Genomic DNA, 127,182 nt, shown 5'->3' with positions numbered 1-127,182 from the left:
GGGTGGACCGGTCCTTGACAGGACCTCACTAGCGGCGAACAGTACAGCGTTCCATCCAGAGCCGACAGCCACGCCATCCACCGGGAGTGCTGTGCCGAGCACAGAAAAAAACCAGGACTCAAAGAAATCCTGCCGTACGGACACGGTAACCCGGCCAGCCAGTCACCGTGGCGTGAAGTGTCGTGCCGCAGGAGCACGACACGGCCGAAAGCTGGCGTGTAATGGGCGCAAATAAAAAATATGACTAAAGAAAGCGGAATTCCGCCTGACAGACACCACACGGCGGGAAGTTGGTCCCTAGACCCCGGCCCCAGGAGGTTTGGCGCACCGACCGACGGAATTCCCTACCGGCGAATCGAATAGTTTCCGCTTGGGGTTCGTTTAATTTTTCGCGCCCATTCTTTGCAGAAAACGAGACTGCAGGCGCTCCATTTTCCACCCGCCCGGTCTGTCCCGGTGAAACTTCGCGGCATTCGCCCCGTGTCCCGTTTTTGACTTTTATTTGAGTGGCTAAAACTTTCCTGTTCTGCAAACAGTTTGCCCGCCATTCGTTTTATTTTTCCAAAAAGAAAAACGGGAAAAAACCCTACGAAACTTCCGTCTCTTTCGTGCGCAAACGCAACCACCGGAACCGGAAGCAGGCAGCCGGTGCACCCGATGGTGAAACAAAACACGAGCGGCGGCGGCGGCGGAGACGAAGTGCAAATTATTCCTGATCTTCATTTCCCACGGGAAATGGAAAATGGGGCCGCCGTCGCCGAGGTCGAGGCAAGGACGAGCCAAGGCGTGGCAGGCCTGGGCTTCCAACGCCATCCGGGCCCATCCAACCGGAAGAATCGCTCGGCTGTGAAAACGGCTCCGCGTAAGGCTGCGCTGAGCCGGCGCAAAACGCAAACCAGCGGCCACGGTTAGGTGAGCAAATTAATTCCTTAACATTCCCCGGTGCACCACCGTCGATGAAGAAGAGATGGCAATAAACTAAAGAGGCCCCCGGCGGTCTTCGGGGGTCTTAACACGCTGACTGACAAATCGCACCGCTGATGAACGGAATGCAATGGATTATTTCAAATTACCGCCAACGATAACGCGCGCCCGCGTCACGATCATAAAAAAGCATCCTTTCCTCTGCCTCAGGCCTTAAGGATCACGTACCTGCAACGAGAAGAGAACAACGGTGCACACATTAGCAAGTGAAACCAAACATTTAAATCGGAACCACGGATATTGAAACTAGAATGACGGGTTCCGGGTCCAGTTTCATTTCGAGGAGCACAACAAATTGGCCATACCGACCATTTCCTATCGGTTCGAAGTTCTGTAGTTGGCAAGATTCATATTCTCTAGCAAACAAATAACCGGCCAACTAGTTCCCGGGGGGCAACTCCAGGAGTGTTTGCTGCTGCCGGTACTTGTGGCACTCCTGGGGCTGGTGTCCTGGATTGCCCGGACCGGGTGCGCACCTCAAACACGTTCATGTTTTGAATAACTATCATTATCCTAAAATATAACCACAAACAATTCTCTGCACACTCGGCGCAGGGAACATCTGTCGGCCTTCGAACGGAAGGACGAGCCACACGGCGAGAGCGCCCGGTGTGAGGAGTTCGGTTTCTCCGTAAAGCAAGTTTCCATCGTTTGGCTCCTTTTGTCATCGGCGTGGCATATCCGGCGCATCCGGCGCACCATTCATCTGACGTAATACACGTATGTGTGTCCGCTTCATCCCATGTCCTGTGTACCGGGGGGAAGCGCAATACAGCGAAACTTCCATCGAACAGCACACACCGGGCTTGGAAGGGCGCATCCCGAACATGTGCCCCTTCTCGAGAGCACGCGTCGAGCAATTAGGCTAATAGATATTCAGATTTCCTGTGGAATTTCAACCATTTTCTTCCGCAACAACCTCAGTGCGTCGGCCGGAGGAACATCTTCGGTGGATTGTTGTCGCCGGCGCATTGACAAGTTTGACAGCCGACCGTTGTTTGCCGACGACCGACACCCCATTACCACACAATCCTGGGCCGCATTTGAAGTACCTTCTCACGGTGTGGTTTGGAACGGCTCGATTGGATCGGAAGTTGGGCGGTCGGAACCACACCCGGTGCAGTTCCGGTGTGGCTACTGCGACGGCCTGGCATTGCTTGCTGTCCTGCGGAACGCACCGTACCGTGGCTAATTATAAAGCTTCCTGTCACTAACCAATTTCGGGCGCTATTCCGGAAAAGGAAGTGCCCGTTTTGCGGGCGAAGAGTATTCGCAGCGTATCTGCCGAGCGAAGCCTTCTTGATTCGAGGTTTCCATGACAACGCACCCAAGGAGCAGAACGAGAAGCGTGAAAATGAATTTAATTCGTGTTAATTGAATTTAATCAGACAACACGATAAACAAATAGATCAAAACCAAGTGAAACGAGAGAAAGCTGCCGTTGCGACGGCCCCACAGGCCGCAAGTAAACTTCACGTGCACCACACGACACGTCACAGGATTGTAGCACTGATATTTAATTAGTAATCATGCACGAATAATCGCAAACACGCTCAGCACAGTAGCCGGCGAGCGCTCGGTTATCAGCAACTTGCGATGCAGCAGCGAACGTGGCGTCGAAAGGATGTTGTTTCTTATCTCCTGCACCGTCGGAGTCGGGCCGTAGCCGGAGCTTCTTATGCAAAGTGTGCGTGAACGTGCACATCTCGGCAAAACCACAACTGGACTGGGCCGGATACTAATTAAATCATGCAGCAACAGAGTACGATTGCAGATTGCTTGCACGTCGCCACCGTATCATGGCAACGCGATCGCCATGGTGCTGCCCAATGGAAAGCGGGCCTTCTGAATGTGTAAACCTCCCCGTCGTAACCCGTGTTCGCCCCCTGGCCGAGACCCTTAAAGTGCTGTAAAATGCATACTTGTCTATGCAAAACGATTTTCCCCATTGCGGACCGAAAGCCATAGTTTTCCTACGATTCGGAACGGGGCGCAGCATTACCCAGCATCCTGCGGATCTCCGGAAATACCGCTGAGCGCACCAGCCAAAAGAAAAGCCATTAGTCCGGTGAATATTTGATAAGCCCTGCTCACCTTCCTGCTTGCAGCCCTGACTACCGGGAGGCCAAACGAGGGCAACCGAAAGCTGGTCAACTACTGAGAACCGGCCAGAGGTCGAGGTTAACGGGTTAAGCGCCGTAAGAAAAGAATGTTTCAAAACGGGGCGTAATAAAGAAAGAAAGACGGACAAAGTATCTTTTACTATATCGCTCCTGGCCAGACCGGGGGATATAAAGTGTAAGTTCTACGATTACGAACGGGCCCGGGAAGTGAAACTTTCCTCGCGTGAACTTTGGCACAAAACTATGTGCCCCCGAGTCCCGCCATTCTTTCGGAGCGAACAAATCCGGGGCCAAAAAATTCCATCGCCGGAAGGTGTACGCCGGAACTTAAGAGGTGAGTTTGTTGCAGAGCGCTACTTGGTCAGCGAAGTTCGAATGGGCCAAACAGAGTGCGACAAAGTGACGAAGTAAATGGAAAGTTGGTCACCTACTTCGGCCGGACAGTACTGAGGCCCGGAACACTCAAGCCCGGGAAGGACCCAGTCTATTCTTGGACGCTCGGCATTAAAAGTACCCTTTTCTGGGCGGTAGGGCGTGTAATAACCCCTCTGGTTTTGGACAAACATTAATTCTTCGATCAATTTCGAATGGTAATTAATTTTTCCCAAGCCCCCGTCATCATTGGGCCCCACGGGGACTTGGGCTGTGTTGTGTTAACAGAAAAGTAATTATTATTTGCATAGAATTTTCCGCGAATAAACGGCTGCCGGCGGCGGCGGCTCGGCCACCGAAGCCATCGTTTAATGAAGCAGAGAAATCGCATTAGCCACCGACCGGACGGCACCGAGGAACGTCCGTGTCCTCGTGGACCCTACGGCGAAGGGCTAACTTTTCGGACCCAGTCAGCGCCCACTCCGGGCAGCAACATCGCAACGGCCAACGCAAATTATCCTGTTCCGGCGCGGAACGGAACAGGATCGACGGCGGTCGGCGGCCGGGTGCCGCAATAACGCTTAATAAACAAATAATAATGGCACAATTTTATGGACCGCGGACCGGCCGTTGCTTCCTTCCGGGTTGAACCTTTGAACCAGCCACTGCATGCGCAACGTGGTCCGGTTCCCGGTTTTATGTTGCATTCCACAACCGCGGTGGGTTGCAATGACGACCGGGACGACCGGGTGGGTGGCCCACCCAAAAATACACTGGCCAGCAGCAGCTGGCTGTGTTTGTGTGGTGGGCCCCCCACGTAATGCGTTTTAAATACGCACCGCTCCCACCGTACTACCCCCCGCCGGTGTTGATGATGTTGATAATAGAAATTCAATTCATATAATTATTTGCTAATTTGCATATTTATCCTAACGGCGTCCCCCGCTGGGAGGGTCGTTATTGGGCCGTGAACGCCCCCCCAAACCTACGGAATGTGCTGTTTGACAGCCTACGACACCAAACACTCCGACGTTCATAATTACGACCCAGTTCGAGAGCCACCAAATAACATCGGAATTCCTAGTCGGGGCGGGACATGGCGACATTTTGCATTAATTTGGCCATACATTTTGAGCCGGTTTCGGGGCACACCGAAATCTGAATCCGGACTCCCCGGGATTGGGATGGTTGTGATGCAAATCAACGTCGGCACGCCGATCGCGTGTTGCAGCACCTTTGAATTGCGTATTCATGTTCGATAGTGCAGCAACAGCAACCCGCTCCGGTCCAGGTGATGCAATCTACACTCTGGACATTTGCATTTTGGGTGGGCAAAAAGTTGGCAACATCGGCGCACGCGGCAACATCTAATGCACACGAATATTTCATCCCTCAAAACGATCGCCGCCGCGTGGTGAATGTATTTTAATTTGAGTCTTGTTTTTGGCCGCCACCCATTTCAGGAGGGGGCTACACGCACAATATTATGCTGAGGTCCAGGTGACCCACGGTCTAACGAATAGCAATTGTGGCACGTGGCACGAACATTCAAATTACTGACTCGCAACGGGTGGAGGATATGCAGATTTGAAGCATCATCCTGGGGACCCAACAGCAGCATCTACGACTCTCGAGCGGCACCCAAGTCCAGGTCCAATAAACACCAATTCGCGCGATGATGATGATGATGATGGTGGCCATTATTCGCCGGACGCCCGTACGAAGAGTGCGGCCACTTGTCACTCGTCACCAAGCTGGAAGAACCGTCAACAGCAGCAGTTCCATCTCGTGGCGGTCCTTTCATTCGGTACAGAGCGGATCGTGGTCACCGAAAAACCTCTGAACCCCGGACAACTAGGTAACGTTGGGATGTGAGCTCCACGGTCCCACGGATGTTCGCGGCGTCCGAGAATATTAATCAATTAGCCCGGCTGCAGTCGGTGAACGCCGGCACCGTACTGATGAATTGGGTTTTTATTACCGACTCATTTCGAAGCTGGGGCTCAAACCCGTTAACATGGTTCGTCGGATGGTGGGCAGTTTGAACATTGCCCCAATGCTATGCTCCCGACTTGCTGGCCAATTCTTCGAGATCGTTTGTCCGAAAGGAGGACACCTTCCGCACGATCGATGGGAGGGCTTTCGAAACAGCTATCACCAGCCGAAAGTTCAAAGGACTTCGAAGGACACACCTGATGAAGGGTCCACCGTCAGGGGTCGTTTCGAAAAAAAAACGTCTTTTTCGCGTGACAATCGACACGAATTAAAACATGCATCGATAAAACATGTGGGACCGGAGAATAGTCGCTTCACACCCTCAACACGCGCCCGCGCACGCCTGCGATGGTTATCGTCGTGTTCCCCGACGACGATGACGACGACCACGACGTGCAGCCCTTTCGCCCAGTTAGTGCTCACTCTCCGGGGCTCATCCGGCAGCGGTTAAGGACCACGGTGGCGACCCTGACCAGTCGCGACACGCCGTCTGTAAGAGGGACTCTGCTCGGTACACATAGCGCAATTATTCAAATCGAATTCCGAGGCTTCCTCCCTCGAGACGGCCGGGCCCGGGACACAATAACGTTTTAACCGAGCGTAAGACCAACCGAACCAGTTCAGTTATGCTAATCGATGCGCGCATGTTTACCGATTTGCTGTGCCGTGGTGCATATGGTTCGGCCACCATCACCAGCAGACGGCAATTGTACCGAGGGGCCATTCGGAACCGCTGCGCAGCAGACAGAGTGTGTTACTCACTTCCTTTTAGGGGACGATTGTCGACCAACAAAATGTAATGAAATGCAGCGTGTGGTGTTTTAGAGGTTTGATTTGTCGGCTACAATAAACCTAGCTAGAAAGCCTGCCGTTACAATCGACAACGGAAACGGTTACTTGGATCAAATTAATTTGACGTTTGCAAAGAGTGACGATACAATTGGGCGATGGCCAACCAGATGCGCCAGCTTAACATTGGACAAACCAACCAAGTTTACGAGAAAACATAATGGCAGTTATTAAAGAAGAATTGGTTTAAAATGTGTGAAACATTTAGGACCTCCATCTCATATATGTCAAGTTGACCGATTACTCAACAGAAGCAGAAGGCTTAACCGTTTCATGTCAATAAATTTAATAACAACTGTTCACACAACTTCATTGAGGTCCCAAGAAAAGCACCCCAATACAAGAGAAAAGACAGAACACCCATTAAACAAGCTCCGGAAGAGTGAATGACGAGAAATAACTGACTGACTGACTGTGGGATCGGAACTCAAGTCCACATAAAACGGGGTGGTCGGACCCACAAATATTCCTTGTCCGCGGTCCGCGTGCTCATCAATCACGCGAATCGCCGCTCTGTTACCCAATAGTCCGATCCGTCATTCGATCGTCCAAAATTACGATCCCCGATCGCTGCGTAGGCTTCGGATGATGAGAAAAGTCAATGGTACGTGCCCGTTTTACATAATCCCACTACGGGGCCCGCGGCATGGTCAGCGTTGGGTGGCCAATAAAAACGGCCTAATCAAATCGAAGTTATCGAATACGAAGTAGCCGGCCTTTGACACCCGGGAATCGATTAGTCAAAAAGTGAGGAAGGAGTTCCGCGAAACCCGAACCGGACAACAAATCGATGTCCGGAGTCGCGCCTTGCCGGGACTACGACGATAACGTATCGGGCGCAGTGTTTTGGGCTGTTTTTTGACGAACTTTTATTAACCCACCCGGGGCTGGCTGTTGATGGGCTGCACAGTGACCCATCCGCGGGGGATTATCGTGAGGGCTTACTAGCTTGAAGCGGACGTGATTTTGGTGTGTTTGGCCATGCTCTTATCAGTGACACATTATCATCATCATCATCATTATCATCACCGCCAACGAGGCCGTCGATGGTGTCGTTTCCCTGCAGCGATGATAATCGAATTCGAGCTCGAAAAAGGAATTCCCCAAGAGGCCCAAAAGTAGCCAACTGTCATCGGTCAACATCGAGAGCCAGCGTGGCGTGTTGGCTCGTCGTGTCTCCATCCAAAAAGCCCCGGCCAGGAGGGCCCGAAACAAAACAGCACTCCCAATCGTGGTGGCTCAACTTGTCAAACATTATCTGCGAACAAGGTGTGGGCCCTCCAAAAAGCCGACACAAGGTTGGTCAAGGCCAGGTGTGAATTTCGCCAACCGAGACGACCGAATCCTTCGCCGGGCCGAGACCGCCGCCGCCATCTCCGTCAAGTGACCGGAGCGACCAGAAGGGGACTCCTTTGTGGGTCTCGGTCCTGTTTGTGTTGGATGTTTACTCGAGTGCTGGACATACATCCCTCGGGGGAGGGGTGGTCCCCGAAATGGCATAACTTCATTATTTCTCTATGCTGGACAACCCTGTCTCTCTCTCTCTCTCTCGTTTTCGGGAGCAACCCAGCCATCGGCGATTTGTTGTGAAATGTTAAATTCAATCACACCGAGAGGGGCTTTGTTTGGTTTTCGGTCCGGATTCCAGGAGTTGAGTGCTGTGGTTACAGCCGGACCGAAACCGAGTCATCAAGCGAGTAACATGTGTGGCCGAATCTTGCGAAGGACCACCGCTACCGATGACGAGACTCAAGTTTACACAAAATTATCATACGAAAAACGGCAACCCGAAAGTGGATGCCATCGTCGATTTTTCGTTCGGCATAAATTATTACTCCAATCCATTCTGAGCGGCGCTCGATTTGCATCGGAATTTGGAGCACTGCCTCGCTAGCTTTTTGCTCCCATTTCGGATTGAGTGGAATGTTGAGTAATTGATGCAAAGGAAATTGGAAAATTGTGGACTGAAGATTGACGAACACGAGTGATGAGCAGATGTCCGCAACCGATTCGTTGCAGTTCTAATCTCTGTCTTCGAGCACAACACACCAAGCGATGTTGTTCTTATTCGAACAGGCTCATCCATCATAATTTTTGAGATTGTAAACCAGGAACCAACACAACCGCGGCGCAACACACGGGTCAGGTCCATTCAAGCGTACACGACACATCCATCAAAAACCCCGTGGCCCCGTCAGCTAAACAAACCGTGTCCAACTGTTGCACACCTCCAACTTTCTCTCTCTCTGTCTCACATTTTAACACCCCAAAAAGATGGCGTCAAACGCCGACAGCAATCTCCGTTGCAACCGAATTCGGGTTAAGTAATGCACCCGGAACCCGAAGAAGTCCACCCGCGACCCGGAACCAAGGCGCAAATTCACCACCCAATCCTTTTCCCTTTGGCGTGGGCTGGCCACACTGGATTCGGATCGTCTGATCGTCGGTTCGGTCGATCTTTAAAATGAATCGAGCGCTGCCCCGTTTGGGGCGCCAAATTTAATGATCCCAACGAGGACGACGCTACCGAATCCGGTTTTTTAAGCGTTGGGGTGTCCGGTGTGGTGTCCGAAAAATTACCAATTCCAATCGGGAATCGCGCGCTCTAGAGGAACCGGACACCCGTCGTCGACGCCAACTGATGGTCAGTCGGGGCGCGAAGGCGAAAGAAAAGAAAAATGGCCGACCGGACAGGATCGGGTGAGATTTTGTACAGAGAGTGTGGCCATTCATGCAAATGGCGCGCAGGGTGATCACATCAACGTTATCGGTCCGGGGCCGGAGATAAGCAGCCCGGGGGGGATGCAAAATCGAGCTTAGGACGCGCTGAATCACTCCGAGTGCCGACGGGGCAACGACGGGTCGGTGGTGCTGCGTCACCTCGGAGAGTGCGATAGCTGAGGCCGCCACCAACAGCACGTGGCTCTGGGCACGTCTTATCTGTGCCAACATAAACATCCACCAGCTGGAGCCGATGATGGCCCGCTGGCTGGCTGCTAATGAATAACATCCGTGCGCGTCGTCACTCCGGGTGCTCTGGGCCACTGGGACCGGGGCCCGGGAATCGCTCTGCCGAGAGATCGGTCGAGGATGCCCCGAGGAGTCAGACGACGCCCGGTTAGTAGAGTGAAGCCCAAGAAGACCTGAGCTTCTGGAGGCAGTCCGCACTAAAGGGGAATCGCTGGCCGTACAGAGCCTTCTTCGCCGTAGTTTCCAAGAGCGTTCCAACGGTCGAGAGATTTAAACTCTGATCGATCCCCGGGACGATGCTGCGAAGCGGGCGTCCACGGAACCCCTGCCGGTCCACGGAGCGACACAATACCAGAAGCGCACCAAACGGGCCGGACAAGTAAGTAACGAACCATCCCTTAGATGGTTCTTCGACCAAAAACTGGTTCATACGCCTTCTCCGTGCGGGACTTGCGGCCCGCATAGCGCTCTGCACCGGAGGAGATGCACCCCGTGGGGAACGCGTCCAATTACGTGACGCTCCGCTTTGCGAGAACGTACCGCCTCCTGATCCCACCGAACCCGGCTCCGCTCCAAAACGGTCCGGGCCGGCTGGACTATATGGCCAATTCGGGAACTCCAGGAGCCCGAAACGGGCGACGTGCCCAAAACTGGCACTCGTGCGAATGCGGATTGGCGCGTCGGGACGCCTTTCACCGCCGGGTCCCACCATCGTCGTCGTCGTCGACCACTGGCTGGCCTTCGCGAGTCGGTGGCCCATCCTGTGGTGGATTCAATTACACGGACCACGGGCCACGCCACGGCCTCATAGGCCCCTAATCATTGCCCGGATCCGATCGCCGGCACCGGCGACGAAGGTGCCGTTAAGTCGCGGACCGCACGCAAAACGTTATTTAGCCGATCCGCTGCGTGATTATCACCTGCACGCGTCGCCAGCCCGATCGGAACATGGCTAATTGCTTCATTTTACTACCATTTGGTTAGCTGGCCGGGCCCAGCGACCAGCACCCCACCACCACATCAAACGGGTTCGCGCGACGCTGTCCTTTGCGAGTTCGCCCGTAACGCAACGAAGTTCTCGGTGGCGACTACGACATTCGGTCGGTTTTGGGCCCATTTTTCATCTCGACCACAGAGCACCGGTAATTGAGCGGCGAGTGTGGTCGGTCGGTAAGTTTGGCTGGCCCTCGTCAAAACCGCAAAAAACACGGCTTCCCAAAAATGGGCTCTCCTAGGCCACCGTGAGAAATGAGGCTTTTGGGCGTTAAAAGTTAAAGTTTTTTTTTCATGAGCTAATCCGCCATAAGATTAACTACCAAGAGACGATCTAGTAACCATTGTGAGAGTTTAAGTTGGCTATGCTGCAGTTAACTTTAAGCAGCAACTATCACTGGGCATTTTATTCTAACTTTTAGTAATTTCTACAAATACCTCTTATCCTTGTTTTAGCATCCAAACCGTATTTTCGACTGGAACCTCTCTAGGAAGGTCGATAGAAAACACATCTGGCCGGTAGCGTATTCCAACCAACACACTTTCGTGTCTAGAGGCAATCTCCTTTGCCGGCCGTGTCCACCTTTCCCCCGGCGCTCAGAGACGGACGATGGATTTGTTTTCCAAAACGCAACATAACGCGCGACACCCGTCGCCGGCCGTATGTTCGTGTTGCTCGAAAACCGGCTCCCCATCGGAAACATCGGTTATCGGGTGTCCCTCCCCCGGGGTCCCCAGTCAAGGCATGTTGCTGCTGCCGCCATGCGACGATGCTGGGGCTTGGTGTGTTTGGCTTTGCAATTATTCACCGACCGGAGGGGGCTGAATAATGCCGATTTGCTTGGCTGCCGGTCGTCGGGTGGATATATCGATCTATGCGCTGCTGCTGCTGGTGTTATGTTTCGATGCTTCCGACGCGACGCGCGGTTCCCCGTGGAGCGCCTCGGCCCGAACCATCCATCACCGCGCCGCGTGCGGCGTCAATCATCGCCGCATCGCCGCACCGCTCCCCCCGTCTTTGCCGGCTCGGCGGTGGCTATCTCTTACCTTGACTGGAGTAACATTTTGTAAACATTAGCGAAAACACCAACGTCGCCAGACAGACGCCAACAGTGCTTCGGCTGGTGCGCCGGAGACGTTGCCTACATCTGCTGCTGCTCCGGTCGTTGATTTGGTGGCAGCTGTTCCGGATGCTGTCTGGCAGCGATGCACCGAACATCTCGCCCACCGAGGAGGAACCACCGTTTGTCGGTTGTCGCATGCTGTCGACCCGATTGCCGACGCAAGTGGCGCACTTTTCAAACCGCATCAACGGCCACTTCACACTACGTATCACTATTGTGTTGCCAACCGGGCGCCGGGGGACGAAGCACTAAATCACGGATCACAGGACCGCACACGGCATACTATCACCACCAGCGGAGGGAGCACGTGCAATTTGCTCAGAAACCGACCGCAGAACAGGTTCTTCGCGGCGCTTAACTATTCAAGCCTTCATTGCAGGACGCGCCACAGCGGGAATTGTTTCGCACAAACTTCTAATCGCACCCTTTCCGCTTTCTCGGACGCCGTTTGTTGTTTGGGACGGTTTGCGTGAATAACATCCCTCTCCCCGCTCGGACTGCGGCGGCTTCGCGGGGCCAACATAAACAACGCACAACATTCTACGGAATGGCAGCGGAAACTGTTTCACCGAGTGCGGCCATGTTGAACGAACGGAAAGAAGGACACTCTACACAACACGACGTCTGCCAAAGGAGTGAACGCGCTAACAGCTTCTTTAGGTTTTCACCTCTTCTTTACTGCGGGGCCAGACGAAGCGCAACGTAACGTTTGTGGCATTACATATTGATGCCAAACTGCTGCGCTTCTGCCAAAAACGAATATGTGTCGGCCGAGGCGCAAATCCAACCGCAAAACCCGTTAGCAAACGCTTTGTTTACAAACAGAGGATAATATAAGCTTTTATTTGCAATTTGCAAAAAATCGAAAAAACGAAAAAAAATTTCATTAATCAATTTGTTTCTCTTCTATTTCTGTTTTCTCGGACCAAAAACTCGAATGTAAATATGTTATATTGTATATTTTCGCTGCCACACGAAGCGCAAACAAAATGACGTTTTTGCGGTCCGATTTGCGGTTGGTGTAGCCCCGCAGTAAAACCATCTATTTCGGAGAGACACAAATTGAACAGCGAGTGAGCGAAGAAGCGACAGTCACGCAGTCAGTTTAGTGTTGCTCGTCGAACACTTCAAAGTTTGGCAATTTTCAAAATGCAACTGCATTATTTCTTTACAAAAAAAACCTATGTTTCTGTTTATGTTTCTCTGCGTTTGCGGTCTTTAAATTCGTCCTCACTTCCGAACCATGTTCTAATGCCAAGAAAGTTGTTTGTGTCAAGCTGCAACATCAAAGAAACAGAAGTTAGAAACAGCTGCAACATCAAACAAAAATTTAAAAAATGCGTAAATATCATTCTTAAATGGCTAAAACTGAGGCAATACTGCAAGCCGAAAGAAACAATTGAATGGAATCATATTTTAATTGAAAGAGATCAATAATCATGACTATAATAACGGTACAAAACATAAAAGAAGTTTAGTTACTGAACAGTTGAATAGGATGATGATAAAAATAATTCGTTTTTGTGTTAATTTTTAACAATTATTTTTAATATTTTATAATAGTGTTAATTTTTGATAGAGCAAAGTAATTTTTATATTTTCGAATTTACAGCAACTTTTCCAACAAGCCCACCGTGAAATGCTGTGCTGTCAAACGTGCACATGGCTGCCAACTGCGGTCGGGCTGTCAAATGCCATGTTTCTTTCTTTTCGATTTAGTGCGTTCGCGACGACGTGTGGCGAGTTTGGATTCTCCATTCAAATAAAGGTGTTTATCGGGCTAATTTAGCCACCAAATGTGCCGAAAACGGTGGCAACAAACGAGCTTTCCGCACACCTGCCCGAGGGGTTTTTATGTGGTTCACAATTCTGTCGTAAAACCTCAATCGGGCCATCGTTTCGTGGGGATCCCGTAGTGAGGTTATGCCGTTTCGGGGCAGGCGTGTTGTGTGTACTGCTGGATACAGATTTCGCCGGATAACGGCACCGGATTGTGAACCACTGTGCCCCCTCTTGAAGGATCAAACTGGTACTAATGCAACGCTTTTCGCTTTCAGAACAATCCACAAGATGTCGACTGCTACCATTCGTACCCGTCGCTTCATGACCAATCGGTTGCTATGCCGCAAGCAGATGATCTGTGACGTGCTTCATCCCGGTCTGGCATCGGTTCCCAAAAAGGAGATCCGTGAGAAGCTGGCTGGCATGTACAAAACGACGTCCGACGTCGTGTTTGTGTTTGGTTTCCGCACAAACTTTGGCGGTGGCAAGTCGACCGGTTTCGCCCTGATCTACGATACCCTCGACTACGCCAAGAAGTTCGAGCCGAAGCACCGTCTCGGTCGCCACGGTCTGTACGAGAAGAAGAAGATGACTCGCAAGCAGCGCAAGGAACGCAAGAACCGTATGAAGAAGGTGCGAGGCACCAAGAAGGCGAAGGTTGGCCAGGCCGTGAAGAAGTAAGCCCCGGGGCAGAAGGAGGCCAGCCGGCTGCCATTGCTCGTGGTTCCCGTTTTAAGTTTATGTGTTTTCTCTCGTGCTGAGGAAAGGAAATATAAGCAACATCGATACAATGTAAGGAGAAACCATATCAGGAAGTGTTGTGTTTTACTTGACCACCAGCCGTTGGGTGCAGTGAATGTTTTGTTTATTGTCACTATTGCGGTTTGCTTTTGGAGCCTTTTTTCTTGATTAATTTCTTCCCGGCTGCTGGTACCGACTTTCGTTGCACAACCAACTCATTCAACTTGTCGGAAGCGATGAACTTCTTTTTTTTGAACTTCTTGTCCGTTACGGCCGCTTGGAACCGTTTGTCATTCGCTACCAGTGCCGAGTTCTTGAATTCTTCCTCCCGCCGGCGACGCTCAGCATTCTCTTGCTTTAACCGTTCACGGCGCGCCTCCGCTCTAGTTTCCTTCTCTTCGCGCCATTCTGCTTCCATCTCGTCCGGATCGAGTCCTTGTTGCATCCAGCGCTTCCGCCGATAGTTCTGCTGCCGTTCATCGAAATCCTTGTTGTCCAGGTTCATCTCGGCCTCACGACGAGCCACACTCACCTGCATGAATATCCGCTCAACCAGTCGTTCTGAAAATGGGGCAAACAGAATCGATTGAATGAAATTGACCAGTAACAGGCACGTTCGCTGCGTTGCTTACGATCGATGGGATGCTCCGTTAGCTTCGTGTTGATGAGGGCTTCAATTTCACCGAGAAACTCCAAATCTCGTGGAAACCGAAAGATGGACACCGCGAGTCCCGAACGTCCAGCACGAGCCGTGCGACCCACGCGGTGGATGTACTCGTTCGGCACCTTTGGCAACCGATGGTTCAGCACCAGCTGAACGTGGGGAATATCTAGCCCCCGGCTGGCCACATCTGTCGCAATCAGTATGCGAACGTGCTTCGATTTGAACTGCGTCAGCGCGGCCACCCGTTCTTTTTGGCGCAAAAATCCATGCAGACACACGTTATCGTAGCCGATCGATTTCAGGGTCATCGAAAGCACTTGGCAGTCCTTTTTCGAATTGGTAAAGATCATAACGCTCGCTTCTTCGTTGTCTTCCTTAAACTTGCGCAGAGCCTCCGTCAGCACCATATCCCGGTCGTAGTCGGCACACAGGATGTACCGCTGATCGAGCGTCTCCACCGTGGCGATGGCTGATTGTTCGGACCACTCGAACGCTTCGTCGGCAATCGGAAAAACGGAGGAAGTTTTCAGGAACTCTTTCATCGTTGCCGAAAAAAAGAGGTTCTGCCGTTGCCGCGGTAGGTAATGATCTATCACACGAAGATCGTCGTCGAAGCTACCACTCAGCACACGGTCCGCTTCGTCCACCACCAGGAACTGTAGCGCGGCGAACGAGAACGTATTGCAACCGGTCAGGTGGTCAGCCAGACGGCCTGGCATCGCTACGACAATATGCGGCCGGCTCTGAAGTTTTTGGCTCTCGACCAGCTGGTCCGTTCCGCCCGTGATAACGCAAACGCGCGCATTCATTGGTTGACCGGCCACAATGAACTGTTCGCCGATCTGATGGGCCAGTTCGTGTGTCGGTGTTAGCACCAGCGCAAAGTTTGCTGTTGGTTCTTCGCTCAGCTTTTGCAAGATCGGCAGGGCAAAGGCGAACGTTTTACCCGAACCGGTCTTTGCCGCACCGATACAGTCCTGGCCCTGCAGGATACGAGGTATGCATTCCACCTGAATCGGAGTAGGTCGTCGTAGTCCTAGCGAAAGGGAGCACAGTTTAAGTGTGGCTGCGGGGCCGAGGACTGATTGCGTCAATAGATACCCAATTTTTCCGCCTGTCTCGTTATCCAGTAAGTGAGTCCGAGGTCGGCAAACTTCTTATCCGTTCGTAAACTCATTCCGGTTCTTTTTTACAAATCCTCACCGTTGTTTGAACATCGCACGAGCGCGTGCTGATGACAAACACCACACTTGACAGTTACCAGGGTTGAAGCGAGAAGGTTTGACAGTTACCAGGGCTGTTCACCGTCATGTTTTCTGCTGCTTTTCCTATTTGTTTTCTGTGGAGCACGTTCAGACAAGCTTTGCATTCTTTTCAGGCATTTTCCTAATTTTTCTAAGTATTATTAACAGGATTCGAGTACCTGATCGGGCCTAATAATTCGACGAAGAAACGTAAATAAACATGCTTCACTTTCGCACAATGACGCATCAGCTGTTCTGGACGTTGCCCTCGACATAGGTAAACAACCGCCAGGGCGACGACAGAGGAAAGAAAGTGGAAAATCAGTTTTTCCGTCACTTTTCCCACAGTGTCAGTGTGGTAGTGGTGATTTACCGCTCACTTGGATGGCGAGCCGATAGTGTAGGCGTTTTCGGGAGTGAAAAGGTCCTCTTTTCTGCTTCCCCATTTACACGGGTACGAACCCGCCAGTCGGGCTTCACTTCGTTACGTTCCGTTCTCGGGAATGGAGCAATCTTCCCACGGGTCCTAGAAAACGCATTCTGTGTCCATCGAAGCATTCCGAGTTTTCGGTGGAGAAAGTGTGTACGAAAAAAGCAGGAACGGGAAGGGCCACAGTACATTCCTTAGCAACGCAGGGCTTGCGTGCGACAAGAGGAACACGGTGTGGGCAATCTAGCAACCCGGACCTGCTTGATGCGCTCAACGTTTCGTTCGCTCTTGTGGCATCCTTCTGGCGGCGGCACCATGCTGGAGTTCAGCTTCACACTCATCGTCTCGGTGCTGCTCGGTCTCGGGTTGATATGGTTGGCCGGCCGCTACTTTCTTCGCGAAGATGTCGTCTACATTCCGGACAACTGCCGGCGGCACGCCTGGAAGTCGATGAAGCTACTGTCGCGGGCCTGCGTTTGCTCCGTGTGTGACACTTCGATGGCCTCGAACGGTCACTTCTGTGAGAGCTGCGGTGTCTGTTCCGATAACGGGTGCGTCCGAAAAGCGGATGAACTGTTTCTCTGTAAGCAACTGCGGATCCGGTCCCGGGCGGACGATGGCTCCCAGAGCAGGCACCTGTGGGTGAAAGGGAATCTGCCGCTGGGATCCGAGTGTACCGTTTGCTCGGAGGACATCGACCAAACGAGTGAACTGGGTCTCTACGGCCAGCGGTGCTGCTGGTGTCAGCGGATGACGCACGACAAATGCTTCAGCGAACTCTCGACGACCCGGTGCGACTTTGGACGGTTCAAGGAGCTGATTTTCCCACCCAAATGCATTCAAGCTTCGCGCAGTAAGGTTGCACCCAAGGTGCACCTGACCGGCATCGTTCCGCCGGAGTGGAAGGACATCTGGCGACCGTTGATCGTTGTCGGTACGGAAGCGGTACAGGGTAAAATGTCCCACAATCCTACCAAGACTCTTTGCTCTTCCATTGCAGCAAACTCGAAATCGGGCAGTAGCGGTGCGGATCAGGTTGTAGCTCTTATGCGTGGAATCTTGCACCCGTTGCAAGTGTTTGAGCTTGGCCAACATGGTCCACATGAAGCGCTCCAGTGGGCCATTCATGCGGCTCCGACGCGTTGCCGTGTTTTGGTGGCCGGTGGCGATGGTACCGTTGGTTGGGTGCTCAACACGATCCTGCAAATGAAGGTAGAACCACACCCGGAGGTGGCCATCCTTCCGCTCGGCACCGGCAACGATCTCTCGCGCGTGCTCGGCTGGGGTGCCGAGGGACCGGACGAGTTCGATCCGAACGAAATTTTGACACGCATTGCGGAGGCCGAAACGGTACAGCTGGACCGTTGGTTGGCCGAAATCACGACCCACTCGACGCTGGCACGATTCCACGTGCCACGTTTCAACCAGCCGCGCCACTTCTACGTCTACAACTATCTCAGCGTTGGTGTCGACGCTCTCGTGACGCTGAATTTCCACAAGGCCCGCGAAAGCTCGTTCTACGTGTACAGCAGTCGGTTCGTTAATAAGGTATGTCGTCGCCGAGTTGTGTCCGATGAGAAGGCGAGGAATTTAACGCTGATTTCATTCTCCCTAGCTTCTTTACCTTTGCTTCGGAACGCAACAAGTGGTCCAGCAGGACTGCGTCGAGCTGGAAAAGAGCCTCGAGCTCTATCTGGACGATGTACGGATCGATCTGCCGCAGCTACAGTCGGTGGTGGTGCTAAACATTGACTCCTGGGGTGCTGGTGTTAAGCTCTGGGGTAAATAGTGATGGTTGCGGGGAATTAGTAACTCTTTTTAGACGAGAAATTTTCCTTCTCCTCTTTAGAAATGAGCAGAAACTCGCCGACACACAGCATCATGAAGGAAATGCACAGCATTTCCGACGGCATCCTCGAGGTGTTCGGTGTCGTGTCTTCGTTTCACATCGCCCAGCTTCAGGTGGGGCTCAGCAAACCGGTTCGATTGGGTCAAGCGAAGCGCGTGAAGGTACGTGGTATCGGTCCGTTTCCATAGTTGTTCCCGCGCCTCTGATTGTATTGCCTTATCCCTAGATTGTGCTCAAACGAACGCTTCCGATGCAAGCTGATGGTGAGCCGTGGATGCAATCCGCCTGTGATATCAACATTCAGCACTACGGTCAAGCGACGATGCTGAAGAACGTGAAAAAGTGATCAATTCGCGGCGCAGTTTGTGCCTCTTCGTGTTTGGCGGTAACGCCAGTAACGCGCCCCAGTAATAGAGCCAAAGCGATTTAATCTTTCTACATCATAAGGTCATGGGTTTTAAATGTAAGTTAGTTATTTGTTTCTTTTACGTGGTCAAAGTTCGAATTAGGAATTGAACATTCTATCGTTTCTCAGTCGAATGCTCATTTTAAAATTGTAATGCTCGGGAAATTTGTTGGAAGGTGTGGATCGCAAACATATATACCGTTCGTCCCCAGCGAAAAAAAGGGGACGGTTGACCCTTTTAGCTCACCGATAGGCTAAGCGTTAGTACCGTCGTCGGTCCTATACTTCAAAATCTAAATGTAATTTGTAACTGTTACCCTTTGATCTTTCTTCCAACAATCCTCTCCCCGGGGATCTGATACTACAATATGCATTTTTCTTCCTAAATAGCGTGATGGCAAGCAATACTCAGTCGCTTAATTTGATCTCACTGTAAGGGACGAACACAAGCAATCTTTCGCACTTTCTAAGGACATGTTTTACCATATTTACAATACGTGTAATAGCTAATAAGGTTCAATTAAATTACCAGAAGACGGAGAAGAATCTGTAGGATTAGCACCATCAGACCTTTTACTGTTGGTTGATTAAACCGGTTCAACGTTGACATGGACTTTGCGCAACGCTAACGCGACGCAAGATCGAAGTAGCATTTGCTGATCGCAAAGATTGCAGGCGACCATATTTACAAACATACAGCAACGTGCACGACACACGGTCAACTAGATCGAACCTCACTCGGCATAACGGATGCGATGCGGAGTCGAGCGCATCGTTACATTGCCAACCGGTACGGCGCCCGCAGTACTTTTGTTCGGCAGAGAATGGCTTTACTTATAACAACCCAACCGCGAAAGATTATGTAAAATTTATTTAACATTCTACTTAGACAGTAATGTACAAGGGGAGGGAACGTGTGGATTGATAAATAAATGCACCGTGCAGCAAGCGCATCGTAACAGCAGCAGCGGCAGCAATGCGCATACCGTAATAAATTATACAAAATATATGGAAACCTTCTCTTTTAGCTATAACTTTTCCCGGTACTCCGTTGTGTCTGGGAAAGGGCTCGAAATCTTGGAGCTTGTCTTACAAGCCTCCGCTTTCAGTCATCCATATCGATGGTCAGTAGGGCATCTTCCGGGTACACCTCGAGCAGGGCACGGGCACCATCGTTGAAATTGTAAGCAATACTGCCATCTATCACCAAACCTGTGGAGCGAGTTGAGAAATTGAAGTACCGCGTATCAACGGCTGTATGTTTCCGGCACTCACTTGCATCGATGCAGCGGGACTTGACGAAGATTTGCTTGGCAAATCCTCTCGACTCCAGACCCTTCGGGTTGGGCCAAACACCGACGCAGATCTGCTCCCGGATCGAGTAACACAGTCGCGGATCGTGTGGTGGAAAGACCAGATTGTCGTTGTACTCCTCCGACACGGTGCTGGCATCGATGGCGTCTAGCGCACCCGGTGCCGTTCGTTTTCGCACAATGTCCAGCAGATCTTGCACATTGTTCTTCGACAGCCGATTCATGCTCGTTAACCACGACGTTGAACCGGTTCCGGTGCTAACGCACAGGCCGGAGCTTTTCGTTTTTGTCACCGTCTCCGAGTTGTCGATGCACAGCTGGAGATGGGAGACACGAGCCGACACCATTTCCCCAATAAAAACCTGAAATAAATCAACCAGAAAGCCCACCGTTCAGTACCCACCGAAGGCCACTTACGGCATCTCTCACACGACATGTTATACCTCGTTCAGCGCAAGATAGGGCAGGATTCGGCTTGCTCCGTTGTCTGCCGGTGGCATCTCGTCGTTGTTCTCGATTGGTTGCGAGTGGTACTCGTGCAGGTCCATCGGTGAGGGTCGTTCGTTGGCGGCCGGTCCTATGAGCGTCGTGCGTATACGCGAGCGCTGTATCCAGCGAAACTCGTTCGCAATTATCCTGCGCACCGCTTCGTCTATCTCGGTTGAAAAATGCTTCGGTAGCATCAGTCGACCCTCTGATCGACGCGGATCAGAGTTGAACCCCACGACGGGCGTTTTCTTGCCGTTCGCCAGAAAGAAAGGGCTTGCCCGACCAGCCGCCAGCAGAAACGTTCCATCGCCACCGATCGGAACGATCAGATCCGCCCACCGGAGCACTTCCCTGCCGATCGTGAGACGATTCACCACTTTCACCTCGATACCCTGGTGCCGAAACGAACGGACCACTTTTTCTTCGACGTCCTTGTGCAGGTGGTGGTAGTACTTGAGTGCCTCATAGTCCGTTCCGCGATCGCGAATCTTTTGTTCCAACCGCTCGTCGCTGAGCCGTTCCGGATCGCGTATTTTTTCAAACTCCAGACGCGTCAGTTTCGTCACAATCACCACTCGCCGCAGCTTCTCGGTGGGATCGGTGGTGCCGAAATGGCGAATTTTGCCGAGCTTCAGCTGGGAAACTTGTCTGAATCCTGTGAGGAGGCGAACAAACAAGACAACAACATGTTAACTGCGACTCCAACGCAAACACGTGGTGCACTATCGCCGGAAGGGGCACGGTCGGAAAACGTTTTGCTCCGGTATCTTATCTGCTAGGGGTTTTTGGGATTTTTATTGCACGAAGCACCAAGACACAATGGCAGTAGTGCGCGGCCTAACATTGCCGGCGCAGTATATTTTTACATCGGGGAAGTAAACAGCGGTGTGCCATCGTAGTGACCAAGCAATCTGCTAAGCTCATCACTTCCGTGCCGCTCCGGGAAGATGCCGCACCGATAAGAGGATGGTCAACAGAAGCAAACAGTATTTAAAAATACGCCACACCACCACTGGGTGCTGCTGCGTCAAAGCGTGACGCATTTTGGAGATCGCTACGCGCGTCCCGCTGTCGTCATGCGGTGGAACAAAACAAATTGCTTGAATGGAACGGAATGTCTTGGCCAATCGAGAGCACCATCGTGGGGGGTGGTCATCCGTCGCCAACCAAGCCCGCAGAAGACCTACATCGTCGGTTCATTCGCGAATGCGAGGCGTTTATCGATGATAACGGTTCAACTGATAAGATTGTAAGCCGTTGGCGGTGACGTTCCAACACCGATGATGCTTTTTAAGAACACGCGTTGCTGACCAACGCTTGATAAAATGTCGTCAAGGGTTCCCTCGATGTGAATGGTGGTAATCAATTGCGGCGCATAAGGCGATCAAAGCAACCAGGATAATTGCACAGTAATCTTAATGCTGTCGTGGGCTCCCCGACCCGACGTGTGCCTCGTTGCATAAACAACCGGTTCTTCAAAGCACAAGAAAATCAACAGACCAGTTATCATACCGCCAATCACGCTCACCTGATGCATTCCGGAAAAGCTGTTTTAAATGTAACATTTGGTTGACTCTCTTCGGGCACCGACACCGGTCAACGTTGGCGCCTGCTTTGCTTTTTTTCTTCACCAAGCCCTTCAAACAGAACAAAGAACAAGGAGCACAATGCTATTTCCTAGAACTTTCCACTGATTACAAGCTACAGCACCGACTCGAGCACACCGTTGGATTCGTATCACTTTCGCAAACCGTTTACGATCGAGTAGTTTACATTTCTGGTATGGTGAGGACGAAGATAAAATTAATAAAATTGGACCACTCTCCCCCCGGATACAGCACGCGCATGGGATCTTCACGCAACGGTGACCGTTTTCTTGCACGCGTCTTTCGCCACTGATAAGGATATTCGTCCAGACGACTTGTATGACTCTCGCAGCTCCTACGGCGCCCCGACGCGCGATAAGACTCGGCCGCGATCGCTATTTCACTCACGCTCCGAATCGGGTTATCGGTTCTCGGAACCCTCCCTGGTCCGGTCCACGCTGCCGCCCTGTTCCACGAGCCTAGCGGAAAATTCCCAACCATACGCGGCTCTGTGAAGGGGTACTGTTTAAGATTTTAGGCAAATCAACGATAAAAGGCACACAGTACAAAGCGGTGAATTGCAGAACCCGGTTCCGGCAGGAGAGTAGGAGCCGAACCGAAAAAAGGTCCTTATCGTTTCCGCCGTTAGGAGGTAAATATTTATAGACTACAAAATACCGGCAAAAATCGGCAGCCACAATATTTTCTTTCGACTGACATTTACTAACCGACGCGGGGCGATGGGGCACGTTCGTAGAGTCCGTGTTTGAATGTCAAAACCGTTTTGCCTTCTGCGGTTGAGTCTGAGGAGTTTTGGACAAGTTAAAATCTGAAATTTCCTTTGGCTTTACAATTGTCTTACAGCGACAAAATAAAAAAATTTAAAAACAAAGCTTAAGGAATACATAGAAAATGCAAGTGCGTTATCGTTTGGGAACCTGCAAAGCGTTTCACTTACAAGTAAACTTTATTATCGAATCAACGCACTCAAGCAATGGTTGTTAGGTTTTCGTTTGGTTCGATTCACTTAAATACACTTTTAAAAATAACGCCACCAGAAAGGCTTGCATCTATTTTCGTGCTACAACCGAATAAGCGAGGCGGTCTAAGGGGGTACTACTTTTTGTAGGCTTTTGTGGTAAAGAAAATGACGGCATAAGACTCTGTGCTGTGCTGCGTGTTTGATTTAAACAATGACCGCATCACGCAACAGTGAATCGGAGGACGCGGCCTTCGAAGGTTTAGTTTCTTAATTTATTACTGAGTGTTAATGCAATAACTTTGCCATTTGCGTGTTTCATGATGGATGTTAAGTTAATGTATCGAAAAGGGCCACCAATGCAAATGCTTGGTTCGAAACGAAGAGCGAACACGGTTTGGTTCCCCAGCATAGTTTCAACGCTGTGGAACCAGTTGAACAGATTTTGGGAAGGGCAGCATCTTTCTGGTGACGGCGACCAGCGGGTGTATGCTTTTGAACTGTAATCGAAACACCAAATTCGTTTACATCGTCAGCTCCATGATCGCGTTCACGATGTCGTTTTGATTGTTCTTCAGTGCCCGGATTGCCTTCGCGCGTTTAACGTTGGCCTGGCACATTACGAGCTCAATGTCCTTGTCGTCAATGCCGCTCTCGTCCACTTCCTCCTCGTCCTCCTCGGCAATCGGTGTGACCACATTCGTCGATCCGGACGCTTCACCGGCGGCCGGCGTCGCTTCCGGTGCCTTGAACTTCTCCGCGGCAGCCACCTGAGCCTGCTGCGACAGATCCTCGATCTTGGCTTCACCGAAGATGATGTAGGTGTCGCTGTGCGGGTTTTTGTACACGTCCGGGCTGTTTATCACGAACAGAATGTTCTTTGACTTCCGGATCGTCACCCGGTTCACGCCCTGGACCGGCTTCAGTCCGAGCTTGGACATGATCTTTCGCGCCTTCTTCTCACCACGCGACTGTTTTGCCTTCGAGACGAGATCCGGAATACCACCGGCGGCCAACTGAGCCGTAGCAGCACCTTCAAAAGACACACCACGCCGGGGACGAACAACATTATTCAATTATGCCACACTCTGCTAGCCGGTCCACACGCTACTTACCGGCATCTTCCAGCTCCGGGATCGAGTCGTCGGTCTCTGTGTCACTGAGTGCATCCTCCAGCTTGGCCTCTGTGCTGGCGGAAGCGGTAGCCGAAGCGGCAGCCGCTGCACTTTCCGTAATTTCAGTCAACTCTGGCATATCGAGGGTGTGGTGTGGTGAATAAACGACTGCAAAATGAATCAAAAGGCCACATCATTAACATTGTTCCGTTTCCCCTTCACCAGCAGGGTTAGGGTCAGGGCGCACAAAAGAAACATCACTCTTGACGTAAAGAAAGGAACAACAAGAACGCGAACGAACGAAGAAGACCCGTCAATGAAACCGCACTTTTGTTGCGGTTTTTCTTATCACACCATTCCGTGTTCCGGTTGGACAAAACTACCGCGCGAGTTTCCGCGAGCGCAAAGACCGGCAGAGTGGTTCGAGTGCGTAATTGCGTTTCTTTTTTTTCTATCAACATTGACCCGGTGATCGATGGCGCTTGGTGTTCGATAGCGTTCTCTACAGAGAATCGCTAGCGACCGGTCGGTTTCCGGGCCTTGTACGAGCGGGATACTATTTGCGACAGTAAAGCCCGCTCGTGGCGCGAAAACAATGGACATTTACGGTCGAAAAACATTACTTACACCAGTTTTATTACACTAGAACAAAACGCGGTACGAGCTAGCAGCACGCGATGCCGGAAACAGAGAATGATCTGAGCGACTGCGATGCGCAGGACGACTGACACTGTTGACGTTTGGGTTGTCAATTCGCGCTGCAGCAGAGGAAGTCGCCGTCAAGCGCCATCTAGTGGTCGGTGACAACTATCGGTTCGTTTTGTTCAAATTGTCGACGTGGCAGTTACAAAGAACTGAATGGAACTAAATATTACGCTGCCACAACTCTTTTCTTTAAGGAATCTGGATGCCAATAAACCTGCAAGACATTTTTTTAGTTTTTCGCTGGAAGATATATGAGCCAAGCTTCTATCATTATGATATCGCAATAAATGGTCGGCGTGAGGCAACCTTCATAACGCGTTTACAGAAAACCCATTTGCCGTTTATGATTGGCCGTACTGGCGAAAGCAATTGCGCTTCGATTGACCATATTTTAATTACGCTCGTGCAGTCTCCCTTCGATATGGTTTAATAAAATCCTGATTGGAGCACTATAAAAAGTTGCTATCCGCATCCGGCCGAGCTGATTCATGAACGAAGCGTAAGTCCGATTGTCCCTAATGTGTGCATCATCATTTTTTTTATGTTGCCCGCGACAGAGGGAAAGTTTCAAACGGAATAGAAGATGAAATACACACACAACCATTCTAACCGACCTGATACAGCTAGTGTGGGAGCAAATATTAATTATTAATGCGATGCGGACCCGGTTGAGTAAGGGTTTTTCTTCCGTTGCGAAAAGAATGCAACAGCTTGCAACACTAATTTCAAATTAAGGCGCGCGTGTTGCCTGTCACGAGATAAGATTAACACAGCAACCCATGGCACGCAGACATTTGACGGGACTCTTATTGTAATCCCTAATTATTGCTAGCATTGCAATTGATGAGCTGTCCATGTTTTTACCTGGAACAGGCCAGTTTCGCGGCCATTGCCAAAATCATAATTAAAGCCTGATTTTTACCCTTCGAACGTTGCCGCCACCATACGAATGTTTAGCACCACTGATAAAGCGAGAGGCAATGCGCGATAAGCCTCGGTTTGGGGGCCGCTTTTCCGGGAATAGTGAAACTTGTGGGAAAATCCCGCAGGAAAATTCGGAAAAATGTGTAAGCTCAAAAAAAGTGGTACGATACTTCATGCAACCGTAATGCAATCCAACACGCACGCACGCTAAGGGTCGTGCCACGGCCACCACGTGAGCTTTGCATAGAAGTATGCTGCCGCTTCTCGAGTCTCGAGTCCACCGGTGATGATCGTGGGGAATGGCTGGCTGTTTCGGTTTTATTTTTTTGCCATCATCCTCGGTCGCGAGAAGAAGCCGAGCGAAGCGGTCGTCTAGTCGCCTATGCTTATGCTGCTATGCTGGCGTCGTTTGCTGCCTGCCACTCCGTCAGTCATGTCGTGCTTTACGCTGTATAAAAGCGTTTGCAGCGCTGTACCGCCACTCAGTGCTGAAGAAGCCGGTGTTGAAGCCTGGTTGACTGGAGAGTGATTGAACTGTGTGAGCGTAACGTGGTGACTGACCGAGTGTTTTTGAATCTTTTAGTAACCGACCCACCGGGCGAGTGAGCGTAAGGCAACTGCCATTGAGAAATCTGTTTTTTCAGTTAAGGTAAGTTTTGTTCGAAAGTGTGTTAAACGACAAACAGGATCACATACAAATAGCTTCAGTTAAATCGTGAGAATCGCGAGCCTAATGACTAGAACAATTATGCTAAAGTGTACTAAACATCGAAAAAATTGCAACTCACCATTACCAATCGCAAAAGCAAAAGAATATATACCAAGTTTTGCTGAAATGATTTCAGCCAAACACTAAGCGTTGATTAAGTGTTGCGTGCAGGTGCATGATAGAACAATGCTCCATTTCTATATGAATAAAACAATACTAAGGAACCAACGCAGCAACGGGGCTTGGCCGAAACCCATAGCGGTCAAGAGAACTGTGGAAAAATGGTACCATTTCATATACAGCCCTCTGGGGGGCGACAGTTGTACAGTTAGTCACCGACAAACAGCGAAAGCTATTCTCCAAATTAATTAACATTAAGGCATAGGTTTTTTTCATTTCAGTAGCGTCGGTTAAGTTGCTTAATACTTAATTTTATCATTCTCTTTTTGCGTAAATTATGTTGTAATTAGACTTAACAGCAACAGGCAACGTAGCAATAATTCAGATTTATTTTATTTTTTTTATTTTAATGCATTAATAATTAAGCATAATTAGTATGTGCGCAGTGCATCCGATAGCCATCCTACAATGCTAAATGCTTTTTAAATTAGGGAACCTAGATTTTTTCCCCGATGACTATGCATTTAGTTTCAACTTTGATCCGTTTGGAAAAACAAACCTTTACACCAAGTAAGTGGATTAGATTGCTTTTTAATAAGTACGAACGAAACACTAGATCATCCTCGGTCAGTGTGATGGAAAGTGAGTCGTTAGACGCACAGGATAAATGCTGGCCAATTTCTGCGTAAGATGTATCAGAACATTGCGTCGCCGCTGTTGGCACCTCGGTATGACCTCACCTTTGGCGGAAACCTTTTCTTTATTTCATCGGATGGAGTCGGAATCATCAGAGCATTAAATTTAACATCGTTTTCTGCTTGGGACATAATACCAGCGCCGGAGCGGTGAATACCTCAGAACGGCCACTTAGCCCACCGTTTTCCCGGCTACGCTCCTGATTAAGCCGGGGCACACAAATGTCACGCCGCGCCGTCAGCGTAGTTTTCGTGTGAAAAGGGGTTTATCTGATTCACTGTTTACGAGTCTCGTAAGATTTCCATCATAAATGGACCGTGGCGTTAGAAAACGGACGCCCTCGGAACAAAAAAAATCCCCCACGCTCGGATGGTTTGAAACACGGTAAACGAATGACACCGGTACGCTGGAAAACCGTATTACAACCGTCGTCTGCGTTGGCTTCCGTAGCCCGGCGAAAGGAATCGGAATGGATCCTGTTCATATCTGGCCGCGAGCACGCCACGTACGTGTTGTTTCAATTTCCCAGCACCAGCAGTGTTTCAGTTTATTAGAAGCAGTGATTTATTTACCAAACTGCCTATCTGGCGGGTGCCATAAAGGTGTGGGACTACCATCTGCTTTGAAGTCACAAAAATTAGGTTTCGTTTTGTACACGTCTTCGATTTATGCGTTTATAGATGCAGCTTTTCGTTGGTTTCAACGGTTCTTGGGAAGTTTCCTTAACGCACCGCATTCGGCACCAGTCAATCACAACAAAAACTTTACTGGAGTGTTTGGGAGAACCAGGCTGTTGTTGGCCGGTAACCTAATAATTGTATGACATCCGCCGAAAAGTACCAGGCGCCTCCATTGCGTAGTATGATAAGTGGAATGTTTAGACATTTCTCAGATTATTTATTTCAATTCTCGTCGCACATCGAGTACATTGTGCCAGGTGAAAACGAAAGAAATGGGCTCGTTGTAGTAATATAATCAAATTGAAATGGAAATTTGCCATATTCATTCAGTGGTTTGTAAAGATTGAGGGAGCAAAGGAACTGGCTGCAACCGGAATATGGCCTCAGAATCGCTTCACGTATGCACGAAGACCGTGTATCCCATTTCCACATCTCAGCAATAAGTATAAAAATTTCGAATGGCTGAAGTGAGAATTGGTAATGCTCCACCTGTTGCTCCACCGCGGCCCATTAGCTCGGGCTTCGGTTTCTTTCCTACACATACTCCTCGCAGTTTTCACCGAGTTAGCCTTCAGGTGGCCAGGGTAGTAAGTATGCGCGAATCAAGACATTCCCTCGGATGTAGTGGACCCCAGCCTGCGAACCTGTTGCGTCCTGGCACACACGCGGAGACCCCCGGCAAAAGAATCGCCACGTCAGCACTGCCAATAAATCGTTTCACGAGCTACCTCGGGGGGGGCATCAAAGCATTCGCTCCCCGGGCCATTCGGATCACCCGTGATCCGTCTCCCTGGGCACCGATTTCGCTGATGGCACACAACGCAGACCCGGAAGGTAGCCTGGCCCGTTGATCAAGTTATTTATCTGTCATCAAACGTCGCCAGTCGTCAGTGGCGTAGGGTATTGCTGTTTGCTCTGCACGTGCTAAATCCTACGCATCAATTGAATGACACGATACCCGACCGGAAACTAGCGCGAGTATCCGTGCGCCGTTTGCCAAACACTGGTGGCGTATAATTTTGGGGCCACTCAACCCCCCCATGCGTCGACCATGCCGACGGGATCGGAGACTTTGTTTGCGCTTCACCATTCAACGCCAACGAAGCAACGAACCTCCCATTCGGGCGGATGGCGGTGGCTGAGATTTGATTTATTGTTAAGCCACCCTCATCGCTCTTGAAAACATCGCTTCCCCATGGCGCCCGGAGGCGAGCATGAATCGAATGGTCGAGTGATTGATTTGATTTTTGGACGATCAAAATCGAAGTACCCGTTGGGCAGCGCACGCGACCAGCCGACGGCTAGCCGTCGAAGGATATTTGGTGTGATAATGTGATAAAAAAATAATCACTCCCACTCATCGGGCAGTCGAATTGGTGCCGATTGCCGAGAGTAACAGGTTAAACGCATAATCTTTTATCTAACCTCCATCACCGATTATGTCATCCCGTGGCTCGGAACATGGGTTTGTTATCGATTTTAGTGGCGATGCTTGAGAGGCTGAGGGGCAAACATTGGGAAGTGCTTATTGGGCCACAGCGGCAGATAAAAAAAAAACATAGTGCTTTAAAGCAACCTCTAAACATGATTGACGTTGCCATTACTTACCGTTAGGGGTATTTGTCCAATTCGAAGAAGGCCGCAGAAGGTTTAAATCCCCAAAAATTACGCCTAAAAGTAGGCAACAGGTAGGGCTCTCCTGTTACGTTCGCCGGCGTTTTGCTTGTGATATGTGCGCAGAATGGAATTCACTTCCTGTGTTGTGGCTTCGAGCGAGCAATTCGAACCCGTTCGTAATAGGATCTTTAAAAGCTCTAAATAAAGCACTCGCGGAACAACTGAGTCAATAAACCAGAATCGAGGACCAATTCAATCAATTCATTCATCGTGAGGCATTCAAAAAGGCATTCGTGTTGCGATGTACTCGAGCTTGTTGGCGAATGATGCTACACTCCTGCATTTGCGTCTAATGGAACTGGCAAGAATCAGTAATTGGGACATTGGTGCGTTTCAGTGGAATGACAAATTGTATTGCATTCCTGGTGCAAAGGTAAAACGGAACTAAAAAATCAATTGGCCGCCTAAGCCCAGCCTCTCCGGGCAGTGATGACCACTTTACCATCCATAATCCGCTTCTTCCTATTCTTCTTCGCCATGTTCCGTTTTCGCTCCATCGTCCCGTACACCGGAAAGGGTTGATTTACGGGCGTAAAAGTTGCTCTCACGCAATTCCGGACAGAATGGGATGAAAATAACGCACGATCGCTTTCGTGAGGGTGAAAAATTATTACTTCCGTCCGCCCAGCCCAGATGGCAGCGATCGATGGTCCTCGGCAAGCAACAGGTTGGGGAGACCGCCTCGTACAGGGGACTTTGTGCTTTGATGAATGAATTTTCATTTACATCAACCATAAATCATGCACACACGGCACTCGTCTGGCCGGGAAGGTCTGGCGAATGATGTGGGGCCGCACAGCTCGTGCTCGCTGAAGGACCGTTTAATTTCGGACGCTAATTCCGAGCCGTGGGTCAATCTACTTACGCGAACTTAATGATTAGTTTAGTGCAGCCACCCCAGTCGGTGAGCCGGGCCGTTTAAAAGCCGGATCCAATAGAATGCCGAGAGCCGGGAAATGTGCCGGGAAAAGTTGCCACTGGATGTGGCAACTCTGAGTTGTGGCCGGCGGCTGTGTGGGAGCTGTACGATGCCACACTAAATTATATTATCCTCCACGATACATTAGCCGACAATAGGGGTGGCAATTCCGGTCCGTTATCTTGAGGCTTGCCGGACACAGAGAAGAAAAAAAAACGATGAGTGTCCTTTCCGCTGCAAAACTATTTGTGGTATTTATGGCACACTAGGAGCGGGTGAGGAAGCCGATGAACTATGGGCCATTGGGTCCCTCTTCCTGTCGAAAGTGCCGACCACACCTGAGAGACCGACCGGATGGTCCATTAGGCTTCGTCAACTGCTACGTCTTACGGTCAGGCATTGCGAGCTCCAACGCTAACCAACGCCAGAGAAAGTAGTTTCCCTGCCAAGCACAATAATATTCCACTTTTTTTTCAAAGGTTTCTTTTATTCTAATTAAAATGCTCACCTTGTTTATTTCTGTTAATGGCTAACATAATTAAATGGCCACCGCAAGAGATTGTAGTGTTTGGTTCTTAAGATCATCAGCCAGCCAAGGAGCCATTCGTGGTTTGTCCGTCCGGCTTTGCCCGAACAGCTAGGCTCCGGTTGTGGTCTTAATTGATTCTTACCTTCCGGCCAACCGGTAAGATTACCTGCCGCAGCGAACCCGCCGTTTTAGGTCAAATCCTGATTACACAACACGGCGGCATGGCTTTAAAAATGGCGGAAATCATTAGTTAGTGCTTCCTGCCGGAAGTGCTTCTCTGTGCGCTCCGTTGAAAGCCATCGACGAAAGTGACCCTATCGGACAGTTTCGTGTTCTGTTACAGGATGGAGCACACCCGGAGGCGAACGAGTTCAATTGGCATAGAACAATGGCTTGTGGAGGAATAAAAAGTGTTTTCTTTTCGCCGGCCATTAATACGTGTGGCCAGACCGCTTGGTCAACTGTTATTCCTCCGGCGATCTCTTTGATGGCCCTCGAAAGGCATTAGGCGGGATGTCACAAGTGGCGGAGCTTGTTATGGAATCGTTTTACATTCCTTTTTGGAGGAACTGAATATCGGAAAGGTCGATTCGGTAAATTTGTGGTTGAGTTCGAGAAAATTGAATCCAAATAGCCACAGGACAAGTCGGTACCGAGGAAGTCATTTAAATTAAATCGCTTCGATGGATTTGAATAAACCCACTCCGCAAAAAATAAATTAGAACCAACGTGTGAAGGGATGCCAATTGATGTGCCCCGCGGAATACACCTCAGATAGGTTATCGAATTTTGCTAAAATTAAATGCTCACAGCTTACGAAATTTACTGATGAACAGCGACCACATCATAATAGAGCGTGCACGTGTGAAGCCTCAAAGTATTTGCCACCGTGGCGATGTGGTAAAGCCCATCAAGTGCCTGTTGCGAGCGGATTAGTGGGCAATATAGTAAAATTTGAACGTGCCCCAACTAGCATTAAAAAGGAACTTTCAACCGTTTTCGATTCGTGGAAAAATATAAGACTACACAACTCACGCCCTCGCAGCTTCTGGCTTGGTAGGAACAGAAGACCCGCTGGGATTAACAGCCTCTGCCGAGGATTAATGACGATGATCACAACCAATGGGCCCTCATCTAACCCCAGGACGATTGACCCAATTTAAACGGAACCATTACTATTGTCACACCGCCGAAAACTGTAATCTCAGCTTAGAGGAAGGACACACACGTGCGGGAAGCCCGGTTCCTCGCCCGGTACACGGTCACGGCCCGGCCGGTAATAAACTTTTAAATTAATCCAACTCCCTGTCATGTCCGCACCGCGCGATTAGTGTAATTAGTTGAAAACCATCAACAGTTCCTGCCGAGAGGCCGTCCGGGGGTTTTAAAATTTATGAAACGTTTCGGCGAATGCATCCGAAGGATCATAGACATTTTTTGGGCCCTGGTCCTCCGTGCCGGCTGAACACGACCACCGCACGGAGCGAACGTGATGTGTGGCTGGCAACAACATTATCGTTTGTGTGGGGTGACCCCTGCCAGTACTCAAGGGGGCCGTAACGTAAAATCCCACTATTTTACGTGCCCGTAAAGAAGGTAGGCGAAAGCATAATGGAAAGCTCAACAAGTGAGTCAGGCGCCATCCACGGTTGCTTGTATGCCGGACAACCGGACACTTTTGGCCAACGATGGCTGAGCGATGGTCACAAAATGGGGGTCGTGAGCTGCACACCTAACCGCAAGGTTGTTTACATTTATGCATCATTGTAAAATTCAAATTAAAAGTAAAACGGGATCACAGGATCCTGAAGAGTTTGGCGAGAAATGAACAATAATGCCTTACGGTAGCAATTTAAAGCTTTAATTCGGCACCAGACCCTCCGGATATTAGCGCGACCGCGGTTGGTTGGAAGTCGGTTTGAATTTGAAATTTTGCATAACCGAAAGGCATATTTCGAATGAAGAAGATTGGCGCACGCAGGAGGAAAAGTGGCACAACCTGGGACCAGTTTCGGATGGTTAAGGTTAGAAAGGGTCCGTCGAGTGCTTTATTAACTCTACTCTTTATACAACACCAGTGCTGCAAGGGTTTGATTGGTTTCGCCTTCCGCCACTAAATCATCCAATCAGCTACCGAACGGGGTCAAAGAGCATCATAAAAACCTTCCTGTTTTATGCACCCATCTGGACGTACGTAACAGGACCACGGTTCTTGGGGCATCATGACCCAACAAACGGCGATGCTCTGCTTCGTTGGGGGTTGATGAGAAAATTGAAATCATTGTGAAGCAGTTCGTGTTTACTCGAAGTATTACAAATGACTACTTATTTAGAAATTACTCGTAATTAATTCCTCTTCATAAAAGTTTACTACTTGAGAACTTTCCCAAACACAATGTTCTGTTCCTAAACCGTTTTGGAATCTCTGGATCGATCTGAAACTGTATCGCAATAGGCATGGAATCGAATTGGCCCATTACACGGCAACCCAATAGCCTCACACCGTTTGCCCTGCATCCAGCTTGCGGATTACCGGTGGAAGAAGCCTGTTAAATGAGCTGGGAAAATGACACTCTACCCATTTAGGCTCCGAGTCGGTCACCTGGCCCCAACGTTCCAGGGTGTGTAAAAGTAGTGCCTAATTGTTAGGTGGCCACAGCATCAGGCGCCATCATCATCAGCAACATCATGGTGGGAACTGTAATTGGCGTCAATGGATGCGACCCCGATTCTTATCTCCCCGTGGGGGGCCATATCGGCAACACCGTTTTCCGAAAGCTAAGCTCTCTGAACAAACACATTCGAATGCAAATGAAGAGCAGAGTGTTAGCGGGTTGGATTACGCCATCGTGGCCATGTGGCTGCGAGGATTTCGAACGAACAAGCCGGCAGATTGATTTCATATCTCACTTAAGCGCTCATTCCCATTCACTTTAGCTTTACTCTTAAACCGCACTTTGTTTTTCTCGTTTCTCGCAGTGCGAACGGACGAAGGCCACGAAGATGCCACGACCACGAGAGCAGCTCCTATCCCTCTACACCGTCGGCTTGATCCTGATCGGTGCCCTGCTGGTCGTCAGGATGGCCAGCGCCGACCCGATGGTGGACGGTGGCGGTTTGTACGGCGATAATAAACGTAATTGAAACACAGGAAATCGTTATCACCATCAGCTCGGTGTTAGGCAAATCTGTTTTGATCTCTTTTTTTGTTTGGAGAATTCTATGACGATGAAGATAAACCTCAAACCGGACCACGGGTGAGGTAATATGCTTCGCAACTAATCACCTATCGGTACCGATCGTTTTACTGCCGATCCATCCATCGCGAGTCCGTAAACTTTATGGCTGACCGGGCTGGCGGTGGGAAACCGCCACACCAGCCCCGAAGCCGGATTTATCCGATAAGCACACCAGCGATGGGCGGTTTGTCGGAAGATAACCGACAGACGGTAAACTATCCGCTACAATCTCGTTTGTTGCTCATCTTCCCGCTTGCTGGTAGATTCTGATACCCTTTCGAGGAGGGCAAACTATTTGCGGTTTCCCCGAGTTCCGCTTCCGTCGGAGCGTCGTTAATATTTTACACCACATCAAAGCGTCGTCTTTTTTTTCTTGCCCAGATGCCAGCGATAAGCGTCCGTTCTTCGTCGGCAGTCGATACGGCCGGTCGCAGGTATACGGCGCGAAGGACTTACGGCAGGTAAACTTGGTGCCCCGCAACGATCGTTTCTTCCTCGGCTCGCGCTACGGTAAGCGATCCGATTTGACGAAGGAAATTGAATCCGACAGCAACAACGGCGCCGACCAACAGTTGACCTATCTGGCCTGTCTGCACACGGGAGTGTCGAACTTGTACCGGTGCTACAGGTGAGCCTTTTTAAGACCATTTGCATTTGTGGTGCTCTGATAGGAGCGTTTTCTCTTCTTTCAGCCGCGACTCTGCATCGCCCTCGATTCACGGCCAGCAGCAGCAGCAGGAACTGGACCAGTACGAGCAGCACCAGTTGACCGCCGACAACTCCGATCTGCTGGCGGAGAAGTAATCGGACACCGCGATCTTCCTAACATTCCATCATTTGCCTGCGACCCTCAAAACGAATACCCAACTTACCGTTCCAATGTTTACCACAATCTACCAACGAACCGCATACCCATACCTCGGCCCTGTTAAACACTAAATGGAATCATTCTACCACACAATGGCGTATAGTATGAATCAATCGGACATACGGACAGCGAGCCAGGATGGGTCACGATGGCATCGCCGGGCTTCAGTTCGCGGGGATAACGTAGCAGATAACAACAACTTTCCATGCGGGCCGGTTCCCGGTGCGTACCGGAGGGCATTCGAATAGAAATTAATGTCAGCACCCTCAGCAGCAGGAGGAGCCAAGGATTGCGGAGTGCGCACTGTTGCTGCTGCTGCTGCGGTGCTACGCCAGGCTGGGTGATTTTTATTCGGCGATGCTCGGAAGCGAAAGCAAAATAATAGCCAATCACACACTCTTCTCGGATAGCAAGCGAGATCGGCCATGTCTTGTCCGTCTTCACCTTCTACCGTGGGGTTCCTACGGCACACAGCAGTTATGTTTCGGTTATCGGGAAGGCTGGTAAAATCATTTCCGGGCACCGTTCTGTTTCAATCGGTTTAGAACACACCGTGGTGAGTGTGACTCCCTTTAAGCATTCCAATACACACACAGCATCGATCGGAACATCGGAAGATTATAAGATAAAATAAACCCATGTTATCTCGTCGGCATTGTTCTTGTAAAATAAATTATACTGTAAAAATAAATGCTAGTGCTTTGAAAAGATCATCGCTTCGCGGTGTAACTTCTGTATATTCCTCAATCTCAGGGGCTTACAGATTGAACCTGGGAACTTGATACAAACGAAGCGTTCGGCGGTTTTCTTTCATCGGGGCCACCTTCTTTGGCTGCGTAAAAAATGAAGCACCGAGGGGACAATCCATCGTCTCGCAGTCGAATGAGATTCCGTCGGATTCTTGTCCCATGCTTGTCACTCATCCTCTCCAGGTAGCACATTCGATCCAACAGAATGAGGTTTTCGCAAATGGCCTGACAACAGGGAAGAATATTAAAAATCGACTCTGCAACAATCATTGCCAGCGCATCGGTGATGCTCACCTGAAGGCACGTTTGAAGACACTCCAGATACTCAGAGATACGATCTCCGTCGGGGTATCGGCGTAGGAGAATGGTGAGTCGTTCTCGATGTCTCTCCGTCCAGCTGGTAGGACCGTCACACTCATTCTGAAGCGCGAATCGCTGGAAAATTGTATCCACCGTCGTGCCGCTTGACACCAGGGGCTTGCCTTTGAGCATCTTTACCGATTCGCCACTCTCTAATATTGCGTCCACCAGCCCGCGCTGGAACATGATCCTCCCATGCTGCAGATGATCTTCGCTGGTAGTCTCCTTCCACCGTGCGGCCGTTTGCTGACAACCTAGGCGCAGGAAGGGTCGACAGATGATGTCACTTTTCCCGTTTGCCATCGCCTTCCGCAGTTCGTTGCTGACGGGTACGTTCACGAACGTTTCCCCGTCAGCCAGCGGTTTCATTCTGTGGTAACAACACGGCATTATGATCAGCTTCCGTACCGAGGGACAGTGCAGAAAGTGTCGCATGGCGGTGATCGAAAGATCGGCACACGCGTGAAGCCCAACGATCGCCATCGGGAGCGGATGGTCGGTTGAGAAGCGGTCCGCAATCTGCTGCTCGATGTACGGGAGAGAATCCTCAGTGATGAAGTGGTCCACAAACTGTACGGCATCTTTGGACGCTGGGTAGAGCTCTTCTTGGCGGCGCTGGCTCGTTTCTACCAGCCGCTTACTGCCTTCGATACCGAGAACTTTCAATCGGTGCTGTTCGTGAATGTGTTGACTCAAGTAACCCTGAAAGAATTGTAATCGTCAATCGGTCTTCCAGGAGTCCAAATGGAGCCAAGCAACATACCAATCCACTCCCGAAATCGACCACAGTTGTGCGCTCATCCGTAATGAGCTTTCCAATGAACGACGAGAGGCTCTCGATTTCATACCACTTTTTTTGGCCGATTCCTTTGCGTGGCTTGCTAACAGACACACCGGAATCGTGCTGGTCGTACTCGATTAGCAAGCGGTTGCGTTCCGCCAGAAAACTACGCAAAGACGCGCACCAACTATCAGCAACGTATCCGAACGGAATGCGGTTAAATTCATCGTTCGATGCGCAGGCCAAATTACTGATCCATTCTGGGGGAATTTGATCCAGCACGCCTTTCCGAACGAACTGAGTGTTGCTGTAGCAAAAGATCCATTTGAAGCGGTGAAGGAAATCGACAGCTTGTGCGAAATAACCGTAATCGAAATGCAAATTCTCCTCACTGTACCAAAACAAACCCATGGATAATGAACGAAATATTTGTGCAAGAAAATTATCTAGCCTGCTATTGCAGTCAAGCTACCATTTCTTTCCGGAGTTGTGTATTTTGACAGTCTGGCTTCACAGCGTTTCATTTTCCGCCAACCGCCAACCGTGAAAGACGCGTTCTGAAAACTTGTCCACGGGGAAATTTTTATTTGACATCGCTGTGGCAGCTCGTTGTTGGTTGAAAACTCAGACCACGGTACTGGTACGCTCCTTCCTGAATTGCAACGGCAACGACCCCTTTCAAAAAAATTAGAACAAGTCGCAAAACAGTAGAACATCAACAGGAGTACAGGTAAAAAATGCGAGAGAGTGAACGTAAACTCATACTAATATACTAATTTTCCTTCCGACAGCCATTCACTACGTAATTCACGATCACATAGTGCCCGCTCTACAGAAAACGGCGTGTGCTGGCTACGAGTCCGCGGGGGCTATTGTCGAAAGACTGCAACGCGAGATCAGCTACATCAGCCACCAGAACATATGTAAATATCATTGGCTACAAGAATAATTACTCCTCGCAGTCAGCAGTATTCGTCGAACATGTAGGAAGATGCGTCGCGATACAATTGAGGGGGATGCTGTGTGGGAAACCGTGCTAAACCACAACACCGATGTTACATGTTGTAGAATAGTACAATATCGCTGGGCTCTTTCACTTGTACATTTGTCCTTCTTGGAAAGGAAATTTTGTGCAACGCCGAGAGATAGTGAACTATGATAGTAAAGATATGTTATAATAGTAAACACATTACCGCAGCTAGGGATCATCATAAACTAGGTTTGGTTTGGCCGATTCCTGCTTCATTTTCATACGTTCGATTTTTCATGAATCGCTTTGTTTTATGCTTCGGCCAGGTTTACCGCAGCGTTGTTTTGTAAGCCTTTATTACCGTTTGAAATTAGCTATTTCCGTTGCATCTGTAAAAATTTGCTATCCATTCGGGCACCATAATTGTCAGCGACAAGAAACGCCCGCCATCTCGTGGTGGGCATAGGTACTGTCTTTTGACAGCCGGCTCCCACCGATTCAAAACACAAAAAAAGGACGCCTCAGCAAAGTTTTAGAATTTTTGGAAGTGGAATTTTTGGTAACCGATGGAAAAGCCGGTGGAAAGTTCGGATACACCGGACAATACAACTAACAGCGTGTAAGTGTGGTGTTCCCAGTGTCGTCCTGCGGCGGTAACCGGGGACGGTCGCTGTGTGATCATAGGGCCGGGCTCGCTCCGAGGTAGAATCGCTGCACCACCAGTGCCTCGTTGTAAAATCGTTGTTTGGGTTCGCTGGCCGTGCCTCGATCGGCTCACTATGGTTACCCCGGCGCCGTGCCTAATGCATTTTTCGATCGTTGTCCACCTGAACACTGGTGATTCGGTTCGGAGTTAAACGAGGCTGCTGACGATCGGAAGGCGAAGCTTACGGAGAAAAACACTAGAACTGATACTTGGAGTCTCTGGCGGACTCTGGATGTTTTCCCTTTACCCGGCACTGTACGTTGGGAGAGTATCGGGTCTTACTGTGAGTCAGGGGAACTCGGAGCTTCCTTCGGAGAATGAAATTCTAACACGAAGTTATGCGTTTCATTTCCGTCTTCAAACTGATCGCTTATGAATAAATAGGATCGCGTTATAGGTTCTTGTATAGATAATTATAACTGGCACTTCAGTCGTCGGAATTGCCCAACTGCTTCGATTGTAAAATCCTTTTAATCGGTCAGTTCCAGCTAGGGAAATTTAGGCTTTTGACAAACTGCGGGTCGTGTTTGGTATACACGGTCCGGATGTTTCGTTTGCGCGTGATGCGCCCCAATTTCTGATTTTTGTTTTATGCCTGGCCAAGTTGCGTCGTATGCAATAAACATCTGTTGTTTAACTGTTTTGCAGGCACCCTACAAGCGAAACGACCACCGACGAAGGACACCCGGACAAGGAGAAGCCAGAAACCCGAAGCCAGGCACAGCGCCGCAAATCGACGTATCAACGGCGCAACCGGTTGCTGGACGAAAACTCGAAATTTCTGGCCGACTTTGACCCGGGGACGTCGCGCCGCGAAAAGCGGAAGCTGGCGCGAACCATTTGTCTCACCGCTCCGAAGCCCCAACCGGTCACGAAGAGTAACAGCCTGTACAACGAGAAGGGGCTCCTGCGAGCAAGTCAACTCGACATGTGCGACTGTCTGGACCTGGACTGTCCAGGGTGCCACTTTCCGTGCGGATCGTGCGGAAGCGAAAAATGTGGACCCCACTGTCGCCGGAACCGTCGGTGGGCGTACGAGCAGATTGAACACGATTCCAAATCGAAGGTGTTTGTCAACACGCGGCTGGAGAAAAATAAGTACAATATGGCCAAAAAGTGATACCCGGGTTTTGCTGTGTAGATTTAGTTTTATTATTTTGGTTTAAGTTACAGGTATACAAGATATACAGTAAGTTAATAAATAAAATTGATTCCACCGTTTACGACTCACGTCCGGCTTTTTTGCGTTTATTTTTCTTTTCGTTTTAGTGATTACTGGCTGTCTCTCTCATAATATTCGTTAGTCTGGGACTGGCTGACCAGCGGGTAGATACCCACTCGGCTCGACGCGTTGAAGTCATGTGCCGAAGCTCAATCCTGTCTTAATCTGCTTGCAGACTCGTACGCGGGTCTTTGGTATCAAAATGCACTTAGTTTTCCACACGACACCGGAAGTGACCATATGTACAAGGAACCAGTGATACCCAACTGCCACGGTGTTTAGTTGTAATCCTAGTACGATAAGCAATGCCCTCGGGTCTATGTACAGAAACGAACGCCCGCAAGGAGGAAACCCAATGCACAATACGGATTTGATACGGGGAACTCACTTTTACTGGCTTCGTAAACTGCGCATCGAATTGTTAAACGGAACTGACGCATTCTTAACAGGGTTCTAGAGGGTTTAGAGCTACCAAACGTGGACCATGGGTTTTTATGTCGGGGGGGCAAGTCTGTACAGTGTAACGCTTCTGTGGGTGGGTTGCAAATTCGATCCGAAAATACATGCATACTAAAATACGTCCGATAAAAGTCCCGAATCTGTGTGGAGAGTGGAGGGTTGGCGCAAAACCTCTAATTGGCATTGTATAATGTGTTCTCCCCCTTTCAGTGTTCAGTGTCTGAGATGCGTTCCTTTCGGTTTGATTCGTTTTTAAATTCTTACAATGTTTGTCCCGTTTGGTCCGAATGTTTGTGTTTCGTTTGCAGGCATACGAGTACCATTAATTACAAGTCTTTTTTTTCCATTAATTCCATCCTCCGGTTCCGTTTGCCCACGGGCCTCAAGCGGTTTGTCTTAGAACGGATACACTAGTTTAATACAGAGTTATAGTAGCAGAATGGCGCGTCTTTACGCGACGGGCCCTTACACGGCGACAGCGACTACAGCGGCCACACAGTTTGACTGCGGGATTTTAGTGCTACACTTTGCTAAGCAAAACTATACCGCGACGGGTGTACTCTGTACAGTAGATAGTAACTTCGATCGTGACCCTTTCAGTCAGCCAGCGAAAGAAGAAAACCCTCGATGACGCTCTCGTTAACCCTACACAACGTACTTATATACAGCAATAAGATTAGTAGCCGTTCTATTTAGTCGGCCTAACGCACGCTCGTGTCCTACCTCTTGAGATGGCTAATTATGAGTGTAACGTGTACATTAAGTGTTACGGATAGATTAAAATGTCTCCTTATACATCCGAGATCGTTGGCTTGATGCGTCAGCGCATACATTCAGATCCGTGTTGTATAAAAAACAGCTTTAGGCCTCAAACTACTCTGTTCGTCGGTGTGCATGCGGCGGTTCCCTGCCGATGTCACCGATGGTTGTCGATTGTTTAAAAGTATTTTGGTTGAGTAACGTTTCGTGTTTTCCGCTTGCCAATCCGGCCGGTACTCCGAGTCGGGTGGGTTTAGTCAGATCCTAACGAGCACAGATCAAGAAATCAATGGTTGAGTGCAGAGAAACGCAGGAGTCAGTAGCTTCCCGCGGGAGAATACTTATCGTTTCGAGAGATTCTAACTTAGCTCAGAACTTGTACTACCGGCTTCTGATGATGACTAGTTTGCTCTGTTCTTCTGCTCCGTTCCGTTACCAAACTAAAGATGAACGATGCTTTAGATTTCTGTTTTTCCCCTTCTTTTGGTGTCTAAATTCATTTTACCTATCTGCGGTGGCAATAGATGTCTAGTCTCTATGTTTTTCTTACGCTACTTTAGAATTTCAGTTTTTTATTATCATATATATGTATATCATGTATTCGTTCGCTGCACTCAGAAGTGCCCTTTCGCTACGCTACGCCTAGATTATTCGCTTATGCTGTAGAGATGTATAGAGTGTCCCACCTTGCCGGCCCCGGGATTCGCGAGTCATTCATTCCATGCCACCGGTGACGCGCGGCTCTAGCGGGCGTTCGTTCCAGTTCCAGTTTTTGATTAGCATTTCAGAGTTAATTGTTAACTGCTACTGTGGTGTTTGTTTTGCTTTGTCCTCTTATCAGAAGCAAAAAACTAAGAAACTATACCAAATCAACTGAAGCAACTCCATAACTTACTCTACTGCCCCCTTCACGCGTTCGGCGACGGCGACGACGACGACGGCGGTTTCTGTATTTCTCTTTGAGCTAATAATTTAAATAGTCCGTCGCCGGTGCCTACCGATCGAGATTCTACCGGTACCCGGTTTAGAGATTAGCGAAAGATCCACTTTGCGTTGAATGATGAAAGTAAGTTTGTTTGTGTTTTATAATTCTAGAAGATATTTACAAACGACGACAGATTTCCGATCAGGTCTCACGGCCGCCGATTGAGAGTAAATTCTTGGGCCTATATCAATGCAATGAACCGAATTGCCGCATTAGACACTATGTATATCATATCTTAACATTCATTAGAAACTCTTTTTCCGGTCGTTGACGTTGGCACGGTTTGAACAAGTGCGGGAAGTCAACGCAACGACGGCGACCAGGTGTACTTAGGGCACGTTCTCGAAATTAACCAAAAGCAAAATCGGGAACAATTTCAGCTGTTCGCCTCTCCAAGATATGTTTGTAAAGTGTTCGAAAACGATAAGGTCCTAACGGTTGGGTGAGAGGTCTGTTTCTGGTGATAGTAATTGGTCAGCGTCGTGCCTCTCCCAAACCGATCCAAACCGCTGCTCATCGTCGAAACCGGACTCTTAAAGATTTCTAGTTTGGGTATTTAAAGCACATGAACCAGTCACCGGACTGCGACCCACCCTGGGTGTTTCGCGTCGCATTTTGTACGACGGGCGCTTCTCGACGGGCAGCGAGTTCTAACTTTCACTGCCACCGCTGGCGCATGATATATGAAGCATGTTCGGTAAATATAGTATTGTATAGGCTTTCCGCACTCCGGTGCCCGAGACGCAGAGCCACGGATACCTTTCGATGAGATTTGCCGGTTAACGGATTGCGGGTGTAGAGATATATAATTATTATTTCAACATGCCATCGATTTCGCTCCCCAAAAACAGTACAGTGAACGATGAAACGTATAACAGTGGGCTTTAACAGGAGTCGCGCTCGTTTCACGAACACGGGACACGGGACGTGGACAGACACACTTATTCGTACCATTTCGTATTGTTTCGACAATTTAGCTAACGGTTACGTACGCTTAGGGTGCTAATGTAAGTGATAACCAAACGAGTGCGCGTAGGCCGCGTCGCGCAAGTAGTAATTGTTGGGCGGCAAAAGGTTAAAGGTCACACGCATACACACATACAGACATACACACACGTACACACATACACGCGTAAGATAGACGAACTTCGGTAAGAGAGAGCGAGCTGGGATTCCGCCGGAAAGACGACATAAATATCAATATTGTGATTATGTTAGGTTAGGTTAGACCGCACTCTCTTTCTCTCTCTCTCTCTCTCTCTCGCTTGGTCTCTCTGGGTGTAAAAGTAGTTGGGATAGTGTCTCATGTAACAATTGGTAGGTACTCGGACATTGGTCTAGTGCAGTAACGGACAGTTTGCAGACGGGTCGAGACGGGTTGGAAGGATGTAAGAGATAGACTAACGATCTAGGTTACCCATTCGGTGCCGCCCCGCTCGCTGGTGCCCAGTAGCATCGGGTTCGGATTTGCTACGGCAACCGCAAGGGGCTCATTGTGTCGCGCAGCAAACCCGACGCGGTGCTTCTGTGCTGCTTCAAACCGCATCTTCCGCTTCCTTTCCGGGGGCACGTGACGTGATGTGAAATGAAATGCGCGCGCACGCGTACGGTTTGGTTCGTAATCGTTAAAGCTGTCTTCCGTTGGGCAGATCTGAAACCGATCTTCGATAGTAATCGATAAGGTGGCGACCGTCGCGTGTGAGTGGGTTCACCAGCACCCGAAACCGACTCGCACCTGGCCCGGTTCCGGCATACTACCGGCACTGGCACTAGGTCTCGCCTGGCACGGCCGCGGCACTCGATTTCCGGGTGAGTCATCTCTTCAGAAAGCTAAAGAATCCACCTCCCTTCTCGGAGCGGGGCGCCATCAGCATTGGCACTTGGTTTTTGTGCGTCAGTTTGATCTGAGGAGAAGACAGAATGTGGCTTGAAATGCTTTCACGTTGTACTTGGCTCGGTTCGACGGGGGTGACCTACCGTGCACGGTCCTTGCATCCACGGTTCCCCGTCGATCTGCATCGGAAAGGTTTTCTTCGTGGTGATGACGACTTCACTGCACTGTGCCAAGCGGCGGCCGGACGCACGTAGACCCGTTCGCACCTGGCCCATGTGGAGGCAGTTTTCCAGACCGATGACTTCTATTTTCCGATCTCCGATATCTGAAACGACATGTAACGTGCGTTAGCCAGGAGAACAATATGACCAACAGCCTGCGGGTTACCTTGGATGGCGATCGACAAATCGACCGAATTGAAACTGTTGGCCGACAGCTCCTTGTCCGAGCTTTTCAGCTTCTTCCGGAACGGGCCCTTTCGCATACGCTTCTGCGACAGATGCTCGCCCCACAGGTTGGAGCCCCCGTGGGTGTAGGGGATGTTCAGCAGCGCTATGCCCTGCAGCTGGGGTCCGTTGGCGAGCTCGAGCGACACACCGTCACACTGGCGTTATTTGGAAAGAGAGAACAAACGGCGATTAGGAGAGCTTTTCCTGCCAAGATGCGCCCGGGGCCACTTACCACAATGTCCAGATTTTCGTGCAGGTTTTTGCAGGACGCGGCAAACGTTTCGGACGTGGCGTACTCAAAGTACCACAGTTTGTTCTTCATCCGGCTGTTGAACTTGTGTGGATTTTTCTCTCGCTCCAGATGAAACTTTACGCAGATTGCGGCGTCCTGTGCGGCGAGATACCGGTGTACGCGTGTTAGCGGTAGCTTTAAAGGGGTACCCCAGTTTAACGGAACCCTAAACTGTCTAATGGCTGGACCGGGATTGAAAAGAATGTTTCCCCATCTAATCGCCCAGCTTTGCCCATTACAGGTAATGTGCCGTATATTCTTTACGGCACCTAATCACGCCGGATGAGATAATAAGCTGATAGCGAGCGATCCCTGTTCGATCGATCGCTTCATTGGAACCGGTGCCGTTCCGGGTGCGAACTTCATTTACCCCGGAGTTAATCCCTCGGCTCGATGACGGGGGGGTGTCCGCCCCCTTCCGGAGGAACTGCTTTTTAATCGCCAAATTAATTAAATTACTTTGTTTGCCCCGACGGGAAAAGGGTTCACGGTTCGTTCGAGAGTTCGAGAGATGAGAGAAAAGAGGCAACACAAAAGAGGCACAGAAAACAGACGGTAAAATTGAGAAAAAGGACACCGGCGCCCGGGAGAAAATGTGACACGCCGGGAAGAAATCGCCGTTTTAATTTACCGCGCGTCCGGCGGAGAAAGACACGCTGGAGTACCGAGGCACCGTGTTCGTGTTTCCGCTGCCGTTCCCGAACCAACATCCTGCGACCACGTGCGGCACACGGGTCAGCTGCGGTCCGGAACAATGGAATAGCGTGCCGAGCTGGGGAGCCGAACCTAAAGAAGCGTGGTTCAAGGTGCTTTAAAACGTAAACGAAAGATTAAGTACCGTAAGAGACGGGCAAAGGAAGAGAAACGAGAACGTAAACAGTTAGCGGCGGCAATTAGCTGTCTTACGAACCGGATGGAGGCGCCCGGTACGTTTCGGAATCGGAGCGCGGTCGAAGGCGGAGGAGATTAAATTTGCGACCTATCCCGAACTGTGGGGGCCTTATTTTGCTTCACACGCCACGATACGGCGTTTCTGATGCATTCGGCCCCCTTCGGCTCTCGGGTTTGGTTCTTGTTACAGCAGAGCCAACGTGCTGAGGGTTTTCTCAGAATACCCCCGGCGGGGAATAACTTTCGGATGTGGGTCAGAGCGGACCGCGGACCATCGGCAGGTGGTGCCGGCCTGACCGGGAATGCTTTTGAGCCTGCATTGTTGGCCTGCCCCTAATTCTTCGGCCCGCCGGCGCCTTCTCAAACAACAAACGGCGAAGGCGCAGATGGCGGCCGGCGGGCAGATTAAAGACAAACTGCGTCACGCGTGAACCGAGCTAGGCTTCGGGGTGCATTTCCGAGACCGAGTTATTTATGTACCGTACGCGTGGGCCGCGGCCCTGGTCGCGTGTTGGCTTAGGTAACCCGGGGCTCACGGTTTCGGGTTTCGGGTTTGTCCCGAAAATTTGGATACGGATCTTGTGGCGCAGTGGCGGTGTGCTTTCGTGTCAGATAGTTCGCCAAGCTCCGAAATGGAATTGATGCCCGGGCTGCATGCAACCCAACCCATTATTTACGTAGCGCCGGGCCAACTTAACGCATTTGGTGAATATTTTAATAACCTGTGCGCTGTCCCGCAGCCAGGCAGACGTTTCGGGTTCACCGAAACGGAACTGGAAGTAATTAATTCTCACCATTTGTGCTGGTCGGTGCCGGACGATTGTTTAGTCTGTTGTGAGTAATTATGAGTAAACATCACGGGGTCCGGGACACTGTGTGTGTGCGAGGCGTCTGAAAATTTGTGCAGAAACAATGGCAAGCTCGCGTTTCGGTTCCCAATCGGTTCCGCCGTGACGTTCCCAGTGACGTAACCGATATTTTTGCATGCTTCCCTTGCACGACAGTGCTCGGCGAAAGATTCCATTTTCTTGCCGCATGCTATCGAATGAGAACACGTGAAAGGGCCGGGAATCGTGCCATTTCTAATGCCATCGACTTTGATCCGACTTTTAACCCGACCCCGATATGTAAAACATACGAAACAATCGTGTACGGACGAGCTCTGAGCCGCCCTCTGAGGGCCCTTTTGCTGAGCTTGCCATTTCCGACACATGAAATATTCAGCGTAATTCTCGCCATAAAGTATGTAGCACTTGCAGCCGAGAGAAGACGGCAAAAGAGCCGTACCCTGAGCAAACATACTTCACGTGAGCGCACCAAAGTGTACCTGCGAAAGACGCTGTGTCTCTTTACAGACTGGCTGGCCGGCCGGTCGGCCGGCATTAGCTCGTCCTGACATTTGTCGTAGTTTAGGCAGCAAAAGTCCTCGTTAAGCTCGTTCAACCCCAAACCCGTTCAACGTTGCACACTCACAGTAGAGTGATACATTTCGCTCCGTCTCGAACTGTTCTCTGGCTGCTCTTGCGTCACGGTTTAGTAGAGCGCTTCGGGCGCCCACCATGTGCGCCGGGTTTGCATAATTAAAGAGCAAGCAAAATGAAAACAAAGTTCCACCCGCGTCAAGGACCAAAAGGAGGGAGCGTGCATAATCTTGTGCCCTGTTTGAGGCAGTTGGCAGTTTGCTTGAGCGATGAGTGGCTTTAGGCTTTTCGTGCTGTCCATTCTTTGCTTTCGTACAAATTAGCCAATTTGAACTGACCGTTACAGGGTCCATCAGTTGGTCGGGCGATTCAAGGACGAAACGGCAAAAACCGGTCAGGCGAAGCTCGTAAGTGCTTTGTAACGAGGGTCCATTTCCTGCGCTTTTAATCGCCCGGTCCCTTCTGTCCTTCTGCCCTCACGACGGTTGATTCCCGGTACTTACCACACCCACGGAGAAGTAGTTATTGACAATATTGTACGGCACGGTGAATTCCGACCCGACCTGCGGCTTTATCAACTTTGGTAGGTCGATAATTTTCTCCTTCGACCTCGCCCGGTCCGTTGAGCCGTTGAGGTGCGGTTGCTGCTGTTCGTCGGCTCCCATTGTCGCCACTCCGACCGCACGTGGCTTCTCGTCCTGCGCGCTGCCAGCTCCGTCCCCTGCGTTGCTACTGTCGCTGCTGATGTCGCCCGTGCAATGTGGTGGTGGTGGGCCATCCTCGGACACGGCCACGATGCCATTCGGTACGCTCGGGCTACCATTGCTGGTGATACAACTTTTGCAGCCGTGTCCTGCGCTTTCCGGTTCGGTAGCGCGTGGTGTCGCGTGGGGCCGGATGTGCATCGATTCGTCCGGCGTCGGCGGTGGTGTGAAAGTGGCAACGCGCTGCACACCATCGTCGGAGCACCCGGAGCCGGTCGCCGAAGGACGTCGCTCGGTGCAGCAACCGTCCGGTTGCGGTCGAAAGGAGAACACCTCCGGTGGCTTTCCCTCGATCCTCGACCCCGGCCCGGCATTATTGTCGCCGGCCGACTGCGGTTCGTTTGTACTATTTTTAACCTCCTCGTTGGTCGGTTGGATCACAGACTTTTCCACAATTATCCTCTGCGAGAGCTCTATCACCTTCTGCACGTTCTCGGACAGCGTCACCTGTTGGCGCGAGGGATGAAAAGAAGTCGGCAGTGGGTAGGTTAGAGCGGAAAGCGGTACGGTCATGCAACGGGGGGGGGGGAGGGGCGAATACGACCTGCAGCAGTACCTTGTGGCCGGGCAGGGTCGGTGTCTCCAGGGCCGTGACCGGACTGTTCTTCACCTCGATGCTCCACCGGTCCATCATGACGACCGACGCCCGGTTGATCTTGTCCAACAGCTTCGGGATGCTCTCGCCCTCGTAGCCGCCACCCCAGCGCAGGCACCGGGCCAGATCGTTGCCCGTCCCGAGTGGTATCACACCGATCGACGGTTGCGACTGCAGCTCGATGCTATCCATCGCTTCCAGCACCCAGCCGACTGTTCCGTCGCCACCGCAGCAGATCACCCGGAAGTTCGGCACGTCCTTGAACATCGTCAACCCTTCCAGCGGGCCACCCTTCGACAGATCGTACACCTGGCGCGGGTTCAGCAGGTACTGGAACTTGCGCAGGATCCGGTCACCCTGGCGGCCGCCACTCTTCGGGTTGATGAATACCAGCAGCGGGCACCAGCCGGGATCGCTGGTGATCTGGAAGTGTATCGTCGAGGGTATGCTCTGTCGCGGAGGGAAAACACCATTAATTCATTACCCTGATGGGCTTCACGAGTGGCTTACCTTGCCCTTGTTGCTGGTGACGTTGATGGATTTCTGCCGATCGAGCACCGCCGGGCAGATGGCAGTGGGCGGCAGGACCAAGTTTGAGAACTCTCCCAACGCACATTCGGCCTTCACGAGCGTGGCGCACTTGTTGTGCAGCTGAAAGTGAAGCGGGTTGAGACGGGTAAAATAATTTCGATGACCCCAACCAGACCCAATCACATTTTTCAATAAAACCCTGCTCGGGTTCCAGGCGAGCATAAACAATTTCGAACCCGAGTGGCCCCGGTGATCGATGAATTAAAATGTTTAATGATCCATGATCCGCGCGGTGTCAAGTGGTGACGTCCGGGAGAGCACTCCTGCCCCGGGTGGAGTCCTGATTGATGGCCCGACCCGACGGTCGAATCGATGGAAGATGGATCGGAATGACCGACCACGGTAAGCAACCCCCGGTGGCGCGTGGCTAACTTTGCATAAAATATTTATTCTAGACCCACCAACCCGCCCGCCTTTTTGGGGCCGAAATTAATTTTCCGCAGCCCGACAATCGACCCGGCCCGGCTAATGAAGTCAGGCTAATGCCTGTGGTTACGTGCGACCATTTTTGTCCCTTTTCCCAACCGCTCAACTCAATGCCCCGCAACGGCGATCTCTGCTCGCTGGTCCCTTTTCGGATAATTTTATGGCTCGGACTCGGTAATGAATTCCTGTTTGGCTCCGCGCAGGGATCGTAACCGCTTAGAAAGTTGTAACCACAACCGATGAGGGGGTATCTAATTTTGGTATCTTTTGACGGTGGACCCTCGGTGGGCTTACCATCATCCGGCACCAGCGGCAGGTCAGTCCGGTGATTCCGTTGTACGCCTTGATCCGCTTGCGGCACTTGGAGCAACGCCCGTAGCAGTTGCCCTCGACCCAGTGGTGCTGGAACGTGGCGGTGGCCTTCGATTTCTTCGACTTGACGTAGGTCGCGATGCAGGATGCCGGGGCCCGCTGTACGCAGCGCTCGTGCACGGTGTACTTGCAGACTGTGGGAACGGGACGGTATTACGGGGGACTGGCCAAGCGCTCTCTCCGCACGGTGATACTTACGCACACAGCAGAGACCCTTCTTGCCGAGGCCGACCAGCATGTTGAGGCACATATTGCAGTAGGCAGGTTTGCTGAAGTGTTTCAATCGCCACACGTGGTATCCGTCTTCCTTCAGCGTGTTGTCGACTCCTGCCAGACGGATCCCGGTGGACGGTTCGCCGCAATTAGCGCGATGAGTGCGTTTCGGTGCGATGGCACATTTTCGTAATCACCAACGGGAACCGGGGCATCAGGCAGTAAAGGGACCGTCCCGTAATCCCGCCGAGCATTCGTCCGATGCATCCGTCGTCGTCGTGGGTCGTCGAATAGCATGGAAGCGTTGAAAAAGAGCGCGGAACGCGCGTAAAGGGAAAGTCACTTTAATGGCTCGTTCGTGTGGGATGTGGGTTTACGGGCCGCGAGATTTATGGCTCACGGCTCACGTGGTGTTCGATGCACGAACGCACGAGGCATCAATTACGGCGCATTAGTGGATCGAAAAATCGAGCGCCCGATTCCCGGGTTTTGGCTGATCGATGGCCCAGCCTTTTCCAGTGTGAGCCCCCAAATAATGGTCGGGTCGCTTTCGAATCAAACCGGAGGCGGATTAAAGGGGTTTCACAAATCTCTGCCTTGAAATGAATGACTTTCATGTCGACTTTGGAGGGGTTTTCTAAGAAAACAAATCACATTCATGTGGCGTGCTGTTTGGCGGGCGAACAAAACGTGCAATAATATTGGAATGAATAATGGAGGACGGTCGGATCGTATTCGCGTGAATGGAGGGGTTTTATGGCAAACAGCATCAGGTTGCCGTGGCACCGTGGGGTTTACGATGGTGCGGACGGTTGCATTTACCACTCGCGCGAGACTGTGCAATGATAAACAAACAACTCCCAGGATCGCGCGCCATCCGCCGTCCAGATGTTGCCTGTGTGCCAGCGTGCGGCCCTCTAGACGTAGAGGCACTCCCCGCCCAAGCGTTACAGCTCGGGGAGCGCAACGGGTGGCCATTAATCTTATGAAAACTTGTGCCAGTGATAGGATGGTGAGTTTTTCCGGAAAAAATTTGCTATCAAATTCCGATAAGATTCTGGTGTTTCGTGGACTTCGTAGCGAACGAGACAGGATCGGCAAACTGGGAGCACTTTAAGCGATGGCAAAAAGGTGTGTCTCAAGGAAGCAGCCGAAGGCGCAGCAGCGACAGTCTGCTGCAGAGGTAAAATTAATTAAGATACCACCACCGTCACCGATAAGAAAGTGGCACAGGTCCACCTCCATCGGTCTCTGTCAGTCGTTCACCGGTTCGGGGATGGGCTGCTGCTAGCTTTTCCTCGTAGAAAACCGAACCAGAGAGCATGATGGATGCGCGACACACTGTTCATTGACCCGATTCTGATGCGTAACGACCTCGATTCCCGGGTTTCTTCTCGTTTTCCGGAGACAGAGAATCGAACCGATTTGGAACCAAACTTTGACACTCACTCTTTAGGCCACCATCGACGAAGGCGAGAAAAGACACTCCTGTTGACTTTCGACACACTGATTGATAGCCTTTGGTCAGCGGGGTTTCTAGGACGGTTTCTGGAACCGATCCGGAGGTGACCGAGGATTTATCAAGCGGCATCCTGGGACGCCAAGGAAAAGGTTTGCTGGCTGGCAGGCTCATACTGAGTAGTTAGACAAAGTGGTTCGATTACCATCGCTGGAACCAGACGGCAACGGCACCTCGGGAATCTCTCGAGAGGCCCGTGTCGACATATCGACACATCGGATCCCCCCGGAAGCGTCCGGAAGATGCAGTGCAATTACGTTAAGTGTAGATTAGTTTCCGCATGTCCCGGAGGTGCCCGTTAAGGTAATTGATTGAATTATCCTGGATGGGTCGGCTCTGTTGCTTCACCCGGCCCGGCCAAGTCCTGGTGGCTGATCGGTTCCAGTGCGATGCACTTTTTGTAAGGCGTTTGCCCATCTGCATAGATTACCGGGTTCCGACGTAAGCCTTGAAACACTTGGAACGCTTGGAACACCTACGGCGTTACTCTATAAATGTTTTTAAAATTGCTCATCTCAAGCGAGAACAGAGCAAACGGGTCAGCCGAGCGGCCATCGTCTCTGTATTTGCTCAGCAAAGTACCAGAACGCCTCCCGAAGGACTCTCAGGGACTCTCATCGCCATTCCCTGGCGTAACCATTTTAATTGGACGGAGTGCTGATTTTTGCGCCAATCTCGAACACACCGCGCCCCATTAGCAAACAGCAGGGATGGGGGCGAGGAATCACGTGGCCCTCAAGTGGTGGCCCCAAGCCACCCGGCAAAAGGCAGGCACAGCATCTAGTTAGATCGCGCGGGATATTAAATTACGATTTTTATCATCGCCTTGCTTCCGGGAACAGTTCTCAAGGGCGCACGATGGTTTCTGGGATTTTTTAAAGATTATCCTGCAGCTAACACCGGGCGGCTTACCGAGAAGCACCAGCAGCGGGATCGTTGTCAGGCCGCCCCGTTGCCACTCGTCCAGCGAAACGCACCCGTCACCGTCGTAGTCAATCTCGGTCATCATGTCCTGGAGGATCTGTTGTTTCCGCAAGGCCGGCACCGGAGAGAGCCGCATCATTCCAAGGTACATCCGCGTTCCGGACCGGAGAAAGCAGAGAAAAGGACACCGAATCGAATCAGTAAACAGCATTAACGGTTCGCCGGTGCCCGGAGATGATAGGGCCAAGAAGCCGAATCGTCCGGACACTGGACACTGCCGGGCTGGTGGTGGACACTTTTGTGGCTTCTAATGGCGGCGGGGGAAAGAAAGTGAACCGCGGAATGGAACTATTCCGCGTGCTCGAAACCGCACACGTGGCACGGACAGCTCGGGGACACCACGTGGACGCGGACTTGCTTACCGGCCGCAGCTCGGACACGTCCCAGCCGAGGTACTCGGCGACCGACATCATCTGGCTGACGATGGCGTCCGTTTCGGTCGTATCGAGGACTCCGTTCGAGTCGGTGTCGTACAGCCGGAACATAACTGTGGGGATAAGAGACGGAAAAAAGAACAGAAACAAGATCATAAGGCGCACTTCGTGAACTGGAGACCAACGGAAATTAAATACGAAAGCTTGACCCGAAAATGGTCTCGCATCAGCCGTGCCAAGCCGATGCTAATCCCTGTCGATGTTTGCGGTGGTCGCCGTCAAGAACGTCGCCGGTTCTGCTTTGCGGCTGTCGGGCGAATGATTGATCGAGACGTTTGAGAAACAGATGACGCTCTAATGGCACTGTTGTCAGACTTTAGAGGTTACGGTTGAATGGATTTCGGGGCCATCAAGAACACGCACCCAAGTGGAATGAAATGGGTCACAGTAAATTCTGGGGAGCTGCTTCTCTACAACGTTATGATAGGTAGGAAGTTGTAATACAGGGCAGAAGAAGCAGAGCAACTATCAAAAATTTTTGGAAGATTGATTTTGTTTTGATTTAGATTTATATTAGGTTGATTAAATTGACGAAAACTATATGAACACTATCAAAGTTGGTTCGATGCCACTGGCCATCAGACGATCAAAGTACGAGTTGTTCGAAGCGTAGAAGTCCTTATTTGAATCTTCCAAAAAGGACTAGATAGACCCGTTAATGTAGCATCTCGAGGGGATAGAGAGCCTGGGGAATTAGATGCTAACGACTCCAAGGTACTTTCCAAAACATTCCTTCTCGGTTTGCTTCTGATTGTGATTGGATAACTCAAATTTACGCATTTTCATTTCGATGCGTTGAAAGATTTTTTTCGGAACGGAGAAAGCTTTAAGTAGACTTTTTTAGCCGCTAGATTTGGCCGCCAAATCGAAGACTTCATCCAAACCTTTCCCGAAGGCCACGTGACAGGTTGTCCTGTCTGAACCTCTTGGACTTTATTTTGCCGAAGACGGATCCAAGAATTGGCAGTTTTCAGCAGTTAGCGTAATATGCGATAACAATTTTGCTTCAATCAAGCACCGGGATCGTCGGAAAACAGATGCTAAACACCAATCCGGGCTCCGTCTCCGAGACGGGTTCTATTTGTTATCACAACGGCGACGACGACGACGACGATGGCGTCAATTTGTGTGTGCGTATGGGTGTGTGTCGCTACCCTCCCCAGCGGGTGGCAGAAAATCGACTCGGCGAGGGGCACGAAACTAGCAAATTTACCACCACCACTCGAGAGAGCTCGAGGTTCCGGTCGGCGGCCATTGCTGAATGGATATGAATCGGAAATAAACCTATAAATAAATATTATGAGAAAGGCTTTCGTCCCAACACGAGGGGGGTGGTGGTATCGATCGAGCGCGATTTAGTGCCGGCCAGCAGTAGTAGCGGCTTCCTGCTCCAACATAAGGAACCCGTGTCGACGCTAACGACAAGACGACGGACCAAAGCAAACTGTTTCATTTCGCTCCCTCCTGAGTCAAACGGACCTCCCGAACACTTCATACTTTCCGGGCACGCGAAGGCGTTTTCCGTGAGGCCACCGAGACTTGACGACGGTCACCGAACGCCGGTGACTAAGATTGGCGCCCTGCAAGTGACACGAATCACGGGGGCCCCCCACATCCTTTTCGGCACGCATGTAGCAGCCGTAACGTTTTGTGTCGCTTTCGAGCCGTCACTCATCATCAGAGTCCTGTGCCTCCGAAGCAGAAGCAATAACCGCCAACACTTGTTTCGGTGAAAGTGATCGGAAATTCATTGACCGTAGTAGGGGGTAGAAGGTGAGTCGGACTTTTCAGAGGCACGACTTTCATCACATTCGATGGCCCTATTGATATTTGCAGCAATAAAAATAAATGAATTTTGTCTGACGGAAATCCGGAAACGGTCCCGGGCCGGTAACTCACAGCTTGATACGTTGATGGATACCTCGGGAAGTTGGGTCCAGTCCGGTCGGATCACAAGAAATACTGTGAGCTTGGACGCGTATTGCTGATAACAAATAACGCTGATCTGATGGCGACGGTTCCTCGCTCCTGGAAAGGTCAAACTTTCCCCAGAAATGCCCGGGCCAAGGTGCAGACAGCAAAAATTGTTTCCCCGAAACACGACGCCACCCCGTTGTGTCAGAAAAAGCGGTCCGGAAATGTGGACGACGTGTCCGACGAGCCCGTTCGTGCCCTGACGTGTCTGTCTGCCGTGGAACGTGAGCTGGTCTGGACGTGAGCAACAAATCTGACAAGATCGATCGGCTCCACGCAATCCACGCTCCACGGAAGAGTTCGTGTCGGGAGCATCTCGGGAGCACTGCCAATCACTTGGTCAAAAACTTGAGACACACTTCAACAAGACCGATTAAGATTTGTAGCGCACGCCAACCTCCCGACGCCAACAGTCCGTGTTCCACTCTTTCAGTGGCTCTTTCTGAATCCCTGGGTTCCCGACGTTCCCGCCGCGGGCACCGAACCGTCCCGGCGAGTCCGTTTAACGCCGTTTACTGCTTTATCATTCCAAAGTTCCCAGGCGTCGATCCAGCACTAGATTCCGAGCGGCCCCGAATCCTTTCACGACTGGACATGTAAACAACGCCATCCCAGCGCAGGGATGTTGGCTCGTCGGTGGCTATGAAAAATCTGTACAGACTGGGTGAGTGTCGGGACATGACCCCGATACCATTTGCATGGTAATTCGATGCTCCACAGCCAAACGCAGACCCATTTTGGCGTATAACTGGGGAGGGGATTACCACAAACCGCTACTTATTTATGTGCTGATGATGCCTGAGCCAGCCAACCCTAGCTTGAAGAAGTTTGTGGCCAAGCCACGAGAGTCTGTTCTTTCGTAAAAGTTTTGTAAATAGCTTTCAAGTTCAGCCCGCTAGCAGCGCGCCCCACAGAAAGGAAAACTATCTTCTTTTCTTCACGCCGCGCTCTACAAACAAACCTCTTCGCGAGAATCACTCCGGGCTGCTGCTGGGGAACGTTAGTTTAGATTAAGTTTTGCAAAGTACTACGAATCCCGACAGCCCGTGGGGTTAGATCGTTTTGATTGGGAACTCCTCTCAGGGCCGTCAAGCGGGCACTGATTACGGCTTAAGTATGGGTACTGCCAACTGCCAAGTAGGAGATTAGCGTCCACGAGCGGCTCCGGGAGTAGTACTGTTGTTTGCGTATTTCAACAAATTTTCCCGCGCCAGCTAAAAGCCATACTCAAACAAAGCTCGAGGCTCGAGGCTACCCTCGGGGAAGCGTGCCAAAATCTGTCGCAATTGGAAGCTGTTGATCGGCGACAGAATTTTCGGTGGCCCCGGGTTTTGCTTGTGTTTGTAATTATTTCGAACCCTCACAGCCACGATCTCGGAAGACCCGGAAGGCTGACTTTCCAACTCGAGCTCTTTGGCGGCCCGCAGACTCGCTCATTACTTGAAATCACTGAGCGACGGGGCGAAGTGACAGTTTTCCAATATTGCGCTCCCGAGTACTGTGGCCAGTGTATGTGTCAATCATGTTGGTCCGCGCGGGGCGATACTTACATTCCAGTTTGTCCTCCGGACGGCCTGCCTCGAGCAACGAGAGGTAGCAAACGACGTCCTTGAGCGGCACCTTCAGCAGCAGTGGATCCAGAAACGATTGCTTTCTCGGAATCAGCCGAATATCTGCGAATGGAGAGCACGGCGTGGTTAGGTTCGTCCGACAGCACGGGGGGGGACAGTAACGGGGTCCGGGGAGATCGGGTAGGGCGTCGGCAGTCGTTGTTGACAGGAAATCGAGGCGAATCACAAAATCACTCCACCAAAGTCCGTGCCCGTGGGTCCCTTTCTCGTCCATTCCTGGAATGGCTGCTCCGGGATGTGGGTTGCCAGGTCGGGGTTCGGGCAACCTGTCAGCAGGATTAGGGCCCCCGGTTGCCCAGACGCACCTTCTTTCTTCTAAAAAGCCTTCTTCCTGTTCGCCGGGGACCGGTTGCAACAGGTTGTTGTCAACGGTGGGCCCGTTGCCAGGGACCAAGATGGAGTAGCGGGGGTGCCGGGGACACCGCTGGAGGGGGGCATTTTCGATTCGCCTTGCCATCCGTTATTGACAGGTTCGCTTGACTGAACATCTACCGTATGTCTCTCTTTCTCTCTCGCTCTCTCGCGAGGTGTGTTCAAAAATGTTTGCGACATTCGAATTTGCCGAGGACTACGTATTTTCGGAACTCGGGTTCTTTTAGGTTGCCACTCATGTCACTCACTTCTGTTGACAATTTCGGCAAGTTTAAGTAATCTGTTGATTTTTGACAGCTATGTTGCTTGGACAAAATACGATTCATCGACGGTTTTTGTCTGTTCCAAAAAATCGATGGCAAGGAATTTGTATCAAATTTTGCGCGAAAGGTGAAATTGCCAAAACAACACACTAATGATGTCAAAGGTACCGTATTCTCCAGATCTGGCCCCCTGTGATTTTTTCTTACTTCGGAAGCTGAAAGTGGGCGTGAAAGGACGACGCTACGATACGATTTAGGCGACGGCATTCCCGATGAGCCAAAACACGCTCAAGCAAAATAGCTGTCAAAAATTTACTGATTACTCAATATGGACGAACTTCTCATCATAAGTCACTGACAAGTGTAGCAACCAAACGCCACAAAAAATCGGCGAAACTTCAGCTGTCGCAAAACTTTTTGAACACACCTCACATCTGGGTTGTTTGTCCTGACTCCAAAGCCGAGTTCGTTTCTTGGAACTTGGGGCGGCGCAAAAAAAAAAAACGCGGAGTAGGATACCGGACGTGGGGGCTGGCGGGGGATGCAAATTGGCGGGAGCCTCAGGAGCGGAACGTACCTTCGATCCGACAGTTGACCGAGTTGTTGCTCTTTCGCGACGAGTTGCGGGAGATCTGCGAGTGGCTGTGGGAGTGCGAGTGCGACGGGCTGGAGTCGGCCGAGCGGCGGAACGGGGGCTGCAGGATGGGGGGCGCACAGCCCATCGGGCTCGGCGTCACCGTCAGCATCGGGTGCACGCTGCCTGCGGGGAAAACAGAGAAAACGCTAGACGCGTGCTGATGATCGTCATCGGGGCAGGCGCATCGCGCACTGACGCAAGTGACAGTTACCACTTTTGCCCTTGCCACCGTCGCTGGGCTCGTGGCCGAGGTGCCCGAGCGATTGCAGCTTATCGGTTAGGCCCTGTATCCGCTCGACGAAGCTGTTCCGCTGCGATTCCTGCGACGGCTGCGGCGTCGGGATGTCCACGATGCTGTTCAGGTTCGGGATGGACCCTGCACAACCCACACAGACACACACTCAGTGAATGGCCGATTGTCACTCGCAGCCCGTCCACCCTACGGGCCCTCGGACTTACCTCGGTTGTGGGACGTCACCGGGGCGCAGGCCGCGTTGCTGCTGATGGCCGCCATCTGACAGAGGGCCTTCCCATGGCTGTGCTGCTGCTGCTGCGCCTGGTAGATGGCCGGCTTCAGGAATGATATGAACAGGTGCTTCGAGAGCTCTTCCGGCGTTTCGCAGTCCAGAAACGAGTCGAGAAACCGGCGGAACCCCTCAAAGTCGATGTCCTGCCGGAGTACAAAACACAGTGTGTGATAAGTCGAGCGCCGGACGAAAGTGGAACGTAACAGCGAGTGCCGATGTTCCCGGCCCGGGGACATGTCACTTGGTTTGCGAGGACATCGGTCTTCGGTGCAACTTTTTTGGGGACATTCCGGACCTGCCCTGCCAGGTTCAAAATGGAGCAAAAATCCCGACAGCCCGTCAGACCAGTAACACCACGTCGGCCGTGTCCGGCCCGTGATGATGGAGAAAATCACGATCGTTTGAGGCAATTTGCGTGATTCAAGTGGCTACGGCTCCGGCGTCTGGTTCGGGTTTTGGGCGCGTCAAGCATTTCCAGCATAATGGCCTCTTTTATCATTCTCTAGCTCTGCCTCTCGGCCGTGCGTGAAACATTTCGTTTTTTTTCCTTCGCTTCGGACCCTGTGGTTCGGTCGGTCGTATTTTTCGTTTCGATCCACTTTCGAGATTGAGATGGGAGGCTGTTGGCTATTTTGGCAAACAGATAAACCTGGGGCAGCACAAAAAAAACCGGGAAACGGGAAAAAGATTAACGACTTTCCAACGATACTGTGGTCTGACTGATCATCTACCAGCATACAAAGCCGCACAGCCAACGCTCAGGCCGGATCGTGCGGAGATAAATGATTTCGTTGTTTTATAATTAAATTGGAAAACTTGCACCTACAAAACGGCCACTTGGCCAGCAGTCCGGTAGCCAGCAGTTCGAGCGAGCATCATTTTCCTTATCCATTCCATGTCCTGTGGCCCGAGTATTGACACGCGCCAAAACTCGACTTTTCACAAATTAGATTGGCATCCTGGTTTTAGATCTAGCACCTCGGGAGTGTACATAATAAAATGTGGTGCACGGCGTGACATAAGAAGTTAATCCGTGTCATGGTCACATGTTGTCGAATTTAGGAAACAAATCCTGCCTCTGGAATTGACTTACATTAGCTATATTTAGTTGATGAAGGCGACAGGTCCTTTCAATAAAGAGTTCGTTAAGAGAGATATTTAAAAACCATGACTTCGTTGAGCCAGAATACTGAACTACAATGAATTCTTCACTATGCACTGCGTGAAGCAGCAGATTCATCTTGAATGCCTCGACTAGAACCTGCACGGTTCTTCAAGGAACACTGTAAGGTAGGTGGCCGTTACAAGAAAACGCTAATCACGCCAAAGGGCACTCGGCCGGGCATGATTCCCAGCGTCGAGCACCGAGAAACAACACTCAGCGAGTTGGTATTATGCAAAATGGACATAGAATCTGCCAACAGGCCACTAGCATGTGGGTCCCCCGGGGAGATGGCAAGATTTGCGCTGTGCTAAGCGGATCCCAGAGTGCAGCAATATGGAACAGATTTAAGCTCCGGGGCCACGTACCGGCCCTCCGGCTTATCGCTGCAACCCGTTCGCCAACACATCCTCGAGGTGGGTCGAGCTACAACAGCTGATGACCGTCCCGAATCTCACTACATTCTCATTAAAATGTATGCACACTGCTCAGATGACGTTGCTCGGCGGTTTTCGGTCCTAATCTCTGGGCCGGACTCATGTCGGTCTCACCTCGGCCGGGCAGAAATCTGAAGCCAGTTCGTCGTCGGGTTATAATCAAAATTTATTGCCATCCTGGCATCGGCATCAGCACGGGGCCACCAACAGCAAGCTGATTCGACCCCGCCGGGATTGGTTGACAAAAGGACGCGCTCAAAAGCAACGGATGCAAGTCCTAGACGCGGCAACCTAGTTTCCCCGAATGGCCGACAACAATTCCTTGATGGACGAGCAACGGGGAGCTCGGTGGGCACGGTGGGTCAATTAGCTCGAAGTTATAATTATTAAGACGGACGGATCGCGGCAACGGACGTTTTACAGTCACACGGGCCACCGAACGGTAAAAAACATAGCGTTGAGATAAACAATATGCTTTATTCGAGGAAGTACCACGTTGACCCAACTAGAGAGCCCGGGGTGGAGTAGATTGGTTCGCGGAAAAGGCTGAGAGGCCACATTTTCAGCGCAATATGGAAGCTATACTATTTGTGGCCGCAGCACCCGGTGAATTAGAAATGACGCAAAACAGGCCACCGGCAAAACCTGTGGAGCCTCCCGGTAAGGAAGCGTAAGGCTTCAGCAAGGGCAGTCGTCACTAACTTTGGAGTGATTTTGAATTAGATTTTGGGTCGCTATTTTTGGGCCGGTCCCTTGCGTCATTGCTGGGAACCCAAGGTACGTGTTGTTTCCATTTAGATGTTTCGTCAACCATTCAATGGTTATTGATAGACCCAGCGTCCAAGTTTCGCGGTCCACAGGATTCCGGACTTAAAAACCCAGTGGCCCTCTTTGGGCCACGTGACACGTGGCTGGTCGGTTGTCAGAAATTACTTCTTATTGTTTGTTTACGGCGCGATAATTACTTGGAACGAGCAAACCTGGCGCCGGAAGGATTGTTTCATTTAGCACAGGCCCCGAGTGCCCTCTCCAAAGCCTGTAGCAATGATATCCTGCAGCCGTCCGGCTCAGGGATCAGCGGTGGAGTAGCCGAGTCCAGCCTCCACTCGAAAAGTGTCATCGAACGAGGCGCAGAGTGACGCTGTCATATCTCCGCCTTCGCCAAGTAAACAAAATCGTTCCCGCCTCCCGGGCCGATTGTCGGTAAATTGCTCCAAAAAGTTGAGCGGGCCGATGGCGAAGCAAAGTCAACAACCGGCGACAGCAACCCGGGGTCCGGGCTGTCCGGGATATCGAGAGGCGCGATCACGCAGCACGGTCCTGTGGCCTTTGCCGACGAAATCCGACGCTTGCCGTAATTTGGACTCCCTGCCGAGCCCGGGGCACGTAATCCGAACCGCTTTCGGGGACAGCTTCAACCTTGACGCCATCACACCGGAAGGACGACCGGCGAAACGAGTCCTCCAACAGCGAGGCCAGACCCGGGCATAAATAAAGCGATTACGTGCGTGGCGCACGTTGATGTTTCTTTCTCCACCAAACGTGCCGTTTACTCGGGGATGTGTTTGAAATCAACAAGACAAGCTTTCGATGTCCGGCCCTCTGGGACATGGGTCGCCCATATTGCAACGTGACGACCGGAGCCGGAATGGGGTGGGGGTTTTCCCGGAAATTACAAATCCTCCGGTGCTCCATTTATTCGGGATGTAATTATTGGTCACTCGGCTCGGTTACGAGGAACAGCCCAACATATTCGAGCCCCGCCCGGTTCGGTTCGGTGTTACGTCGTATCCTCCGGATCTAAAGAGAGCTCGTTTGGACGGGAGAGTTCGAAGAAAAAATGAATGACTCTCTATTATGCCCTTGGCCCTGCCTTGCGGTTTGTCGGTCGGAAAAGTCAAAAGACGTTGGAAGGCGTCCAAAGATGTGGCTGTGGGTGTTTACATGTGGCCTAGTGCAGCGAACGACCAGTCCAGAGATCCAAACCGCAGCCGCCGGGTTTTTAAATCCCCCGGCCATGGCCCGGCAGAACAAACGATCCGCGTCCGATGGGATGGCCGTCGACATTCGAACCTTTCGAGCTGCTAATAAATTTTGTAATTTCATCCCACACCAACACACAGGCACAGAGTCCCTGTTCTGGCCTGTTGTTCGGTTGTATTTACTCAAAAAGTTCCCGCAGATGCTGCCGGCTGCCAGCGGCCACAAAGTTTTCTTTACGACACCACACGAGAATGCCCTTGGCGCTGCCGCTTCCAGATTGACGGTCCCGAGCATATGGGATTTTGCTCTTTCTTTTCCCACAAAGTCGGCACCGAGTTTGGAACTCCTCTGCGTGGGTGTGTATGTGTCCTGTGCCATTCTCCCTGACCGGCAGGCTGGCCTCTGGTCCGGATGGGTGCACTCGGCTGCTGCTGCTGACGTCATTCCGGCGGTGCAGCAGCGCTGCATCTCGCCGATGACGTCACACGGCGTATTGGCAGCGTGCCAACCACGACCACGGACCACGGACCACAATTTGCTGACGAAAGCAAAATGGACGCCCGAAACCCCCCCCTCCCCCGGGGTGGGAAGGATTTGCGCCAGCCAGCGGAACGACTCGAAGGCAATAAAACCCATGTCGATGTCCTGTGTAGTTATGCAGATTTTACATTCAACCTAGCCATTGTCTGGAACGCGGACTGGTCACTGCCAGGATTCGCTATTGAATTGTGAAAAGCGAAATAAAAGGATGCCTTTTTTTTAAACGGAGAGACTCCACCGTGTTAAGGGCCACTCTGTGCAAGTGACACACATCCTTGCCAGGCGAAGCAGTGTTATTTGCTGTGCGAAACAAAAATTTGCCAGCAAAAGTTACGCCGCCGCCGAGGCGGGCTGTACCGGAATTCCGGTACGGTGCACACCGCGGATGGGGTTATTAAAATTTTCATTCAACCAACTGCCACGTCAACGTCAAGGTCCGTAAACGGTCGGTTTACGGTCGGCACTTCGCACGCTCTCTCTCTCTCTCTCTTTATTTCCTTTCCGGGAGTGTACTCTGGCGTATTTGATGGCTGCCGGACGATTTCGGCAAACGGCACAAGGGCAAAGAAATGGACAGAAACCCATTTGTCGTGTGTCGTAAAACGGGAACTGCACGGCGCGGAAGCCAAGCGGATTGCCAACGAACGATTCACATATTCGCCGGTGGCCCCGCCGGTGGGATGGAAATTGACATTCTCCAGAAAATTGTTCGCTTTGACTCTTGGTTCCTGCGGACCGGGAGCCTTCTCCGGGAGTTTGCACTGGGGGTTGTAAAAATGAGGACGCCAGATGGAATAATACTGTCCGAAGGAGCGGACACCCGAACCAGGATGGGTGCCGAAATTCGTTTAAAGGCGTAATCGAATGCTCGTTTATGGACGACGCAGCACAGCCGTTGTGGTGCTTCCAATTCTTCGACGTGTGCCATCGTTTGGTACACTTTCTTCGCAACCCATTGGACGAACGCTTTAAGATGAAGTTTAAGTCCCCCGAAAAGTTGTACGTTCTAATTTGCAAACAGTTGCAGATGCTGGAACGTTTCACGAACGGGGCAACGGTGCAGGACATACCTTAAGTGCATTAGCATTCTTCTACGACAATCACAGTGCCAAAAGTTTGGCCCCGGTTCACTTTGGTTCGCCGGAGTGAGACCGAAAAAGCGGTACCTTCATAAAACCCGCGGAAAACTCACAGCCCCGTGTCACACACAACCGTGAGGTGAGCCGGCGAGTCCGAAAGGGACATAAAAAGATTTCCCAGCCCCGTCGGCCGATGGGCGTCATTTGCACAAAGCGCCTTCTTTGCGTTTCCTTTCTTTCGCTCGCAGAAATGCGCCTAGCGCAGTGCAGCACTGAAAAGCGGAAAACTTTACTCCACGTACCAAGGTGAAGTCGTAAAATTTTATGCCCCACGGGCCCACGGACACACTCGGCGAAACGGAACGGAACGGGTTGAAGATAACTTGTGGCTGTGGATTCTTAATTTTTTATGAATTTTCTCGTCCCCTTGCTGCGACAACAATTCTGCTAACGGGTGGCCGGTGAATATAAATTAGTGCCTGATTAAGAGGTGAGTGTTCCGAAGAAAATTGAAACGAAATTGCTCACCGAAAGGCCGTCCCTTGTTTGTGATGCTGCTCAACGGTAAATGAGTGATCATGATCCTGTTATGGCCTCGTGAGGGATATTACTTTTTACAGAGATGCAGCCGTACCATTTGGGGCTTTTTATGGTGGCGGAATACGATCCTCTTTTCAGCTGGCAAACATTGCACACTTTTACCAGGCACATATCGGTGTAAAAAATCGGAGGTCTCGAGCTCGAATTTGGCGAGAGCAACCGAACTGTTATGCAGTATGCGCTACCAACCTGAACCCTGTAATGCTTTTCTATGGCCCAATGCAGCGAAAGTTGTGACAAATTCAACTGAAAAGTGTCCAACCTCGAAAGCACTCCATTTTATCCGTTATTAAGGCTCACTAATTGGTGGTGGATTCCGTGCGGTCGATCAGAAACCAACCAGAGCACCGCCCGACGTGATTAGACAATTTGATTGATGTCCCTGACCCTGGTCCTGGGAAGATACGCTTTCCGAGCCCGAAACCGCAGACCATGATGGAAAACGAATTAATGATGTCAATGCGTAACTTCCCGTTACGAATGGCCGAAGGAATCCCCGTGTGCGTGCCGGAACCGACCGAGTGAGATGCAGAAAATTCAATCACATGTCAATAAACAAGCCCCGGGCCCATCGCCCGGGCAACTTCTGGCTTGTGCATCGGAGCTCCGAGACTGGTTTATGCGGTAATTTATCATTTCAAGCACTTTCAGGTCGCTCGCTCGCTCTGTTTCAAGGATAACGGCTACATCGCCATGACCACCGGTCGGTCGGTCGGTCGGTAGATATTTGGACCAAGACCGCCTGGTTGCGCCGTGGACATGTTGCATTACAAAATAATCGGAACGAGGGGAGAACGGAGGAGCACGGAGGGGCACTTTACAGCCCCAGCTGGCCGGGCCAGGCAGGGCAGGGATGTGTTTGCTTTCCGGGTGGGTAGCGTTACTGTTCTGAACCGGGGTAAATTGTCCGTTATTTATGAGCTACAAAACTCAAACGGGTGGGGAGTGAACTGTGAGTTTATGTTTAGTTTCGTCCGAGCATGACCGGATTAGTTATGCATTTCGTTATGCATCCTAGCCGGCTGCTGGCGCTCCGGGAAGGAAATATTGACTCCCGTCCTGCTCCCGCTTGGGATTGCAGGCTAATCGGTTTGCCGACCAACCCCGACCTTACACCGAAGGTACGATGAATGTGCAGGTTTTTGTGGGATTTGCTTTGCGGAAATCCAGACACCACGGGAGGTTGATTGGGTAAGCTTTTGATCAAAGGGGAAATGGGACTATTTGATTGATTACAAGCGAATCCCTCGGGAAGGGAACGTCGGCAACTCAGGGCCGAAGGGGGTTTTACTGGAACTCATTAAATTTCATTTACGCGCCATAATTACGCGTACGAGCCGTGGCTCCTCCTTTTATGGTTTCTCTAGCGTGAGAGCTTGCCCAAAAACGCCCGAAGGATATTTTATTGGACCCCTTCGGGTAGGGTTGGTTGTTGCTGGAACCGAGCCAAACCGAGCTGGGCGATATCGCTTTCGTCGCTTCGATGCTTTTGTTTGTAAATGCACAATCCGCAGATGAAAAGCAACACGTGTGTCTAATAAGCTCAACAGATCTTCAACAAAGCGTCGCTTTTGATGAATGCCTCGTGAATACTAACATACAAAACACCGTAAGCCGCTTGCGTTCCTATAACAATAATGGTTAGGTTAAAATATGTAACAAACAAATTAAAGCGGGGCCATCGATGTGATGTGCCAATCCTTTACTCAATGAAAGCCACGTCCCTGAGCCCACCTGGCCCACTCTGTCCCGAGTTCGGGGTTTCGAATTGGATCAGTTCCAAATTAAATCACCACAAAACCTGATAATTAGGCTGCATTGTGCCAAACTCACAATGGTGCTGTTTGCGGCATGCTTCCGGTGGGAAGTGATTACATGTTATGGCTGGTGCTGCGAGAGTACGGGTTTGAATTTCCCGTGGTGGAAACCGTTTATTTTCCAGTGACCACTGATACTAACTCCCCACTCCTGGGGGATGCTGGGAAACCATAATTATGCTCAGGAAAGAAAACATTCCAAGCAACAGCCAACAATATGCTACGAGATTGAGTTGGACTTTGGACTGAAATTATTACTTTTAACGGGACACTTTTCCACTGAGCTCCACAGAAGCAAGTCAACAACACGCGAAGCCCCGCGTGAGTTGTCAACTTTCCCGAACATCGGACGGAACGTGGTTTGCGCAAGAAAAACACGATCAAAAACAAGATGGGAAATATCGCAAAACGCGAATCTCCGCCTCACAACAAAACATGACCCACCGTTGTTGTTGTGCGCCGAGCATCGAGCCTGCTTAACGAACCAACAACGGTCCGCCGTTTCGCTGTTGCCATGTGGCCAAATTTTCGACATCGCGCGTTCGGTATAAAGTTTCCGCCGCCGGAAAATGAGATCCCCCGTGCGTTGAGCCTCATTAGAGCTGGCCGTTTTTCGGGGCTTCGTTACTTCGGTCCGTCGCTTGTTCCGAAGCGTCAGGTAATCGTCCATTACCGGTTCCGGTGCGCAATCACTACTTCAAGGACCCTCTCTCTCTCTCGCACAGGGCACTTTGGTGCGATCAACAATCGGCGGCCGTCGCCGTAAGCCTGGAATCCCGTGAGAGGATACCGTGGAAAATCGTCCCTCCTAGAAGTGCGAAAAAAGGTCGCCCCGTTTGTTGGCGGATTATGTTTGCAAGAATTCCCTTTGATCAGACTGTGAATGCGACAAAGTTGCGCGCTTTGTTGCAACCGAGGAAAATTATACTACAAAGGTAACAGACGGGGCTTACACGGGTCGTGCACGATTCGTAGGAAAAACTGGTAGTAAGACCCGAAAATGCCGGACATTTTTGAAATGGTTGTTAGCGGAACCAGCATCGACGAGCCGAAGAATGTATCGCGCGTTGCCAAGACGCGCGTCGGAAGTTGCCTGGAGCTGAAGAAAAGCGACGACCGAAATGAAGTGCTTCCCATAGTTGGGCTCACTTACTCCGGGCTCCGTGTGAGAGAAGAAGTTTTGTAGCAATACTTTAGACTGTGCCGGAGAAAATGGACCATAAGGGACCAGGCTTCCCCCGCCCGACAAAGTCCTTCCCGATTCTGCCTCATCCGGAGAAGTGGTTTCCAGACTGTTTCGACTTGAAATATGCAACGTTCCCAAAACTCTCCCGAAGCAAGAAAAAACTATGAAAGAAAAAGGAACGAAACATGAGTCTCGTGATATGAGGGGGTCCAAGGACACGTGCTGATTAAATTCGAGCACGAGTGCACCCAATCACGGGCCGTGGATAAAGTTTGCTAATCTTCCTCGTCTGGCGGCTGGCGGGTGACGGTCTAATCGGTGATTTGCAAAAAGTTTCCCTAGCATTCGTCAAATGGCGTGTGACACGCACACTGCACCACACGGTTTGGTGATTTCACGATAAATAATTGGCTGCCGAAAGAGGAGACGATGCCAAATAGCGGATCGGATCGCTGTTTACGGTGTTCCCGAAGGCGTGAAAAGCGTTCGCCGAGGGATTTCTTCGCCGGCTAATTTGCATAAAATATTCACGAGCTGTGAACGAGGTGCACCTCAAGGAGACGCGTCAACGGAAGAAAGAAAACCGTTTAACCTGCCCGGAGATGAAGTCCCGAGAAGTAGCCCCTTTTGGTACCGGGCTCCGGTGTGAAGCTTAACGGTCTGTTTTCAATTTTCCCAGGCGCCAGCCGCAATTTTCAGTAACCAAACCAAACTTTTTAACGACAGGAAGCTTCATAAATTTTGAGCCATCTCGTGCGGGCGCGAAGAGCGAAGCGCAGAAAGCGTAAAGTTTGGCCAGCCACAGCCATTCCGACCCGGGGACCTACTCCCGGGAGCTCGGAACACAGGTAGAGAACGGACTGCAGGTACCGTGAAGTTAACAGGTTTTGATTTTTTTGGCCACATAATGGGCTGCCGATTGGGCGAGGCAAACTTTCGGTGTGGCTAAAGTATCGCTCATAAATATTCCATAAATGGTCCTGAAGAAAGCGCGGATCGCGGATGTGGGCTATTTATTCGATGACGTTAGAACTTTACGTCACGCCAGACAACTGCTTAAATGTTTTTATGCTTTAGGACACTCCCTCAACTGGATTGTTAGATCGTAGACGGTGCCCATTGGAGCCAGATTAGCGGTCCAGACTCTAATCATTTTGAGGCATAATTTTTGCACCCTCTTTGGTCCGGACCGACTAAGATAACGTCGGCAACGGCCTCCCGGTAGCGCTCCAAACTACGCATCCAAACCATTTCCGTACCGGCATTCCACGACAACATCCTGTTTACAAATCACCGAAATTGATTGCGAATTCACCGACGGCGACGGATGTGGCACGCTTAAGCCGAACGAGCCGTCCGCCGTTCGAATGATGCCGTTTTCGGTCGCCGTACCGTGCCGAGCGAGCTGTAAACGTCATGTTAAATGTTTCCATCAAACCTCATTACGAATTCACTCCTAAACGGTTCCCCCGGGGGCCCTGCCTGTTGTCACCGATTCCGGTGTTTGTTCGTTGGCTTTTACGTAGACGTTCCGACGACGCTCCGTTCCCAATCCCAGCGAAAGCCCCAAGTCCATCCATATTTTTCCGGTGCGCAAAATTTACGCAAAACACTTGCCACGTGTTTGCGCTTGGCGTGGCGCACGTGACGGTGGTGGGCCGGCTGGCAATTTGTAAGAATTTACATTTGTTTATTGAAATGAGCACCAACCACGCAGGGAAGTGGGAAGCACCATTTACACCCCACAAACGAACTGCCACCGTTTAATCAATTGCCAAAACAAGCGTTCCACAGGGTGTATCGCAGGACGTGTTTCAAACTCTTTCTTTCGTAGCTAGTGGACAGAAATAATACCGCTTTTAATGATGCGCGCCATTTTGTTTGGGCCCAACCCGGAATGGAAATGGCTTTTCGAATGATGCTAAACGAAACGGACAAATGTCCCTCAATCGCCAGGCGTCAGAAGGTCGGAAAGAATTTAATGGAGTTCACCATTCACCACGGTCCGGCGCGGGTGCTTCCGGTATGTCGACCGCCAGCCACAGCATAATTTGCATAAGATATTAATTTAGCACCATCATTCATGGCTGCGTGGTGGGCAGCATTCTTATTCGGTTTCATCGCCAACCGACCGTCCGGCCGACCTCCACCCTGCGCTCTGCGCACAAACTATTTCCGGTTTCGGTTATTTTAATCAAATTTCGTCCCGACAGCTGCCTTCGGTGGCAGCACTATACCTCAGTTGCTGCCCCAATTTACCGGTTTCACGTTAAATTATAATTTTTCGGTACCTCACACACGGCACATGCATACGCGATGCGTCGGAACGAAACGGCACCGCAATTTCCGGGACCGAGACCGGGAACCGAGAAGCGAAAAAAAAGGGATCGATGATGCTCCCCGGGTGCTCGGTGCTCGTTAGTTTGCGAACTAGCGCCAGGGGGCCAGGGGGACGGAGGGGTTTTATGTTGGCATCGTGTGTCGTTCGGTGATGTCCTTTTTGGTCGGGTTGGCCACTAGGGTTTTAGCCGCCACCACACTCGGGATGGGTCATCGTGTGAGGGAGACTCGCAGTGGACACCGCGGGCGGCTAATTGGTGATGGTAAGTAAGGTGGAATGATTTATCGGGCACCATAAATATGCTTACGCATGGCCCGGCTCCGTTATGTGCTGATTATTTTGACCCGAGTGGCGAACAATGCGGTGTGCTGCTTATTAAATAGGACTGTATTGATTTTTTAAAAGCGCCATATCATTTGCGAAGACTAGCATATTAATAATTATTTATCAGCATTGTTAAATTGGTACCTGTGATTTCAGAATCTAAGGGAAAATAATTAATTAGGGACTCTTTTCTATGAAATTGCCGAATGTCTCTAGTAAAAGGAGATAGCTAAATGCGTTAGTGGTTTCCGGGTTGGCTACGCAGTATATATTCTGTCAAGAAAGTACCCAAACTTTACAAATGAATTATTTTATTGAATTTTTAATCAAAATTTCTTTTAAGCTTTGCAAAGTAATTTTTTTACTAAGCATTGCAGATGCTTAGAAAGTTTTTCCTGTTATTTATACATTTTTTATAAGCTACGAAAGATGTCACAGGTGACCATATCTGATTGAAATGGTTTAAAAAAGTAACTTCGACAAGCTTTAAGCTCTATCCGATCTTCCGAGGTGCAATTTCATTGCAACCCTTTCAATAGTTGGTAGCTTTAATAGTTATTACGTTAAACATGTTCTACTTTATTGACTACTTAACTACATCAACATCAGTCGTCCGATTATCTTTATGGACCATAATGCTTGTCGCTCATAACATTACGCGCCTTAAACATTTAAGCTACGTAAATCCATTAGGTTTTAGGCATTTTACCTTTACTGCGTTCATTTATAGGACGCCCTTGACATCGTGAGCATAAAATACAAATTTACGTTCAATTTCAGTAAATCAACCAACCAGCGCTTGGAGATTGTCTGGATGTCAGCGAACAGGAAGAGGGACAGGATTCGCCAAACAAATTCGTTGAAAAATCACTTCTCGACGGAGCCATCAACACGTGCGTCAAACATGCCACTCAAGGTGTGCAAGGTGTTCCTTAAGACATCAGGCATGCAACATAATCTCACAATGTCGCTCTTTGTTTTAGCGAGAAACCTAACACCCGGCCTGGGGCATCAAAAAATAAGACACGGTATGGGAAAGGAAAAGCATGCCTATCAAGTGTAGGACGAAATGGCAGCCTCCCGCGAAGGGCCAGGAGTCCCAAACACAGGTGCTTCCGAGCCAACGACCGGATCCTAATTCACTTTGGCCCAAACCGAGGCAGCGCTCGGTGGCTGTAAGTGGAGCAGAGCCTGAAAGCCGGCACGGCCACTTTCGGCCCATCTTTTATCTCCGACACTCGCGTCCGTCGCCGGAAATCCCCGCCCCCGGGGAGCCCTTCGGTTTGAGCTTGGAAACCGTTCGGCGACCGTTTTCGGGGGGCCAGATGATCCGCGGGCGGGATAGCGGGGATATCGTATTAGGGATCGGATAACTTTACACTCCATAATGAAGCATTTATGCGCAGATTGCACGGCACGGAGTCTCGGCGATCCGCGGCGGATTCGCCTCTGGTTTCAGCGTGCCAAGATTAATGCCCGGTGTGACGGACATATTTTGCGCGAGGAGGCGAACTTTTGCGGAAGCCGAAAGCGGAAGATCAAAGTACCAACGGAGGTGGGTGTGCCGCCGGCCGCCGGGAAAGTTCGCAACATACAGATTAGTTTTCAACTTTCCAATGGGACAACTTCCGCCTCGCGAGGAAGTGTTTCACGATGTTCCACCGACCGCGGGGTTTCACAAAAACCGGAACCGGAACTCCCTGCTTAAGCTCCGTTTGGTCGTTGCGGTATTCTCTCTAATAGTGGCCACATTTATCACGCGGCCCTTCGCCATCGGGCCCCTCTCGCCGCACGCGAACGGGGATACTAATCGCACCGGATGGTCCCGCCGAACCCCGTGGCCGTGGTGGTTCTGGGCGGTAGAGAGCGGCAACCCGGAGCGACAGCTTCAACCCGTTATTTATATCCGGAACGCTGGGGACCGGAAATCGAAAGAAAAATGCCCGATCCGGTCGCACCCTTTCTTCGCCCTCCCGGTGATTGTCCGATTATGCGTTTTCCGGGTCTGAAGGCTCCTGAAGGTTTTGGGAAATTCATCGCCGGTCATGTGGTGGCAGATTTATGACCCTCCCGCTCGAAACTACTCGCTCGGTTCCCCGGTCGGAAGTTGATGGCAATGATGGGGACCACGCGGCCGCCCGGTGGGAAGAATAATCTTTCAAAAAATAACCTAGCATCCTGACATTGATCCGGCGCACGGACATGCTGAGGGCGAAAATTACAATCAATATTAATAGAAAATTTTGTTACGGTCCCTGCTGCAACACTACTTCATCATCGCCGGATTTTATTGCCGACTCCCGAACGAACCGGCAGCACCGGCCAGATCACAGACTTGGGCGCCATCTGGCAGAGGTGCTATAATTTCCATTTGATTTGCCCCAATTCAATTACGATTCTCCTTCTCGGGCCCGGAGGGATATCGATTTGCACCCGAAACAGTCGGAGAAAGTTGGCCGGACCAGCCCCCGAAAAAGATCCCGATCTTCTTCGGGTCCCAGATTGGCTTCTTTGGCCTGGCCGGGCCGGGTCCGATTAAGGACTTTGGACTGGACGATCGATACGTACCCCATCCGGATGGAACCGTGAGGCGGACGGTGTGGCGGGCGAACAAAACTCCTGCAGAACGGTTTGCAGCTTCTTTGTCGAATCTGAAATGGGAAAAGGAAGCGAATAGTAGTGGCCGCTACCAGCCGGTGCCACGTGGAGTGTCAAACGGCCCCTGGGGTGACAACTTACACGAGGCGAGGTCCTGCAGCTGCTGGAATTCGCTCGGCGATAGCTTCTCCCATTTGTGCATGCTGCTGCATGAAGCCATTGCTTGCCGGGTTCCTTCGAAGCTCTGTGGGAAAAGGGATAAAGTACAAGTGTCAAACATCTTCGTTGGTGGGGATTGGCCAATTGTGAAGTGTCACTCTCTCTCTCTCTCTCTCTCGGTGACTATAGCTCCTCGGAATGTTGTTCCAGGCGCATTCCGCGTAGAGCAACTTTCCGTGCACTAGGGGTCATTAATAACACCAGCCATCATCATCTTAAGCATTCCTCTTCACGGAGCAGAGCGCTCGACACTTCAACGCCTTGCGACTGCAATGAAGAATGCTAATCCACTGCAGAGCACCAGACCGTCTAATTCGCGAAAATCAATTCCAAATGCAGGCGAATAAATTGCAATCAGACCGGGGCGTTATCGAGCGAAGGGCAAATATTTGCCACCAGATCGGCAATGTCAGACATTGGTAGGGCACACGTAGCGGTAATCTTTCCAATTGCCTACGAAAGGGAAACTTCTTTGGTGCACCGGGAAACCCTTCGGTGCTTCGCGTAGGTGTGAGATTGGGGAATTTGGACCTCCTGTGGCACCGGGGAGCCTGCCCTAGGAGCCGTCAGCGCTCGCGAGTAATCGATTTATCCTTCAATTTGTGATTGATTGCACCGGCAAAGTTTCCGGGTTTTCCGGGCGTGGTACGATGCAAGCGAGAGGCTGCTGAGGGCCACGGAGAGCCCCAATGGAGGGGAGCTACTGCAGTGTGACCGATCGAAAGACGAACCGATTTCTTCGCACAGTGCAGCCCGGAACCATATCCGCAATGGACCGGGACAATATTAATTTTTGATGACGCCGTTAGCATTGTTTGTTGAGTGCCCGGGATCGTAATCCCGCAGCCGAAGCAATTCGTGTGGAAGTTGAGCTGACGGAAGCGTACCTTTTTGGACGGTACCTCAAGCGTAATCGAGCCGAATTTGGCCTCTTTTGGAGTGGGATCATTTTGCAAGCCTTTGGAGTGCCTTTAGGGCGCATCACAATACGATTTAATCCTTGCTCCGGTTCCGGTTACCGGGACCGCCCGACCCGGTTCGGCATGTTAATAAATCAATACCCCGTCTCGCAGCACACTGTGCGCTGCGCATAATCTGACGCTCCTTGAAAGTCACGCTATTTTTAGACCCCCGTTCCATCCATCTTCCTGCTGGCCGGTACCGCGCAGACAGGGCTTCTTATCTATTCCTCTCACGCCGTCGGATCGATTTGGCTAATCCGCCCGGAGAGAACGGCCTATTTTGGGACGGTCGGCCGGCGATGCGGTTGGTTTGTGCGAATGCAAAATTCAACGACTCATCCCCGTTCTCCGTTCCGCGATTGATGATAATTCAATTTTCCCCTGCTAACGCCCAGCCCAAACGTCTTCATTTGGCCCCTTTGGTTGATTCTTGATATCGTTCGCCAGATTCCGGATCCATGGCGTGGCTCCGGGATGCTGCTTTGACTTCGGGACCGCCCCAACTGTAACTGACCTCAAAAAACGCGGCCAAATGACAAAGTAGCTGCTGCTATTACGCTGAACACTCGTTCGTTACTGGGGCGCCGGGTCTTTTCGGAGAATCGATATGGCCCGGTTCCGGATCGAACCAGTCCGCGGACCAGACAACCAGCAGGATTAGCTGGTGCGATCAGAGCGTCCGCGTGACGTGGCCAGAATATGATCCGCAACATGGTTGTCAACGCCGAGAGCACGACGATGGGGATGATTGATTTCAGCTCCGGGTCTAGGGTCCCGGTCCCGTGCACAATGAATGTTTGCTGTTCATCTTTCGACCACCGAGCGTGGAATTGAACATCGTGGTTAACCGTGTACCGTTGACGGAAAGCTTGGCGTTTGACAAAGGGTTGTCCATTTATACGAATTACCAGGTACCAGGGCTAATCCTGTTGCGAGAACGACATAGGAGGGCACAATGTAGTGGAACTCTTAGTCGCCGTGCGAAGTAATAAGCCACTCTGGGTGAATACGGTTCACATTTGAGTTTCAACTTATGAGCTTGACATTTGGCCAATTACAGCTGCCTTTAGGGATCAATCCGAGATGGAAAAATCAACAGCTTCAATGTAGGCCCGGCTGGCTGCCCTATCTCCGAGTCCACAGAGATTACACAGGAGGATCCCGCTTCAAAAGCTGTCGTTCTATATCCGGACACTCCGGCAATCAGGCAAAGCACCACCGCAACACAACATCAAACGTGACCTGCATTTGATCCCGACCCCGACAACCAGAACGGACGGACGGACGGACGGACAGAAATAAAACGCACAGTTCGTTGAGCATTTTGGCGCCCGACCATCGATCTGACCCCGGAGACTCCGGAGAAGTTACATAAATCAAACTGCACAAAGTCGCGGCGGTCGGTTGGCCGGCTAGGGAAGAAAAGAAGAATCTCCCGGAACGCTAGGTTCGAGAGGGGTAGCTCGTGGACTAAGTGGACAAACTTGAAGACCACCCAGACCTGCCGGGACCCGAGAATGCTGGAATGTTGTGCAAAATGCTACGTGTCCTAGCGTCGTTCTCGGGGAGCCTGACGCCCAAGGAAGGAAACCCAGCGCGCATAGACGTGGATGGGCATCCGAGTGGTCGGATGGTGTTGAATGTAAATGGACGAGAAAATCGAACCATTTTCAAACCAGTCTCTCTGGACCGGATCGTTTTCTGTCTGGACCGGCGGTTCCCAAGCTGGGTTCGAAAAACCGTCCACCATTTGGTGCTCCCGATGAACGTAATTAAATATTTGGTCCCCAGATGGGCAGCCGAGATCTGCATGCCGGCTGTGGGGAAGTGACTCTATCTCTCTCTCTGGGGGGAAGGCGATATATTAAAAATCCCTTGAGCAACCAGAGTGTTAGTTTATTCGGTGAAACGCTTTGGGAGTCACTGCGCCAGAGCGATGTCGTCCGTCGTAATGGCCAGTGACGTGCCCACGTGAACATCCCCAGCCGGGTTCACCGATTCGTACATTGGCCGTCACATTCGGCAAAGGTTTCGCAGGATTCCTCTAATGTTACGACACCCATCACTTTCTACTAGCACCATTGTCGGACGAATTCCTGAAGCATAAGCCCTCAGGTGGACAGCCGGGAAGCCCACTAAGGATAAGTTGAAAAAGCTTAGCTTTGTAGCGCTCAGATGTGCTCAGTTCAGATGTGTTTCGCTTCGCGAGGTATCTACTGCGGTCAGGTCTCCCAAAGCCATCTTGGCTTCGCTTTGAGGATGAAGCCCGTCAGTTGGTGATAAATTTAAATCAATGTTTTATAGGATTACTTTACCTTACACCCTATACGACGGTCGGAGGATGCGCTCGAGTACACCGCTGAGTAAATCACACAGTATGAGAGAGCTGTGCAACGGAGTGCGTTTGTTTGTCTCCCGAGGTGCCCAGCCCCGGTTGACGACGTTTTCTTGTGCGACGGCGATCACATCCGGTGTTCAGGCGGGATGTTGATAAGTGCATATCAATACGCCCGCTCGGGGTCCTCGTTGTGAACATATTCAAATAAGCGCCCGGGATGAATAATGAAACGATCGTTACGGGCCGGGCAACCATCGACCATACTGTCGAACTCGTAAATCAGCTCAACAAGTTCATGTAAATCATGTGCCCACAACGCGCCTCGCCGCCAGGCGCAACTGGCCGCAAGAGACTCAATCGGAGGTCCCGTGGATTTGCATACGGATACGCAATGGCCCCGTGCGCGCTCGGTTGCTGAATATTTATGAACGATTCTTGTTTCTTTTTTTCCCCCCATTTCTGGGGCGTCAGAAAGAAGATAACCTATTTCTCGGCGGCTGCGGCTTATCTCGGGCGGGCCCCCGGGTAGCCACCGGATAGTCAAAACGCCGGGTCGAAACGTTCACGCGGATGTTATCGTCAGGCAGACTCCGCCGAATGGTGATCACGGCCGGTAACATGATTGGCACCGGGTCGAAACGAAGTTGTAGCTATTTCTGCTGTCGCCCTTTGTTGCGGGAAATACGCTCAACATTCGGAATCCCCGGAAACATTCGATCGCGTCGAGGAGAAGAGCAAAAAATAGGGGAAAGTTTTTACCCAACGGAAAATAAGTGCTTCTTTTCCGTCACCACCCGAGGAGTTCCACTCACCGGTTGACATGACCTACTCGCAAATCCAATATGGTGGCTTGTTGCTTCTGTGTGTGCGAAATCCTGTGCGGTGGCCGAACAATTGTGTTACGGTCTGTTCCATTGTTCCGCTTATTTCGTTTTTTTCTCTGTCTCCCAATCTCTCCCTCTCTCTCTTTCTCTCTCTCTCTCTCGATCCAACAGCGCTGTTCAACCGGAAACCGAACCGGTAGACTTCGCCAAGAAATTAAGCATTGTGCGCTTAATTGACGTCACCGGCGTGGAAAAGTCCACCGAACCCCGGACTGGCCGAGGCGTATGAATGAGGCGGAAAACCCCCTCCATTCCGGGCGAAAGGTAAGCAGATAAAAGGCGCACTTGGGGAGCAGCACACTGCTCGCTTCCAGGCCCTCGTTCCCCGGCGTTCCCGGCGTAAAAAGATCACAATCCGCTCGCTCGCAAAAGTTATCGCACGGCCTGAGTTCCCGGAAAATGGCTCGACGCTCGGTGTCCTTATCGGCAGATACCTGGTACTTTGTTGCCAACCATGGCGGGCCCTGGAGCAGCGGTCTCCTGGCACAATGGCACAAAATTTAGTTTATTCCTTTCACAAACCATCCAGCTAAACAATGCACGGCTCGCGCACGCTCGTTATGTAAAATGCTTTTCCCGGCCACGGACTGTGCAATCCAGCAGAAAGCGTACTGTGCCAGGGAACGGAAGATAATTTCACCTCTGCCACGGGCCACTGTTTCTTGTGCCCTGGGCACACCGTTACAGTCACCAGAGCGGTTGCACCGGGCACAAAGAACGGCACCGGAGCGACATCAACCGGTGCTCCGTGGGCCCGGATCACCTGTTGCATAATGAAAGAACGTTTCTCGTGAACTCCTGGCACGGCCTGAATACCGTGCCAACAGCTGTTGCAATTGCGGCTCGTTTTTTTTACGTTTGGTTCCCCGTTTTTATGCTTTCCCTTGAATTTTAAATCGATATTTGGGTTGAAAATGGCGCCGATGGAGACGCCTGGTGCCCGGTGTCGGAGGCGCCCAACTCTCGATGCTGTCCTTCACTATTGAACACGTGCCAAACCGCAACGGGCAGATCAGTAATAATGATAGTACTAATCATGGCACTTACACACCCAAACATAATCATCGTACGAGATACACATTGCACCCCAACATTACTGGCCCCGCCAGTCGACGGGGTCCATCCATCGTGCGCCGGAACATTAATTAACGGCATATGAGTTATGCGCTCGGACGCGGGACCCGGGACCGGGGCCGATATGGTGCCATAATTGTTCCCCCACGCCGGTGGCGAATTTCGGGTGCAATTACACATGATAATTATCACGTAAACCCGGCGGCGCCATTTGACCCGGACAAAGTTGACACCGTCGTCATCGGGTCGGGTAGAAGGACCGGTTCGGTGGACAAATGGGCTGTCCCGTGCGGTCCGTGTGGCGATGGCCGACGGCAACAAATTGTCCGCAATGCAATTCATAACCGGGCGGTGGCCGGATTTCCCGAAAAGATTCCGAAGGAGGAGGAGGAGGTGTGATGCGTGCGTTGAGCGTATGGGGCAACCACATTTTCGTAACGATCGATGACGATGATAGTGTCAGTGAAACGTGAAACGGTATGCCGAGGCTCGCACGTGTTAAGGACATCATGATTCCGTGTTTCATAATTCAATTTGACCTTCACCGTAGTTGATGTGCAAATAATCTGTGTGGCGATGATGCGTGAAAGGCCAAATTAAGCCGTTACTGAGCCGGTGGATCAATAAGTAGCCCTGCCCAGTTATTTATTTTTCAATTTTTTCAATTCAAACGGTGATTAATATTAATTTGGAGATTGGTTACAGAATAGGGGGCTGTGTTTAAACCGTGTGTTAAGAGAGTTCCGTGAAGTGTCGATGCCTTTCAGAAATCACTACGAAAAGTAAAACCCTTACTAAAAGCCACAAATGCTGTATTAGCATTACACAGTATGTCTCAAAGTAAATAGGACTTTTTCAAAATAAGAATGAAAAATGATTTCTTCTGCAAAATCGTTTTATTCTATTCAAAAAAATCTCCTTCCGCTTCGATACACTGTTTTGCACGACTTAACAAAAATTTCGAATGACTAATTTAGATCGTTGGCCAGGACCGTTGGTTCACGCCTTCCGAATGGTCGAATTGTCAGCATAACGTTTTCCTTTCATCGGCAAATGAAATTTTCCGAATACATAAAAGTCACAGGGTGCCAGATCAGGTGAATACGGGGATAATTTATAGATAAAATGCGATATTTGGCGCCACCAAAAATGTCGGGTGCCAAGTCCTATTGAAAAAGTCCTGTTTACTTTAATGCATACTGTGAATAATGATATAACTATTTCACAATGCAAGTACGCAATTGTAACGATTGGAGTGATAAATTTCCACAGAATTCCTAGAGAAGCAAGTGAAGCTCACTCAGCGAACTTCACCACATCACGACTTGATTATTGTGACTTCGATAAATCATGATTGGAAGCTAGTACCTTAGCTGTGAGTTATGCGAATTTTAAAATTACTCTTAAAATCTTGATCCACAACAATGGTACGAACTCTTAAGAACGAATAGCTAAAGAAATCGCTTTAAAGATGTGGAAAATAATTGGAAAGACAATAGAAATCATAAAAACACTATTTGTCAGCATAAATGGCTCTCTTAAGAAAGCTGGCTACTTATTGGCCACCCAACTACCAAAGCCAGTGCCTCAGCGCACAGAAAAAAGAGCACCCATAAGTTTTCATTAGCTGCGTAACTCACGACAGTCGGCCCCATCTCATTTCTCAACTTAAGTGGCACCCCCCCCCCCAAAACGGCGAGGAAAGGACAAACCCGACAATAACAACGACGAAACACTCACCCCGGACACAATAGGCATCCACGCCCGGTCTATTTTTAGGGCGTTAATAAAACCAGGGCACGTTAATCCTTGTCCCGGGCTGGGTGGGTCAGTTTTTAATTTGCCACGCCATTCACGTCCGGTCCAGCCCGGCCGGTTCAGCCCGGATGACCGCAATGCGAAAGACCAGCAAAGTCCGCACCAGCACCACTTTCCGGTTATTGCCACTTCCGGTGGAATCTCCACCGGTGGCTTCTCGCCTCGCCAGGCTGAACAGATTGTTATGGCCGGGTGGGGCCCGGATGAGAACCGGAAGCGACTGAGGTCGTCCCGCCGAACCGGAAGGCAACCGGTGATCATGCTCACGGTCCAACCGGAACTGGCCCGGTCAATATATCTTCATCAGCGGGGGTTCGGGGCAGGGTTTTGACATCCTTTCTTATCCCCACCGACAAAAGGACACTCAGAGCATACTCTCGGGACTGTGGGCCGAAAAATGTGCCCATTTCCTGTTCCTGTGAGAAAAAGCGAGTTTTCCGGTCAACGCCGGGAAATCTGAGTGATACCTATGTTTCGGGCCAGCCAGTAAGTAAACGTCCGTGCTCACCAACAGCACGTGCGGAACTCGTGCACAAAAAACACGTGTGTGCGCCGAGAGCACAATCGTAACATTGTGGAAAGGCTCGGAAAACACTCGGTCCTGGATTGCGGCCGGTTCGCTCGATGCTGCCGGCGATCGTCGCCGCACGGGACAGTGCCGCATTTAATTTGCATGTAATTTACTTGCATGACATTTCGAAACAATCGCGCCGGGCTATTAGTCTGCCAAGGGGAGTGCCAGCTGAAAGATGGCCGCTCCGTCGGTCTGTCACCGCCAAACTAATGGCCCGGCGGCCCCCACCGTTAAACTGTTTGATGATAATATTATTCAACAAGTCATTAGCCACCGGAAATCGTCCGCTGGGCGGCCATGGAGCCGTTGGGGCCTGGGCAGCCGGGTGAGCTGCGTCGAGACACTGCGGCACAAAACTATCCTCGGGGGTTCCGCATGCGGATTTTTCAACCCGTGGCGGGCCGGCACCCGGATTGTCTCGCCCCGAAGTCACGCGATTGCTGGCGGCTCTGTTTAGTCATTCGGTTGCCACCGTCAACCGTTGTTGTTGTTACATGGCCCGGGTGGCGTTCGATTACAAGCCATTGTGGGGCGCTCGGGAGAAGAAATTAAAAAGGAAAATGGTTTGTGTTCGGCCCCGCTGGGCGTTGGAAAATTACCAACTTTATACAACGACCGCATTATGCTTTCCAGTCTAGCCCGGATAATTTGCCACCCTTTAAAGCGTTGGGGAGTCGTGGTCGCTGTCGGGCAGGGAATAATTTGTACTTCCGGCACCGTCCCTCGTGTGCCCCGAAGTATGTATGCCCGTCTCACGATAACGTCCAACAGACGCCTTAAGGAGCCGGCAAAGTTCTCGCTTTCTTTCGCCGAACTTCGCCGCCACCAGCGTAAAGCTAATAAATGGTCGTCCCATTTTTTGTCCGCTCGCATAAACTACCGAAAACGCCGAAATGTTCGTTCAATTACGTCCTGGCGGCGATGCCGGCAATTTGCTCGGCCCTGCGACGAAGCCGGGAAAGGCAATTTATTGATCAATTTATCAACTTTAAGGTCTCATCTGATTGCTTATCGACGGACACGGGACGCGGGACCGGGGAGGGTGGGGCGGTCTCCCACGCCCCAAACTTTATGCTAAATTTTTAACACACACGCGCGCTCAGGCACGCAATAAGGACTCGCTGCGAGTCGTTGGGACAAATTTCGATAATTTAGATAGCTCTCCGGCCCCACTGGGCCGAATTCTTTGGGGCGCCCGAAACAGAGACCAACAGCCCGAGCAGCATAAAAACGGTTTTACGACCCCCCTCGGTACCCTCCTCCATTACGAACCCCGCACCATGTCCAGTGGCGAGCCCCGCGGCGACGGATTCCATTGACGTCACAGACGTTCCCTCGTGGTGCTGGGAGTTCACCCAATCAGTCGGGAGGAGTGTCCATCGTTGGCCAGCCCCCGGAGACTGCCACAGGCGGCCGAGCCGTGACTGGTCTGGACAGGACCGCACGGTGTGCACACCGAGCCCGAACTAGTGACCGTAATTGGCGGCTCCGTCCAATCGAACTAACCGAAACCGGGACTCGAAGCAGAGGGATGAAGGACGTGGTTCATTGCGGTCGATCCTCACAAGAGAACGATTCTTTCGCCAAAAACGGTACCACAATACAGTTTTATCCAACCGAAAAACGTCATCCACGGAGTTCGGACGAGTGGCCCTTCGGATCGTTGAAAAGTTGTCGCCGCCATTCGCGCACCGGGAAAAGATTTCTGTTTGCAACTCCCGTGACCATCCCGGACATCATCATCATCATCGGCAGCATCGATGGTATGACGATGGCAGTCAAACCGTCAAATGCAGAGCCGGCGGACCAAGGATTGGTATCGACCCACCCTCACCGAGCACCGAGTGGTCCACGGAGACCAACGACAACCAGCGGCGGCCACGGATCGGATAAGCTACCAGATTAGCGAAGGGAACGTCGCTCTCCTGACGATGTTGCGAAATAAATTGTTTTCCACAAATCGACCAAATGGGAGAACGATGTAAATGTTACCATCAATTTCCGCGGGTGACAGCACGCACCCGGGAACACAGATTAAGTTGCGGAACAGAGTTGCAGAGAAGTGGCCCCGAAAATGGATCCTTTCTAATGAGGGGTTCCGGCATTACCTGGGTGTGCGTGACGTGCCGTGCCGGACATATGTTTCGACATGGCGCAGGGACGATTGCCGCCACTTGCTGGTTCAAACCAACCGGCGAGAGACCAATCCCTGATCTCCGGTCCAATTACCCGATGGCGCCGGTTGACTTTTCTACCCTACCTCCTGGTGCCTGCCTAGTGGGCGGCAAGTAATGTTGACTTTTATTGCGATTATTCTCCTCCATTAAGCCGTGTAAATTTCGCACGTCTTCCGTCCGGTTCCGGAGACCGTACACCTGGGACCGGGTGCTACGAACTACTCTAGTTGACTGGCTGGCTGGTGAAATGATTTCCTCTCGCATTGCGAGGTGCTGCCCGGCGCGATTGATGGTTTCCTGTTTTAATGTCAAAGTGCAATGTAAATCAAGAGTACGGTTCACCGAGCCTTTCGAGAGTGTGGATTATCCCATTACATTTTTATTCACGCCCCGTGGGTCGTCAGTGCTTGCGGATGGAAATCCTGCGACTTAAAGTGTGACACAGTTTATTCATTTAACCAATTTATCCTCTTAATTACGGTATGCTGATTGTGTGAGCACGCTCACGCTTCGTGCTCGTCCTGTACGAGATGGACACAGCAAAACTCAGTTAATTGATCCCAACCATGTTATTCACTCCCATGTTTGTCCTATGGTGATACATGTCATCAGCAACTTCAGTGTGTGTCCTGTGTACTCTCTAGTAGATGGACTTCCTGTGTGCATTGCGAAATCCCACTCTCAATCCCATCCTGGATAGTGCTCCGAAGCCAGTATTCGGTCGAAAGCGACGCGGATAACTTTAAATCGAAGTAGAACGTAGTAGTGTTCTCTTTTCGTTTGGCCAAAACTACAAACAGAAAGTAAAAATCCAAAAGTACAAAAAAAGGAAGCTGACAAGCTTTCGAGCTAAAGTCAAAGCATCCAGGTTGAAGTTGATTAAATTGATTTGATTGATTTTTACTGTGATCACGCGTGGAACGATTGGCTCCTGGCTACTTGGACACCGTCACAAGGATCCTTAACTCGCCAGAAGACGCCGGGACCCGAGTGACGGATGGTGTGTCTATGGAAATGTGTCAAGAGGCGCTTGGGTGAAGCCAACCCGAGAAAAAGTCACCCACCCGATCGACACAAAACACAGTTTACGGTACGGAGCTGGGGCGTGCCCTGTTTCGCGCATTAGCCGCCACGTGTGCCCTCTCTCCGCCTCCGCGTCCATACAACTCATTTATCACACCCCACGATAAGTACTACCGGGGCTTGCTGTCCTTGCTGGTCCAACTCGCGCAAAGCGCGAAAGAAGTTGCGGAGAAGCTAAAGCCTGCCCGGGGTCACCAGCGGATAACTGGTCACGTAGATTATCCCGTTCGCGCAAACCGGACCGGGCCGGGACCCCAAGTGCATCCCGCTTACGTTCTTTTGTGTGTCCTTTATTTAGTCCCTTTTGTCCTGCCGGCCAGAGTGGACCGTCGCCCGGCTGAAGTGTCGGTCGGCGGACATCGAGTGAGCTACGAGTGTCATTATGGACCGCGCCACTCACCGATAGCCGGGCGCGCGCGTAAAGCGTGAAGCATAAACGCAGCAGCATAACCGCCGCTCGATTGTGTTGTGCTGTCCCGGGGGCCCCGCGATGATGGCTCCCGTGCAGTGGGCGACACTTTCAACAAAATCACGTCCACGATGGCGAACGTCGCGCCGAATGGCACGTCGTTATGATACGAAATGAAAATGACACCAGGCACTCGGTCGGGCGCTTCTGCCGGAGCGCCACGCCCTCCTCGGTGGGGGGCCAAAGCTTTTGGTGTAAATAAACGGACACCAGCGGATCCTGGCGGAGTCGGTGGCAGTCTCGGAGGGGGGCGCTGGTAGAATTAAGTTAAAGTCGTTACTTTTTTCCACTTCCATTGCGCTTCTAGACCGCTTCGGCCACTCGTTTGACGGCCGCGTGGAAAACAATGTGGAAATCAACAAGATGTCAACAGTGACGGGCGTTTTAATCAGCTCCCGGACTCCCCGGGTGGATCGTGCCGGCGCATGATTTCGAGCGGGCCGGACCAGTCCCGGTCCCGGTCACGGTTTGATGGAAATGTAATGAATAAATGCCTCCACGGTCGGGTCCCGCGCGTCGGTCACCCCGTCAGAATTGACTGCGCTGCCGACCGAAGGTCGGGAAAGAAAATGTTTAAAATCTACATAATTGACGCCACGTCATTTGGGTTCTTGTCTTGTGCGCGCTACAAACTTGCAGTTTAACTGCGCGTCCTTCCTGCGCGACGCCTCTCGTCATTTAACGTTCCTTTGTGCTCCGATTTGATTGTGCGCGCAATTTGGTGCCTTTCATTCCGCTCGAGTTAGCCACCGAACTAACCTACCCACTAACAAGTTACCGCCACCATTCGGTATGAGACTCGGTACGTCATAACATTTCCCAAACGAGAGAGTGGCTTAAAAAAATCGTTGCCCATTTAAAATATTCATCGTAAGCCATCCCCACACTGAAAATGGTCAAAAAAGGTTGTTGGTGTTGGGAAATATGAACTGCATTCGAGGCCGGGGTTTCCCGGGCGCATCGTAAATAAGTAACGACATTCAATATGTACTCAGTACCGGGGGCGGAAGTATGCGCCATGACACATGCAATGTGTAGCCGGCTGCGTTCGCAATCGACACAGGATCCGTTCCATTCCGTGTGAAGTAATAGGAAAAAATCGATTCAATCGCCACCACCGTGCAGGAGTCGATATCCGTGTCCCGATGCTCCGCGGTGCGCGGTACGGTGTCTGAGAAAATCGGTTCCAACGATTGCCACGATCCGGCCGCCACCCGGATAGTGCTTTACCCACGGCAATGCTATGAATGCACCGGGCTGCTGCTGCAGTGGTGAGCATAAAACATGAAGTGGTTTTACGACCCGGTGCAAGTGCATTTATCTTCGTGGCTGCGGTCGCCGGGGACAAAAATCAATCACATCATCATCATCATCATCATCATCATCATCAACAGCTATCACGGCGCGCTGTGTTTTATGCGCAGCGCAATGCACTGCGTTCGAGATACGTTCCGGTGGTGGTTTGGGATGCGATGCAGGATGTGGCCCAGGGTTTTTTTTGTGCAATTTTAATACCATTCGACTCAAACTCAATTTTCATCACATTTTCACCATAGTGCGGCCGAACCGAGATCAAAATGGGTCTTGAATTGATTAAATTAAAATTCGGTGGAAAGCGGGAAAAATAAAATGTATTCATATGGCCATCGGGCATAAACTCACCCACGCCTTAATTGAGTTTCTCCCCATCCGGGTTCCGATGATGTACGGACGACGGGAAAAAAAATCTACTAGTCGTTCGGTGCGCTACCAATGTGTGCTGCCTAAAACTAAAAACTGACAAATAATTGTATTACTTTCACTGTGCTGGACTTGTCAATTACTGCGAGCCCCAGGGCGTTTTGTGGAGGGAAGTTGCGTCATAAAAGTGTATTAAATTATTAGAGTGATAGCAAAAAAAATTGGAAATGAGTCTGAAAAAAGCACTAGATACGTGTAAAATTAAATTGATTAGCGTCATAAAGTAGAGCATGAAGCCCAGTCAAGCACATTATGCTATTAATTACGTTGAGCCATTAACAGTATCAATATAAAACTTGTGAAGTGAATTCCGGAAAATAAAAAAAAATTCAATGTGGTCACATTCGAGAGCGTATTTGGCAGGGCAAAAGTTTTTCCCGAAGTTAGCTTCGGTAAAGTTTCTAGGACTTCATTTCAAATTTCTAGGACAAAGTAAACGAAACGTTTGAAAACAAGTGTTCCGTTCGCGAGTTTACAGCATCGACACTGGAACTGCATGAATCCGAAATTGAGAAGAAAGCTCCCGTGAAAATGTTCCCAAAAAGCGATTCATTTCATTCAACTCCTGTTCGGCTCCAAAGTCGTTTTGTTGCAAACTCACCCCGAATAAATGAATCGATTCACGTTTATCAATGGCCTCGCCGAATGGCCGGTACCGGAAAATGCCAGGGGCGCAGCGAAATTATTATTTTTCCAATTATTTGGCTGTCTCAATCGCATGTTTACGGGATGAAAAATTATGGCCGCCTCCCAATCGTGAATGCGCATTATATTCATCACGACATCAATCGGCATGATGACGCTGAAAACGATCGGGGTCGTTTTTCTCACTCGCAAATATTACGACTCTGACTCCCGCACCGTGGTGGATCCGTGCGCGGTATCCGCGTGCGACAGGATATGCTCCATCAGCCCCGCGCGGTGCTCGAAACCGTGGTCCGCGGTTTCTCGCGGGTGGCTACTGGCGAACCGATGGTGGGCCCCCGGCTTATGATGGTGGGTAATAAAGTTTATTACTATAATGAATCTTTGGGTTCATCTAGGTTGTACGTGTTGGTTAGGACGCGGCACAGTTCGCGCTTGGTGCTTGGTAGTGCTACAGATAAATATTGCCTGGCCCTGATAGAGGTGGGCTTATTTTTGGCCGGACGGTTTGAGCAAAATTCCGTTGCGGTTGAAAAGGGGCCACCATGTCGATAAATATTTAGAAAATAGAAACCAAACTAGGACGAAAAATCCGTGGAACGGTGTTGGCGAAAAATCGAACCCCTGCGTAGGTCACTGGGTGAGCGTAGCGTAGATTTGTTGAATAATTGGCTACTTTTCACGAGCGCCCGCCCGCTGGACGGTAGCCCATAATTTCTCGCCCGTCGACGCCCGACGCCGGAAACAGCACATTTCCTCCGGGCAACGCCGAGGGTCAACAAACATTTCCTATCAGCATTTTGCTTTTTTTTTGTTTTGGTCTGAAACGACGAGGACGAAGGTCCTTTGTTTGTTTGGAGCTTTTGTTGAAATATGCATTTTGATGGGGCTTCCGGCGGGAGTTTCCGGAGTCATCGGAGCACAAGGCTTCCAGAGCCAGCGTTCTAGCTACCTCCCAGCCGATAGCTACGAGAATTAGTGCGATAAGAACTTTCTTCCAAAACCAGCCACCTCCTGCTACGGGTTTCGGGTGTGTGTTCTGTGTTCGGGAAAATTATGCCGGGAATTTCAGCATGTTCGACATGCTCGGGGAATCGGCAGCTCACGGCTTTAAGTGAGCGCGACCCCAAACGCAAGACGACAAAGGTCTAGAAATTCGTTCCATATCATGCTTGTTGTCGCATAACTAACTCAAACATTTCGGCCATGTTTGGTAGCATAAGTTGAGAGAAAATGGTGCACAAAACCACGTCAAATAGCAGTGTATTTTTTCCAACAATAAACCTGCCTGCCACACAAGCCGTATTCTTTCACACGGCACATGTTTAACGCCAGATATCGTCGGACCAACCTTTTATTTCAGTAAGCCAGCCTTCATTCTTGCCGACCAATCGATCAGCGCCGCTTTCTCCGGTAGGCTAGCGGAAACAAAGCGGCTCTACTCAAACATATCTTCCGGAACTGGCAACAATCTAGAGCTTACTCGGCGGCAGTCGATGTTGCTTAAGGTGAGCAGCACAAAGAAACCCCACCCGGAACCCCGATAGCCGGGCGGTGATAAATGCTATCACCGTCCGAGATATTCGAGCCCGTCGCCATTCAATCCGTTTCCTGTTCCATTTTCCAGACACCAGAAATCGAATACAAACTTCCCACACCGGCGGATGGGTTTGAAGAAGCTCCGTTCCGTTAGAGTGTTACGAGTTTTCTTAAAGATTTTACTGTTTATCCACAACAAGCACCAAGGCAGCGCCAAAAAAACAGAGAGCCACCGCCACGATCGATGATGCAACGGAACCTGCGGAACCTTTCGGCCACTCGCCAGCAGGAAAAGAAAAACTAAACGAGCCGAGAATGGGCGGAGAACCGATAGAAGGGCCCCGAGAGGTCTGGGCAAATTTGTTCGCCTTCGCCGGCCGGGCCGGACGATCGATTAATGTTTGTTGACAAACTGCGGACGGACGGACGGACGGACGGATGTGTGAGAATAATCGTAGGAAAGGCCGCACCTGGCCCTGGCCTGATGGTTCCGTGTGCAATCGATAGGGACGTTGGAAAAACTTTCCGCCCCCAAAAGGAGATAGGGAATGGCTTCGTCGCGCCGCGCCCAAGGACCCAAAAGCAGCCGACCTTCGGATTCGGAATGGAACCTCCGGTCGGTGGCCCAGTTCCGGGTTGGTAACGGAATTATAGCGATGATTAATGTTAAGATGTCCCATTCACACCGCACCGCTTAAAGGATCGATGCTTTCGGCAGCTCGGCTTCTTTTGAGTGTTGGATGCTTTTTAGGCGGAAAAACGGCGAAAGAACACAAAACTCGGTTAAATCGGCCTTCCGTGGGCAGTGAGACTATTTTTCGTCGCCCTCCCCCCACCAAAAGGTAACTTCTGTTGAACCCTCGACCTCGGTTGGATTCCGTTGGACGTACAAAAGTTTACTACCGCAACGACGGTATCTCTCCTCGCCTCTGCATCGGAGGGATAACCGGAGGGACCGTAAACCAACGACCACAATAACGACTACGAGCACGACGATGATGATGATGATGATGATGGTGGGCGAGTTAAAAAATGGGGCGACCGAAACCGGGTTGTGAAATCTCCCGTGATACATGGAGATAATTTCCAAACCATTCCCTTATAATGATGTGTGCTTGCGTAGCGCAAATCCTTGTAGGTGCTCCCCGCAGCATGACGCACATGGCCGTAACCCGCCCGCTCCGCTGTCGTCGGTTTCCATCGGGGTCCGTCGGGGTTTTAGGTTGCTCCGTATATGTTTTGATGGGCCCCCGTTCTCGGAGGTAAACCTTGTCGTGTTGTGACAAACTCCATCACGGGGAAAAAGGTCCTCCCGAGACAGCTCGGCGGGACGGTTCGCCTCGAATGCAAAGGCATAACCACGAGAAAAAAGGGCACCCCTATTGGCAAGGTGATAAAATATTTATGAAATACCTCCGCCGAAGGTTTACGGCGGTGGTTTCGGTTTCGGCCGACCAAATTCAAATTCCTATCAAAGCCGTATTTTTGTGCGGTCCACCGGGTCCGCAAATCAGTTAACCGACAAAAATGTATCGCCAATAAATTGGTAACGACCGCAACATCCTGCTGAATGTGCATTTTTTTCTAATTTAATTATTTATTGCACCCATCGGGGGCTAAACGCAAACCCTCCCCCAATAACATTACGCAACATCCGGAGGAGGAATTTGATCAAATAATAAAGCCTTTATAGTCAATACGCACATTTAATTATCCCGATTTAGTTCCATATTACCACTGCAAACTAACGATATTTAGTCGCACGATGTCATTCCGCATTCCGCGTTAAATATCGGATCACAAACAGTAATTGTGTAGCATGTGCATTGTTGTACCGAAACCGCATGCATAGGGACCGCAACGCAGACGGACACGCTTTACGCGCAGCAGGGTTCATAATTAATTCCGATCCCAAAACACAAACATCGCGCACGCTACAAGCACCTAGAAACGTTCCTTCCGGTTACCGCCGGTTTGTATGCTATAAACTAATTAACTACCTGTCATGTGACAAATATGACACCCGATTAGCTTATGAAAACTAGTTTACCGGCAATGGCAGGGCTTACACACCGAGTTCCAACCCCCAAGAAGAGTGATTTTTCCAATCAACGGATTATCGCCAACTAAACCACACGAGAAAGCCGCCCTTTTATCGGACGAAAAAGTGGTCCAACTTTGTAGTGTTGGTTGCACTCAACGCACCGCGTGCGAGAGTCCACCCCAATCAACTGCAGTTCAGCTCCTCATCCCGAAAGAGGCTCCGGCCTCCAGCAGGGAACTCATATTTTCCCCAAACACCCCAAAAAAAACACAATCCCCCAGCGCAGCAGAGCCGAGATGAAAGGGTAAACATTTCGCCCGAGAGCATGGTTTGCAACTGAAATCATACAAATTGGAACGCACCGTAGCGACACGTGTGCACATCGGTGACGGGGCGGAGTCCGGGGGTCCGGGGTCCGGGCGGTTTGCATTTCATCTGCTGTGCACCGGGGCACCCCACAATGCACCGAGAAGTTCGCTCCGCTCCACGTTTTCTGTTGTTATTTTTGCCCGGAAGGGGCGATCCGATCCGAGAACGATGCGATGCAAATAATATCCTGGCACTTCCGGGCGGACCGGATGCACCGGATCCGGTCCGAAGCCGGCGCGAAAACACCATGCACCATGCCGAGTTACGGCCGGGCCGCCGGCAATCGTCGGCCATCGCCGACTCGTGAAGGAGATGTTCCATTATCGATGCACATTTCGTGCCCCAGCACTCTCGGCCCGATGATGCCGTTGATAGGTGAACTTTCCCGGAGTTCCGCGATGTGGCCGGAGATAGGAACACGTTCCGATGGTGCAACGGTGCAGCAACTCGCCATTCATACCGCAAACCGAAAAGGGCGTTCCGTTCCAGGAGCAGCACATAAGCTAACTTTCCTGCATCGGGACTGTCGCAGACGTGTACTGTGTCTTGCTCCCGGGTTCCCGGGTGTGGATCCTCGGAGGTGGATTGTTTTGTGAAAGTTTTTGACAAGTTAAACTTGTCGCCAAACGAAGCGGTATAAATGGTTTGGGTCAACAACGGTCGGGACCACCTAACTCGATTCGATTCGCCCAACACACGGCCACAATCAATATTCATACGGGGACACGGCTGCATGACGAGTCCGGAAAGCAAACAGACTCCGGGGGCTGGCTACTTGCGTATGCAGGCAGCGTAATGTAGGTGATTGTGCGGCAACAAACATTATTGCACCAGTGTTTGATATGCATGCCGTGGCCCGCGGCAATAACGGATGTTTCAACGATCTTTCAATTCCGGCCCGAATTAAATTGATTCATTTGGAACGGAATTAAAGTCCCGTCACCGCAACGAAACGTAAGGGACAGCATCTTCCGTTCGGCCTACCACATCAAAGAGTTCTGCACGCATGCCGAATGAACTAATTCGATTCCGCGGTTCCGACGGTCTGGTTAATTATCAATTTGAAGGTTGATGCACGAAACTGTGCACGTGAAGGAACACCAACCGAAGCGTGTGGTCCTTCCCAGCCGGCGGTTAATTGAATCTCCACACCACGATTTCTTCCGAAAGTATCACACAGGCACAAAGAGAGACGGCTCCAGGCTAGGAGCCCGGGCTTAATTAAGACGCGTATGCAAAAACCCGAACAACGGAAGGAAACATCAACAATAAAAACCCAGGACCCAGAGTTTGACGGCATCACACAAACATCAAACACACGGCGAACGTGGGTCACCTCCTCGGGAAAGCGGGCCCATTTCCCAGTGTCGGGGCAAGAGCCGGTTCCACTACCGATCGCAGGCAGAACACACGGAGAACGGATCAAAGGTGTGACCGGCACACACTACACACCGCGCCCCCGACGGCGTTTTGGCCGAAGATATATTTCTTGGCCTCGGCCTGAAAATGGGTGGAAACCCCGCCGGGGGGTGTTGCGGGCCGGGAAAATTGGATTGGAGAAAAATGAAAACATACAGCCGGTTAATGACGTCAAACAGCGCCGTACGCCACGCACGCACACTCGCGCACAAGGCCCGTAAACAAGCCCATAACCACCGCGCGCGCAAGCAGCCGTCCTGAAGGGGGGGCCTGAGTGGGTGGAAGGAAGCAAAAACCAAGAAAAACTGGTTCAGGGAAAACCCGCTCGGTAGAGTTTTTACTATCCACGCCGGTGAGTTGATAAGTTTCGGGCACAGAATGTTTCTGGAATCGGCTAAAGCGGATAGCGTTTGCACCAAACTAGACACACCGTTTGCCTTAAACGGGGAGGTTTGCTATGAATTTTGATGTTTTCCCAGGCACCGACAAAACCAAAACCAAAACCTTACACGAACCCCTGGAGCCGTTGGTCAATTTGAACTAAATTCCGTTAAAACGGAAAAGCGATTAGCCAACAACTCACCATGGGTCACGTGAAACTAATTTATCTTGCGTTTGCAAACTCGCTGCGCCGTGAGTAGGAAAAGTGGGAAAAAGTTGTGTGTAACTTTCGCAATACACTTTTAATTTCGCCCCACCCGAACCGGCCCCCGGTGAGCTCCCCTCGAGACGCGTAGTAGGAGCGATTCTCGCCAGCTAACCAAATATTGCTGCAACGAACCGTCGGTCGGCCGCGGGTGGGCACGAAACACGAAAATTGAAGGGTAAACATCGCCAGGAAAAACCAACCCCAACCAACGGTCGCACAGCTCAGCTCAGTGCGCACCGAGGACAACGCGCCAACCGCACACACTGGCGCACGCGAAGGAAAGCAAAACAACAAACGAAAGTATAAAATAATTAATTGGATTAATTCGAAACATATTTTTCCCGCGCGCGCGCGCGTGCAACGCCAATTTTGCAACTCCGGTGCGTTCGATCCCTGCTCCGCGCTGGTGGTGGTCCTGGCAGATTAATTTCCTTCCCGCAACCGGTACCGGCGGGGGGGCCGCCCTGTGTCCTGATATGCGTTGACTTTTGGTAAATTACCAATTCTGTTTATCTTTCCCCAGCTTCGAAAGGGCTCCTTCTGTCGATGGCATCACCGAACGACGACGACGACGATGGCGACGAATTTTCAAGTGTGACGCGAGCTATTAAGATGATGTTACTCTTTTTCGGGACGCGGCGAAACAAGCGATCGCGAGCGCAAATCTAATTTGCCGAGTTGGGTTTCGGGAGTGCGGGAGTATTAAAATTAGACAGGCCACTTGACGTGGCGGGTAATGTATCACCGGATCGACGTATCATCGGAGGCCGACGGAACGACAGTCTGGAAAGCACAGTCTGGATACTCGGAAACGCCGGTGACGCCGCTTGAAGCGAAAGATATTTTTGTACCTTACGATGAATTTCCATATTTCACTAGCAAATGTGGCCTAGCGTAGCAGCTTCGCAGCAGGACATCCACAGACTATTATAAGATTTGTGTTTCGTTCTTCTGATAAACTTAAATTAGAGTCATTCCCACACAGCAATTCCGGAATGTAGTTAATGTGTTTTTAATGTAAAAAGGCGTCTCGTTCTGCGCCGTGCGCAACGAAGCATCGAAACGATACAACCCATTTTTCGTACGATAACACACGATGACCCTTGCCGAAGCGTCCCTTCCGATGTCCCATTATGCTGTGCCCGAAAGGGCCTCCGAAACGTTACCGGCAACCGCTTGACACCGACACCCGAAAGTGTTGTCCAGCGTCCGGAGCAGTTTGTCCGCCCGCTCCCCGAGAGGTACTTATCATCATCATCTTCCCTGGAGGATAGGAAATATGATTACGGCAGCAATCACGGAGGACACATCGTGACACAGCGGGCCGATATGCGGGAATGTGCCAGCCACCTCGGTCTGCCCCGGGAATCGCCAGTTGACGGGTAAAAAATAGCGCTACATAACCCGAGCATCGCGCCGCGGTGAATGATTCCGTTTTCGGGCACCGTCATGGTGCAAACGGTGCGCACGGAGGGAAACGCGATGGTAATATCATAAGCCTTCCGCTGGCGCGAGGAAACCAGCCAGCGCCTTCGGCTGCCGGGTACTATCCCGAAATTCAAGGACACATTCGCCGAGTGGTTGTGCTCGGCGCTCGACAGGAAAATATAATTTATCATTCGTGCGTCACGAGACACACCGCGGATGACGCTGTCCAATTTTTGCGTCCGGACGTAATCGGATCCGGTTCCGTTTCGGACGAAGATGTGATGAAATCTCCGGTGTGCGATTTTATGATGCAATCTATCGATTGCCCACAGACATCTTGTGCCACCAGACGTTCATCGTTCGTCGGTGAGAATCCAAATGTTAATGCGTTACCCTCTTCAGAGTGATGGCCAGGTTGTTGTTTGTTTCTCCCAAAAAAAAAAGGATAAGTGATCATGGGCGTCCTAAATAATAAAAATTATCGTTCATCATTCCTTTCGCCTCATTATTCCGGTTAACTTTCCAGTTTATGAACTCGAACCGATATTCACCTGGTTCCACCGCGCATCTCGTCGACCTCGGGACACGGGCACGTCTTGGTGTTAATTTATGCCAGGTGTTTGATGAAGACGGAATTTTGCTGCTCATCAACCGGCTCAGCATCATCCGAAGGCAACGCTGGCGTGGCCGCCCACATCACAGCTCGTCACCCTGTGGGCAATGTTTATTTAATTACACATTCAGCACCAGAGCAGCACCAGCGGCGGCCCCGTCTGCGCCACGGGTGCCTTCGTCTTAAGACATCAATCCCAATGATCATCCGTCGTCGTGCGAACGGATCGTCGCTGCGGATCCCCAGGCGTCGCTATGCTGTTAATTTATGTAATTTGTCCCCGTCAAACACTGATTACCGGCGTGGCCCGGCGTCTGCAACGTGAGCGTAATGTGATTAACCGGCGATTCTGTTCCGTTTTTATCCCCGCCAAGCAATTTATGTTTTGTGCCCCAGTCCGCCCTAGTCGTTGGAATGGTTTGAAGAAGGGCGTACCAAGCGCCTCCATTCGGAGCATGAATTCGGGTTTTTGGGGCGCAAAAGCTTCCTTAATCTTTCGTCCGAGCGTCCCGTTTTCCGTATCCGAACGTCACAGAAAGTGGAATGGATCATACGAAAGCCGGCTCATCATTCCGGAGTCTCGCAGTCAACGAGGACGCGTTCACCGAGAAGGTGTCTTTTTTATAGAAACTCGGGAACATCGCTTACAAAAAGTCGGTGAGGTGTGGTGCTGTCCGAAGTGGGCCACAATGGAACCGTTTGCAGCACAACGGAATGCAGTCGCCACCGTTCACATCAAACGACCCCATCAACCACAATTTCCAACCTCCGGGGACAGCGGCGAAGGTTGCCAACCAGCCAGTCCCCGTCAGCGCAAGGTCCACCGGGGCCAGCACGAAAATGTCTTATTAAGTTTTATGGCCAAGCTAGGGCCAAATAAAAGAGGAACTCGCCAACAGCAAGATAAAAATTGGAACGGTCCAGGACCCTCAACCCACACGACACCGTACCGGGGGCCGGTCCGGGCGTCCGTAGAAAATTGAGAAAGAACAGGCGGCAATGCTGATGAAAATTCTTAAACCATTACTTCCACTTCGCCCGGTCGCCCCTTCGGTTTCGCCACTGTGTGCTGATGACGTTTATGGGCTGCACTCAGGTCCACATCAAGTGACGGCCCAATGAGTTTTCGTTACGAACTTCTTGAGTTTGCCTTCCCCGGAGAAGGAAGCTGGTGGTGTACGTGAAAACTAACTCCAACACCGCCACCGCCCAAGTCGTGTAATTCGTGTCTTTGGTTGTCGAAGACGCCGAACTTGGCCAAGGGCGCTGTCTCATCGCATCTCGCCGAGCGATGCTGGCGTAATAGGGTATGTTCTCGAAGCTCGAGCGCTGAAGTGCCAATAACTGGCCCGCTCCAAGCTTGGCTCGGTGCATCCGTGTTAAGCGGCAGACCACCAGACACCAGAACACCAGACGGGCCATGGCATCGCTTAACCTACCTCAACACTCGCTCGCTGGCACATCGATGTGCTTGACATATTCTATTTGTCACAAACGCCGCAGAAATGTGTCCTCTGTGGTTTGTGCGACCAGATGAAAAGAATCTATATTATATTATCGAACACTTTGGGTGGCTAACATCGTGGGTCATTTCCTATGAAGAAATCTATTCACATAAACCTTACTACAAACACTTACACCGAACAATGTCCAATCGAACGGGGTTGTAGCTTGTAAACGACTCGAATGGAACCTAGGTGGACTGGATTTTGATATAGTCTAAACGAAAGTCAACTGGCAGGGACTCCAATTAGGTCCTAGATTAGAAACGATTCTAGGAACACCAGTCGTTAAGCGTTACAAAGCACTTTTAGTAGTCTGACCCTGCAAATGTGGATTTACTTTTCCAACATCGTCCCGGGCGTTCCTGATTGATGTGTGATGGTGTTTCAAAAGAACTAGCGTCACACGCAAAAATAAAAACAATAGTAACGATGTTTTCTGGCCGAGAGCGGGAGGCCAATAACAAACAACTCCGAAAATGTGCTACCCAAAGTTTCTCGTTTCCGATGTACCCGACGGTTGCCAGGTTTTGGTTTCATTTACATTCGACAGTCTTGCCTATGAATATACATTGTGTGTGCGAAGCCAAACCCAAAGTGCATTCGAAATGAAATTCGAGTAAATATCGAGGATGGTTTGCGTTCCTGTTGACGACGAGGACGAGGAGGGCGGTACGAAAGCAGGACCAACGCCCGATAGGACATAAACCAACGTTCATGACCGGAATCGGAGGTACAATTTAAAAAATCGGAAAGTACCGAGCGCCTGTAGCCGGATTGTTCGATCAACATATTGGTCCAATATGCTCGATACCGAATTTGCGGAAATTACAAAAGAACGTCATACAGCATGCAGTTGGGAAAAGTGTTGCATAAGGAGCGCATTCGCCGGAAATGTTGTTGTTTTACGCAGAGCAAATGGAATTGAATTCGCTTTTTGTCGCTCGAATTGATACATTTGCCGATTGCTTTCGAGAAATATTTGTTTTTCGTCAACCAGAGAGCGAACCAATGTAAAGTGCATATCATTTACGTTCGTGGTAAACTGTACTCATTTATATTTGATTTTCACTTATTTTCTCCATAATTGCCAATTTGCATGGAATTCACATATTTATACATTTTGTAGCACAAAAGTTCTGCACGCCCAAAAATCACGTTCCAAGCTAAGGGCCGTGACCCAATAAGTGACTTACGTCACAGTTTGTACAAAGCATTACATTTAACTTACTCTTCAGCCGAACCACATTACATTACAACAGTACATTAGCAACGATGTACCACGAGCAAGATTTAAGTGGCAAGACGATAAGCTAAATTGCAATCAGAATTCCTTGCTAATTGAATGACGGAAGTAGCGAAAGCATCGTCCGGGACGTTGTTATTTCAAATGCCTGCCTAACGATCCGCAGTGCAGACGGAGATACCAAGCAGGATCTAGCTAGCTAGCCCGCAGGATCTTTTCCACGGAATTCAGTAATTTAGCGAATTCCAAAGCAACTACCTTCGAGACATCTTCGACAGCGGCGACCGGGTGGTTTGGGGGGTTTTTATTCCCTTGAAACGGTCCAGCCCGCCCGCGAGATAAGCGTTCGCTTTTTATCTTGTCCCAGCTTCTGGGACAAAAATGGTGGCCTTCGGCCCTCGGCAGTTATCAGTACGATCCGAAACGTACGGTAAATAGTCAAAACATTTGCTGCAGTGGAGTAAAACTCTGCCGCCCGTTCGAGAGCCGAGAGCGAAAATATCGAAAACCGTACTCCAGCTGTTATCGTGTCGGGGTTATTTTTTTTGTTTCGCTACCACAGATGTGACCGGAAGCCCTGCGTGATCGAGCGTGAAGATTACGTACCTAGTTTGTAAACGACTCTCCTTCTCTTTTGGGGTGACGAGCGTCAATGATTTTCGCAGCAAGCGGCGAGGGGCCAATCAATCGGTTCGCAATCGCGGCCACTGGAGCAAAAGCTGGAGGTTCGTGGGTTACGTTTCCGTTCGGCTCATTTCCGGCCACCGTTCAGTGCACCAGCAACAAACGGTCGGTTCTGCGAGACGATGGTGCTACCGCTCCGGCGTAGCTTGGCATTAAATTTCTCGCACGCCGGTCGTCGCCCGAAAGAAGCTAACCAATTGCGTTTTGCCCAACGAAAATGTGGCCGGGGTCGAAGATATTTTGTCGAAGATAATGGATATCTGGAGGGAAAAATCTCGTATTTCTTCCGTTCGCTGCGGCGTCCTGTGCGTGCGTGACCCCTTTCGGTTGCCGTTTTCGTGGCGGCGGGTTCTCCGCGCTGTTTATTCAAGCTACGATGTTGTTGTTGTGCACCGTCTTAGCGACCTCAGCGGGGCAACTCGGTACGGCGGATCAAAGTGAACCACCAACCTCCGTCGTTTCCATCAGCGTGCCCATCATCATCGTCATCCGATTCGACAGCAACAGCGTCTCTTTAACGAATTTTTCTTTGCCTCACTCACTTTAAAACTCACCAAACTATAATCCCTGTTCACTTCCTTGGGCGGCGAACACACTGCCGGGTGCCGATGAAAAATTCTCCTACAAAACTACGAATATAGTTACATCAGATATTCAATTTCACACAAATCACTGCCATCGTGCGCGTAGCTTCTCGCATTTTTTTCAACAAATATAACGGACGAAAAAAATTCCCGAACGAAAAACGAGCCGCATTTTCGCATCCGGACCGCATTACTCAATTGTTTGGATGCTTTTGAACACTCACAGCTGCACTGGGTCAACACAGACGCGCGTCCGTGGTCACTGGTTACACATGAAAGGATTAGCACCGACACAGAAGGTGCGAAAAGGTTGGGGCTTGGTCAAACAAAACACCACCACAAAAAGGGGAAACATGAAATGCAACACCTGGCCGCCAGCAACCCAGCAAGTCAAGCGAACCGGGCAGAGGCTAAGGTTACTGCGATGATGCGTTTACGTGCGCTTCGGGATTTAAACCGGCTGCTGTGGCGCTGCAGATCGAAAGCAAGCCACCCGATAAAACGTAGCGAGCGTAGCGCGCTGAGCGCAGCACTGAAAACGAAATGAGAACGACAAAACCAACCGGGCATTTGAAGCAGAAACATCACGCTCAAATCACGGCGATCCGATCCGCGGCCATACCCTTGGATTGCGCCACTCCAAACACAAACACACGTGCCCACGTGTAGCAGCCTCCATATGGTAGCAGCAGCAGTAGCAGCTACCGCACCGGGTACAGATGTTTCCGATGTCACTGTCAAAGGCCGGTCCAAGCAAAACACAGATTGGGTCCACTACAAAAGAAAAAGGTGCCCGTGGGAATAAATGGCGATAGAAGCTGTGGAAAAATACCGTACACGGACACAACCACACACAGCGACACACCGATTGGAAGATAAACCGCTCCGCTTGGGCAATCCAAAGACAGCCGACGAGGAAGCGGAAAGTCCACAGTACTGTCCGCGTTCCTAGAGATTCCTAGAGATTTTTTGGGATTGTGCAGACGGGAGAAAGCTGTTCCCATCGCGCCTTCCGAAGTACCTATGGCGCAATGGCCACCTTTCCGCAGACCGTCCGGAGGTCACTACTACGAACTGACCAGCTCCCGTGGCCAACCCTCGAAGCTGCGCCTGTATGGTGAGGTCGTCGAATCGTTTCGTCCGTCCGTTCAAAGCAACCGATCGCGACAAAAATCCCGAACAAACTGCCGCTGGCTGGCCGGACGAACGCGCTTCGGCCGCCAGTGGTGAGTTACCTTGGCAACCGTGGTGGTGAGTGGTGAGAAAGCCGAAAGCCGGACACCGGGCGGCCGCCGCGCGAGGAAGTGGGTCTGGACCGTGAGAAAGTGAGAGTTTGTTTACCATCTGCTGGCCGACGACGACGACGACGACAGTGGCCAGAGGCAGCTTCGGGCAGCTTCGGTACCGGCTATGGCGTCTGTTTTGTTTGCTCACCACCACTGTGCCCCATCTATCTTCCGAACACGACGGCGGAAACGGGCGAGAGATTGCGCGCGCACACGCAAACACGTTCCGAATCTCCGTTCCGTCCCTTTTCGACTTCACGTGCACCCCGGTTTGGGTGTGTATGTGTGGTGTGACGCGTGTGCCAAAGTTTGCCTTGTGGATCCTGCACGCGCGAACGTGACGTACCGAACCGAACCGCATCGCACGTTCCAAAGGCCGGCAGACCCGCGATCGGTCTTTTCAATGATAGGCTCTCCCCGATGACATCCGGACGTGGAACTAGGTGCTTGGTGCACACATACACAAGAACACACTGCCTCTCTGGCCTCCGCTCTCCCAGCGCCATTAATACGGCAATCGCGAAAGAGCTTCAGTTGACCGATGGTGACGAGAAACAATTATCTTTCGATCGAAGTTTTCGTCCTCCAACGCCCCATTTAATCGCGCGCTTGTCCGCCTGTATTTTCGGGATCTAACTTTATAATTGTGCAACTCAATAAACCCTCGTTAAGCTGGTGGATAATTAAATGCAGTTGACGGCCGTTATGGGCGTGGAAGGAAAAACTTTCGTTCGCAATACTTTATTGATTTTTACAATATTAGAAGTTCCATAAGTTACTAAACTAAAATACGCCGAAACTTTTTACCAGTTTTCTGCCCATGCATGTCATCCAATTTAATGGCCAGCCATTTGCGCCCGAACGGTGACGTCTTCATTGCACACATGACGTCACAGTTGGCAATTGGGTTACGGTCTATTTATGGGGACCGGAAAGCGTTATGTATCGTCACCACCACCACCACCGCCATCAGGACACTGCCCATCAAACTGGCTCCTCTCGCTAACGCTTCCTTCCTTCCTTCCTTCCCACATTTCGTGTCGCTCGTAAAATGGTACGTAAACCGATGGGGTAATAAATTGATCACCACCACACCACACTTCCGGTGTCACGGCATGGCGGACGAGGCGCCTCCACCGCTCGCAACGCACGCAGCCATACGCAAACCGTTGGCTCGCTGAAGTGGATGTGACGCGAATGGAACAATGGATGCAATCCGTAATTTTGTTTCGTTCCTTCCTCTTCCCCGTATTTGTTTGGGTCAAACTGATTAATTTAATTCTCCAATGCTTTGCATAATACATTCACCTCGCTATTGCTTCGTTTCGAAGTTCTGTTACGTGAACGAAACGAAATGAAAACTCTTATTATCCTATTCTTGTCCCGTTGTACTTTTCTTTGTTTCCCTTGCCCGATTACTCTTCACTCGGCCAACATTACGACTCAAATCACCAAACTTAATTACAAGATTGGGCCGAGCGCGGCAGGAAATAAAACAGGCATCCGTCGCTGGCATCCGAGCCAATGGGAGGCCCATCCGTGACGGACGGTGACACAAATCACGTCCATTTTCGGTGCCATCCAATTCCACCCGCTGACGACGCGATGGCGTAATGACTGAAAACCGTTCCCCGATGGTGGATGCTTCAGGTTGATTTTACGGATTGTCAGCGAAACGGGACGACGTAGGGCACGAATCAAACGGCCCTCGGTCCCTGGCCCTGAACCTATTCACGTCGTCTCGTCCGCCCGTTAGGAACGTTACGACGCGTAACGCCTTGGAAGGACCTCTCGCGCGGGGCTCGCGTTGGAGTGAGTGCCCACTCCAAGAACAATACGCCCCTTCCGGACACCCTTAATGGCTACCCAATTCATTGGCGTACATTTTTTCCAGCTCACCTCAACCGGCACCCAACCGGAAGTGAAGGCGTGCTCTGTCGCCTATTCTTCTTTCGCCGACTATCCACCCGCTAGCGGTTATCGATTTTTGGTGTCCCTCGGGGGCCTCGGGCCCCTGGAGCCGGACGGTGCTCCGCACCATCTTCTCGCAGTTCTATCGTAGTTTCTATGACGTCATTCGCTTCGCTTCGATACCGTAGTGTTTCTGGTATCACGAAGAAAATTAGCATTTCTGTAAGATGCAAGCTGAAGCCCGTGCCGGAAGGCAAGGCCCATCGTCCTTTGACCTTTGCAGGGGGAATCGAGGGATTGGTCTGTGGAAAACAAAAACCAACCAAGAGGTGATTGAGATCGACCAAGGGGCAACGACCAAGCGGGACGCGTATGGCTTCGTATCGGTTAGTAAAAGGAGAAAATGATTACGCGACCGCATGGCTCGAACGCGGAGTGATAAGTTTATAGTCCCTTTTGGACCCTTTATTATGCAAGGCCTTTTTCCTATTGATTGAAGATTTCGCTAAACGATGGACACGTTCGTTTCGAATCACCTCTAAACTTCTACAGTGAATCCTTCGATCCTCGTTACTGGCCAAATTTTTCCGACTATCTTTCGGCCGCTCCCACAACAGCAACCCTTGCGGCCACCGCGGAAAACAGTTGTTCGGTGTTTTCTCTCATCAAAAGTTGTGCCTAATAAACTTTTAATACGGGGTGCGCAGCTTGATGCCACCACCGCGCTCCGCCTGCTGAAGCCCAACCGGTCACCTCGGTTCCGGATCGCCGAAAGGCTTCGACTTCGAAAGGACGCATCGCCGACCGGCCGCCATCATTTTCTCGACTAATTAACATCTTGTTTATTCAACACCGGCAAACTGGTCGGCATTTTTCGATGTTTTTTTTTTGCCGGTGGCCCCCAGCACGGCCCAAAGCTGGCGGGACTATTTCGGTACATTACTCTATAGAGCGCCCACGGAGTGTGGCCATTTTGTTTGCTTTTTGCGCCCCTGTTTCGCTGCCACTAAGCACGGCTCTCGGATCAGTTCTGTGGATGCGCATCTCTTCCGTTCGTTCTTTGCTCTTTAAATCCCGTCGGGTCCTTCAGGCGGTTCCGTGTTGCGGCCACAACTTCTCGACCCGAACGGCAGCGGTTGGCTCCGTTTCTTTTTTCTGCTTTCGTCGAATTTAGTCCTGAGGGGGCCTAATGAATTTATGGCTTAATTCATCGGGAGGTTATGCTTTGCCGGTGGCGTTGGTAAATTATTTCACTTACCATTCGGCGCTGCTGGGCCAACATTTTGAAGACCCATCGGTACGACGGGTCGGATGAAAGTGAAAGAAAATGTTTTGGAATCATTTGCTGGCAACGGCCGTGCGCTGGGGTTCGCTGTGGGTCGGCTTAGTTTGTTTTTGGAATCGTTTCGCCGCCTGCGGCTCTTCGGGCAATTACGCACCGTTCATAAATACGAGCGCATGTTTATTATTATTTAAAAGAAATTGGCATTATTCGTGTGGAATAAATTGAAAATATCCAAATAATCAAAACATACTTTCACGACTCTATCAACAAAAAACCCCGTTATTCTTTACGATACAAAAAGAAATCATAAGTCAACAAACCGCCAAACCTGTCTTCGTTTTGTGATGCTGCGACAAGGGATTCCCTCGTCGGCTCATAAAGTAAACACGGCCCAAGAATGGAACCCACACACAGGTACCCAGCATCAACAGCTGACCGGCCCGATCCACTGAGACGTACACATCTTCGATCGCGATCATTCAAAGATCGAACCACCACCAACAGCAGGATGGGAGACGATCGCAAAGCCACGATCAGTTCGGCGTAGCATGAAACCAGTTCCACGATCCAGGCGGAACAGGTATCGCAACAGTCGCTTGGCAAACTCAGACATTAGCTCCTCGCGCGTCTTTTCTCGCCGTTTATTAGTCACTTGACCGGTGAATCCCGTTTCCGAGCCGCCTCAAAATGAAGCACTTTTACTGGCTGCTGGCGCTGCTGGTGACAAAAACCGTGGCTTACGGGATACCTCCCGTGCGGTTCGAGTACTTAACACCACGTGGCTTTCGGGCCAGTATACCGGGTAAGTTGCGGCCCTTATCTGGGGCTCACCGTGACCCTCCATTGAACTTCTAAATACAATCGAAACTTCACGGCGCAACAGACGCCGCCGGTTTGCAGTTGTTTGCGTTTCACGCACGCCTCAACAAACCGTTCGAGCAGTTCGAGGAGGGCGAGTTCACCGACGACATTACCGCACCGGATCCGAATCACCCCGATCAGTGGACGTTTGAGACCGTGAAACCTCCGCTTCCGCACGGTACCATTATCTACTACTGGGTCTACGTGCAGTTCGAGAATGCCGGCTACTGGTTGTCGGATGAGAAGCACACGGTCAACAAACCCAAAGCGACGGTCGCACCACGGAGTACGTTACGGCCGACTGCTACAGTACGAACCACAACGACGCAACCCCCGACCACCACCACCACTACCACGACGGTGGCCCCGTGCGGCCAAACTGTGACGACCATCAACGGCGGCAAACCGACCTGTGCCGGTAAGCTGATCTTCGAGGACAGCTTCGAGGACGAGCAGGACAGCTTCGGTACGAAATGGCAGCACGAAATACGGATTCCACTGGACACGGAGGCAAGCGGAACGGGGCGACGATTAATTTCCGGTCCAGCACCTGCCTTCTAACGGGTCCTGGTTTGTGTATCTTTCAGGCAGCGGAGTTCGTGTCGTACCAGAAGCTCCCGGAAAACAGTTACATCGCGGGCGGTCGCCTTTTCATCGTCCCTACGTTGGCCACCGTTAGCGGAGATTACACCGACGAACGTGTCCGTACCGGTGAGCTGACATTGGAAGGGTAAGGACACGCAATGGCGGCCTTCACCTCGGTCTCAGCTCATTATTCTGTTCTCCGTTCCCGTTCCTAAATCAGCTGCACATCACCGACCAACAACCCGTACGAGTGTCAGCGGAAGGCGGAACGGGCCATCATCATACCACCCGTGGTGTCGGCTAAATTGAACACCAAAAACAACTTCCGGTTCCGGTACGGGCGCGTCGAAGTGCGTGCCAAGCTCCCGACGGGCGATTGGATTTTTCCACGTAAGGTCCCAAGGTTTTTCAATCATCCTGGGTATTTAATGTTCATTCGTTTCGGTTTCCTCGCAGAACTGTTACTGCAACCGTTCGAAAATTTCTACGGTTACGCCGACTTCGCTTCCGGCCAGATGTGGATAGCGCACGTACTGGCCAACCGCATGCTAGTGATGGCATCCGATGGGAAACAGGTCGATGGTCACCGGTTACGGGGGGGAGTGCTCATCACCAATGCGGCCAACCTGCGGGCCGACTTTTTACGCTCGAACGTAAACGAGGACCATTTCGGGGATCAGTTTCATGTGTACGGTCTCGTTTGGAGCCCGGAACAGATCGCGCTCACCATCGACGGGTTCCAGTATGGCACGATACGGGTGAACTTCCGGCAACAGGCTCACCAGAGGAACCTAACGCAGGCCAACCTGTGGGATGCCGCACACCCGCTGGCACCGTTCGATCGGGAATTCTATCTATCGCTCGGGGTCGGTGTTGGTGGCATCAAGGACTTTCCCGATCAGTCCCTAACGGGACCATCGAAACAACCGAAACCCTGGAACAACACAAGCCCCAAGGCGGAGTACTTCTTCTACCAGAACCGCAACACGTGGTTCCGGACGTGGACGGCACCGGAATTGACCGTGGATTACGTGCGCGTGTATGCACTTTAATTATGAGCGACCGACTGACCGAGAAACGAAACTTTTTAAGAGCAAGCATTTGTTTTTGGTTGACACATTTCATTTATTTGGTTGCCTTACAGAAAACGGAACTATATTACAACGCTTGTACTGCTCAGCCGGTGGCATACGAAAGCGTCCTCATAGGGACAGGAGACGTGCTGACGGGCTTTTAATAAATAGTTTAGAAAATAAAAACTGTGATCGTGCGACTGGGCGTACTTTCGAATTACGCGCCTCGCGAACGTCACGGACACTGACCGATTTGCGGTGCGGCAATATTTTACTGCAAAGGATAGACACCGTGCGCCAGAGTTGTTAGTTTGCTTATTTTGACACAAAAACACACGCAATCCTTACTGCTATACGTTTATACACCGAACTCTAGTGTAACTATCTGAACATTTTACTGGACTCGTAGTTGTAAAACTTAAAATGTAATTAAAAATAAAACCTTTTCTAAGCGATATGTTTTAAAATGTAGTATGTCGTCGCGTCCACTTTCCGGACACGAACGACAACTTCGTGAGAATTAAAACGGGACTTTGTGATGCGCCACACTTGCCTTCCTTCATCTCGCCCCTGCTATGGCCAATCCAGGCGTCGGGGTAAACCAACGCCCGAAGGAAAACCAAAACTCTACGAGTGCTATTAACGCAAGGGCGAATCGGAAAAACTAATTGTTTCTATTACCACTAATGATTGCCACAATGTCCAACTATTTCTGCATTCGGTGTGCTTTCTGCATTCGGTGTGGTTCGAAAACGGAAAATTACCGACCAACGACTGTCCCCTACTTTAACACCTAGCATTACCGATGAATCAATCATGCCTCGAAAGTACCAAAACTAAAACACAGAAACTAACGAAATCTACGTAGATTCACAGATCGAATGTACAATGGCGGGGTGCCGGTTCTGGCTCTAACGTACGCGGTCGCTCTCCTCTTCAATGCGCCCCGTGTTCCCGGTCCTACTATGGCCACTTCTTAAAATGCAATGTACAATAACGAAGACATAGTCCACATGCTACAATAGTGGTCGTTCATTTAGCGATCCGAAAGATCCGATCCGGCTGCCTACGACTGACGACTCGTCGCAATCAGCTGCGACGAATCGAACAGCAAGTTTGACGGTATCGTGAACATTGTGTTGCCATCGACGGTGTTGATGATCGTAGCACGGGCACCACCCAGACTGGCCAGTGTGGTTACACCTCCACCCGCGGTCGCCGTGAGCGTTTGCACAGTCGACGATTGGGTCTGCACCGTGTGCTGCTGCTGGGCGATACAGCTCGGGAGCGCGATTTGAAGGTGCTGCAGAACTTGTTTCCCGTTAATGTGCGCGGGAATGGTGAAAATCTGCTGCGGTTGGCCGGTCGCCTGCGGGATGGTGGTCACCGATGCTGCCGTCGGTTGTTGCTGGATGAGCTGCTGCATTTGCTGCGTTGCCTGGAACGTTGGCAGCTGGATGGTGGCCCCGTTGTTGGGTGTGTGCGTGATGGTGACCGGCAACGACTGCACAACCGTCGGTTGGCCTGTGGCGATCGACGTGATGGCATTACTGTTCGGTAGCGGGTGGGATACTTTCGCCTGAACCGGCTGCGATACCGTGTTCACCGTGACGGGTGCCATCGTTTTGGGTGCCGGCGCCTTCGTCGCCGTAGGAGGGTCCTTTTTCACTGAAAGCTGGACGGATGGATGGTGCAAGAAAGGGTGCTTAAGAACATGCGAAAGGACGTTGCAAATGCTTGCCAACGGCTCAGTTTTACCTTCAGCGAATCATCCGCGTGTTTCGCTTTGTGCTTCACATATTGGCTCTTCACAAAGAAGTCCGTATTGCAGATAGAACACGTGAACGGCGCTGACTTCTGGTCCACGTGAGTTCTGTGAGGACAGTAGAAAATGCGAAACCAATGAGTGTAAATGTGTTTGTGTTAGCCAAATCTGCTTCACTTACTTCTTGTGCTTGTTGAGGTTGTCCTTCCGGGAGAACAGCTTCTGGCACATATCGCAGTTAAACATCTTCTTCCCGGTGTGTGACACCATGTGGCGCAACAGATGTTCTTTGCGGCTAAAGGTCTTCAAACAGTCGGAAGCTTCGCACTTGAACGGTCGCAGCCCGATGTGAGACTTCAGGTGCTGCACCAAATGTTCTTTGCGGCCAAACACCTTATGGCAAACGTCGCACGTCGTGATGCTTACGTCGACCGCATCGAGCACCTGTTCCGTCTGATCCTGTTTGCCGGACATTGCCGAAATGGCCGTCATCTGTTGCGACGCCATAATTGACTGGGTAGTGCGGAAAGCGGTTTCCTCTTCAGTACCCGCCACCCCCTCGGTGCCACTGTCACTGTCGGCCGAACTGGCGTTCGACGTTCTCGTTTGCGTTTGGCCTTTCGCGACCGTTACTTCCCGGGTTTGCGCCGTGGCGGCCGTAGAGCGATTAACCTGTGCCGTTGGTTGCTTGCTGCTTCGAGGCAACGATGCCGTGGGTTGCGTTGCTTTAGGAGCGGTCGCCGGCGCTTGTCTTGGAGCGCTCGCTCGGGCTGCGGGGGCTACGATTCCTTTACGCCCCGGTGGCGCCGTGAAAACGCGATTAACCATTTGCTTCCCGGTACCGGCCGCAGGAGCATAGCTTGTCGTCGAGATCGTTTTGGGTGGCTGTGGACGGTGCTGCTGTGGCTGCACCTGCGTTTGCTGCTGTTGGCCCTGTGGTGGGGCTGCCTGTGCTGTCAGGACAACGTTGGTCGGTTGCAGCACATTGGCATCGGGTTGTGTTTGGGGCGCCGGCGAAGGTTTACCCATCAGTGTAACATAGTTGGCGCCTATCGTTTGGCCAGACGCTGTTGTCGCTTGTAGCACGGTCGGCAATGGTTGCTGTGATGGCTGGTTTTGGTTCTGGACGATCGTCATCGTCGGTTGTAGCGATTGTCCAGTCGTCGTCTGCATGCCGTACTGTGCGGGCATCGGTTGCGGAGTGATCGTAAGCTGCGGATTAATGTGTGCCGGTGCAAACCGCAAAACGCCATCCGGGCCAGCTTCTACCTTCATCTGTACAAACTGCACGGCGCCGTTCGCAGGAACGCTTGAGATCGTCCCGGTTCCGACGGATGCGGTCTCTCCTGACGCATCGTTTTTCACCACGATCGGCACCAGACACTTGTTGTTCCCGGTGGCCACCAGTTTTAGCTGGCCCCCGTTCAGGGGCGTACTGGTAACGGGGCCGCCACCGGTGCTGGTGGCACACACTATCGAACCACTCGAAACGATCGGTGAAACAGTTGGAGTGCTGCCCAGGGACAGTGTTGCCTTCGGTGGCGTTTGGTTCACGGGGGGTTTAATAAACTGAATAATTCGCTGCTTCTTTACCGGAGTGGTTTCGGACTGAAAGGATAACAAAGTGGTAAACTTAGTAACAGCGAATCGACTTCGAATCCGTTAGAAACCGGTGCCATTACCACTTGCTGAGATTCTCGTTTCTGCGGCTTGCCCGTCGCGGCTTTGATTTTAATAAACTCGTCAACCTGCGTGAATGTTCTGCGGGACGCCGAGTGAAAAGATTAAACAACGATCTCATTGTGGTCAGTGTACGGTGCACTTACGTCTGTTGCGTTTCTTCCTGTTTTTGGTTAACGACCGGTGTCGTCGGAACCAACGTTCCGTTTTGCAGTTTGTAGTGGACGTTGTTCGCCTTGAGGGTCGTCTGTCCATCGAGCGTTATCGTGTACTGCGCAAGTTGATTCGGTTGTTGTTGTTGATGCTGCTGCTGCTGCTGCTGCTGCTGCGGCTGCTGTTGGAGCACGAGCTGTGGTTGCGCAATAATGTGATGCTGCTGCTGTTGCTGTCCGCCAGGTAGGGTGGCCACTCGGTTTGACTCATCCGTCGTTATACCGACCGCCTGCATGATGCTGCTGAGAAAGTTGTTGCCCGGTGCCATGATGGTGGCCGTTGTCGGAATTGTTACGCTCTGCGCAACGTTGCCACTGCTGCTGACCACTACCGGCCCATTGGTCGTTGCCTTCGGTAGGTTGTTGTTGATCACTATCTGAGTGCCCGGCTGCGCTTGGACGGTTTTCTGTCCAACCATGGACAGCTTCATCGGTACCGCCTTCGTTACGTTCGCCACCGGCAGGGAAGTCACGATTTGCGGTATACTCGGTGGCGCACTGATAACGGGTGCAGGTTCCTTCGGCTTTTCATCCTTGATGTACACCTTGCCACCGTTCTTCAGCTTCGGTGAGTTTAGACAGCTCTCCAGCATGCTCTGTGCCCGTACGACCGCCTCCCGGAACTCGACTTGCGCCTCCACCTGCCGCAGGCACCCGTTGCAGACGGACTTTGGCAATCGATCCGACTCTTGTATCTACGTAGAGGAATGGGGGAGAATAGAAAAAGTAACACCAATGCTCACGGAACCCAAAGCGCCCCAAGCTACTCACACTTATTCGCAGCGATTCGGTGATTTTGTTGTGGACCTTCCTCCTGCGGCCCTCGTCGGTGAAGATTCCCAGCCGCGCTCCGCCGCTGCTCGCGCACAGGCGGCACAGATCGGCAAAGTTAACGCATTTGTACCCCGCCATCGTTGATCACCTTACCCCGTGCCCGTGATAAACACACGGCCAAAAAACGCACAAAACAACGAGCACGAGGTCGGCACGGTAAAGTTCCCGCTTTTATCACGCCGTCAGTTCCACTGGCCAAGCGAACCGTTCGGCGGTGTTGTGTGTATTTGTTTAGCTTTCTATTGCTCTGCATCCAAATAGGCGGCGCGCTCCCGCCATCCGTCAGTCGAACGACCACCACACAAAATTTACCAAACACCGGACTACGCGCACCGCGGCGTTCCAGGACTCACAATATGCGGACAATTCTCAACCCAACGCACTATTGCGTGTGTTCCAATCCCTGGGACCACCCCCGCGCAACAACAAACACCCGAAAGCGAATCCTATCTAGCGGAAGCGTCTAATCAAATGTTCCGATAGTCTTCTGCGCGTTGCACTCTGGTGAGGGGCGAGGCCACCAAATCCAGCATCACAGACGGTGCACCATTTCACGCGACCAGGGGACACGATTTCGGGCCGCAAACACGTACCAAGAGAATTCATCGAACGGCAAACGAAAAACTTACACAGGACGCGCTGTTTCGCATTTTCATTTGGCGTTTTTTTGTTTTCAATATTTTTTTCCCCGCCTGCCAGAAATGTGAAGTCCGACCGAGCGCTCACGCACACCAGCAAGGCCCTATCAATGTGACAGCTCAATCCGGCGCGCCAGTTACGTCAACGATCGCGTGGATGACGTTACGTTGAACTACGTTGAAGAACCTTTTTTTAAATCTTACCTTTCGCTTTCAAACCATTTATTACATCGCCCATCGCCCATTGTAGAGTATTAAAAATAATCTTTATTAGACCGCGTAGCTCGCGGCATTGTTCCGTTATTGGTTACATTTACAAGGCGTACACAGAGAATGCATAAGTATAATAATGCACTGAGTTCCACTACTGCACAGTCTAACATTCATTTTACTGGTACCGATGCTCTTCTTACCGATTATGCCTAAAATTACACTTTATCTGAGAGAGTTATAACCTTAACCGAGCTACGAGAAGAGTATTAGATGACGCAGTATACGAAAGAAACACTAGATCATCCTAGTGAAGCCGTAGCTAGTTGGAAGTAATGTCGATCGATGGTTTATGGTGAATGGTTTGCAAATGGTAAACTTTTAGCACAACAGTTCTGGCCCCCGGAACATCCCGGGTCATCCTTGAGAAACTCATCCCCCGGGTTGGCACTCAGTTCCGGACCTTGGCCCTGGTCAGCACCGGTGACGGTTGGGGCGTCCCGTGACGACTGTCGGTGGTGGTGGTGCTGCTGGGTGCTCCGTCTACCGAATCACGCCGCCCGTTCGCCGTTCCATTCTCAGTGGCTCCAGTGGCCGCCGCCGTCGCTTCGTACTTTTTGATCAGTGCATTATTGTTTGCGTACGTCACCTCCAGTCTGGGATCGAAGCAGAGGAGGGAAAAAGGTAACATACAAGATGAAACATTGGCACCGGTTCGGCGCTACCGTTCCCTGGCCCAACCAAGCCGAACTTCCGGCACTAGAAAGGGGGGGTTTGCAGAATGGTTTCAAGCGAATTTCGTTGGCATGCAGGTGGTGATGGTGGTGGGCCCGCTAGGATTAACCGATTCGGAGGCAGTGTTAGTAGAAGCGGTCGCGGGGAAGGTGTTAGTAGAGCTGCCACCTCGGCCCTTACTTTGGCACTTCCAACGGTCGGATCAGACTCTGGATTATTTTCCGATTCGCGGACAGGGCGGGACCACTGACGCAGAGCGTCGCGGACTTCAGGTAGTTGACCAGATCCTTTGTGTAGTTCTCCTCGCCCTCCTTGCTGGCCGGTTTGTCCTTCGAGGAGTTAAAGTTGAACGGAAATACTTTGCGGAACTTGGAGCGGAACCCTGCGGAAAAGTCCTGATAAGCCTGCGGGATCCGAAAGGAACACCCCCTAACACCGAGGCCTTACCGTTCTGCGTTGACTGGGGCGTGATGCTGCAGCTGCGTGCCTTCAGTGCATTCTTGTCCACCGGCAGATTGATGTCGTGCGACCATCGACCGCAGGGGGTCGACTTGTCCAGCAGCCGGGCCCGGGCGCACTGTTCTATCGTTTCGGCGCAAGTGTGACTGGGGAAATGGAGAAAGGGGGGACAAGGATCGACGGTCGGTCAGTTCGAAGTGTTCCGCGCCGCTCGAGGTAAACTCTTACCGTCCACAGAAGCGTGCCCACTGTTCGGCCCTAAATCCTCGTCCGGCATCGGTTTCGACTGGCGATGCCCCTGTCCGAAGGTGGAACACGGAAGACACAGACACACACAGGCCGGCATGGCAAGAAGTAGGTAAATGGAAAACATCTACACCGAAAAGGGGGGGTCCCGGACGGGTCTGTTACACTTACCAGCGAAAAGGAGCAGCTTGGCGCACCGGGTCCTACCCTGCAGGGCCGCCTTCATCAGGGGCGTAAAGCCGAGGTTGTTCTTCGGGTCGATGACCAGGCTGCGGCACTTGGTGATCAGCATGTTCACCACGTCCGAGAGTCCTGCGGGCGAGAGTCCGGAGTTAGCTGGGCTGGGAAACTACCAGGAACTCGACTCGTGCTCGAAAGCGTTTGAATGTTCGCAACGCAGCGGGTGCGCGTCTTTGGCGCGAAGCAGCCCCAGAGCTCTTAAGTCGAAAAGTATGTAAACTATCCCGGCCCGGTAGCGGACCAGAGACTGAGGGTCCTGAGCAAGCCGTAATTTGTATGCACTCACCAGCTTGGGCCGCAAAGTGGAGCGGCGTGTTGCCCTCGTTGTCCGGCTTGTTGACATCAATGCCCGGCAGTTGCAGGAACAGCTCCAAAAAGTTGGTCAAATTCGTCGAACAGATGTAGGAGATGGCCGTCTACCGGAAGTGGGTGAGTGGTGGTGGGGCAGAGCAGAGTAAAGAGTTAGGAGCATTTATAAATCCATCGCGCGTTTCGGACGTCGCGGCCGCGTCTAGTTGCGTCTCGTGAATTTATTATTGGCGCTCGGGTTGTTTTATTGCTAGTTGATGGCACGGACACCTTGGGGTTTGATTGTGGCCAGTGTTTCTGATAAACACGCAAACCGGCCGGAAGTACATCGATTAATAGGAAGCTGCACCGGATGTCACGTGTTTAAGTGATGAGGTCGCGCATTACTAGCTCTGGGCGTTGTCGTGCGTGGCCTGCATTAGCGGACGGTGGACGACGGGTTTTCGCATCGGTTCTCTATTGTTTACACTTTTCCGACAAGCCCGAGCCCGACCACTCAATGCGCAGCAAATGCATTCCGCCATTTTGCATGGTCCATTCGGTCCAAATACCAGCCAGAGAGAGAGAGAGTGTGCCATTTGAAAACAGCGATCGATACGGGGCGTCGGAAAGAGAAAGCCAGCCAGCGCCATTTCAGTCCCGTCGACACAGAACCATATCCCCATCCTGGGGCTCTGACGTGGAAGCGTGTAAACAAATTGCGTCGTGGGCCGCGGCGAACGGCGACCGAGCGTCGTCCTGCATTTTCTGGCATTTTGTTATTCTTTTGCCGTCCTTTTCCCCGATTTTCCCTGCCACGTTGTGTAATGTACACTCAGCCGCTCCGCCCGGTCGATCGGTTGATCGTGCAGCGGAAAAACACGCTTCGCCGTGAAAATATCATTGTTTTGTTCGCGTTCCCGTCGTCGCAGTATCAAAGGAAATTTTTACCGAAGGTGGCCACCGAAGGCCGTTTTCCGGGAAGCCGTAATTCACGGTGCCCGCTGAACAATATTTAGCGCTGCGCCCGTGAGGTGCTTTCGTTGTTTAAATCGCCGGCTGGTGTGCCGTTGGGTTTTAAATCAAACGGTGTTGGCCAAATGGTCGGCGTTGGCCGGTTTAATTGACTTTCAACGAGGCGCTCTTGCACCACACGTCATCGCCGTACTTGGACTCCCTGGCGATACCCGGGATTCTTCTTCAGGAGTTGGCGTTGGCGAAGCAGGAAACTGAACGGGTTGGACCGAGATTGGAACAACAATCGATCTCGTAAATGGCACGCTCTAATTATTTTCATCTAAAAGGCCAGTCCCCCTCCCGGTTTGTGCCGGCCAGCCGGTTCGATTAGGTAATCCATCATAATGTTCACACATCGCCGCGTCCGGGTACTCCGGGTATCTTCCGGCTTCATTAATTTCGGAACGGCTGTCACTGGCACTTGTTTGCTTCGGAGCTTTAATGTTCCGGGGATTGCGGTTTCGGGGGGTTCTAACATCTAAAGCAACCTTCGCAACTTACCCGTCCGCTACGGTCGGTCGAGTTGAGGTTCTCCTTCGAGATACCGTTCTCCAGGATGTCCCGGAATACCTCCTTCAGCAGATACTCGTTGGCGTCGCGGGACGCCCGCAGCAACGTCGTCACCGTCGGCACCTGTTCCAGGCTCATCCTGAGGGCGCGTATCCGCGAGCTGAGCGTAGGGCTGTGGAAGGAAAATGGCCAGAAGGAAAATGAACGATCGCCGATCTACGTCACCGTTTCGGTGGTGATGCAAGCATCCCAGACTTTCGTCATCCCAAGGAACGCGGGGAACCGTGTTCCGCGTTCGTTACCCTAATTAATGTCGACCCGAGTGTGAAGTGAAAGTGTGTCCGCCGACTCGCGAGGGAATCGCGTATTAAATCGCGTCTCCCGCTCGGGGACTGGCCCCTGCTGTTTATGCTGGGTAGTGGGTAGTAAAGTAGCGCAACATTTCCCACATGTGGCTGGCCGGACGGTTTCTTGCCCTCGCGAGCATATAAATAGAGCGAGATGCTGCAATCGCCCTCGGCGCACCGAGGGGTCAATCACAGCACACTCGAGACACCCTACGAGAGCTGTGACGCAATTTTACACCACGCGAGTCCCCGCCGTGTGTGCCGGATGCGTTCCGAGACGGGCAGCGCCTTAACAATTCGGTCCGAACCGGTTGAATGGCCCAAAACACCCGCCGAATGGGAACACGCGAGGTCCCGAGGCAATGGTCGCGTACTGCGTGCATACTAATCAGAGACCGGGGACCGGAAGGCCAAATTGCACGCCAGCGAATCCACGATGATTCACCTTGACTCCGGTGGCGGATGATTAAAATTTCAATTGATCGCCAACGACAACCGCCAGCGTTTCGTGAGTTCCGCCTGAAGCACTTGTCTTTGTACCCCCCCCGGGGGGTGGTGCGATATTTACCACTCGGCCCTCCCCAAGCTGTTTACTCTGCCATCTGTTGGAAGTTGCCCTCGGGGCAAGAGAATAAGGGGGGAAAATATGCGACGCGTTGCGTGATGCGTTGCGTTCGCACCGTGTCCCGCGTGTTTCGGAGTTCAAAGGAAGTGGAAATTATTTTTAAACCACCCCCCGGGGGGTGGTCGGAACCCAGGATCCGCTTGGCCAGCATCTGGGTGGGTGTTCTGGGTTCCAGCCTCTTTTTCTGATCATGTCAAATGCTTCACTTAACACCTCCCAAACACCCAACGTTTTGGGGTGGCCGATGCCCGATGTGTTCCCGGATCGTGCACCGTAATCCTGGCGTTTTCCATTAGCCATCGGTTGCCGACCGAATGGTCGATGATCGAAATTTTGGTTTTGATTGGTGCGTGGGCCCCCGACTCGCAGAGCGTCTGACGTCCGTTCCGATCCTCCCGGGAACGGATCGCACTCGAACGAACTCGGTGCCGGTGCTCAAGTGTTGCTTGATACGGCCCATGGTTTCCCAACCGGATGGATGGATGCTGGTCTGCTTTCTTGCCGGTCGCACCGATTAAGCATGCGCGTGGCCACCGCCAATTCGCCGATTGTTTTTCACAATTTTTACTCAAATCACGCAAAACCTTGGGGCCGGCGGCGCGCAAAACAACGTACGCAAAATACATTAAACTGAATCACCGAAACGTAAATAAGCGCCGTGACGTGAACGGCGGGACCCGCGTTGCCGATTGTGGTTTAATCAAACTGAGGTCGCACTTTTTCGACACAAATTGTGCAACAGCATGCCGACGGGCCATGGCCGTATCGCCCTCGGGAAGGTTATGTTTACACGAGGTTCGCACGGAATTCTAGTTCTTCCGATTGACCGAGACCGTGGCGAGTGGTGAAAGTGGCCCCGGGCCGGGTTCGGTGATAACTTTGCTGATACGGAACCCGGTCGCAGAAGATAGAGTTATCAGCCCGTGGTTCTATGCTTCCTAGTTGTCTTGCTGGAGAATACTATTAAACAGCTTGCCCGGTCACCGGGTCACCGGGTAAACAGCGGCAACATTCTTCAATTTTCCAGCCAGACGCGGACACCGCACGTCGGCATCAATCGCAGCATTTTTCATCATCCTGGCCGGTCCTGCCAGCGCACGTCAGCAAACACGGCACGGCACGGCATCTGCGTGGCCGATACATTCGTCTCTCCGATGGATAAATATTTATTCTACAAACTCTCTCCGGTATCCGTGGAAGTCTGGGTGGATCTTTCCGCCCATTCCGTCATCCCATTTTCTGGGCCGCAGGACGAGGATCAGCGATTAGAGCTGGTAAATGGGCCCACCGAAAGTGCTGCGTGACGTACACGGCCAGTCGATCGCCCGGATGATCGATGCTAATCCGATCTCCGCATGGGCCGGGAGTACCCGGAACCGGTTCGCCCTCCGTCTGGCCACTCGCCGATTTAATTGAACGGCACTTAAACGACGGGGGCTGACGGGGAGAACTTCCAGCTCCCTGGTTTGGCCCAGAATCGGAAGTGACATTTCTCGCTCACCAATTGATGCAATCAGCCGCCAGAGTGACGATGGCCCGACCGGGTGTCGACCGGATCGAGGGCGCCCCGGTAGTTGAATCAATTAGCTAGGCGGTGCCCTACGCCCGAAACGCTCCGATAGTACACGGCTTTCGATCATCGACATCGTAAAATGTTGTGGTTTGTTTATTTTCCCACAGCGCCACAACGCGCCACAACTTAATCAAACAAACGGCCCGGGTTCCCGCCGGGGGCCTTAACCGGGAACGGACCCAGGTGTTTCGAGTTGGTACCGAGTTGGTAAAAATAAATACACTCCTCACTCGCAAACGATGTGCGAAAATGCGTACGCACAACCCGGGAAGTTATGCCCCGGACACTGAGGTTCGGCTTGGGAGCCATAATTGAGAGTGAAATATTTGCCTGGACCGCGCCCGATGGGCGCCCAAGCACGTGCGCGTTCGCTTGGCGCAAATCGAACCGCCAATTAAGCGCACCAGCGCATCTTTCCCATGCGCAGTAATTATCCCCGCTCCGGGCCGACCCGGCCAACTGTCGATCAAGATCAATGCACCGTGGGGCGAGCGTTCTAGACGACGGGGTGACATTTAGCCAAGATTAGCCGGCGCGTCGTTGCGTCATCCGCGCAACACGAAACGGCTTTCGGTTGGCCATCGCACTTAATCTCATCACTTCCGGTCCGAGCGAGTGCGATGTTTGATTTACAATTATTTGTTGTGTTTCGCTGTCAACGGATCGGAGCGCGAGTCCGTGGTTTTGAATTTTCCGCAGTTTTCTTTTTGCACAGTTTTCACGCCCGCGGCCAGGCAAACGAGCCGTATCCGAGCCGTTCGAACCATTTCTCTCGGCTCGGTTCGTGAGTTGACTGACTGCGGACTTTTAATGTCACACCGCCAAACAGTCTGGGCCATCGGGCCGTAAAGCGATGGCCACTCGACATCCGTTTCGAGTTTGGCGTTTTCGGAGAACGATCAAGCGATAATCTTGTAATGTCTGGCGGTGGCCGCGTGTTTATTTAATCTCCGGCTCATCATCGAGCCACTTCCAATTACTATTTTTTTTTTGTGCCATCCGGTTAGCGTGACCCGATCGGAAAATTACAAAAAAAAAATGGACGGCGTAAATGGCAGCCGGAACCGGAATTGGAACTGGTAATTCGGGGCGGGTTCTCGTCGCCCTTCCCCGCGGATCGATTAATGCGAAAACGTGAGCAACGTGGCAAATGGAGGGGGGCGGGCGCCACCGAAACACACAATCGCCCAATTAGCACGTGAACGGCGTGAGTTTGCGTGACAGCTCGAACCGAAACGGCACGAAAATATTTCGAAACAAACCTGAACAACGACCTCTGCCTTTGCACGATTTGCACGCGTCCTATTTAATCCTGGGGGGGGTGCCTTTTTTTCGGCCCTATCGGAGCGATTATGAAACATCACGCCTCTGACATGATCACGAAATCGAAATCGGCCTCTCAATCAAGCGCGCGAATTCGATTACCGGAGGTTCAATAATAATACTTTTTAACCGTCACTACCACCTGGATCTGCATTAAAATACCGACCCCTAGCCTTTGCGTACGCGAATCCTTTCCCAGCCCGATGATGCCCGATGATATTTGCGTTGCGGCCGCCCAGAGATCGTTCCCGATCACCGTTCGATCGAAACTTTCCCAGAACTCCCTGGCTGAAGAAGGCCCCAGGGGGGGGATGGAGAATAAAACAGATGGCCCTCGTTGTTGCGCTGTTGCGGTGAGTCAACAGAGCAACTTTTTGGAAAACAACCCCCGATTCAGCTGATCGAATCGGTGAAATTCGGTGACGGCCGCCCTTTTTTCGGAGCCGCGTATTATCGAACGGTGAAAAATCGTAAACCTCGTCGACGACGACGACGATGACGATGCAACCCCAGTGTATCCAGTGGGTTATAAATATAGCTCACTGAATTTTTGAGGTGTGTTTTCCCGGTTTTTTTTTCGCCCGCGAGCCGCGCGAGAGTTTGAAATTCGCTAGCGAGTGCCTCGGGTGAAAATGAAAGCAAACTGACCTTTATTGACTGCACGATCCAACTCCAACAGTACTCAAACGCCGTTGGGTCCGAAGGCCGAGGACACCCCGAAATTAAATCGCTACAACCGAAACTACAACTTCACTTCCGGCTACTCGCAGCCAAACTCCTGCCGCACACACGGCAGGAACCGTAACACTGAGCGCCGCGCGTACAAAGCAAACTGCAAACGGACTAACCTTTTCGCGTCCGACTTGTGCGAGGTCCCGATGGAAACTGACGCGAGCGAACTCGCGCTCGTCGGCTGCTCGTGGTTTGAATTTTCGAGCTTTTTCAGCGCCCGATTGGTGCGCCACCGCTCGACAAAGTCCCAGAACTGCGCCGAGTTTTTGTCGCGCCCGAGCTTTGTGTCTCGGCTACACCGGAAGCTCGCGTCGTCACCGTTTACACCGGCCGATCCAGAACTGGCACCGCCGCTGCTGCCGCTGGCACTCGGGTCGTCCTTGTCCGCCGCCGTGCGCTTCGCGCCCGATTCGTCCTGCTCGCTGCTGTCCTCGTACTCATCCTCGTCTTCCTCGTCGTGGAGTGCCGTGGCGGATACGACCGTTTCCATACCCTCGTACCGATCGCTGTACTCGGGGACGGCCAGAAAGTTGCTGGTAGTGCCGACCTTCCGGATCACCGGCGCGTGATTTCCGTTCGTCGGACGAATTATGCTGCCCACGCTCAGCCCATCATCCAGCGCGGGCTTACCGGGGCCATTATCCTGCACCCGTATTACGACCGCACCACTGCCACCGCCACCCTCCAGGGGTTGCAGATGGGACGAGATCAGTGTTTTGTGGGGCCGAACCGGACCGATCGAGTGGCCGACCGAAAGTTTACCGACCGATTTGGCCCGGTTTCGGGGGGGGAACGGTTTTCCCACGCCCGATTGTTGTTGTCCCGGGCCAACGCCTCCACTCGTGATGGTCCGCAGGATTAGGGTCGGTTTCTTGGACGGATGGTTCCAGCCCAGCCCCAGCTCGTCTGGCCTCTGCCGGACACCGATCGACTGTGGGCCCAGATTGTTGTTGACGTCCTCCGAGCTCGGGTACTTTTGGTTGATCTGCGGCAGACCTCGGAGCGATCGGGATGTGCTCCCCCCGGACCCGCCGATTCCGCCGGTGGCCTTCGTGGTGAGGGGTTTCGGTTTCGTCGACTTGGCCGCTGCACCGTCGATGGAGGCACCCAGTGGTGGTGGTGGTCCGCAGCCCTTCGGGGACAGTTCCCCACCGCTGCCACTGCCGCTGCCGTCCAGCGAGCTGACGGATGGTCGCAGGTGGAGCACGATCTTGTTGTTGAGCTCCTTCGGCCGGAGCACGGAGCTGACGGATGGGACGGTCGTTGCGGTGGCCGTCACCTGCAGCGTCTGATGGTGGTGGTGCTGATTGGTGGGGGCCGCTGGCGCAAATCGCTGTGACTGCGCCCCGGAACCGGACGCTGGCTGACTGATGAGGGTCCCGTTCACGTACTGTACCGTTCCGTGGGCCATCCGTTGCTTCTGGGCCGTCGCCGGTGTGGATGGTACGGCCGGGACGGCCGGTTCCGGTAGCGAGAAACGCACCTTTCGGTTGGCCTTCGGTGGCGATCCTTCCATCGTGGCGTAATCTCGCAATCTCTGGAAAGAGGCCAAAAGAAAATCGGATTAATTCGCTGGCTCCACAGGTAGCTACAGGGTGCGCCATTTAGAGTGCCGTTTATCATTTGGTTGTAAAACAAAAACGGGCTAATATTTTTCAATGCTTGAATTTTTATTTGAAAGGTTGATTCTTCAAGTTTATGTAGAAAATACAATTTTGGTTGCAGAACATTGCAAAATATGAAAAATTTATTTCCAAAGTGGTTTGAACAAACCAGCAACTTTTGACAACTTCAAGACCCAAATTTAAATTGCTATTGCCGAAATAGGACCAGATACAATCGAAAATGTACTCAAAAATAGTTCGACCGAATGAGCTACTGCCAGGACAATCGTGGAGTAAATTTGACCAAAATTTATTTAAATGAAAAAAGTTTTAGAATCAACCTTTCAAATAAAAGTTCAAGCATACAAAAATTAACAAACGATAAACGGCACTTTAGATGGCACACCCTGTAGAATAATGCACGCCCGTCTGGCCGAAATCCCTGTCTCCGGAACAGGCTCTGTTTACGTGTTGCGCGGTTTGTTTAATCCCTCACAATTGACCGCACCGCGGACCGTAAATCCGAAACCATGTGAGTTCAGTGTGCGCTGCGCAAAGAAACATAAAAAAATGGATTGAAAGGTGACCTGACACGTGTGCGTTTTGTCGGTAAAACCAACCGGCTGTTGATTTTCAGTGGCAAAAATTTATGTTACCAGATCGGTTGAGGCTGTGCGTCGACCAGACGCAAATAATCTGCTCCCCGAAAATGGAAAGAAGCACGGCTACTGCGGTGCCGCATTCAGTTGGTATTTATTCACGAAATAAAAAGCTGCATCGTGTGGCAGCAAATTAACGGAGTGTTGTTATGCTTATATTCATAAATTGCGTTAAGGAGGATAGAAACCCCGAATGAATGTTATTGCACGCGCCCGGAACGAATGTGTTCCGGTACCCTTAAAGCAGCATGGCAAAAAAGGAAACATTTATTTATTTGCATAAGATTGCACCCCTTTCTTCGGTGCAGCTCCTGTTTTGGTAAATATTTTCCAGTTATCTGCCGGAAATTTACGATCCAAATCGAAACCCGGGGCACATACATAGAACGCGAGCGGTAAAAGTTGAGCACACTCAAATGGAGCTCAATCTTGGAAGCATTCCAGCATTCCAGCATTCCAGCATCGCACCGTCCCGCATCGATCAGTGCGCATCGCGCAGGTGATTCGCGCGAATGACGTACGCAACCGAATGACGCATTCGGCGGGCGGCAGGAAACATGGTGCCCTAGCGATGCCCGAATCCCCACGCGCCGTGCACTCCCGCAAATGGCGGTCTAAAGGGTGTACCGAAAGTGTGCCGTAATTCTCGGCCTGATTTCTTGCTCCTTTTGCCCACGGTTCGCGGTTGCTTCCGTGTGTTTGGGTTCGGGCGTGACGGGTTGATTATTGATTGCAACCCAACCCACGTTCGTTGATACCACCGGTGATAACCGGAGCGTGAGTACCACCCTACTCTGGTGGCCGTTTCTGACACGAATCTCACGGTGGCAACGATTGCCAAACACGCCACGCCGTCATTCCGGGAGTCATTGAACCGTGTGGACTGTGTGCATCACACATGTGCACGGTAGAGAATCGAGCACAAAGGACACGGCACACGATTCGATTGATGATGATGAAAGCGAGCACTTTGCACCGACGACCATGCGTCTCCATTCGGTGAAATTACGAAAAAATCGGATGAGATCGGATAAGTAATTTTCTCTCCACATTGAGTGAGTGTTCAAGTAAATGTTTGTGAGTCTAATTATCTTTCTACTATTTTTTTAATAACTGAAGCACCCATTGGTCGGTGCGAAGTTTGATTTTAACAATAGATATACCACCGTTTTCAATATGATACACTTTTTATTCGGTTATTAAAAACAAACGGCTTAATATTTTTCGATGCTTGAACTTTTAATTGAAAGCTGCATTTAAGACATTTTTTTATGGAAAACTATCGCCACTCTTAGCCTAGCATTTCTTTGCTCTTCGGTTTCACTTGAACGTGCTATTTTTTCCTTGTTTGATCTTGAAAGCGATCTATCAAGCGCTCGTTTTTTAGGTGGCATTCTTTTTTCGAAACGATAGGGAATCTGCGTTATGTTTGTGTGAGATTTGACAGAAAAGTATGGTGATGCAAAACGGAAGCACTTGTAACAAAAACTAAACAAATAAAAAAATGTGATTGACACGCATGTGTTATTTCAGAGGTTTGGAAAATATTTCATTCTCAAATGTTCCATTGTAGACCTCCTGTACGCAGCCTAAGCCCGAAGCGTGTACGCAGCCTACGTTACGCAAATATGATTTCTATCAAACGCAACGTAAATAATATTGCCTAGGACGTATTTTAAGGATTGGGGTTGCCGCCCTCCCCCAACACCCACCCAAAAAGGACCAAATTTGGTCACATGATTTCTCAGGTGACCATCAACAATTGTGCAAGATTTGACTCGATTCGATTCATAACTTGTGGAGTAATCAATGTTTTAACAGTTCGTTTGTATTTATAATATAGATAATGATTCGATAACATGAATTAGCAACCGTTTAGGAATCTGTGTACGCTTGATACGTAGAAGCCAATAAAATTGCCGTTACAATTGAGACAGTATTTCAACAAAAATCCCTGAAGTGAATTGGTGTATCGTCTAGTGCCACGTCCTAATTTGCCCGAAGGCACCCCGACACTCCGCCGTCGTCATCTAACGAAACTGTTGCAAAATGGTTAATTTTCCGTTTGCAATTATTTTCATTAGATCCACCGTTTCGTTCAACCATTCCTCGACCGTTCCGTGGGTTTCTTCCATTTTGTCGGCTTCCCCAACGAAAGCCGGGTAGTGCCAATCAATCGATCAAAACCCCGGGTTGTTAGAAAGTAGCGCCAAAGGACCACCCCAAAGGGCTGTTTCGCGGTGTTCAAGGTGAAAACGTGAATAAAACTGCACCACTGTGAAGGTATCGCACGCGCCCGTATGGCCGCACGGCGGGTCGAGCGTGACCCGGGCAGATTGTAATCGAATTCTGAACACTTTGTTCGCATTAGTTCTGCACCGTCTGCCCCACTCACTGCTGCTGGGAAGGTCCTTTCCGTGCTCGGGGCGTTACTTGAGCACCAGCGATTTACACCGAACCTGGGGGTGAAGGATACTCGGCAATCGATTGGTTGGCTGCTCGTGAAAAGTGGCTTCATTAGGTGCCACGCCGGTACCGCGCGTTTTCGTGGCTCGATTCCAATGACACGGAGCAACCGTAGCTTCGCGCCATTTGCGCCACGCGGACCCCCCGTTTTCGTTGGCGTGAACGATGGTGGAGTTTGTTAAATGCTCACCAAGGAAGCACGCTGGCTGGGTGTCCCCACAAAACGGCCAATTTTCGCTGTGCCCTTTCCCTTTGCTTCGAAGACGGCGCACACACCGTGTGCCGTGTCGTTGACAGGGAAATTAATATCGGCGTAATTTATGGTTCGTAGCCGAACGTAGTGCCGGCTAGCCCAAGATCGCGTGCTCGGTTCACACGTTGGGCTAGGTAATGGTTTTCGGTTCGCTGTGGCTGTAAACGGTAAAGGAGGCCACCGCGTGTCATGTGCCGCCACCCCCCCAGGTGGAATGACCCCCGAAGAAGGGGACCGTCCCAAGCCATCACCGGTCGACAGTCTTCCGGGTGGCTCCGGAATCGCTCTCAAAGCAGGTCACACACGGCAGCACGTGGTGCCCTTTCGCTGGTCGCTGTCGCTGTTGTTTTTTTTTTCGCTTCCTCTTCTTCCGGCAACGATAATTCCTTTTCCCCACCACAATTTCCCTGCAATTTTCCGGCCCGAACGGGAATGGGTCGCCGTGTCTGGGTCACGTGTAATGTGGCCTGATTTATTGCCCGCGAATCCTTTCGGAAACCCTTCGGTTCGCGTGGTTCACTTTCTCACTCGGGACCGAGGCTGACTGACCTCGAAAGCGCATTGGCCACGCGCGCACGATCGTGGCTTTGAAGTGAGTGTAAGGCGGCCAAACTCATAGCCAAACAATGGCTCACGTGAGGTGCAGATTCTGTGTGTCCCGAAGATGTTTTCCACGCCCCATTTCGTATTTATTTTCGTTAGTTCTAGAGTCTATTTCCGTGCCCGGGGGTGTGGTGGCCACAGGCTGCGCAGGTGTGTCTGTGAAGAAATACAAATGGGTCGGAGACATTTGGGCGCAGGACGACGCACCACAAAGCGAAATATGATCGAGCACTAAAATTCGCATTTGTCACTGTCGATGCCCGAGGCCGGAGCGTCTAATTGCTCGAACAAGACCGGACCGGACTCTTCGCCAACGTTGAAAGGATGATGACGCCCCTTGCTTCCTTGTCGGATCGGAATACACGTCGAAGACCCAGCACCGAGCGCCGATGGGGTGCGTTATGCGCCAATGCACCGCCTTCACGCATTCCCCTGTTGGGGCAGAAAATTGATCTATTTTCGTTCGAAATCTGTTTTCCATTCTCTCCCCGATCGCTGCGCCACAAACGTATGAACTCCCGCTGCCCACTGAACGATAAAATATGCTGGCCCCCGGAGTCTGGTCGCCATTGCGCGGTGGTCTATTTTTTGCCCCACTAGTTTGGGGTGGGTGGCCACACAGCATTTGACGATTATTACAACCTGTTCTCTGCTTCCCCCCAGGGCGCAACGCAACGTCGGCGTCTATTCCTGGGTTGCCCTTTTGGTGTCGCGCACCGGACCATCCTTATCCAGACCGGCCGAGGATGGAAGAGTGCCTGGGGCCTCGGGCCTAATGAGCTATGCATTAACCTTTCGCAGGCAGGCAGGCAGGACGGAAGGACACCGTCAGTGTCGGTGGAACGGTTTATTTTTGGGCCGCGGCTCGACACTCTCCACGCCAGCGAAGGTTGGGTGGTTGGGTCGGCGTCTAATAATAACCTTGACACTAAGTAGTACATATTTTAGCGCAACACCGGCAGCGCAGTAAGTTCCGGCCCATCGTGCCCATCGTGGCCATTAGGTCACTACCGCATCGTACGATCGGTTAGGAATTCGGTTAGTAGGGGGTTGATGGCGCTCTATTTTTGGGCCCAGCCCCATCCGGTTCCGGTCCGGAGAAATCAATCAGCTGCCAGTAAACAGAGGAGATCGGCGCCATTACCTTCTGCTGTCGCTTCGGGGCTCAGCTTCGGGAGCCGGTGTTGTGCTCACTATCACTGGACTGGGCAGTTGTTTACGAATCACTCCGAATCACGATCACGGTGGTAGGATCCGGGCGACCCACTTCACAAGTCCACCGGCCACCATTACTGGGAACTGACACAAACCGAACCACCGTAGCGTTCTTATCGGCCTCCAGAAACCTCCGGTCGCATTCCGGGAACCGGCTCAGAAGTGGTGGCCCCGAAAACCGACGCGCAAAATTCGGTTCATCCACCTCTTCCGTCACACGGCCCATCCGTCCCCGGACACCGCGGGGCCGCTGTGAAAATGTGTTCCGATTTCACTCGTCAACCGCTCCCCCCGGGCCGCGCACTCCAGTTCGCGTTCGACACTGACGGGTGTCAAAAGCGCGCCAAAGGAGCGCCTGACTTTAGACGAGCGACGCTGCAAACATTGACACCTCGCCCCGCGGACGCGGACGGGAAACGCGCCACTTGTTTTGTTTTCGGAACCGGGCCCCGGTTCTCTCACTCTGGCGCGACGACACCCCAACTGGCTGACCACGGCAAGTGAATTTAGAAAAGGCAAAACAAACAGTTCCGTTTCGATGAACGCTTTTCACGCCGCGCACACACTTATACACACACACACCGGCCGAACGCACCGATAAATACTGGAAGGTTTCGTGTCACGATCGGTCGGCGCCCGGTGTTCCGCTCGCGCCGATGGTCGGACGGAAAATGCGGGAAAACGGAAAAGCGTGCCAGCGTTTATACGAAGCGAAATCAAACCGGTCTCTCTACGCAGCCGAGCGAGAGAGAGAGGGGGAGAGCCGGAGCGATGGCGGAGAGCGAGAGAGGCGCATCCGTTGTCCGATCCGCGATGGCGTCTCACGTCATCCGCCCGCGGTGACGCGCACCACCCATTTCCGATTTTCATGCTCCGTGGGTCGTCGTCGCTTGGCCATTTTACGTTCCGCTGTTTTCTTTTTTTGCTTCGCTGCTGATGGGTTTTTGCTTAATGAAAAATGTGCTAATCGGTGCGCGGATTTTTTTTTCCGCAATGTTTATTCCTAGTTTGGTCTACCAAATTATTCTTCGATGAAGATGATTTTCAAATTAAAACAAAACACACCAAAAGGGAACTAATAGAGTGACTACTAGATTAACTGAAAAGGATCGGTAAAGTATTGGAGATTCAACGTTTGCTTCGATGGCTCATGTCACAATGACAGAGAAACTATTAAATCAACTCACTAGGCGGTTCAATAAGTTCTGTGGCTCGATAAGAAAAACACATTTTTATGGTTTGAAATGCTCAGAAATGGTTGAAATGGTTTAAAATGACATGGTGCATTGCCCAGTTGATAGAGGATGGTTTTCTTTTGCAAACCGGGTCTTTTTTCACCTTCAGCTGGTCTAAAACAAGTTACAACAATAATCGAGATCCGCTAACAAATTTCCATTCACATCCCAAAAACTGATGCTTACACCTTTTTGGACGATTTCTAGACAGGAACTCGTTTCGGAGCCGAAGAACCAGGTTCACACACCAAAGTTTGGCGTCTTGTTTTGTTTCAGGATCATGGCGATAGACCCTAATCTATAGATAGAAGATAGAAGTCTCATCCATAGT

The 127,182-nt window shown here is 51.2% G+C and overlaps 12 protein-coding genes across 14 annotated transcripts; 5 read left to right on the top strand and 7 right to left on the bottom strand.

The window, feature by feature from the left end:
* Window positions 1-13,107: 13,107 nt before the first annotated feature.
* Window positions 13,108-14,000, top strand: LOC131205896 (small ribosomal subunit protein eS24). Its single transcript, XM_058198195.1, has 2 exons — window positions 13,108-13,178; window positions 13,468-14,000. The coding sequence occupies exon 2, from the start codon at window positions 13,481-13,483 to the stop codon at window positions 13,871-13,873; it is 393 nt and encodes a 130-aa protein (XP_058054178.1). The 5' UTR covers window positions 13,108-13,178; window positions 13,468-13,480; the 3' UTR covers window positions 13,874-14,000.
* A 29-nt stretch (window positions 14,001-14,029) lies between these two features.
* LOC131205895 (probable ATP-dependent RNA helicase Dbp45A) lies at window positions 14,030-15,812 on the bottom strand. The gene is made up of 3 exons (XM_058198193.1): window positions 15,699-15,812; window positions 14,566-15,633; window positions 14,030-14,494 (listed from the first exon to the last, which is right to left on the bottom strand). The coding sequence occupies exons 1-3, from the start codon at window positions 15,772-15,774 to the stop codon at window positions 14,067-14,069; spliced, it is 1,572 nt and encodes a 523-aa protein (XP_058054176.1). The 5' UTR covers window positions 15,775-15,812; the 3' UTR covers window positions 14,030-14,066.
* Window positions 15,813-16,171: 359 nt separating this feature from the next.
* On the top strand, window positions 16,172-19,509 carry LOC131206495 (diacylglycerol kinase epsilon). Its single transcript, XM_058199063.1, has 5 exons — window positions 16,172-17,205; window positions 17,272-17,819; window positions 17,887-18,052; window positions 18,121-18,281; window positions 18,347-19,509. The coding sequence occupies exons 1-5, from the start codon at window positions 16,536-16,538 to the stop codon at window positions 18,464-18,466; spliced, it is 1,665 nt and encodes a 554-aa protein (XP_058055046.1). The 5' UTR covers window positions 16,172-16,535; the 3' UTR covers window positions 18,467-19,509.
* Window positions 19,388-22,341, bottom strand: LOC131206496 (NAD kinase 2, mitochondrial). The gene is made up of 4 exons (XM_058199064.1): window positions 21,857-22,341; window positions 20,283-20,983; window positions 19,802-20,201; window positions 19,388-19,738 (listed from the first exon to the last, which is right to left on the bottom strand). The coding sequence occupies exons 1-4, from the start codon at window positions 21,891-21,893 to the stop codon at window positions 19,632-19,634; spliced, it is 1,245 nt and encodes a 414-aa protein (XP_058055047.1). The 5' UTR covers window positions 21,894-22,341; the 3' UTR covers window positions 19,388-19,631.
* A 496-nt stretch (window positions 22,342-22,837) lies between these two features.
* Window positions 22,838-24,722, bottom strand: LOC131215869 (nascent polypeptide-associated complex subunit alpha). Its single transcript, XM_058210269.1, has 3 exons — window positions 24,636-24,722; window positions 24,009-24,176; window positions 22,838-23,926 (listed from the first exon to the last, which is right to left on the bottom strand). Exons 2-3 carry the CDS (start codon window positions 24,145-24,147, stop codon window positions 23,418-23,420), a joined length of 648 nt encoding a protein of 215 aa, XP_058066252.1. The 5' UTR covers window positions 24,148-24,176; window positions 24,636-24,722; the 3' UTR covers window positions 22,838-23,417.
* A 1,419-nt stretch (window positions 24,723-26,141) lies between these two features.
* On the top strand, window positions 26,142-35,767 carry LOC131216173 (RYamide neuropeptides). The gene is made up of 4 exons (XM_058210591.1): window positions 26,142-26,286; window positions 33,947-34,103; window positions 34,588-34,834; window positions 34,899-35,767. Exons 2-4 carry the CDS (start codon window positions 33,971-33,973, stop codon window positions 35,008-35,010), a joined length of 492 nt encoding a protein of 163 aa, XP_058066574.1. The 5' UTR covers window positions 26,142-26,286; window positions 33,947-33,970; the 3' UTR covers window positions 35,011-35,767.
* Window positions 35,768-35,800: 33 nt separating this feature from the next.
* Window positions 35,801-37,375, bottom strand: LOC131215713 (methyltransferase-like protein 25B). The gene is made up of 3 exons (XM_058210106.1): window positions 36,947-37,375; window positions 36,118-36,885; window positions 35,801-36,048 (listed from the first exon to the last, which is right to left on the bottom strand). The coding sequence occupies exons 1-3, from the start codon at window positions 37,373-37,375 to the stop codon at window positions 35,824-35,826; spliced, it is 1,422 nt and encodes a 473-aa protein (XP_058066089.1). The 3' UTR covers window positions 35,801-35,823.
* Window positions 37,376-38,434: 1,059 nt separating this feature from the next.
* Window positions 38,435-40,362, top strand: LOC131216605 (ARL14 effector protein). 3 transcript variants are annotated; one of them, XR_009157062.1, is made up of 3 exons: window positions 38,435-38,553; window positions 39,289-39,813; window positions 39,910-40,362. XR_009157062.1 is itself a non-coding variant. In XM_058211138.1 (2 exons), the coding sequence occupies exons 1-2, from the start codon at window positions 38,501-38,503 to the stop codon at window positions 39,758-39,760; spliced, it is 525 nt and encodes a 174-aa protein (XP_058067121.1). In that variant the 5' UTR covers window positions 38,435-38,500; the 3' UTR covers window positions 39,761-39,861. The 3 variants fall into 3 exon arrangements, 1 of the variants encoding a protein (XP_058067121.1); XR_009157061.1 differs by having other exon boundaries at window positions 39,289-39,829; XM_058211138.1 differs by lacking the exon at window positions 39,910-40,362 and having other exon boundaries at window positions 39,289-39,861.
* Window positions 40,363-43,879: 3,517 nt separating this feature from the next.
* On the bottom strand, window positions 43,880-102,860 carry LOC131215712 (diacylglycerol kinase 1). The gene is made up of 18 exons (XM_058210105.1): window positions 102,837-102,860; window positions 72,463-72,565; window positions 72,292-72,374; window positions 58,187-58,397; window positions 57,939-58,103; window positions 57,668-57,850; window positions 56,375-56,497; window positions 52,779-52,903; window positions 52,345-52,453; window positions 49,899-50,027; window positions 49,623-49,834; window positions 48,822-48,962; window positions 48,273-48,761; window positions 47,456-48,163; window positions 44,581-44,736; window positions 44,287-44,503; window positions 44,043-44,224; window positions 43,880-43,969 (listed from the first exon to the last, which is right to left on the bottom strand). Exons 1-18 carry the CDS (start codon window positions 102,858-102,860, stop codon window positions 43,880-43,882), a joined length of 3,450 nt encoding a protein of 1,149 aa, XP_058066088.1.
* Window positions 102,861-103,550: 690 nt separating this feature from the next.
* Window positions 103,551-105,361, top strand: LOC131215710 (beta-1,3-glucan-binding protein 1-like). Its single transcript, XM_058210102.1, has 5 exons — window positions 103,551-103,665; window positions 103,747-104,234; window positions 104,312-104,454; window positions 104,530-104,699; window positions 104,766-105,361. Exons 1-5 carry the CDS (start codon window positions 103,551-103,553, stop codon window positions 105,359-105,361), a joined length of 1,512 nt encoding a protein of 503 aa, XP_058066085.1.
* A 1,087-nt stretch (window positions 105,362-106,448) lies between these two features.
* On the bottom strand, window positions 106,449-110,076 carry LOC131215709 (transcription factor Sp4). Its single transcript, XM_058210100.1, has 6 exons — window positions 109,811-110,076; window positions 109,028-109,734; window positions 108,824-108,908; window positions 107,329-108,755; window positions 107,141-107,255; window positions 106,449-107,057 (listed from the first exon to the last, which is right to left on the bottom strand). The coding sequence occupies exons 1-6, from the start codon at window positions 109,949-109,951 to the stop codon at window positions 106,449-106,451; spliced, it is 3,084 nt and encodes a 1,027-aa protein (XP_058066083.1). The 5' UTR covers window positions 109,952-110,076.
* Window positions 110,077-110,834: 758 nt separating this feature from the next.
* Window positions 110,835-120,332, bottom strand: LOC131216693 (uncharacterized). Its single transcript, XM_058211248.1, has 8 exons — window positions 118,933-120,332; window positions 114,208-114,388; window positions 112,688-112,817; window positions 112,333-112,473; window positions 112,144-112,213; window positions 111,904-112,061; window positions 111,637-111,838; window positions 110,835-111,377 (listed from the first exon to the last, which is right to left on the bottom strand). The coding sequence occupies exons 1-8, from the start codon at window positions 120,330-120,332 to the stop codon at window positions 111,173-111,175; spliced, it is 2,487 nt and encodes an 828-aa protein (XP_058067231.1). The 3' UTR covers window positions 110,835-111,172.
* Between the last annotated feature and the right edge of the window lie 6,850 nt (window positions 120,333-127,182).

Source organism: Anopheles bellator, chromosome 1 (genome assembly GCF_943735745.2).
Source record: "Anopheles bellator chromosome 1, idAnoBellAS_SP24_06.2, whole genome shotgun sequence".
In the NCBI taxonomy this organism is placed as follows: Eukaryota; Metazoa; Arthropoda; class Insecta; order Diptera; family Culicidae; genus Anopheles; species Anopheles bellator.
Note: the sequence above shows the minus strand (reverse complement) of the source record. Positions and strands in the feature narration are given on the sequence as shown.

Bases quoted from the DNA above. Each gene is read 5' to 3' on its own strand.
- LOC131215713 (XM_058210106.1), bottom strand. From the start codon at position 37,375: ATGGGTTTGTTTTGGTACAGTGAGGAGAATTTGCATTTCGATTACGGT. The intron at 36,886-36,946 runs GTATGTTGCTTG...CAATTCTTTCAG, and splicing joins TCGATTTCGGGAGTGGATTG to GGTTACTTGAGTCAACACAT. The intron at 36,049-36,117 runs GTGAGCATCACC...CCCTGTTGTCAG, and splicing joins GTCTTCAAACGTGCCTTCAG to GCCATTTGCGAAAACCTCAT.
- LOC131216693 (XM_058211248.1), bottom strand. From the start codon at position 120,332: ATGGAAGGATCGCCACCGAAGGCCAACCGAAAGGTGCGTTTCTCGCTA. The intron at 112,474-112,687 runs GTGAGTGCATAC...TCTCGCCCGCAG, and splicing joins CCACTTTGCGGCCCAAGCTG to GACTCTCGGACGTGGTGAAC. The intron at 112,214-112,332 runs GTAAGTGTAACA...ACCTTCGGACAG, and splicing joins CAAGCTGCTCCTTTTCGCTG to GGGCATCGCCAGTCGAAACC.
- LOC131215712 (XM_058210105.1), bottom strand. From the start codon at position 102,860: ATGTTGGCCCAGCAGCGCCGAATG. The intron at 57,851-57,938 runs GTAACTGTCACT...TTTTCCCCGCAG, and splicing joins CGGTGGCAAGGGCAAAAGTG to GCAGCGTGCACCCGATGCTG. The intron at 48,164-48,272 runs GTACTGCTGCAG...TCGCGCCAACAG, and splicing joins CGACCCTGCCCGGCCACAAG to GTGACGCTGTCCGAGAACGT.
- LOC131216173 (XM_058210591.1), top strand. From the start codon at position 33,971: ATGCCACGACCACGAGAGCAGCTCCTATCCCTCTACACCGTCGGCTTG. The intron at 34,104-34,587 runs GTAATTGAAACA...TTTCTTGCCCAG, and splicing joins TTTGTACGGCGATAATAAAC to ATGCCAGCGATAAGCGTCCG. The intron at 34,835-34,898 runs GTGAGCCTTTTT...CTCTTCTTTCAG, and splicing joins AACTTGTACCGGTGCTACAG to CCGCGACTCTGCATCGCCCT.
- LOC131205896 (XM_058198195.1), top strand. From the start codon at position 13,481: ATGTCGACTGCTACCATTCGTACCCGTCGCTTCATGACCAATCGGTTG.
- LOC131205895 (XM_058198193.1), bottom strand. From the start codon at position 15,774: ATGAGTTTACGAACGGATAAGAAGTTTGCCGACCTCGGACTCACTTAC. The intron at 15,634-15,698 runs GTATCTATTGAC...CCCTTTCGCTAG, and splicing joins GAGACAGGCGGAAAAATTGG to GACTACGACGACCTACTCCG. The intron at 14,495-14,565 runs GTAAGCAACGCA...CCCCATTTTCAG, and splicing joins AACGGAGCATCCCATCGATC to AACGACTGGTTGAGCGGATA.
- LOC131216605 (XM_058211138.1), top strand. From the start codon at position 38,501: ATGGAAAAGCCGGTGGAAAGTTCGGATACACCGGACAATACAACTAAC. The intron at 38,554-39,288 runs GTAAGTGTGGTG...ACTGTTTTGCAG, and splicing joins GACAATACAACTAACAGCGT to GCACCCTACAAGCGAAACGA.
- LOC131215710 (XM_058210102.1), top strand. From the start codon at position 103,551: ATGAAGCACTTTTACTGGCTGCTGGCGCTGCTGGTGACAAAAACCGTG. The intron at 103,666-103,746 runs GTAAGTTGCGGC...ACGGCGCAACAG, and splicing joins CTTTCGGGCCAGTATACCGG to ACGCCGCCGGTTTGCAGTTG. The intron at 104,455-104,529 runs GTAAGGACACGC...TTCCTAAATCAG, and splicing joins GGTGAGCTGACATTGGAAGG to CTGCACATCACCGACCAACA.
- LOC131206495 (XM_058199063.1), top strand. From the start codon at position 16,536: ATGCGCTCAACGTTTCGTTCGCTCTTGTGGCATCCTTCTGGCGGCGGC. The intron at 17,206-17,271 runs GTACGGAAGCGG...CTTCCATTGCAG, and splicing joins GCGACCGTTGATCGTTGTCG to CAAACTCGAAATCGGGCAGT. The intron at 17,820-17,886 runs GTATGTCGTCGC...CATTCTCCCTAG, and splicing joins GCAGTCGGTTCGTTAATAAG to CTTCTTTACCTTTGCTTCGG.
- LOC131215869 (XM_058210269.1), bottom strand. From the start codon at position 24,147: ATGCCAGAGTTGACTGAAATTACGGAAAGTGCAGCGGCTGCCGCTTCG. The intron at 23,927-24,008 runs GTAAGTAGCGTG...TGTCTTTTGAAG, and splicing joins CCCGGAGCTGGAAGATGCCG to GTGCTGCTACGGCTCAGTTG.
- LOC131215709 (XM_058210100.1), bottom strand. From the start codon at position 109,951: ATGGCGGGGTACAAATGCGTTAACTTTGCCGATCTGTGCCGCCTGTGC. The intron at 109,735-109,810 runs GTGAGTAGCTTG...TCCTCTACGTAG, and splicing joins CCGAATCGCTGCGAATAAGT to ATACAAGAGTCGGATCGATT. The intron at 108,909-109,027 runs GTTGGTTCCGAC...GGCGTCCCGCAG, and splicing joins TACAAACTGCAAAACGGAAC to AACATTCACGCAGGTTGACG.
- LOC131206496 (XM_058199064.1), bottom strand. From the start codon at position 21,893: ATGTTACATTTAAAACAGCTTTTCCGGAATGCATCAG. The intron at 20,202-20,282 runs GTATAACATGTC...GATTTATTTCAG, and splicing joins CCTATCTTGCGCTGAACGAG to GTTTTTATTGGGGAAATGGT. The intron at 19,739-19,801 runs GTGAGTGCCGGA...CTCGCTCCACAG, and splicing joins GTCCCGCTGCATCGATGCAA to GTTTGGTGATAGATGGCAGT.